The sequence below is a fragment of the Tursiops truncatus genome, chromosome 13 (assembly GCF_011762595.2).
Source record: "Tursiops truncatus isolate mTurTru1 chromosome 13, mTurTru1.mat.Y, whole genome shotgun sequence".
Lineage (NCBI taxonomy): Eukaryota > Metazoa > Chordata > Mammalia > Artiodactyla > Delphinidae > Tursiops > Tursiops truncatus.
In genome coordinates, this window is record NC_047046.1 from 46058452 (window position 1) to 46177776 (window position 119325).

Here is a 119325-nt window from a genome sequence, read left to right on the forward strand (position 1 = left end):
AAAAGAGGAGATGTAAGAAGACCCAGGTTTTTATCCAGATTCATTCATTGCTAATTTTGAAAATTCTTAAATCACTTAAATGTACTGGGTCTCAGTGTTTTAATACATACAGAGTAGGGTTGATAAAGGTATTCACCGAAGTTGTTTTTTATTCACTCAGCAATGTTTATTTGGTGCAAAGTAAAACAATGTTTCTCCTCTCGTGCAATGTATATGATGGGTGAATAGGTGGGAATAAACATGTAAAAAAATAGAGGACTCCTAGCAGTAATAACTGCTATGTAGACAGGACCACAGGGGAAAGGAATAAAGAGTTAAATCCCCTAAGATGTCCTTGTTTGTTGGTTTTGTTTTTAATTTCTCCTTTTTCTCCAAATAGAAATCAACAGACTTTCTTGAAAGGGGCAATGACTACCTGAATCAACTCTGGAGTGTTTTACAGATGCAGGTTTTTGGCAAACACGAAGGATATAGAACCACAGCCCTAAAACTCTAGGGTCTTCATAAAGTCTCTGTAGACATGCTGGTGTCTGCTGGGGGCAGTGGACAATAATGTACATATATATCATTTATATTTCAGTTGTCTCTAAGTGTGAGGCTCTGTAAGTAATGCATTTTGAAAAGCACTCAAAGTTTTCCTCACTGTGATTTTCTCACTGTCCTTAGCCAGTACGACTATGGACTGAGTTGACTTCTAAAATAACTGACTTGAATTCATTTGATAAACCCAAAGTATTAAAACTCATTGACTCAGATAACTCACTTCCAGTAGGATCTAGCAAATTGGAAACTAGATTTGGTCTGTGATCTCAGAGGGGTATGAACACTACACGCTGGTCATTGTGGCTACCTAGGTAAGACTTCCTTATTAAAACTTGGCACACAAAGCATGGACATGAACAGCAGATGGGATCATTTGTTGTCTTTAACACTGTACACCTGCCCAAGTACGGCAAGACAGGGGAAATCCCACAAAACAGAGCCAGTGCTGCAATTACCCAACCACGGGGTAGGTATAGTTGAGATCACACTTTCCCTGAGTGGAGAGCTACAGCAGCCTTCCTGGCTTGTTCCTTGAGCTCTCTCCCCAAGACATTGGCCACGCAAAGTGGGTGTTTTCAGGGTATGAAAAACTCCTCCAAGAATGCTTCTAAAAGGTATGGTGAATGTATTTTCAACTTAAATGTGTTTTCATACTATTGGCACTCTAAATTTGCCACTTATCAGAAAAGCCCTTTTCCTCTCTTTCCTACATTTTTCTTGGCCTCTGAGGAATGTGGTAAGTAAAGATACGCTGGAAAATAAAGAAACAGAACAAAAAAAGAACTCCACTTGCACTGGAATGGAATCTGGAGATAAAGGTTTGAGATGGCCATTTGCCAGCCCTGAATCTGGCTAAGTCCCAGTAACGTAGGGTTGTTATCCAACCCATAGAAGTTTTGTGAGGGTTAAACAAGAAATAATTTGGTTATGAAAATGTTCTGTAAGGTTCAAAGAACCACACGCTTAGAAGGCTTGAACAGCTACTGGCCTTTTCTTGCGTATGGCACGTGGGACACTTATCAGAGGCTGAACGCAAGCCTGGGCTAATAATAGTTTATTTGAAGTCGGCGTCCAGGTTTTTGAGATATGAGCTTTAGAAAAGAACTGGAAATGAAGGTAGTCTAACCTCCCTGAGACTGCCATTCTAGTAAAGAAATGCAGTGATATCCCAAGCCTCATGGTCTTGGCTAGCTTTTGGCTGGTCTCGTGGCTGAAGCAATATGGCATGGCTGAGAGCAACAGGAAGTGGAAAAACAGACCCTGGAACCACATTGCTGAAGGCCAGCACTATAGGCAATTTGCCAAGGAACAGTATAATCTATAAAGGGCTGGGAGGCAATAATACATGAAGAAAAATGATAACAGGAAAGTGAAGCATTTAGAGTAATGGTCTATCTCACAGTAGAGTCTTTGACAAGTGACAAAAATGGAGTCTCTCCATCAGGGTTTCTAATGTACATTTAATTTCTTATATAAATCTCTCATCTCTTTTGCACTCATGATTTGACTTGTCTTTTAGGACGCGGTTTCTTAATCTGGAAAGGAAACTGCTGAATCTCAAATTGCACTTTGTCAAACAATGACAGTCTTCGTTGCCAACATCTAGGACACTCCCTTCTTTAATTTATTCTACCTGATCAAGCACAGCATTTTCTACAGCCCTGCGTCTTTAAAAGAATGTTGAAACTGCAAACACAAAAAAAGAAATGTTTAGAATGAAATGAACTATAAGCTAATGGGTAAGGGATTGAATGAAGGCCAAAATAGGAACTCATCTAAAGCAAACTTTCAAAAAGAAATCTGTTAAGAGAGTAAAAAACAAGCAAACAAAACAAACAAAAACTGCCTTCAGTCTTTTATGTTTATTGATCAAATCTCCTAAAAAGTTGCCAGAAAGCACTTAAAAAAATAAGCATTATTTTATTTTACACTGAAAGCCTGAAGATCCCTTAGAAACTGGCCTAGTTAGGAAAGAGAAAACAGGAAGTAGGAATTAAGAGGGCAACCCCAGAGAAAAGATGGCTCAGATTGGGTATATTTGGCTGACAGCTGTGCCCCAGGGAAACACCAGATGAGTCAATCAAGTGCTACAATCTGACTAGAGAGCAGCAAGTAAAGAGATCTTGATCACAGTTGTCAGAGGCGAAGGCAGCAAACATTACAAGAGAGGTGCTTGTTAGCCCAGGAGGTTGGCTAAGATTTTTCTCTAATACTCAACAAAAACATTCAGGAAAGCTGGAAGGGTGCTCACCGGAATGAGTCTTGCCTGACAGCCCCGGGAAGAAATAAAGGATTACGTGAAAGAAATAAGTTTTGTAGACTATATTCTACAGAAATTATGAATCTTGCAATCATAATTACATATAAAATTGGCAGTTCATTCAGATTTTAATATGCCTTTGTGGACTTCTGCTTGCCCTGTATGCCTTAAGGAGAGGTGAGGATGAGAATTCAGCCACTTGGAGATATTCCATGAAATTAACTTCCTCTGAAAATGCATAGAATATGGAATAGAACGAGGTACCATCACAGCACTGACAATACATGTCATCACTGCTGTCTTGGGAGAGAGATAGCTCTATTCTAAATTAATCATTAATTTAGCCACCTTTAAGATGAATCAGCTGCAGAACACTTCTTAGTTTTTCTCTCTTGCTCACGATAGAAAAAAGGTCTAAGAAATTAGTCTGTGTACCAAAAACGAGTTAAGTTTTGAGGGGCCCAGGCTTTTTCCCAAGCTAGGGCCAAGAGTCAGAGCTGCCAACCACCACTTAAGTATTAAAACCACCTCCCTCCCTCTGTGAAGCGTTAATGGACTCCATCCAGCTCCTGGCAGACATCTGTCTACATCACACATAAAATTAAACTAAATTGGCAGTGTCAGCAGAGAAAAGGAGATTTCATGGGTGTGGAGACAAACCAACCCTTCAGGTGAGAAGTGACTTCAGTCCTAGTTAGAGATAGTCTCCTCATGGTGAGTTCTGAGAAGCCAAACATTTTAAATGCCTTTCTCACTGTTTTCTGCCCCATAAAGAGCAGGTACCACAAATGATGCCCTCAGACCTCCTGTGATAAGAAACACATTAGATTCTACGAGTATCTGTAGCTACTGTGTAATAGCGGGGATTACACACTTATAGGTTTACTTCTACTTCTGTTTTACTCAGTTAAAACTCACTTATTCTTATAAAGGCATGAGGTAAGTGGGAGTGTGTAGGTGTCAACTACTGTTATTATTTTTCCACTTTTTAAATAGAGATATCTGATACTCATCCTTGCTAAAGAAAACATGCAAAATCAAACCGGTAATCTGGTTAGCACTTTGATATATTCTAAACATTCTCTTGCAATATGACCAAGGCATTACAAATGAGCAGCGGCTCCTTAAAAATGTCGACTGAAACCTCCAATGGCATGTAAGATCCTACAGATGGTCTAAAAGGCTTTATTTCTCTTTCAAATCATGTCATCTAAGATAGAAGCACTATAGCTAATACTGATAGTAATAATAATAATAAATACCAGTGTGTCTTTTGTACATTATCCCATTTCAGCTTTCTCTGAGACATTATCACAGTGGTATAGGCTATGCAAATTACCTTTATGAATGATGACTAATACTTTTCTTAAACAAAACTAATGGATAATATGGTTTTTCATTTTTCACTCTAAGTATAAAATTAATGCAACTATTTGGGGTGGGTGTATGCATTTGTGTGTATGCTATGGTGTTAGAAATTTATTCTTGTTTACTCAAAGTGTATAACAGAAACTAAACCACTATACTATCGATATCATTAGGGTGATACCACTTCATCAGTGATGAGCCCAGGAATATTTTAAGATGTGTATCAATAACATTTTAGAAACCATCATTCATCACACTGAAAAACCTATTGGAGTAAAAGTTATTTCAACTTCCATTCGTTATACTATAGATGGTGTTTGATAAGATAAACCTGCTATTTAGTATAAGAAAGGATTTAGATGATGCCAGGAATTTTCGGTCACACGTGCTCTTTGAGTGACACGTACCATCATGGTGTTGAGTTTTGGAGTTGAAATGTGTGGGGTTGGGGCAGGGAAGCGGTTCCAGGAAGAGAGCAAGCAGAAAGATACGAGACAGGTTGCTTTATCTTGAGAACAGAGCAGAAGCCCCATTTTCCTACTCTAGCATAAGATAAACAGCAAAAATTACTTTAAAGCAATTTCTTCAATCTCCTTCAACTGAGGTCAGATATAGTTCTCGTGATTGAAACAGCAATATTTATAGATAAGATTCTGGATATAAATTCAGGAAATTCAAAAATGATGGAACCAAGGCAGTGCCTAAAAAATGTTTTCAAAATCTTAGGAATCAGCTGATTAAAATTAAAATTCTGTATCAATACATATTCTACAATCTACAAATCTCAACTGAAAATGATTCCCTCGCTATCATCAACTGGAAGAAAATCTAAGAAGCTTGTCTTTGAATTCCTTCAAAAATAGAGAAAACCATAGTTATCTCTATTCCTAGCTATCTTCTCCACAAGTCACAGAGTTTTTTGAAGCCCAGGATAGCTGCTGTCTGCCCTGATCAGTTCAGTAAGTGGCATAAGGAAATTTGAGGAACTGTAGTTTTAGGAATGAAGGGACCGTATCAGTAAAGTAAAACTAAGGTCACCAAAGTCACCGAATATCATTTTACCTTATCTTTCTTAAAGAGATTAAAATACCATTAAAAAGTGAACCATCAAAGAATCACCTTAGGAAAAAAAAAAATCTTTTTTTTTTACATCTTTATTGGAGTATAATTGCTTTACAATGGTGTGTTAGTTTCTGCTTTATAACAAAGTGAATCAGTTATACATATACATAAGTTCCCATATCTCTCCCCTCTTGCGTCTTTTTTTAAATCAATCAAGTTATCAATTCCATTCCTTAGACATTAATTAAAATCTCACATACATTATCAAAGAAATTACTTTTTTCACTAGAATTTTGAGATGGCATTTTTACCAACTTTCCCCAAATCTGTACTTTAGTATCTTTATTATTAACTTTTCACTAACTTGTTATCTTTTCTAAACTGACTTATGCCTATCCATCCCATATGCCACTGGGCTCACTAAATACAGACACTAGCTGCATCTCATTAATTTCTACAAGGAATTTGTCTCTAAAGGTGTTGTTACGCTTATTATTGGTAATATAAAAAAAATAGCAAGAGACAAGGAAAAAAATCTTTGTTATAGTTTTGTTTTTCTGTCTATTGTGATGATATGAGGTGTTTTACCATTTATTGGAAAAAAAATCATTTCTGGAATAAAAGTCAAAGAAACTATACCACATTTCAGGGAACTTGTAATAATGTGGCTCTAAACCCTGGTTTTAAAAGCCTGGGAGGTTGGAGAGGAAGCGAGGAGGAAGGCTGTCCCAGTTTTCCACATGCAGAATGATGCAGCAGGGCTTCCCTGGTGGTGCAGTGGTTGAGAATCTGCCTGCTAATGCAGGGGACACGGGTTCGAGCCCTGGTCTGGGAGGATCCCACATGCCGCGGAGCGACTGGGCCCGTGAGCCACAGCTACTGAGCCTGCGCGTCTGGAGCCTGTGCTCCGCAACAAGAGAGGCCGCGATAGTGAGAGGCCCGCGCACCGCGATGAAGAGTGGCCCCCGCTTGCCACAACTAGAGAAAGCCCTCGCACAGAAACGAAGACCCAACACAGCAAAAATAAATAAATTAATTAATAAACTCCTACCCCCAACATCTTAAAAAAAGAAAAAGAATGATGCAGCAAAACAGTGCTGTGAATAAGCCAACATGACTCCTGAACATATTCAAAAATGTCAATTAAAAGAAAAAAAGCCTTAAGGTAAATCTCTGCTATAATACGTCGGTTAGTTTCTTTAACATCCAGTTTGATTCACTGGACTTTAAAATGAATTGAAGAAATTATCAAACAGTTAAAGTTTAGGAAAATGATACCTAATGTAGAATTATAAAATGCGTCTTCATTATTTAACCTAGAAAAGGTTAACAAATGTCAGGACCTGCTTGAAGTATATGAAGGAGTGTAAATGTCATAAATATATCATTAGAGGAAATTTTAGACTTTTTCCAAATCCATATCCTGGCTAGCCATCACTCCCACTTTGACAGTGAGAGGTGCTGAGTCCAGTGAGCTGAAGCTGCTTGTTCAAAACCAGAGATATTTCATGAGAGATGCAGAGATTAAAAACTCAAGCATCCTGTCCCCTTCTTATACTTTTTTTTTTTTTTTTTTTTTTGCTGTACGCGGGCCTCCCACTGCTGTGGCCTCCCCCGCCGCGGAGCACAGGCTCCGGACGCTCAGGCTCAACGGCCATGGCTCACGGGCCCAGCCGCTCCACGGCATGTGGGATCCTCCCGGACCGGGGCACGAACCCGCGTCCCCTGCATCGGCAGGCGGACCCTCAACCACTGCGCCACCAGGGAAGCCCCCTGTCCCCTTCTTCAGGCATGAAAATGAAGTAATTTTATGGATTTTTCAACAAATATACCAGGATCTACTATTTAATGAATGTTTGCGTCAAAGTAATTGCTTCAGAAAGCTGGAATGATGGCATCAAACTTTTTTTATTTTTTTGGCCGCACTGCGCAGCATGGGATCCTAGTTCACCGACCAGGGATGGAATCCACGCCCCCCTGCAGAGGAAGCATGGAGTCCTAACCACTGGACAGCCAGGGAAGTACTGGCATAGAACATTTTTTAAAGTACTTCTTTTAAAACTATTTGTAGACTCAATTTACATGTCACAAAAGAGACTTACTGTATAATTTTTATTCTAAAACATTTGCTTAGACCTAAAAATGCATCACTCAGCTTAAATTATAGAACTAATCCAGAAACTTGTTTCTGAATGATTTTTGGTCATGGTTAAAATTAAAATCCACCTTAAAGGACAGAAATTTGTCACCAGAAACTTTAGTGCAAGCTTTGAAATTAATTGCAGAGGAGTCTTAAAATACTGAGCGATGCGGCCAACAATGTATAACAATTGGGTAGTTTTCCAATATGAATACACTGAAGGAACATCACTAATTTTCTATGTATATTAATCAAATTAGCCATATCAAGGAGAGGAAGAATATTGAGTAGTGAATATTTCTTCTTTTGAATATTTCCCTTAATTATGTTACACTATTAACAATTTTTAAATAAATCTTTTTTTAAAGACCATTCCACTTATTCATTTAAATGCTAAAATCCTTTGACAATCTGTAAGCTACACCAGTAGAAATGTGATAATCTTTTCACACTCTTTAACTTTGCAGCAGTATTATAGTCATAGAGAGTTAGACAATAATTAAGATGGCAATATAAGTATATGCTTTGAACACTGCCATCCATCACTGCCATGTTCCTAACACATATAAAGTATACTTTTTAAAAAGGAAAGTAAAAATACATGAATGTGCTAAAAAATTAGATAAATGTAATTGTGGACATAGAAATAAGGACATTGTCTAATGGATAGCTGAGGTGCAGTAGAGGTCTTCCCTTATTTTGGAAAAGACTAGAAGTACAAAATAATTCTAGACTTTCTTAGAAAAAAGATTTGTGTGTGTGTGTGTGTGTGTGTGTGTGTGTGTGTTAAAATTTGAAGATAAATACTAAAACTGTAGATATGTAACTCTTGCTTCTAGAAGCCCCATATGAGGTAGAATATTGGAGTCTGGTTAACTGCCTAAGTTTGGATGCTGTAGTAGAAACACCCACCACCTTTAAAATGAGGCTTAAAAATTTCAAATTACTGCCTAGAATGAAGGCTTATATAAAGTCACTAGGGAAGTTGGGAGAACAGACACACTTTTGCAGTCAGTAATGGGCTGAGACATCTCCTAGCTTAGTAACTAGATCAGCATGTTGCTAGGAACAGCACAAAAGCCATAAACCATGAATATATGCCCTGATTTGGCCTGAAGCTCTCCAGGTCATCTCAAAACTGCAAAAAAAAAAAAAAAAAAAACAAACCCATAAAGGGTCAATAGAGGGAAAGGGAGAGAATAAATAAGCATTTTAGTGAGTTCACAGATCAAAATTCCAAAACAAACACATGTTTAAGCAAACGTGGCAGTAAGAAAGACAATGAACAAAATCAACAATCAGAAATGTAACTATTCTAGATAAAATAAAAATGTAAGAGCAATCTGTAAATAACTTTAAAATAAATATGATTAGGATATTCAAAAAGATGAAAGAAGAAACTCCTGATTGAGTAAGAAATCATGAAGCCAAATATGGCAGAAATGAGATAAGAACAGAAGTATATGCAAGTGTAGATTTGAGAGTCCAAATATAAATAGGTATGACAATAAAATAAATAGAGCTTGTCTTGAAAAATCCTTATCAATTTGACTGTAGTAGTCCCATTGAATCATAGAAAGTAAGTTTATTTTCCTTGTCTTCTTTTACCAAACCTTAACTCATCCCTAAAAAAAGAAAAATTAGAGTCAACTATGTCAATTGATTATATGATGTTCTAATTGTAAAATATATTTACATCATATACGGAGGAGTAATACTTAGAATTTGTAGAATTATAGCCTGAATTATTCCTTTTCAAGTATTTAAATTTTTATTCAACAAAATCCAATTCATGTTGTACATGGAATAACATGCATTACATTGTGAATATAAATGGTAGTTCTAAATAAAAAGTTTAATTATTGTTGAAAAATTAAGCATTAATATTTGTAAATGAATATAATACTTGCTAAATAATATAGTGTTGATTCCTGATTCCTGTTGACTCCTGATTATATAAAATAATATCTCAGATATTATTTTATACAATAAATGTTATATAATTATACCATGGTCTTATTCTGGATAGTTGCATAAATCATATTAATTTTTCCTGCCCTTGAAGGAGTTGATTTCTTTTCATAACAATCTTGTACATTAATTGTTAAGAGCACAAGCTTTGGAGACTATTTGAATTTTAGGTTTAAATTATGTATTTGAAATGTGAATCCATCAGGATAAAGCCAGGAAACAGAAGCCACTTTAAGTCTCTCAAATAAAGGAAATTAAATAAGGAAGTTGGACAGAGCTGAGAAGTCAATCTACAAGGCTATTTAGAGATTAGCAGCAATAGCAAGCAGCTCCCTCCCTGATGGCTGGAGAGACTGTGGGGAGGGCATGGTGCTTCCAAGGATTTAGAAGCCTAGTGGGAACTAGAACCACGGAAGCGATGCCAGGCAGAACTGAGACCTTGGAGAGAAGCCCATGTGGTGGTAGATAGAACCAAGGAGGAGAAGCAGCTGTTTCTGGAGATGCCCCAGGAAGCAGAAAGAGAAGAGGAGAAATATACTAACTTCTCCCCTTCTCCCACCCTCCCACATTCCACAAGTACCTCCCATTGGCCACCTCTTGCAGAAGTCAGAGGACAGGAAGCCTGGGAAATGTAGTTCTCTGTCGTGCAGAGCAAGGAAAGGGCAGGAAATATAGATTTGAAGAAAAACAGTATACTTCACATCTTGAATATTTTCATCTTTTTCACTTGTGAAATGAGCATTGTAATCCAGTGTTGTTGTAAACGTATGCATTTAAAGCACTGAGCAAAGTGCCTGCCATATTGCAAGCTCTCAATAAATGTGAAGTATTTTAATGATAGACTAGAGTCCCTGTGATAGACTTAAGTCCCTGTGTTGTTTAAAATCTTAATCTAATCTTTATTGTGCTTTGGTTTCTGTTTATGCTCTTCTAAATTATAGCCTCATACTCCAGAAGTAGTCCTCCATCCTTCCTCTTTAGAGCAGCTATGACCTCCTTCTCTTCAACTCCAAAATTCTTATCAAAGTAGTGTTGATGGTTTCATGGGTCAAATGATATTTAGAATTTCTATTTGGGTTTGAGAAATAATTTTAAAATTATTTGAGAATAATTTTCTTGAGTGTCTATGATATGTCATATTTGAGACTTTAAATACTGTATCTTATTTAATCCTTATCATATCTACTTCATACATGATGTAGGTATTATTATCACCATTTAAGAGATGAGAAAGCAAAAGATCAGAGGTAAAATTATTTGCTTGGAATCATAATATAACCAGAGCTGCTGTTGAAATCCAGGTTTGCTCAACTTCAAGGCCCATACTTTGACCACTACGACACCTAGTGCCTTCCTACTACATTGGCCCATTTTTTCAATTTTCATATACCAAATTATCATGGGAATGCACCTGTCACTTAAAATGTTTCATAATCCAATTCTTTTCATTCATTCCTTCAACAAATATTTCTTGAACACTATGTGACAGGCAATCTTCTGAATGCTGGAGTTTGCAGTCTAGCTGGGGAGAGACAAGAAACTGGTGTCTTCATTTTCCCTTGCTGTGTAACAAATTACCACTAACTTAGTGACTCAAGACAACACACATTTATTATCTCATAATTTCTGTGGATCAGAAGTCCCAACGTGGCTTAACTGAGTTCTCTGATTAAGGTCTCACACAGCTGCAAACAAAGTATAGACCGTGCCTGGCTCAGGGCTTTTCCACGCTCATGTGGTTGTTGGTGGCATTTACTTCCTGCAGGTATGGAACTTCAGGGGTTATTGATCTGCTAGAAGCTGCCTGAAGTTCCTTGCTACATGGTTCTCTCCAGGGGGGTCTCTCAAAACACAACAGCTTGCTTCTTCAAAGCCAGAAAAAATAAAGTCTCTCAAGCAAGTCTGCTAAAGAAATGGAATCTTTTATAATGTACCCTAAACCCAAGGACGACATTCCATCCCCTTTGCAATAAAAGGTGACCTCCCATCACTTTTGCCATATTCTATTGGTTGGAAGCAAGTCAGAGGCTCTGCCCATACCCAAGGGGAGGAGATTATACAAAGGCATAAATACCGGGAGACGGGGATGACGGGGGCTTCCTTGAAGTCTGTCTGCCACACCTGTAAATAAATATACGAGGATAACATCAGATGGAAATGAGTACTCTGCAGAGAATCAAAATACGGTGTTACGATTGCAACTTGGTGTCTCGTGATTGAATGGGCAGATAAGGCCTCCTTGAGGAAGTGGCAACTGAACTGAGATCTGAATGCCTAGAGGAAGCCAGCTAGTCTGGCTGTGTTAACAGTGAGACCGGCTGGAGAGCAGTGGATGACAGGGAAAGTGGTATGAAATGAAGTCAGACAGGTAAGCAGTGGTTAGGCCATGTATGGATTTACAAATGAACATATTTCTTCGCTATGCTATTATTAGAAGGTTTGAAGTAGTGTGAAGGTGTGATCTAGTTCTATATATTTTTTGAAAGGTCACTTCAATTGCTGTAATGAAAATAGATCCTAGGGATTTACGAGTAGAAGTAAGAAGAGCAGCAGAAAGCCATCATGTAGTCTGGGGGTTAAGCAATGAGAGGTTGGACCGGGGTGATAGTGGTGGAGATGGGGAGAGGTAGATGGGTCTGAGAAATGGACCTGCTGATACACGAGGTGTGGGATATGAGCAACAGAGAAATCCAAGGAAAACTCCTTGTTCTTTGTTCTTACTACCTTGATAAAGATAATCTTGTGCAATCCAGCTTTACTTCAAGAATAAATTTCAGTTTATGTCCAGATGATCACCTCCTTGTGTTAACTGTTGTTGCATATAGTTCTTTCATCCATTTATTGGGAAATTGTTTTATCAAGGAGCAACCTCAGATCTCACTGGTCCACATCCAGTCTGACTGCTTTAGGCAACTCTCAGATAAGTACAGATGTTACCCTCAGTCACATCTAGTGAAACTTTCTGATATGCTTTGCTTATGAAGTTAGAAAATGTGTGAAATACAAATTTCAAATGACACTATCCAGTGTGGGAGAGTGAATAAATTTTCTTAAGGATGATTTCTTGTTAAACTAATTATTTTGGGTCATTGCCTTAAGATGAGTCAAGAACCACATACAGAAAATGAAGTAACAGAGTTTTTTTGTTTGGGTTATGGTTTAATAAAAATACAACTTTAATTTTTGGTCTCCCAGCATCCTTTTAAAATATAATCATTGGCTATAATCTTACCCTAACTCTAGATGAAATTGGGGCAGTTCCCATGAGCCTTTTGTTTATTCTTGGATGAACAGATCCTTAAGTCACAACATCATCACAAAATACAGTCCCGGGCTTCTCTGGTGGCACAGTGGTTGAGAGTCCGCCTGCCGATGCAGGGGACACAGGTTCGTGCCCCGGTCCGGGAGGATCCCACATGCCACGGAGCGGCTGGGCCCTTGAGCCATGGCCGCTGAGCCTGCGCATCCGGAGCATGTGTTCTGCAATGGGAGAGGCCACAACAGTGAGAGGCCCGCGTACCGCAAAAAAAAAAAAAACACTCCCAATTTAGAAATCAAAACGTCACAGAAAAAAGTATATATAAAACAAATAGGAGAATCAATTCTTCAATATTCACTCAAAGGTAAGTCCTCTCCCCTTTCCCAGCTGAGGCCTCTATAGTTGGCCACCTCTGTACACAGGGGGTGCTTTGGCTTCTGCTCTGATATCCTTCATCCATCCCTCATTCTCTAGGGGGTGTGTGAACCTCCATCAGGGATGAAGCAGAGGAAGGGAGGAGAGATGAGAATTCGGACTTGGCTCGGTGGACTCACTCTCTTGGCCTGGCAGTGCTTCTCTTATAAGTGCTTTCAAGAACGATACGGGGGTTCCCTGCAGGTACCTGGGTGTTGGCTCAGGACACAGGCAAAGGCCCAACTTCACTGGTGGCCCCTCCAACCCAGGCACACATTGCTGGCGTCCTTCCCTCTCCCAGGAGCTCCAGCCAAGCTCCCTCTCCACATGGGCCACACATTGTCCACAGGAAACACATGGGTACCTGCTGGCATGACATAACCTGAGCTATTCCAGCTCAGCCAGCCTGGCTATCCCACTGAGCAGTCAGCCTTCCCTGCCCTCCCTGTGTCCTGGGCTAAAGTCAGAGCCCAGGCGTGGCCTCGAGTAGCGAAACAAAGATATCACTCAAGAAGTCTAAATCACTCTTGTTATTAATGTGTACCAAAACTTTGTCAATACTATTAGTAATCCAGAATGGTAAATATTTTGATGTAAATAGGATCTATGTATCTAAATTAGATTAGTTTAGAATATTCAAATTATCTTTCTCTCTCTCTCTTCATATATACATATGTGTATGTGTGTGTGTGTGTGTGTGTGTGTGTGTGTGTGTGTGTGTGTGTGTGTGTAAAACTCTTAAATAAATCCAGATTGGAAATTTTTTTTATTTCTGAGCTCATTCTCTCTCATCCACAGCTTATTTGAATGAGAGAGTTGGATTATATCGTTAAGGTTCCCAGAGACAACAGGTAGGATCTTGCCTTCAGCCTACGGGGCAACTACATTCCTTGTTTTGCCAGCGCTGCTGATTGAAAGCAGGGCCCTGGATTAAAGGCAGAACACACCCTCGGCTCTTAAAACATCAAAATGAGCAATGGAGGACTCTTTCAGTCAGTGTTTTCTTACATCTCAATGAATTTGGATTCTCTTTATGATTTCTGAAAAAAATATTAGATAAACATTTTTATCAAGAAGGTCAATGAAAAAATGTTTAGCCAATAGAAATAGAAAACTAACTTAATATGAGACATTTATAGACAGAGAAGTAAGAATGCCACCACCCCTGGCCTCACGTTCACTATTTCACAACTGTTTGTAGTCCCACAGCTTGTCTGTACTTGCTTGTTACACTTTCAGGAGATGGTCCACTTCTTAAAGTATTTACTCTTGTTCATATTGCCTTAAGAAAAATCAGTAGAATTCTAGTTATAGTATTTATAGATAATGTACAATATTATTTCCTCCCTTTGCCAACTTTGTATAAACCATGAATATCTACAAATACAGAGAAGAGAGAGAAGAGGCAGAGTACTGGCCATGGACAGAACTCCAAAGGGACTGCAAACTGACATTGACCCTGGCGTGTACTTATCACTTTTTAACCATGTTAGTAATCATGCTAATTTGGATTTGCTCACTATCTCAGGAGTGAGTGAACATACCACACACACACTGTCAGAGCTTGCTGCTCAGATTCTGAGATCCCCCATGGGAGGATCTCAGGAGGAAAGAAGGTATTTAATCAGTCATTCTGAGTTCTACTGAGCAGATGACTCTTCTTTAATTGCGTGACGCCTCCAAAGGTTACAAAACAATATTTTAATTAAAAATTTTAAGAGAACACTCACCTTTGCTTTCATTCATTCACGCATTCATTCATTCAACACAGGTTCCTGGAATGCCTAGATCTATAAACACTTGGTGAGGAGTGGAAGATATGATGATGAACAAGACATTCTCTGCTACCATGGAGCTGACTATCCACTGGTTCACTCATACCACAGCCTTTATTGAGCACCTATCACATGCCAGACAATGTTCTAAGTGCTGGGACACAACAGAGAACAGACAGAAAATAAACAATTTTTTTAAATGTTGTAATTTTAGGAATTGATATGTCCTATGAAGAAAATGAAGTAGAGGAGGTGATGGCAGGTGCTATTTTTAGATTGATGACAGAAGTGATGTTGAGAAAAGACCTCCATGATTAAAACAGTGAGTCAACCAATTTTCCTGTGGAAGAGCATCCTGGGCAGAGAGAATACAAAACATAAGATCTAAGTAAAGGGACAATGGACCATTTCTTCTGAAGCTTGACTACGTTTTGAAGGTCATATGAACAATTTCCAACTTCACTATGTTCAAATTTAAACCAAGTCGCCATTAAGTCCACCACACACAGTCAACACTAACACATGTTTTGTACACTGACCTTAAAGTTTGTGCAGCTTGATACCTCATGCTTTTCTCTGCTTGTTCGTTTGTTTGTTTGCTGAGATTTGTATGTACCTATCATGCCTGAAATCTCTAGGACAAATGCAAATCATTCAAGTGTATCACTAGTCTATAATTTTTTCTTGGAGACAAGTCCACTAGAGTACTCTGTCCTCCTCTGACCTGAATGGTTTGTCCTCCAGGCTGGACACTCACTTATCATACTGGGTCTTCCTTTCACAAGCATCCTGAGCATTTTCTTCTCTCCTGTGTTGGATCTCCTGATTTCTGGTCCCACGTCATCCTCTTTCTTAGATTAGTTCTCATTGTAATGAATAATATCCTCTACTAGCTTACTATGAAAGGACACATGAGAGCAAAAAAATGAGATGTTGGATATCTGAAGAATTCTCTATTCTACCCTTATACTAAACTAACAGTCTAGCCAGGAATAGGATTCCAAGTTAGTAGTCAATTCCCCTAAGAATTTCAAGGGCACATCTCCAGTGTTTTCTAGCTCTCAAGGTTGCTGAGAAGTTTGATGCCATTCATTCATATTTAAGAACAAGGCAATGAAAAGCTGAATAGAAGTTCAGTGTGTGTGGATAGAATTTAACAAATTATAGACATTGTTAGAGAGTATCCATCTAGGAAATTAAATTCAAGTACTCCCGAATCTCAATGACTCTAAATCTTTGGTGGGGAGATAGAGCCGGTAAATTTTTTCCAGGGAAGAATCTTCTCCCATTTTCCTACCTTGGAGAAATATTGCTGGCAGTCAACATCTCTGAGCTAATGAAGGAAAAGGGTTAGGATGTAACCATTCAGAATGTAGGTGTTTACTTAACCCCCATTTTCAGCATGGAGGTGACTGCAAGTCCAAAGTCTCTCTAGTTGAACCTCTCCAGAGAGTCAAGGCTAATCTTCTTCTTGGGTAAAGGAGGGTTATCCATCACTTCTGAAGGATTTCGAAGATGCAGTATTAACTACTCGAAATATTGACCCTTACCCTTGTTTTCTCTCCATTTGCATCTTTCTCCAATCCTTGAGGCCTTGGGGTTTTGAGGAATGAATTCATCTACTTCTGGTTTCAACTCTCAAAGATCTGCTGATTCAAATACCCCTTGTTCATCTGATGTTTTCATTCTAAAACATAGTTGAAATTGTTTGCTTACTCTCTATTTTATCCTTGTACACTGACAGTTGTTTTAATCCCATTAGGTTGTTTAAATCATTTGAGTTTGATTTGGGGTGTATTTAACCTGCAGTATCTAACTAGAAACTCCCTCGAAATGTTTTCCCCACAATTCAATTCCTTTCCACAAAGAATTTCTTATAAATAGAATTTTATTAATCTCATTTCATCTCAACTCATTTCATCATTGTGCAAAATTAAGTGGAAGTTATAAAAAGAAAAGGCTAATGTGAGAGATAAGAAGCCTACATTTCATAAACTTCATATGTTTGAGACAGAGATGGAGATTGCTAGGTCTACCAGAAGCTATATCTCTTTACTTTCAATCTGATGCTTATTGGATTTAAGCCAGTTGAATATACGAACAGTTATAAGGTACAAGAATAAACTTAAAGGATATGGTTTAAATGCTGAAAATGCTAAAAATGCTAAAAATGGTGTTTCACAAAGTGTAATTAAGGATTTTACAATGGAACTCTTTCTGTAATATATGTCTATTATTAGTCTTTAAAGAATTTGAGTTGTAGAAAGTTCCAGTAACATAGGAACAAAACTATAGAACTGCCCAAACAATTTTTAGGCCTCCATCTTAAATTTAAGAGCCATAAAGAAATAAATAGCTACTCAATTAGAAAGGTTATAAAGTATTCAGTAACACCAAAGTTCTTCTGATATTTTCTGAAACTCTCTTGATCTACTTACTTTCTTTTTCAACTGTATTATAACTCTTCTCTATCAAAGCTTGTTTTCATTTTTTAAAAATTATTATTCATGTTACACGTTACTGAAAGTACAAATCAATGTTTTACCTCTTGCCCTTAAAAAAAAAAAATCAGGCATGCTTAAACAGTTAGAAAATATTTGAGAGAACAATGTGGTGTAATAAAGAGGATTAAATATTGCTGACTGAAAACAAATATGTATTCTCTTTGCCAAAATCCCACTAAATAAAATTTTGAACAGCAATCCTGGAAGCCAGAAGATAATGGAGCAATATATTTGAAATTCTAAGGAAAATTAAGTTCTAACTTAGAATTCTATATCTAGTCATACAATCAATTAAGTGTGAGAGTAAAATAAAGACATTTTCATAATGTCAAGTCTCAAAATGATTATTTCCAATGCGCCTTTTCTCAGAAGCTGCTCTCTTCAAGGAATAAATCAAGAAGTAGAAATCATGAGACCTGGGGAACAAGAGATCCAACAAAGGAGAAGAAGCAGAAAATGCTAAGAGTAAGAAGGAAGTGGAGTCCTAAAACTAATCTGATAAGAACAGCCAGATCAAACTGGAGCTGAGAGAGAATACCCCAGGAGGGAAACTAAAAAGACAAAGTCAAACAAATGAACAAATAAACAAAGAAAAAAACCTGAGTGAATGATTATCGAAGTTTTCAGAGTTCTGTGAAAATACTGGGAATTAACCTAACGAAAAGTACATAGAAATCGAAGCAGTGAGACAATTGCTAACGAACTCCAAGGGAAATGGAAAATTCCACACGAAAAAGGAAATGTGACCATAGTATGCTATGTGGTTTAGCTGTGAACAATACAAACATAGTCAGAATAATGGAAGCACTGAAATTTCTTCTTACCCCAAATTATGGGATAGCTGCATTGGGAGGTTGCGTTGAGAGAAGAATGTATTGAAACAGGGTTGTTTTGGGTTTTTTTTTTTTTTTCCATTTGTTGGTTTTAAAGAGAGCTAAATGATCATGTCATCTTCCATAAAAGGAATTTAATGGATTAGGTCTCAATTTTTTTTTTTTTTTTTTTTTTTAGGTCTCAATTTTTTAACTGAAGAGTACATTTAAAATTGGAAAGAAATCCTAGAAGCAGCAGAACTGCAAATGGGTTGCTTTTGGTAGGCAGGTCAGGAATGGGTAGGGATTGGGCATGAGATTGCTAATATTTCTCATGAACACTTTGTCATTTTATTTGACATGTTAAAGAATATTGGTGATTTTTTTTTTAATGAGTAGGGACCACCTAGATTTAAATCTTTGCCCTGGTCTGGTTATTCAGTAGCCTAAACAAGTTTACTGAGTCCTCTGAACTTCACCCCCATAATTAGAGGGTAGTTTTTAAAACAAAATAAGGAGTCTCCAAATACTTCTTTCCTTGGCACTCAGGCATGTTTTAAGCATATTTTCTAAACCCAGAAGCTCCAAATTCTTGACAAGTCACAGCATGACCATATCTTCTTCCCATGCCAAGGGTTCTAAAGATTCGTGCTCAATTAGACTTCCACCTCCCCCGCCACCGCCCCCAGCCCCCTGTTCAATGGATTCTGCAGAGCCTGAGGAATAGGAAAGCCCCAAGTGAACCCATAACTCTTAAGAGATTTCCCAGACAAGAAGGGGAATTTCCAGGCATCTTGGATTTCCTAGGATTTTAGAGATTCTCAAGTCTCAAGTTTCAATATGAGTCCTTGCAACAATTCTGAAGGAGCAGTAGAAGGGACGGCTGTACATGCCCAGGGCTGGGAGGATGGCAGATTAGCTCACTTATGGCACCGTGTGTCTACTGGGGAAAGAAGAGTGTGATTTCTTCTTAACTCAAATTTATATCTATGTATCTGACAGATGTTTTTACAAGAATGTTTAAACCTTTTATTTCACATTTTAAAAGATTGAATATATTTTCCGATTTAATAATTCTTAAACTAGTACTTTTGGAAATTTGTATATGAATAAAGTAGAAATAGAAGATTGTTTGAAGCGAATGGTGTTTTAGCACTCAGCTGTTTTTCTGTCTCATTTGCTATTTACAAAGCAAACTGCACCTCCTTAACAGTTCCCACTCTGAAAACAGATCCACATTCTTCTCTTATCAGGGGCTGGTCCCTTACACTCAACTTAATGTTCAACTAAAGTAACTCACACTTGTTTTACTTATTTCACATGCTTTACTTTCTCTGGGAAAGAGAATGAACATTGAGCTGTGCTGAGTATTCATTTTATTCGACTGTGTTTAGATGTTTTATACTTATAAACACACACAATTATAGACTGTTTCCAACCTATTTAAGTTAACACTTATGAATGGATGTAGCAACTGTCTGCTTACCACCTTATGGTTTTAAAGTAAGTAATCTCCCATTAAAACAAATTAACCAAAAGAAGTAATTATACATATATCAATTTATATTTGTGTATAATGAGTCCTAAATTTTAAAAGTATTAATTGACTCTTTTATTCTCATTAGCACCTTGATTTTGGGCAAAATTTCAAATTAAGAGGGTTCAACCCCTATTACTCTAGTAGAGACGATCATTTCTCCTTCTACCGCTGGTTAGTGGGTTTTTAATTGTCTAAAATTTTAATGTAAATCTTGAACTATAGCAGCCTCCAGGGAGTGTCACGGTTTAGATTTGGGGTTGCTATTTCCAGTCAGTCAAGAACAGAGTCCTGAGCCAAAATGAACCGTGTGGAGAGCTCTGACTTTATCTTTACTATTGCATTATATTCCCTCACCAAAATCAAACAAACAAAAATGTGGTTTTGTTTTTACTGTGATTTACATAGAGGAGAATGCATAAATCTTAATTGCATAGTTCAAATTTTGACATATGTATGTACCCAAGTAACCAACATCCAGATCAAGATATAGAGAAACATGTTTATCGTTCTAGAAAATTTCTCCACGCCACTTTCCAACCAATAGCCCTCCCTTTCTCCAGCAGTAACTGCTTTTCTGATTTCTATCACCAAAAATTAGTTTTGCATATTCTTTGCATGAATTTGATACGAATAAAATTATAAAGTCTATACTCTATGGTGTCTGGCTTCTTTCGATCAATACTTTTTGAGATAAATACAAGGCCTGAAGTTTGAAAAAAGAGAAGTAAAAATGGCTTTTCTTCACAGATGGCATAATTATGTGTGTAAAAATCTTAAGGCATCAGGAAAAAAAGCCTATAAATACTAAGAAAGTTAGTCAAGAGCTACAAAGTCACCATATAAAAATCACTGTATCTCACTACGCCTTCTGAATATTTTTATGGTTGATTAAGAAATTATTTGCCGGAATAGAAGTATTCTTTAACAAATAGACACCCAGGGACACACACAAACATAACTCCAAAACAAACATGATTAACAAGGTGAAAAAAGATCTAAAATATCCCTAAAGCCTAGTAAGGAATCAAGGTTTTTAAAAAGAAAGTGCCAGGCAATGCATAGAAGAAAGCATTTAACTCTTGTATCCATTCGTTTGTCCTTCTTGAGGAACCTTTCACTTATATATACCTATCCTTATTTCTCTGTGAATACAATTTTTAAAAATCAAGTTGCAAAGTATTTGACAGAGAAAGATCAACTGGAAATGGGACCTTGTGCTTCTTTCCTTTGTTTATAAACCCGAAGATTCTCTCATGAGTAAAGAATTAAATGAAAACATTTAAATTGTCTTAAAAACGGAACTACTTCTGCACACTTGGTGTGTGTGTGCACATACGCACACGTTCTGTCTTTAGAAGGTATTAACCCTCACAAAGGATAACTGGTCAAATGAAACAAGTGCAATACTTAAAGAGATGTAATCCAGTTAAGTAAAGTTTAAAGGTTAGTCGTAGACTATGTACAAAACAAGGCTACCAGATAATTTGCTTTTCTACAGCTAACTGAATACAATGTAGAGGATGACTATAGACATATTTATTTTGAAATTTCCAGTGCTAGACACTCTGCTAAGGACTTCACATTCCTTACCTCATTTAATCTTCACCAAAACGGAAGCAGGTAATAGTTTCCCCATTTTATAGATGAGAAATCAAGGTTTAGGGAATTTAGGTAACTTCCCCAAGGTTTCACAATAATTAAGTAAAGAAACTAAAATTCAAGTCAAGAGCTTCCTTCCACGCCCTGACCCCCTTTGCTGTCTTCCTCTATGTAAGTCGATATTCTCCATTTCCATTTTGAACATCTCATAAATGAAGGTAAATTTGTTATGTACAAGTAAATTTCCTAAGAGCAATGTGATATAGAGACTAAATTCTAATAAAGGAGATCGTAATAACTGGAATAAAAATCTGGTATAGTCTAATTAAATAGTTTTGTTTTTCCATGTTGAGCAAATAGTGATTCCCTACCTGTGATTTTCATGTAAATATCACAGCAACTGCATGGGAAAGATATTCCTACAGTTTTACAAAGCAGCACACTTGGGCTCAGAGGTGAAATGATTGTCACTCAAAATCACAACAGCTGACTATAACCCGGACGGTTACAGAGCTCATTCAATTGAGGATATGAACAGAGTTCACAGAAAGAAAAATGCAAATGGCCAATAAAACTTTAAACCTCAACTTCATCAAAATCAGAGAGATTAACATTTAAGCTACAGATAATATAAACCTTTCAACCATCAAACTGACAAACATAAATAATTCAAACCTTCTAATGATGAAAAGGATGTGCAGGTAATGGAATTCTCCCTCATTCCTGGTAAGTGTGTGAATTGCTACAACTTTTTAGAAAGTCATCTAATTAATATCTAGTAAATTTTTAAATTTCTTACATTTTGATTAGGAAATTTCACTTTAGAACCAATCCATCACAAATACAAACTTTGGATATATGTACCAGGGTTTTTATTACAGCCTCCCTTGCAATAATATATGAGTACATATATACTTAAATATGCAAATTAAAACTAGATCCACAACAGTGCAAAAGTCATTCATTGGAAAAAAGGTTAGTCTTTTCAACAAATAGTGCTGGAACAATGGGACGGCTATAGGTAAGAAAATGAACTTCAACCTACATGTTATACATTATGCCAAAATTAACTGACAAAGGATCATAGACTTAAATCATAAAACATTTAGAAAAAAATTTTTTAAATCTTTGTGACCTGGGGTTAGGTAAAGTGTTCCTAGAAGTGACACAAAAAACACAATCCAGGGCTTCCCTGGTGGCTCAGTGGTTAAGAATCCGCCTGCCAATGCAGGGGACACGGGTTCGAGCCCTGGTCCGGGAAGATCCCACATGCCGCGGAGCAGCTAAGCCCATGCGTCACAACTGCTGAGCCTGCGCTCTGGAGCCCGTGAGTCACAACTACTGAGCCCGCGTGCCTGGAGCCTGTGCTCTGCAACAGGAGAAGCCACTACAACGAAGACCCAACACAGCCAAAAATAAATAAATTAAAACAAACAAACAAAAAAACACAATCCATTCAAGAAAAAATTGATGAACTGAATTTCATCCAAATTAAAAATGTTTGCTTTGTTCAAGACACTGCTAAGAAATCAAAAGGCAAGCTACAAACTGGAGAAAATGTTTGCAAATCACATATGCAATAAATGACCTGTATCAAGACTGTATGACTAACCCTCAAAAATCAACAGTAAGAAAACATAAAAACCTATATAAAGGTGTGCAAAAGACTTGAACAGACACTTCACCAAAGAGGATCTAGAGATAGCAAACAAGCACTTGACAAGATATCCAATATCACTAGCCATTAGGTAAATGCAAATTAAAACCAAGGTAAAATACAAAACCATTAGAACAACTAAAATGAAAAGTACTGACAACATCAAGTGCTGGTGAGGATGTGGAGCAACTGGAACACTCATACATTGCTCCTGGGAATACAGAATGGTACAGCCACTCTGGAAAAGTTGGGCAATTTCTTCAAAATTAATAATTTACTGGAGAGAAATAAAAATTATCTTCACACTGAAAGACCTGTACCTGAATGTTTATAGTATCTTTATTCATAATAATCAAAAATTCCATCAACCCCAAGCTCCATCAATTTCTAATGGATAAATAAACTTTGGTAAATTCATATCAAAGGAACAAACTATTGATAAACCCTACAGCTTGGATGAATCTCAAAGACATTGTGCTGAGTGAAAGAAATCATCACACTTTAGCTTTTGTAGTCCCAAAAGCTACATATTATATGGCTCTATGTATATAACATTTTCCAAAAAACTAAGCTATCAGTTTGAGAACAGTTCAGTGGTTTCAAAGAGTTACAGATGCAGGAAGCATGTGACTATAAGAGGATAGCATGAGAGTTTTTGAAGGTGATGAAATTGTTCTATAACCTGATATAACCTGTAAATTTTAGATTTACACAAATCTAAAATTCAAAAACTGTACACCCCCAATATCAATTTTACTGTATGATAATTTAAAAATTAAAAAACAGGTTGGAATTATTGAATAAAGAATGATTCTTCGATGTGTATGAAATATTGTACAGTTGTTAATATGAATGAATTAACCTATCAATACCTAATAATCTGAGTGGGTATCTCCGATATGTTGTTAAGTGATAAAATCAATTCCAAATGACCCCATTTTTGCAAAATTAAAACGAAAATAAAACTTATAAAACTTATATGTGTATGTATATATGTGTGTGTGCATGAATGTATGTGTATGTGTGTGTATCTGTGTGTATATACTATGTTTCTATAATTCATTGTATCATTGTACAGAAAGATGGTATCGGAAAGATGGTATCAAGGATACCATGGGATCGTGGTATCATTCATGGTATCATTGTACAGAAAGATAATTAAAAAGTAGAGGTAGAGTGGGGTTTAGAGGTGGAGTGGAAAAAACAGTTAATTTTGTAATTACTGTATAATTTCAGTGATGAAATTTTTGTTGAAAAAGAATAAGATAATACCTCTTATATAGGCATGAGTGTTTTGAAAGAATGTTACTTCTACAAAAACACAAATATGTGTCCCTATACCTAGAAAGATGTTTAAAGAAATGCCTTTTAATTATTATTCATCAGTGATTTTAGTCTTCAGGACATGGTGAGAATTGAGGAAATTTGAAGAGTTTATTGGAAATTGCAAAATTCTATAAATCCTTAGATTTAGGTAAATTTACATTTTCAGTGAGCTGTGACCACAAACAAATTTCAAAATAATTAGTAATATTTCAATCCAATATCAAATGAAAGATGATTTTTTAAATAACAGCACAATTTTCTTCAGCACATCTTATGGAATTAATGAAGCATAACTATATTAATAGCTACATGATTGAAGGCATAAGAAATTACAAGTAAATTGTTTTATAATTTAATCCCTTTAAAGCAGGAATATTATTTAGTTATTTATAAATTGTACTGTACTGATGTATGTATTTTGCTAAGTCAGGGATAATATTTTAAACTATATAAAATTCACATCATATCTTTATTCATAAAAAGGATATCCTTTTTCTTAACGGAATAACACAGGCCATTTCAGATGCTTTCCAAAATAGAATTTTTTGATAGCAACAGTACTATTCAACACTCTGTTATCGGGTAAAGGAAAATCATAATTTGAAAACAGAGAATTTTTCACGCTTCTTAAACAGGAATATGTTCCCCAATATCACAGATACAGATTATCATAAGGTAAAATTTCCTGAAGGTGGCAACATCCTAAGCAAAATCTGTCCTCAACCTTTGCAGCAAGCTCTTCTTATTTATGAAGTATTATTACAGTTGCTGGTTAAAATGGCTGGTAATATTACAAACCATTAGTAATTATGAAAACAACGTCACTGTAATCGTCATACTGATGGGATTTCTAAAGGACCCCTAGTTATAGTCTATACTTACAAATATATTCTTACATATTTATAAGCATATGCTATATATATAATATATAAATATATATAAGACTAAACATATGTGTTACTCAAATTAAAATATATTTGTCAAGGATTTTATATCTATAAAAATTTCTGTTCCCTGATTCATTACATTAATTTTCATACTAATGTTAGTAAAGTGACAAGGTGGCAAACATACATTTCAATATTCCAATTTCCAACTTTGAATCATTTTCTTATCAGAAGAAAATAATTTTAATGCCAATACTTTCTTTACATTTCTTGAAATATGAGAAAAATAATCATGATGAATATTATGACAATGATTCTTAAAACCAGGAATGGCCCCATAAATCAGGAGATAAATTCTAATTTAAACATTGGGTTTTAAAGTAGTTATTCAATTCAATTCACAGTTTTAAATGAAAACCCACAAAGTTTCATGCCTGCCAATAAAACATTATTTGATGATATACTTTTTTTTAATGTGGACAATTTTTAAAGTCTTTATTGAATTTGTTACAATATTGCTTCTGTTTTATGTTTTGGTTTTTTGGCCTCAAGGCATGTGGAATCTTAGCTCCCCCACCAGGGATCAAACCTGCACCCCCTGCATTGGAAGGCGAAGTCTTAATCACTGCACTGCCAGAGAAGTCCCGATGATATAATTTTGAAGTTATAATTCTCTATATAGATGGTTGTGGCTGTTATCATTAATATCAAAAGGCAAGTTTCCTGACCATACTTTGCCATTAGGGACTCTTATAGGAAGAAAGAGTTCATTAGTATGGCCAAGATAATCACTGCCATCCCTGATTAAATACTCTGTCAGAGGGCTTCCCTGGTGGCGCAGTGGTTGAGAGTCCGCCTGCCGATGCAGGGGACACGGACTCGTGCCCCGGGCCGGGAGGATCCCGCATGCCGCGGAGAGGCTGGGCCCGTGAGCCATGGCCGCTGAGCCTGCGCGTCCGGAGCCTGTGCTCCGCAGCGGGAGAGGCCACAACAGTGAGAGGCCCGCGTACCGAAAAACATAACAAAACAAAACAAAACAAAACTCTGTCAGAGATCACAGTCACCTCAAGGGAAATGTTAGCCTGTAGGAACAATTGAAACCTAGGATTCATTAGTAAGAATCTTATTATCCCCAAATCTTTCCATTCATCCCCAACTGGGTTGTACCTAACTTCTCCCACACTCCACACTCATACAACTCCTGAAAAGAGAACCGGCATTTTCTCAGTAATAGCAGCCATTAATCCTTTGCCATGTCATTCATCAATGGAGTTCCTCTGGTCTAGGTATTTTTTTCACAGAAAATGAGATGTGTTTCTCCATTCATAATAATTGGTTGGTTGATTTCCAGTCATTTGTTACTCCATGTCTAAATTCTACTGTGTTTGTCAGCAATCTCCTATCTAAATTTTAAGACCTATTCATCATGTATAAATTAGACTGTCATATAATCAAATGTTTCTTAGAAAAATAATGAAGTCTTTTGTGCCACGGGTACAAAGACATGATGCATCTTTGCAGATGGTAACAGGCAAGCTAGCTAACCCATATATGACCATGTGGTTTAGCAAAGAAAAAGCAGTACTGGAAGGCAGTAAATGCAATCTCAGCAATTTTTTTTTTCCTTTAGATTTTCTCCACCCAGAGCTTTCCTCTCTATTCCTATTGCATTTTCATTTCTCCTTCTTTCCACTTCTTCCTCTACTCTTCTTCATATCATTATTCTTCCTTCCATTTGTTTCATTTTTTTCCCCTTTTTTCCCCTCTGTCCCTTTTCTCTGCAGTTTCTGACTCTGTGAGTATAGTGGACTTAGGGATTTTCCAAAGGTTTGGGAAAAGCACTAGGCCTGGGACTTGAGGTCACAGAGGCAATAACAGCACCGACTCTGGGTGGTGATGGACAATGGTTAGAGTGATGACTTATCCAGATATCACTGAGTAGAGGAAAAATGGAAAATGGGGAAAAGGAAAGTTCTATGCAGTTTACTTATAAACTGAAAACCAAAAATTTCCAACATAACTCGTCCAATAAATCCGATTTTTTACATAGTTGGGACTAGCAAGTTAAAAATTCTTACAATATTTGGCCTAAACTCCTCAGCTAATACTATAGAGTATACCCGGCAAGCATATTATAGATACAAATGAAGAAGTGGGCTCCTTTTTCTATACTTTGCTAAACAGAGCTTAATGAAGAAAAGATTTAAGAAAAGAAATGAGAAGGTTATTTTAAACCAAATGAGATCACTTAAGCATGAGTGATATAATAGAAGACATGGCATGATTTTCATGGCATGGAAATAGGCATGATTCTAGTATGGGGAACTTTAAAGAGATAAGAGAGAAATGAAAGTTGAACTACAAGAAGCAAAGCATTCATATATGTAATTAACAATTGCCTTGGAGGAAATTAGAGGACACAGGCAAGAAAAAAAAAAGACAATCAATATTATAATGCTTGGGAATGACAGAGAGAGAGAGAGAAAGAAAAAGAGAAATGATCTAGAAGCCAGATAAAAAATTCTTGTTGATTGCAGTAATAAGGAGGAAATAAATTAGGAAGATAACATGGAGAAGAAGCAGTAAGATTTTGCCATGAGTGGAAGGAAGGGCTGGTTAGATCATCTGCCAAGTGGAGAAGATGTAAACATCTGAGCCACACAGAAGAAATATGTGACTGCTGTACAAGAAGTCAGTTTTGCCCTAAACCAAGTAGAGTGAAAACACTGGTTCTGCCAACAAGCTGATTTTTCCATCAAGCATGGGACAGCAACAAATACATAATTTAATTACCATTGAAAGCAGAGATGACACTAATTGTATCTTAAGCTCTTCATAATCTCATGGAATGTGATAGTCAGTGAATTGTGGACAGCATCAAGCTCATTTCTGGTGCTCAACTAAAGGCACACAATAAAAAACTAAGTTAGCAAGAAGGAATTTGTGTTATTATTCTGTATTAGCTACCTGGAAAATCTTAGGTACTTTGCATTTGAGACACGTTTTCTTGTTGCCTGATCCTTCTTGCAAAATGAAGGTATACAGGCAGTTCTTTGCCAAAGTGAACACAGAAAGGAGAGGCAGGGCAGAGTCACCCTAAGCATATACCTCCCTCCTCCTCTGCCCACCAGTAGAACAAGCCAGTCACATCAGAGGTGAGGCATCCGTAGCCTCCACCCATTTTCAGATTTCCCACTGGAATACTGACTCTCCTCTATGGACCTCCAGTAAGGAAATGAGAACGCAAGAATAGAACATAAACTCTTAGTTTCCGCAACTGGGAGATAACAGTAGGTATTAGTTATTCCTTATGCAGCCCAGGACGCTTGACCTCTTTGGATACGCCTGTGGTGTCAAAGGAATTCCATTTACAAAAAGGTCCCAAGTCTTTAGATGGGTGGGTAAACACTGGAGCTTATTGTCAGATTTTCCTGTGACTGAGTTAGAACACTAAAGGTTAGGGAAAAGGCTATTTTTTTCCTTCAAACTCTAGGAAGGTAGCCTTAGAGTTGCACTTCCAGTCAAAGAAGCATAAATGTAGATGGCTCTGGACCATGAAAGCAAGAAGTCCTGGGCTTAGGAAAGGGACTACACAATGTATTTTGCTGCCTGCTTTAAAGGGATTCAAATAGTTCTTAACAAAAACAAGTTTATAAAAAGCTCTATCCAGATTCATAGGGACGATTTAATTACTTTTTAAATTAACATACAATATAAATATGGTATACTTATGGTGCCTCTGAAAACTGCACCTATCACGAGCGTATGGCTCAGTGAATTTTTATCAGATAAGTATTACATCTCATGTAACTAGCTCTCTGATCATGATCTAGAGCATTAACAGAAGGCCTTCCATCACCAACTTCTAATGTAACTACCAGCCTGAATTCTAACAGCATAGTTTTGCCTGTTTTTTGTTTTTAAGCTTCTGTTTATTTACCTTGAATAAATGAAATAATGCTGTATGTTCTCTTCTTGTATCTGGCTTCCAACCAACATTATGTCTGTATGATTCATTCATATATTTGGGGGTAGTTATGGATTGGATTGGTTATTCTCATTGCTGTACAGTATTTCATTATATGAACATACTGTAATATATTATCCATTCTACTATTGATGAACATTTGAGCAGTTTTAGTTTGGGGATGTTATGAATAGTACTGTGATAAACATTCTCATATATGTGTCTTTCAGTGCATATATTCATTCATTTGTGATAGGTATATATCAAGGAAGTGGACTTGCTAAGCCATAGGGTAGGCACTTGTTCATTTGTTTTAATAGATAGTACCAAACAATTTTCCAAAGTGTTTCTACCAATTTACATTGCAACTATAATGTGTGAGAGTTCCAACTGCTCTACATTTTTGACAATATTTTCCATCTTTTTATTTTAACCTTTCTGATGGGTGATCAGAGGGATTTAGATATGTACCCTTAACGGTGGTTGAGGAGTCTTGCACCCAGATCTTGATAATTCCAGCTGTAAATGATGTATTTGGGTCTCAGATTCCACTTTGATATGTAACACCTTTTTGGTAAATGAAAATAAATTGATTTTTCAGAAATCTACCCAGCAAGCCAAATTTACCCATCAACAAAGACTTTGAAAAACAGTTGAGGGATCTGTTCTTCAATTCAGTCACATCGAATGAAGCTGCAGTTTCAAGGACATATAGTTTTTTAAGTATTGGGTTGGCCCAAAAGTTCGTTCGGGTTTATCATACCATCTTATGGAAAAACCTAAATGAACTTTTTGGCCAACCCAGTAATTTCATTTTTCTTCCTAATACTTTTACTTTTAATCAGTCTGATTATCTGTTCCTTTACAGATATATATCCAGAATGCTTTGGTGCTTTCCAAAGCAGATTAAGGACCTCTTAGAAAACTTGTTCTAGATTAAAATGTTATTTACCTAGTTATTACTGCCTGATTTTTACTGTGATAATTATCAGAGATTCAAAGAGCAATAAAACAGAACCCCCTTTTCTAGCAACTCACAAACTAAGGAGAAAGATAACAGCTAACATTCTTTGAGTCTTTCGTGTATGCACTTCACACACATTATCTCACTTAATCCTCATTAACAACACAGGAGTATGTTCTATTATTGTCCCCTACTGCAGATGAGGAGACCAAGGCACAGAGACATGAAGAAACTTGCCCAAGGTAACAGTGATGTAGAAATGGCATTCAAAGCCAGGAAGTCTAATCGCAGACTACGCTTTTAACCATTATACCATCTTATGACTATAACAAAAACCAGAATACAACACGTGCTTTAAAATAGAGCTGGAAACAAAGTTATCTGAGAGATACAACAGGAAGAGATGAATTCTGACGGAGAAAGTTGGGAAATTTATGGAAATGGCATAGGATGATCTGGGTCTTTAAAATTAGGTAGTACGTTGAAGGAAAAAATGAGAAGGAATGGAACCTCATGTAGAGAAAACAATACAGATTCAAAATTCCTTGGGGGAAGGAAGTGTAACCTGAGAGACTAGAAAAAGGTCTGTAAGTTAACAAATGTTGAATGGACACAGAAATTTAGGGCATGTCAAGTACTTTATGCATCATGTAGCCCTGTACTGCAGTTCAAGTGGCTGACGGATGAGAGAGTGAATAAATGGGTTAAAGCGCACATTCAGGAAAGCAGTACTTTGGGGTGAGCATAACTGAAGTAGAACCTCGGCCTAAGGTTTAAAATTTCTCATTCTGTAAAATTTATTTTGTACTATAATGTTGGGATCTTCAATGAAGTAACTCATTTCAAAATTGTGGGAGTGGCTTTGCTAAAGATCACTAAATTTAATTGTATAGAAACTAGGCCAAATTTCAAGTCACTTTCAATAGTGTTATCTTCACATAATCACTTTAAAATTTTACTTTAAGGGGCTTCCCTGGTGGCGCAGTGGTTGAGAGTCCGCCTGCCGATGCAGGGAACACGGGCTCGTGCCCCAGTCCGGGAAGATCCCACATGCCGCGGAGCGGCTGGACCCGTGAGCCATGGCCGCTGAGCCTGCGCGTCTGGAGCCTGTGCTCCACAAAGGAGAGACCACAGCTGTGAGAGGCCCGCGTACCGCAAAAAAAAAAAAAAAATTTTTTTACTTTAAAATGATTAAAGAAATCACTGAACCAAAATATTATTTTAGCATTAAAGAGAAGAAATAGATATAAAATATGCTTCAAATAACAAATGTTGAGGCAATGTTAAATAAGATGAATAAATAAACAAATAATGGCTAAGTAAAGGTATTTTAAAATTAGTACCCCCAAAGTACTTGGAAAATATTTATCCTTGCTTATAATCAAAGAGACATAAATTGTAACAACCTGGAGATGATATACTACACCTATAAGAATGCCAAAGATATGTTCAATGATACTGATGGCTATGTTGTGGTGAAATTGACCCAAGAAAACACTGTTAGTAGCTTTATAAATTATACAATGCTTTTGGGAACAATGTATTCAAGAATCATGAAGAAAATCCATATCATAATTATTCCATTTCTGGAAGTTCATTTATTTATTCAATAGATGTTTATCAAGCACCTATGGTAGGGGCCTAGAATATAAATATCATCAACATGTATTCCCTTCCTTCAAGAAACTAATATACTAATTGAGGGCGGACTTGAAAAATAAAATAAAATACTACCTCTCAGTTTAACAGCTTTATAAGGTATGGTATGCATGAGGGGAAGAGAAAACTAAGAATAAGTTATCTTAAGGAAACCATTTGAGACAGCAAAAAGAAATTCATGAGGATGTTAATGTGGTATCTGCAACAGTAAAAACAAAATCAAGGAGAAAAAAAGTCAAAATCCCAAAATATATTGACTTAATGAAACAGTTTAAAGCATTCTGATAAGACAAGATAGAGTATGGTAATACCTTTAAAAAAGAAAAACCATATTCAATAAAAATATTACCATGTAAAATTGTTTACACAATATAATTATGGCATGTAGAAATATGCAGACATGAGGTAATGAATAAAAATTGATCAGCTCGACTAAAAGATCATTTTAATCAAAAATGGCATTTAAGGTTATTTTTTCTTTCCAATAAAAGGTAAACTTTACTCATTTAATAATTCCTGGAAAATTAAAGGGAAAACATTCAGGTTGTAAAATTATAGAGATTATACCTAAATATTAAGGTAAAAACTGCTGTATTAAGTCGCAGAATGTTGACAACCTAATGTTTTTATATTTGCACCGTATATTTCCAGTTCAAAATCTTTCTCAACTATTATCATTATGAACACAATATTCCTGTTAAAGAAGTGGGTGTTGATTGGTGGCTATCTCCATATTTTTCAAGTGACAAAAAGAGAGCTGAGATTATTTCAGTGACGTGTCATTTGCTTGGTTACAAGAGCAGAAGCCTCTATCTCAAGTCAACAATGATTTCCAATGGGCTCAGTAGCCTGTAATCAGAACATTTTAAAGTAACTTTTTCTTTATCTGCCAAACTTTGAATACAGAAACCTGTGATTTTTCCAACAGAGATTATTTTATAGCACTATAAAGTCATTCTGGAAGTCTAACTATGACTATGTTTTAATAAAGCAGAGAGATACAAAATTCTGAAAATACATTTGAGCCGGTAGAATTTTTCTCAAGAAGAAAAAATCCTGTGAGATTTTGTTTTCAATATATGCGCACACAGCATATTTTCATGATCGAAGCAAGTAATCGTTATTACAAGAAAAGAAGCACTCAGAATTATACTATAATCAGATCAGCTTTTCAGCATTAACCTCTGTTATTATTAGTTGGAATAATACACTAAGACTTTAAAGAATTATGGGTGAAACCTTTGTAACTATAAAGAATTATGGGTGAAACCCTTGTAACTAATTGCACTTGTGAATTAACTAACAATGCTTGGGTTGTGCCTTTTTTCCCTCCAAAGCTATTTGTAGTTGTACCAACAAGCCTGATGGGTAGAATTTGACCTCTTACTCATAACATTGAAAACAAGTGTCCCATGCACATTTTAGGCAACTATCTATAACAATTTATGTTGATCCCAACTTTCAAGCAAATATTGTATAAAATAGTTATTACATACTCTAATATTCCCATTAAAATTCTTTAACTGTAAAAGTTGAAAAAGAAAGTTATATTCTCTAATAAGTTATTTTTAATCTCTTGAAGAAAACTACCTCATATGCTTATTAACTTGACTTTGCACTGTATAAATAGAAAAGTGAAATAAGTTTCTTTCCTTAGGAAAAAAAGAATTATCTATTCTAAGTATTGAGAATATCTAACTTTCTAGAATTTTATCTATCTATACTTTAACAAAGCCAAATTTGTGAGACAGAAACTATAATGCTAATATTTTTCTCATTCTTTTAAAATAATGATTAATAAGAAAAGTAATAAAGGCTCTAACTAATTATATTTCTTATGAATGTTCATTTTGATCTATCTATCCTAATGATCTCAAAACACTTAAACATTTAGCTGTCCCTGATTTAGTCTTTTTTCTTGTTCACTTGCTTACCCACTCCCAAGTCTATATTTTAAGTAATTTGGATCAGGGCAGATTTAAAAATCCCAGCTTGTTCATGGGAACCGACTGATTCAGGATGAATCTTTCCTAATTATTTTGTGTTCACATGGGCTCCTCCCTAAGCTTCCACCCAAGAGGGAAAATTACCTTTCCACACCCAACTAAAAACAAAGTCAAAGGATAATTCCTTTGGTGAGCAGCGTCACTGAATAAGCAGGTTTCACTTGGTGTGTGTGTAGTTTTTAATGAAGATCTACTTCTGTAGATTAAGTCAACAAAGTAGTTTTCACATAGAAGAATATGCAATTCTGTTGTTGCTTTTTCTTTAGAAATTAAATTCTGAAATTTACAACCTTTATTGCCAAGTTTTTAAAATCCCAAATGACACATGCTGTATCCTGTACGAAACAGTTTTCTCAAAGAGCAAATTATAATTCTTTTCTTAGTCTTTTTTTAAGTCTTTCATCTCTACCCTTCCAAAATAACATCTTCTTTCGATATTATCAAATTTTACGCTGTTCTAAATGAGCATGTCTTTGAGTTAGCTCCTTTTTAGAAGGTAAATATATTCGTGCCATGGTTTTAAAAACAAAACAAAAAAACCCTGACAGTATTAGGGCACAGAACAGTTTCTTACCCTCTGAATATAAAAGTCCAGGATTAATTACTGTCTGGTTTGACCTGGGAAAAGTATCCAAGCCCTCCAGAGAGGCCTGGCCCAAGCTTCCTCTATCGGGGATTGCTTTGCTTTAGGAGAACAGCATAGATTGTGTGCTCAGAAAAAAGAAAGGAGAAAAATCCCCACGAGCTGAATTGATATTCCAGAGAAAGATGGAGGGGTTTTCACAGAACAATGAGGGCATACTGGTGAGGTTTTAGAGCCTCCAGTTCGTCTCTAAACCCACCTTCATTAGGACCCCTGCCCCCCACCCGCCCCGGCGCCCCCGCGGCCCACCCCTCCCCCCCTCCGTTTCCAAGGTGATGAGTCAGACAATCCACTCACCTCGGGAGTGGTTTCTGCCCTGGTAACTGGCAAAGTGCTCCACTTGAGGGTTGATAAACACTTTTTGAAAATGGTGGTGATGACAGATTTGGGTGGGCTTTTGCCATGTAGAGGATGAGAGTAGAATTTTAGAGGCAGGATTTGGGATGAAGGCCACTGCAAGTGAAAAGAGCTACAGAGAATCAGTAATGTGTGTGGATGTAGGAATAAAAGCAGAAGTTTGAAAACATTTCTATCTTCCACATGGTCATAGCCTTTACTTTTTTTTTTTTAAGTTTTTTTTGTGTGTGTGGTACGCGGGCCTCTCACTGTTGTGGCCTCCCCGTTGCGGAGCACAGGCTCCGGACGCGCAGGCTCAGCGGCCATGGCTCATGGACCCAGCCGCTCCGTGGCATGTGGGATCTTCCCGGACCGGGGCACAAACCTGTGTGCCCTGCATTGACAGGCGGACTCTCAACCACTGCGCCACCAGGGAAGCCCTAAGACATTCCTTTAACTATATTTAATTCTCATAACCGACATATAAGGTACATACTATTATTACTCCATTTTACAAATGTGCAAACTTCAGCAAAGAGAGTTTAAGTGACCCGTCCAAGTCCACACAGCTAATAAGTGGTAGAGCCAGGATTCAACCCAACCAGCTCCAGGGTCCATACTCTTAGCCACTGTCCTATAATAACTTGCTGAAAACTAAAGACAGGAGTTTACTCATCCCGTCTCCCCAGGATCTCTAGTGCTGGGAATACTTCATGACCATCTATTATGTTACTATTTATGTTAATATTTTTAAATGTAAGAGGATAAATTTTAATAACTTCCTGTGATACTATGTTCTGATCATGAAGTTCTTCCTAATATTCACCTTAAATATCCTTTAATATAGTGAAATGCATGCTCTTTGGTTCAGTCCTCAATGGATACAAAAAAGCCCTCTGGCCTTTCATTTTTCTTTTCTACCAGATCATTCCAATCACAATACAAATGTATCTCCACTTCTCCCATCAAAAAAAAATTTTAAACAAACATACAAAAACATCTCTTGATCCCACTTCTCCTTGAGCTACCTCATTTCCCTTTTCATCGTTTATAACGCAACTCTTGGCAAGAGGTCCATACTCAACTTTGCCATTTCATCTACTCCTATTCTCTTTTTTTTTTTTTTTTTTTTTTTTTGCGGTACACGGGCCCCTCACTGCTGTGGCCTCTCCTGCTGTGGAGCACAGGCTCCGGATGCGCAGGCCCAGCGGCCATGGTTCACGGGCCCAGCCGCTCCGCGGCATGCGGGATCCTCCCGGACCGGGGCACGAACCCGTGTCCCCTGCATCGGCAGGCGGACTCCCAACCACTGCGCCACCAGGGAAGCCCCTACTATTCTTTCTTAAACCCATTTTAATCAGGCTGCCACTCCCACTATTTCTCAGAAATTGGATCCAACTGATGGTCAGTTTCTCATCGTTCATATACTGTGACCTATCAGCCTCATTCAATACAGTTGATTATCTTTTCTTTGGTACATCTTCCTCACTTGAGTTCCAGTATACCACACTCTCTTTTCTTCTCCTCTTACTATTCACCACTTCACAGATTACTTTTATTGGCTCTGCTTCTTCTCCTTCAGCTCTCATTGTTGGAATTCCACAAGACTCAGTCCTTGGTTCTCTTCTCTTTTCTTGCTACACTCCATTGATTACATCTTCTTGTCTCATGGCCTTAAAAACCATGCAGATGCCAATGACTACCGAATTTATATCTACAGCCCAAACCTCTTTCCTGAACTCCAAATGTATTTCTCCAAATGCTTATTCAACAGCTCTTCTTAATATCCAGCAGACATCTCAAACTTAACGTCTTCAAACTGATTCCCTCTTTGGCCCCTTCACTCTGCCCCAGACCTACTATAGCCATAGTTTATCCCCATCTCAGTAAATTGCAACTCCACACTTCAAGTCATTTGGACCAAAAATTTTGATATCTTTTACTCCTCTCTTTCTTTCATACCCCATATCCAACCTGTCTACAAATCCCTACTCTACTTTAAAAATTTATCCAGGACAACTTCCTTCCACCTCCACTGCTACAATACTAATACTGGCAACCAAGATCTTTTACCTGGGTTACTGTAATAGCCTTCTAGCTGGTATGACGGTTTCTCCTCTCCCTCTCTAAAGTCTATTTTCCACATTACAATGAGAGGAGTCCTTTGAAAATGGAAGTCAGATCACATCAGTGCTCTCTTTAAAACCTTGCAGTATACAATATAATTAACTACAGTCACCAAGCTGTACATTACATCCCCAGGACTTTAATAACTGGAAGTTTGTACTTTTTGACCCGCTTCTCTCATTTCAGAGCTACTATTTTTTACTTTGTATACGTTTTATTGTTTGAATTTTTGTAATAAAAACTAAAAAAGATATTTACAAAAAAACCCAACCAACCCTGCAGTACTTTTTCATATAACAGAGTAAAAGTTAAATTCCTTATGATGCTTTTAAGATGGCCCTACATCATCGGTCCCACTCATTATCTCCTCCCCTTCAACTCTGTGTAAGGTATTTCTGCTTTAAGATATTTGCCTTGCATATTTCCTCCACCTGAGTTGTTCATCCTCCAGAAATCTGCATGGATAACTCCCTTTCCACCACTCACCTGTGTAACAGTGGCAAATCCCTACTCTTAAATTTCTCTTCCCCGGTCTAATTTTTCTACAGCACTTAACACTTTCTTACGTGCCACATAATTTACTTATTATTTTGTTATACTTATCTTCTCCACCCACAAGACTGGAAGCTCCGATAACTCAGGGATTTTTTGGGACTATTTATTTATTTACTCCTGTATCCCAAATGCCTAAAATAGTGCCTAGCAGATGGTAGAAAATGACAACTCTTTGCTGAATGAACAGACATGAAAATAACTACCCTTCCTCAAGCTCTAGCTTTCTAGACTGAATAAATACGGTTCATTACATTAAGCCTACTTTCCAACATGAATAATTTTTTATGATTCTCCTCCAGATTTTCTCCATATTCTTAAAAGCTTACATGTTATGTATCCAAATGAAACTCAGCACTACAATAAAGTCTGTACCGCCTGAGAGTAGAAGAATAATCGCAATGAAATTCTCCAAGTACTCTTCCATATTTATTGTGGAATTGCTACTTGATTTCTGATATTATTCTAAGAACTAGAAACAAATATTTTCTAGAAGAAGAAACGATAAACCTGAGCTCTTTATTCAATGACAACGATACCTGGCCTCTGATAACCATATGATTTTAATGGTAGATTATTTGTTCACTAGTATAATCTCTCCCTGACCCTCCTATAGATTATTTCTACTGTACTTTGAAACCCTATGGCTCTATATACAATAAAACCTAGAGTAGTTATCTACAGCTTCATATACCATTCCACAGTAGTACCATTTGTGCTTCAGAAGGACACGTGACCCTTTCCTGTGGGCTTTTCTTGTCATCAACAAGAAACAGCTAGATTATTCTGGAAGATATACAAAGATCTTATTTGCTACTTGAGTGTAACTATGATCCAGCTGTGTCAAAGAACTGAATATGTCCAAGTTTCAGAGCTAATAAGAGCTAAGAAAATGCAGCCTTGAATCTAGCATGATTTTTACCTTGATGACACATTAATATCATTATCTATCAAAGTGGCAGGGTGGTAGAGTTTTTTGTTTTGATATTTTTGGTCTATTCATGTATTGTAGAGTATGATGCCTTGGCAGCAGGATTTGATGATAAATTTCTGTTTACTTGGCTAAAGGTACATACTAGTTTTCCCTGTTAAGATTTTACAAGAGGTCTTCCCAGAGACAGCAGCTGGAGCCCAAATTCTCTTGCCCCATAGTCAGTTAACTCTCTTCACGCTAGAGCCTGGGAGTCAATAGGGCATCCTGGAATGAACAAGGGCTTCATAGCCACTTGGAATTTGGCTTGAATACCAGATGCGTCACTTCAGCAAACATTTACTGGGTCTCCATTTTATGCCAATTCTGGTTTGGATGTTGCGTATAAAATAGTCCAAAAAGAACACAAGTTTCCTGTTCTCATGGAGCTTAAATCCTGCAATTTAAATCTCTTTGGTTAAACCTACTGGTGTTACTCAGAGTTCAGCTGAGATAACTTACCAAAATAACTTATGTCAAGTGCTTGGATGGTATATGTCACCTTCTGGGGAGAATGGTATCCTCATACCTTACATAGTGATGTCTAATGACTGTTCAAAGCATTGCCAGTCTAGTGTTCACTCTTTGGGAATGTTATGAAAGGCCATGTTGATAGAATAAAGTATTGACCTTTATGACATCAGCTTCAAAGATTAGGGGCTTGCAGACAGAGGTGGTTTGCCTGAAAAAGGAAAAACCTCATTATTAAATTGTTATTAATGAATTCGTTTAAACAATTTTTTAACAAGTTAAGTGTCTAGCCACACATCATCTCCTGGGGTTAACGTTCTTCTGAATCGTTCTTTTGTATAATGTATAGAGCACTTGAAAGAGAGGAAGCCTGGTATTCTCTCAAATTTTAGGGAGAAAATGAGTCAGTTATTTCACTTCTCTGGGTCTGCTTCTTCTAGAAGATGAGAGAGTAGGACTTGATCTAATGACGTCAAACGTCCTTACGGTTGCAAGATTTCCTGGCTCTAGTTTAATTGTCCAAAATTTATGCTTTTTATTTTATTTTTTAACATATTTATTGGAGTATATTGCTTTACAATGGTGCGTTAGCTTCTGCTGTATAACAAAGTGAATCAGCTATACATATACATATATCCCCATATCCCCTCCCTCTCACGTCTGCCTCCTACCCTCCCTATCCCACCCTTCTAGGTGGTCACAGAGCACTGAGCTGATCTCCCTGTGCTTTGCAGCTGCTTCCCACTAGCTATCTATTTTATATTTGGTAGTGTATATATGTCAATGCTACTCTCTCACTTCATCCCAGGTTACACTTCCCCCTCCCAGTGTCCTCAAGTCCATTCTCTGCGTCTGCATCTTTATTCCTGTCCTGCCCCTAGGTTCTTCAGAACCATTTCTTTTTTTTTTTTTTTTTAGATTCCATATATATGTGTTAGTATACGATATTTGTTTCTCTCTTTCTGACTTACTTCACTCTGTATGACAGTCTCTAGGTCCATCCACCTCACTACAAATAACTCAATTTCGTTTCGTTTTATGGCTGAGTAATATTCCATTGTATATATGTGCCACATCTTCTTTATCCATTCATCTGTTGATGGACACTTAGGTTGCTTCCGTGTCCTGACTATTGTAAATAGAGCTGCAGTGAACATTGTGGTACATGTCTCTCTTTGAATTATGGCAAAACTTATGCTTTTTAAGCTGCAAAAGATAGTCTATATTTGAAATGCTATGTTCTTCATAAGCAATGTTCATCCACATATTTTATAATCTTCCAGATTGAGATTATGTTTTTAAACTTTACCACTTCTAAATAAGTAAACAAAATTTTAAAGGGTTCCTAGTTTCCTCTTGTCTTAATTTCTTCCATCCCGTGTATCTATGTACATACAAGTGAGTGTGTATATATGTGTGTGGCAGCAAATGTAGGGTCAGTTGGAGCATTTTAAGGGAAATTTGTATGGCAAAAGCACAAGTCCTGAAAGCAAACTTTCTTCCTGTTCAAGCTGTGATCCCAAGGAAAATTTCTGTCTCCTCATTACTGGCTGCCAATCTACAGTCTATCAGATTCCTGACTGTAATCTCCACCTTGAATTCCTAAACCTAATAGGTAGGAAACCTTTGGTTATGATACTCAAATTAGCTTAATGCAAATTTCTTGGCTCATATACTACTAAAAAATCTAGGGGTTGATTTTACTTGGATCCAGGGACTCCAGTGACACTCCAGTGACACCATCAATACTCGGTCAACCCCTTCTCTTCAGACCCTGCTCTTATGAGTTAACAGTCTAGTATGGAAGCAGACAGATTAACAGGAAATTACATACTGGAATGTGATAGGTACAGGCATGCCTCATTTTATTGCACTTCACTATTATACTTCGCAGATACTGCATTTTCTACACAGTTGTGGTTTCTGGCAACCCCGAGTCAAACAAGCATATGGGCGCTATTTTTCCAACAGCATTTTCTCACTCCGTGTCTCTGTGTCACATTTGGTGATTTTCACAATATTTCAAGCTTTTTCATTACTATTATTTTATTTGTTACTGTGATCTGTGTTGAGTGATCTTTGATGTTACTATTGTAATTGTTTTAGGGCACCATGAACCACGCCCATATAAGATGATGAACTTAATTGATAAAAGTTGTGTGTGGTTTGACTGCTCTACCAACTGCCGTTTTCTGTTTCTGTCCCTCTCCTTAGGCCTCCCTATTCCCCGAGACACAACAATATTGAAATTAGACCAGTTAATAACCCTACAATGGCCTCTAACTCTTCAAGTTAAAGGAAGAGTCTCATGTCTCTCACTTTAAGTCAAAAGCTAGAAATAAGCTTAGTGAGGAAGGCGTGTCAAATCAAAAGCTGAGATAGGCCAAAAGCTAAGGCTTCTTGCCCCAAACAGTTAGCCAAGCTGTGAATGCAAAGGAAAAGTTCTTGAAGGAAATTAAAAGTGCCAGTCCAGTGAACACACAAATGATACGAAAGTGAAACAGGCTTGTTGCTAATACAAAGAAAATTTAAGTGGCCCGGCTAGAAGATCAAACCAGTCATAATATTCCCTTAAGTCAAAGCCTGATCCAGAGCAAAGCCCTAACTCTCCTCAGTTCTATGAAGGCTGAGAAAGGCAAGGAAGCTGCAGAAGAAAAATATGAAGCTAACAGAAGTTGGTTCTTGAAGTTTAAGGAAAGTTTACTTGAAGTTTAAGGAAAGAAACCTTTTCCATAACATCAAAGTACAAGGTGAAGAAGCAAGTGCTGATGTAGAACCTGCAGCAAGTTATCCAGAAGATCCAGCTAAGATAATGAATGAAGGTGGCTACACTAAACAACAGATTTTTAATGTAGATGAAACAGCCTTATATTGGAAGAAGATGCCATTTAGGACTTTCAGAGCTAGAGAGGAGATGTCAATGCCTGGCTTCCAAGCTTCAAAGGGCAGAGTGACTGTCTTGTTAGGAGCTAAAGCAGTTGGTGACTTGAAGTTGAAGCCAATGCTCATTTACCATTCTGAAAATCTTAGGGCCTTTAAAAATTATGCTAAATTCTCTCTGCCTGTGCTCTATAATGCAACAACAAAGCCTGAATGACAGCACATCTGTTTACAACACTTTACTGAATATGATAAGCCCACTGTTGAGAACTACTGCTCAGAAAAAAGGATTCCTCTCAACATATTACTGCTCACTGACGATGCACCTGATCACTTAAGAGCTCAGATGGAGATGTGACATGAGATTAATGTTGTTCTCATGCCTACTAAAACAACATTCATTCTGCAGCCCATGGATAAAGGAGTAATTTCGACTTTCAAGTCCTATTATGGAAGAAATACATTTCATAAGGCTGCCATAGATAGTGGTTCCTCTAATGGATCTGGACAAAGTCAATGGAAAGCATTCTGAAAAGGATTCATTATTCTAGATGTCATTAAGAACATTCATGATTCATGGGAAGAGGTCAAAACATCAGCATTAACAGGAGATTGGGAGAAGTTGATTCCAACTCTCATGAATGACTTTGAGAGGTTCAAGACTTCATTGCAGGAAGTAATTGCAGATGTTGTGAGAATTAGAAGTGGAGCCTGGGCTTCCCTGGTGGCGCAGTGGTTGAGAGTCCGCCTGCCGATGCAGGGGACACGGGTTCGTGCCCCGGTCCGGGAAGATCCCACATGCCGCAGAGCGGCTGGGCCCGTGAGCCATGGCCGCTGAGCCTGCGCGTCCGGAGCCTGTGCTCCGCAACGGGAGAGGCCACGGCAGTGAGAGGCCCGCGTACCGCAAAAAAAAAAAAAAAAGAAAAAGAAAAAAGAAATGGAGCCTGAAGGTGTGGCTGAATTGCTGTAATCTCATGATAAAACTTTAATGGATGAAAAGTTGCTTTTTATGGATTAGCAAAGAAATTGGTACCCTGAATCTACTCTTTGTGAAGATTGCTGAAATGCCAACAAAGGATTTAGAATATTCCATACACTTAGTTGTTAAAGCAGTGGCAGGGTTTGAAAAGACTGACTGCAATTTTGAAAGAAGTTCTACTGTAGGTAAAATGCCTTCAAATAGCATTGCATGCTACAGAGAAATCGTTCGTGAAAGGAAGAGTCAGTCGATGAGGCAAACTTCATTTGTTGTCTTACTTTAAGAAATTGCCACGGCCACCCCAACCTTCAGCAACTACCGCCCTGAGCAATCACCCTGAGCATCAACACTGAGGCAAGACCCTCCACCAGAAAAAAGATTATGACTCAATGAAGGCTCAGATGACAGTTAGTAAATTTTAGTATTTTTTTATTAAGGTAGGTACATTGCTTTTTTAGACATAATGCTATTGCACACTTTAATAGACTACAGTATCACTATAGTGATAACTCTTTTATGCACCAAGAAACAAAAAAATTCCTTGAATTGCTTTATTGCCGTAGTCTGTAACCGAACCCCGAGATACACCTGTATTATAATAGAAGTGATATTAGAACACACTAGTTCTTCCTAGGGAGTCAAGGAAGGTTGCAAAGAGGAGAAGCCATTTGAGATGCATTTAAAAAAATAAGAAATAATTTGCCAGACTGAGAAATGAGGCGAGGGCTGGGGGAAAGACATCCCAACAGGATGAAACTACATGAGCACTGTCATAGAGGAATGAAAGGGCTTAGCATTTGGAGAAAGTATATGTAGTTCAGTGGGGAACATGCTGGAAGCTGGAAGTGATGAGGGAAGAGACGAAGATTTGGGTCAGATATGAAGACTTGAGATACCAAGTAAAGAATAATACTCTTCTAGCCAGTGGCCTGCCCTGCTCACTGGTTTATAGAAATGCAACCTCGTGGAAGCACAGGTACAGGGGCTGTCTAGGCAGCTCATTGGGTATTATACTAATGGTTAAGATTCCCAGTTGTCACTCCACTCTCAACTCATTTTCCTCAGGATGGGACTGCAGACAACCCAGAAGAATTTTGGTGCAGTTTCCAGCACTAGCTCTGTTACATCGGGACCCTATGACTGTTTGCATAAAGAGCTGTCTTTCTCAGACACCCTATGTATTCTTCCTTATAGGAGATGCATGTGTTGGTATTTATTGACCTACAGAAGCTATTTGAACCCCATTCAACTAACTTACCCTTTTAAATGACTGATCTAACAGGCTAAAGGACCTGAATACCCGTACAGAATGTACCTTTGCTGCACCTGTTTTGTTGGTTCTTGTTTCCAGCTGTTATGAGAGGACCTCCTTTCCCTACAAAATCTATCCTGCACCCCAGCTATGTCTAGAACACCCAGAATTCCCAAGATGTCTCATACATGTTCATGAACATGTCCACCCGAACATTCCATATGACATCTACCATTTTCTTCCTTTCCTCGCTGGCCTCTTCCAATGACGTTTGCTCCAGGGGGCTACAGCTCTCAGAGATAAGCCACTTTTACATTATTATCATCACCTTCTGTGATATATCATTGTCTCCTCCTGGAATCCTCAAAATGTAGAAGCTACAATGGGTTCTGCAAAGAAGAGTTATTAGACTTTCCTTTCCTATTGGGAGCCATGTTTTAGTGTTGCCAGTAATTAGTGTTTATAGGTTTTACTGACGATATCATTTCAGTTTTACATTCAAACCCTCCTTTTCCAATGGAAACAGGTATGCACTGAGGTCAAGAGGCAGACTGATACATGAACAACATGGTGTATTCATGATTGTTTCTACTTCTCAGACAACCAATGCTTTGTTTCCTAGACCAAACTTGTCTTCCTGACTGTCTTCACAGGTGAGCGTCTCTCCCAGGTAGCTCATCAGTCCCTCATGCATGCCTAAATTTCTGATGAGCCTGTCCACACATAATGAACCCAGAGGCACACAACTGGGTGGCAGGAAGGGAGCTTTCCTTGTACTTCAGTCCATGTCTCCCCCATGTCAGCAGCCCTTGCCTTTGAGGAAGAGCCACAAAAGGGGAGAACACAGTTAATGTAGTTATATATTTATTCACTGAAATTACCAAATTCTAAAAGAGCTTTCTATGAAAAAATGCTTTAAAAGCTCTAACATGAAAAAATATGTATCATTTTATTTATCTCCCTTTAGCATCCTTTGAAACATTTAAAAAATAATCAAGTGGAGTCATTTACAAAAGATACAGTGATAATCAACATGAGGTCAGGAGGAGAGACAGAGACTTCATGTACTGGAAGCAGACAAGCATAGCGTGGCCCAGGAGCAAAGCCTTGTCCTGGGAGAGTGAAGCACACTTGAGAACAGGACAGTGTGTGTCACTCAGAGTTCTTCCTGCCCTGCCCATGCCTGAGATTTAAGGAGACAGTGGTACAGAAACTTTCACCTTTGAAAGATGCTACAACGCATCATTAATTTGATGTCCTTCCATAATAAAAGAGGGTGACATTCTCTTTTCCTCTCCCCAGACCACTGCATCATGGGATCCAATTCTTTTTAGCGGGAGAGGAGGCACTGTCTGGGCAAGGGCAGTGGTGCACTTGGCATCACCAGATGTGCTCATGAACGCTTTGATGAAATCCTCCAAGAAATCTCGGAAATGCTTGGGGGTTCGGAGGGGAGTCTATTTGCGATCGAGGGGCAAGTATTAGTAGATAGGGACGCTGTCTGACAAAAGATCAATTACAATGAAAAGAACCAGAACTACTTATCCACCCCTTTTTCCCACAGTCTGTTCTTTATTGCCTCTCTATCATTCGTTTATCAGTTTTAGTATAACTATAACCTTTGGCATATTTCCTGGGTGGTTCACTGTCTCCTCAGAAAAGTCCCTGAACAGATTGTACCGAAAAGCACATCATTGCCCTTTGTGCTTCTTCAATTCACTACGAACATGACAACCGGACAAAGTTCCTCGTCAGCTACAGAAACCCAGTTTTGGACTTTATGAACGCAGCAGCAGCGTTTTGTTCTTATATACTGCCTCCGGTACAATTTAGTCCCATTAGCTCTTAATTGGCTTACAAGCAGTGCCTAAAACACATCACCTTGAATCATAAGGATTCTAGCGACAGGATTCTTAACTCAACTGACTCCAACCTTTCCTTATCTCTTCCCTCAACTCCTTTCACCACTTCACCCCTCTCACAACTACCCCTCTATCATCTCCCAGAAAGTGTGCAAGAGAACCACATTTCACGCCATGCAAGCGTTAGCTGACTTAAAAGTTTCTTTTCTCCCTTCTCTCAACCTGCCTCCTTTCAAGAGCCGAACATGTTTAATCTCAGCAGAGCCTCTCCACCCTTTCTACAGCCCAACCCAGATTCTGAGCACAAGTTGCTGCACGCTCTGGGCTTCCCCTCCTCCACCCAGTTGTACCTCTCCACCCACCGCCTCTGTCCCCCGCCCAGTCTACACCTGGATGCGATCCCTGCTCTCCCAAGCTACTTACACCATTATCTTCACCACTCCCCATCCCAAGAGCCAATCTTACTGCTCGTTGTTCACTAGATGGGAAAAAAACCTTAGACAGCACCCAAGTAACTTTTAGCAGTTGAGGAGGAATTCAGATGCTCTAGACAGCCACTTTCAATCCTTCAAGCATAACCCATCACAAAAAATATTTTATATACTGATCCAGTACATACACACATATACTGAAGAATACATAAATTAATACAATACACCAGAGGAAATAACACGGTATACCAAGTCTATCATCACGCACAGAATTAACTTACATCAATTCAATCACACCTCTTAAAAAACTGGAAACTTACATGGCAGGTGTGTACTCTTTATTATATTCTGTACATTTCTGTGTTATAATGATGATAACTGACACTTATTCAGTACTTACTCTGTGCTTGGCATGTATATTAAATCATGAAATTCTTCTAACGCTATGAGGTAGACCCTGGTATTAGCCCTACTTTACCAATAAGGAAACTGAGACACAGAGAAGTGAACTAACTTTCCCAGGGTCACAGGGATTGGAAATGACCAGACTAGGATTTGAAACCAGTCTGCCATACTCTGGGACAAGTGCCCTGCCCTCCTACCTTAGACATGTGTAACTTTAAGTCACTACGTAGGGTTATGCTCACAAAACAAAGTATATTGTTGTTGATGGATAATTTAAAGGTTTTTATAGGTTAACATCAATGTGATTCTGGTTCCATCCACTTACTTTACAATAATCTTACTCCCTGCAGGGTGAAATTCATAATGCAATAAATTGATGTTAATAATTAATATAATGTTTCTAGTTAAATATAAAGCACTTTTAATAAATTCCATTTCTAGATCTTGGGACTGATTGATATTATGAATAGAATGTAAAAGACTTGAAACAGTAATTTACTAGTGCATCTTTCTATTCTTTTAAACAAAAAGGGGAAAACACTTACGTTAATGCCACCATTGTCAATTGAAAAACAACTAAAAAACCCCACCTCTACAAAGCCGTAACTATGTACTAGTGTCCAGGCAATCTTAAAATTATAAGCCTTGGAAAACTTAACAAAGACCAACTTCTTTCACTCAACAGAAAAAAACCAATAACAAAGTTTTATTGTTATTCTATCAATAACAATTTTATCAATTATTACCTAAAATTTTCATTCTTTTTATAATTGTGAGGATAATATAACTCTTTTGGTTCCTTTAATTCTAGGAATGCCTGAGTAGTATCTTTATCCATCATCCTGATTGTCAGGATAGGTTGTAATAGTTTCAATCTTATATCTCAGTGGGTTTTTTTTCTGTCTTAATAAAAATGGTTAAATTTATGAAATCTTACATTGAGAGTCTACGCCAGTGTAGAAAGAAAAGCACTAAAGGCGTCAAAGACATGAGCTGACCTTGGACAAGTCTGTTTTGCCATCTCAGGCCCTCGCGTGTCTTTTGTGAGCTGAAGTGGTAGACCAGGCAATAATTATGGTTGTTTGCAAAAATTTGATTATTCCAAAAATATATTGAGTTCAAAAATATATATATATATTGAGTTCATATTGTATGCTAAGCACTCGGGTATAAAAAAGTAATCATTTATAATCACATAAGATAGAAAAGTTTACCACACAAAAAATCATCAGAATTATGTATTATGATGAGAATTAACCTTGCAGCTTCACCTAATGCAATTCTGAAGTTCCCTTTCTCTTAAATTTACAAGAAAATGTAATTATAAAAATACTTATTTCCTAGAATCACAAACTGTTAGAACTAGAAGGAGCCTCATTTTGTTTAATGTAACATAACATTTCCACTTCGTGGAAAAGAACTCTGCCACCCAGAAATATGTCACCCTTGCTCAAGGTATGACTTACTTAAAAATGAGTGGTAGGAGGGCTTAAAAAATAACCACAATTTTCCTCAAATATTGCCAAGGGAAACTCATGTTTAATATCACAAAATTTTAAATAGGACTTTTAAAATTCAGTTTGTCTTCTGTATGTTTCCATGCCTTTGAAGTATTTGAAATACTTTGTCTTCAAAACTAAGTTCTATGTGAGTAATTTAAGTTGGTACCGAGAATAACGAGTATGTCTGTGAAGTTATACTAGTTGGTCACACCCACCAGAAAAAAAAGTTTAACATGTTCTTGCTGAGAACATAAATTTATTAGACTTATTAATTTAGCAAAGTATTAATACAAAGCACCTGTGGCGGGTGGTAAGCTAAAAGACAGCAATGGACATGGGATAATGGTCAAATCCACAAGTGTGATTCAAGTTCAACATGTGCATCTAACACGGGCTGAGTGTGAGATCACATTTACGGTTATGGTCAGAGCTGGGAGGTATCTCTGAAGGGCCAAAATGGAGTTAGACAGTAAAAGAAAGTCCATTCAGGTTCTAGTAGTGTCTCTAATTTCAAAATCATTTTGAAATCAAAGTACTATTTAAATCAAATATTCACCGCAACTTAGAGAATTCTATGACCATACATCACCACTTTGTCCCAATACTACTTTCAGGTGGGGGTCTGGGAAACTCTAGTAGTGTATCAACCTTACAATTTATCAACTGTCAAAGTACAGGAAGGTCATTACCTGGCTGGATCCTGCAAATACTGTCTTGATGTATTAATAGCCCCTAGTAAGCAACAGGCTCTTAATTCAGTATCTACACAGTTAGGTTGAAAAGATGGATAAACTGTCACAATCTACTCATTTGTTCATTGCTGTCAAGTATTGGCTGGTTGTAGACATAATCCAGACTACTGAAGCATCCACTTATCTTTCAGCAAGTTTTGATAATCTTTAATTTTAAGTGCCACAACATCCTGAAATTCAAAGACAATTAAATAAACTAAAAAAAAACTCCCAAACAAAAAAAAACTTTATACAACTATTCATAGAAGCATTATTCATAACAGTCAAAAAAGTTGAAGCAACCCACTGTTCATCAACTGATGAATAGATAAATACAATGTGGTATACCATATAATGGAATATTATTCAGCAATAAAAATGAATGAGGGATGTTAACTAAACTTACTGTGGTGATCACTTCTTGATATATACAAATATTGAATCATGTTGTACACCTGAAACTAACATAATATTATATGTCAATTATACCTCAATAAAAATAGATAAATAAAGGAATGAAGTATAAATAAATAATAAAATAAAGCACAAAGACAGTTAAATAAACTATATATAAGATCCCTAAAAAGAAAGATGTCTTAAAAGATGGTGAATGATTCATTTCATAATGCGTGCAAAAGTAGTGAATGTTTCATTTAAAATACACTTTAAATTTAGGAGTTAAGGAGGTTTTCAAGTACTTTCATTAACTTTGAAAGTCTTTTGGTCTGCTACCTCTATTGCAGTAAAATACATATGGCAGATAATCACACTACCAGAATTTGTTTTATATTCAGTTTTTATTTTCAGTGCTTATATTCTATTACTAATTGTAAATATAAAACAATATATATTTTTTCTCTTGGCTGCATTGGGTCTTCGTTGCTATGCACAGGCTTTCTCTGGTTGTGGTGAGTGGGGCTACTCTTCCTTGCAGTGCGCGGCCTTCTCATTGCTGTGGCTTCTCTTGCTGCAGAGCATGGGCTCTAGGCACACGGGCTCAGTAGTTGTGGCTCGCAGGCTCAGTAGTTGTGGTGCGTGGGCTTAGTTGCTCCTCAGCATGTGGGATCTTCCTGGACCAGGGCTTGAACCCGTGTCCCCTGCATTGGCAGGAGGATTCTTAACCACTGCACCACCAGAGAAGTCTTAAAACAATATTACTAGTGATTATTTCAATAAATTTATTAATTTTTGAACTTTGGAAAATTTAAAACTATTTAACATTTTTGCATCAAACATGTGGTTTAAGAGGGTAATTCAAGTATCAGGTCAAAGAGCAACTTCGAGGAAATCTAAGCATCTTTCCAGTTTTGCAATAAAGAAAAAATTTTTGCTGCATCCATTTTTTCCTGCATTCATACTTGAAGACCATATTATTTATCAGGGTCAATAACATTTTATTTGAAACATTAACAACTTTATGTAAATTAATGAGAAAAGTAAACTCATTGCAAAAAAGTAATTTATCAGTATATCTTCCTAAATGGTTAATCGCCCCAATATTTGTCAGGGTTTTATGCAAAATTCTGTGCTAGATACAATATTGAGTACCTGGTTGTAGGCACTCAATAAATACTAGTGGAATAAATGAAAGAATAATATTAAATTCTCAAAGACTCTTGGAAAATTCCTTGCAGGTGAAAAAAAGAATATTAAGGAATTACTCATTATTTGTTTTAAAATAAACATGGCTTAGGCTCATGTTAACAGTTTAGTGGCCAGTGGTTCTTAGCAGTTTCTGTTTTTAAGGTATACAGCTCTCCTTTTAAATATTTGTATAGTTTGCATTTATATAAAAGCTTTTTACTGGATAGTAATACCATTAATTAAATCTGTCAAGAAAATACTCAATTACTATAGTTATAGTTAATTAATTTTATTTGTATTTTATTAATTTTACAAATAGGATAATTTTCATAAATATATGAACTATTTGATAAATATTTGAAAATTCAAACTAATTTTTGGAATTATCACTGTTTAAATAATAAATGGATAATATATAAATTTGGATCTATCTATTTAGTCTACAGACAATGATGGGAAACTGTAAGATATCAGAGGCTCCTTGCAATAATTTCAGCCTGCCAAGTTCCTGGCTTACAGATTGGGCTACACTGACCTAAGGAAAATAGATAATATAAATATATTAATAAAGCAATACTGTCATTTTCTCCACAAGGGCATAATGCTCTTTGAACTGTGACCTTCTTATGGATATGTTGGATCTCCAACACCTAGCATAGCATCTGATACATAATCAAAACACAATCCCAGTTTATTGCATGAATAAATTATTGAATTTCATTAATTGGTGTCTATAAATTCATTATCCATCACTTTCCCAAAATATTCCACTGACAGAAATTTTTTTTTGTTTTAATAGTTGATGGGTGTTTTGTTTTGTTTTGTTTTTTGCGGTACGCGGGCCTCTCACTGTTGTGGCCTCTCCCGTTGCGGAGCACAGGCTCCGGATGCGCAGGCCCAGCGGCCACGGCTCACGGGCCCAGCCGCTCCGCGGCACGTGGGATCCTCCCGGACTAGGGCACGAACCCGTGTCCCCTGCCTCGGCAGGCGGACTCTCAACCACTGCGCCACCAGGGAAGCCCGATGGGTGTTCATATACCAAGTATGAGTTAGGACCTGAGCATAGGTGGAAGAGGGGCATTTTGAGGAGCAGGTGGAATGCCTGCTGGCTCATGGACCACACCACGCTGGGGATGTGGTCCTATTTGTACCCCCTGCCTCACAAAAAAGAAGGCCTCTGAGAAATGCTCTCTTTAAAGAAGAACTAACTGCTGAAGTCAAACTGCTTTTTATGAAACATCCTGTCATGGAGGAACCCCGGCCCTAGCAGGCTTTAAAAGTAAGGTCATATTCAGTGCCCAAAAGCCCCTGTTTCTAGAATTAGGAAGAAAAGCCTGTGGAGATTTCACAATGTAATATCTAGCCCTAATAATATCTAGCTCTAATATGAGACTTTTTCTAACTCTAAAAGTCTTGACAATAAACAAAAGACAATGAGAGGAGAATCTTTAGTATAGTGTGAGGAGTTTACAGCAAAGACATACACACCAACACACATGTACACACACACAGAGGCTGAGATCATCCATCCTCCAGAAGGAAGATACAAAACAGATAAACAACAGTAATAAATTGTTAAACAAATATTTGAAGAGGAATATCCAGTATTTAAGAGAGTTGTTTTAGATTCTGGTTGTATAAATAAAATGGGCATGAAACTTTCCCATCCAGAGTCTCATCCTCAACTTGTGGTGAGGAGAAGCAACTTATCACAGGGCATCTTAAGATGCTTCACAGATTAGTAACTTAAACCAACTGTTGAACAAACACCAGAAGAGTAGTGCTTGGCCTTCAGAAAAATAATTCTCATGTGGGCTGATGCGAACAAGTGAGTGATGGCTGCAAAGACACCTGCCATGGTGTGTCCCGATGAGGCAATGGTTGAGGGAAGGCCACGCCTGTGGGGACCTTTGCAACCCACTCTATAGCAGAAAAAGGAAGTTCACCCTTGTTTCCACTTCGAGTAAAACCAAGCACAGCCAGTTAGAGTAGAGCTAACCCAAAGACCAAAGACCAATTACTTGCCAAATTCTGTCTCTTTCAACTCTCCAGGCTTTGGCTCACTGACTTTAGCACAATCTACTCCCTGTAGGATGCTGCACTTCCCCCAACCCCACATCCCATCCCTCTCCATCTACAGACATCCTCCACATCCCATCAGGATTCATCTCAAATGCTGACTCCTTTATTAAGACCCTTCTCACTCTTTAAAGCAGATTAGTGTTTGCTCTTTACTCTTCTCCTAGAGAATCTTGTACAAACCTCTATTACAGAAGTTGTCATGTGACATTGTAATTCATTTTTACCTGCATATATTCTCCCATTAGACTGTGTTAGTTAACAGCACACAGACCTCACTTATCTTCGTATCCTCAGATCCTTGCCCAGTGTGTGCTCAGTGAATACTGGTTGATGCTTCGGTGCCAGTGAGTATGACTCTCCCTGCTCCCTGGCAGCCTCCACTGAGACTGCTCAGGTTATCACCAGCAACCCCTCCTGCTGGCGGCAAGGTTAGCACTACCTCCTTTCCCTCCGGTGTTCTCAAGGATTCTTGAAGCCGTGTCCTTATCACCTTCCTCAGAATTTTTAGATAGTTGAGGTTTGGGTGAAATGGGGCCGAGATTATTCAAGGAGAGGGAAGAACTACCTGGGTATCATTAACAAAATAAAGACCAGGAAGCAACGTTCTGGAATTTGGAAAACTATCCATCGTCAGGCTCAGATGACTTCTTACAAGACCATTCAGCACCTGGCTTCTGCTTATATTTCTGGTTTTATCCCTCACCAAGTCCCTTCACAGACTTTGTTTCACCTCTATGGAACTGCCTAATTCACCATGATTTCTCATGCCCTCATTTAATTCCCATAAACTCTTGCCTATTATACAGACATCATTATCTCCATTTTTCAAATGAGAAAACTGAGACTCTTGGAAAGTGATTGATTTGGCCAAAGTCACGCAGTGGAAGATCCAGGATTTGATCTCAACTTGTCTGACTCCAAAGTTTGTCTTCTTTGCCTCTATGTCAAGCAATTTCCCCTTATTAACAGAAACACTCAGATTGTTCTCCATTGCTGAAAATGTCAGAAACTGGCAATAACAACTTAAATCATAGAATACCCCCAGGATCATTGTGTCTGTACTCATTTGTGTAACAGTTGTGATATATGCACCAAGACAGTTTAGGAATAAAATCTTGTTAGCTAAGCTTCTATGTCAGAGGTTCTTGAACTTTAAGGTACATCCAGTCCACTTTGGACACTAACTAAAAATATAATTGTCTGGCTCCCACTCTCTAGAAATATGGATTTAGTAAATATAAAATAAGGCCTGAGAATCAACATTTTAAGAACATTTTGAGACACAGTTTTCTATATACTCTTTATTTAATTTGCAAGGAATCAAACTTAACACCTCTGAATGGAAGTAAATATGTTTGATGGTAAAAACTTTCATAAGATCTTGCAGTTACTCCTTGATGTGATTAGTCCAAGAAAAGAGTTGGTGATATAATATTGACACATGATTTCTGATAGAACTGGGCATTTCTCTTATTCTTAGTTCACAATCAATGCAGATTTTTCTGGGTGTTCTTCTCACTGACTCTAAGTCCACAGTTCTGTGACTCATACTAGTTTGACTGCTTGGATGTGCAGTTCAGGGGTTGGTCATCAGCATTTCATACTAACTAGTGGATTATATAATGGAATTTTGATGATGTTTGCAGTTGCTTGAGTTGAAAAACCCTCCCAAGAACCAGACACATGTTTTAAAAACCGGTTCCCATGTTTCTTGTTGTTAATTTTGTTATAGTTGCCAAAAAATATGCACTGCTCACTGACTGCAACAGCAAATTTATTTTGGAACTCCCCAATGGCATGAAAATGAAAAAAAAAAATCACTGCTTGAGATCAAGTGATGAGAAAATGGTTACAACAGATACTAATTTCTTTTCAAGATGTTGTGATGGAAGTAACTGTGGGATGAGTTTAGAAAAATGCTGTAAGAACTTAGGGTGGCAGAATTTCTTTAAAATAGGGCTTTAATTCAATTTAACTTAAAATGTTTATTGAGTATTTATGGGACCCCAGGCAACACTAAGGAAGCAGAGGGAAGAAGATATGCTCCCCAACTTTAAGGAGATTTTAATTTTTTAAGAAACATGTACATAGTATCTAGAATACAATTCATATCATCATAAACACCAGTTCTTACGCATGCCACACGCTAAGCCTTGTGAAATTGTTCCACTTCTAACATTTAAATTCTAGGAAAGTTTTAGGACCACAACTTATTATTCTTCCATGAATCTCATTCATTTGCTTCTAATACATATGTCTTTGATCTCATGAGACCTCCATACCCTTATACCCTGCATTTCTCCAAAATTAATCACTCATGTGATCTGTTCCTCATTCCCTTCTTCCCTTTCCAGAACATACTCCATAGTCTTTTTGGATTCTCTTGTCAATACCTGCCTTCACCTCTGGAATTCACCAATAATCATCTATTTTCAAATTTGCCGGCTGCTTCTTAGAATTTACCATTATCCTCATAGATCTTTCAACAAAGTTTGAAACACACATTGTTTCTTCTTGGAAGTACCTTTTGCTTTCATTCATGTATTTATTAATTCAAAAATATTTGAGGGGCTTCCCTGGTGGCGCAGTGGTTGAGAGTCCTCCTGCCGATAAAGGGGACACGGGTTCGTGCCCCGGTCCGGGAGGATCCCACGTGCCGCGGAGCGGCTGGGCCCGTGAGCCATGGCCGCTGAGCCTGCGCGTTCAGAGCCTGTGCTCTGCAACGGGAGAGGCCACAACAGTGAGAGGCCCGCGTAGCGCAAAAAAAAAAAAAATTTGAGTACTTTTATGCGCTAGGTTCCAGGAATACAATTTTGACCAAAAAAAAAAGGTTCCTAGTGGTGAGGACAGAGAGTAACAATCACACAAATACATGTAAACTTGCAACTATGAGACCTGTAAGGGAGAAGCTGAATAAGAGCCCTGCAAACTCCTTATGAATAGAATGTGGCAAAAGGTGAAACTGAAAAGTGGACAAGTGTCAGATAATCCAGGACCTTCTAGCCTAAACTAAAAATTTGTGTTCCCTTTTATGCTAAAAGCCATTGAATGGTTTAAAAACATATTTATAGGCTTGGATTTTTGCTCTTGAAAATGTCTTTTCCAGCACTCATGTATCAGTAGTAAACAGACTGGAGGCTGGCCGGAATGGATGCAGATCTGTTAGGAAGTTGCAACAATAATAATCCAGGTGAGGGACCATAATAACTTGCCTAAGAAAGACAGTGATGGTCAAGATGGAGAGAAGGGAATGAATTTGAGAGATGTAAAATCAAAAGAATTTGGTGACAGATTGGAAATGGAAGGTTAAAAAGAAAAAGGTGTCGGGCTTCCCTGGTGGTGCAGTGGTTGAGAGTCCGCCTGCCGATGCAGGGGACACGGGTTCGTGCCCCGGTCCGGGAAGATCCCACATGCCGCGGAGCGGCTGGGCCCGTGGGCCATGGCCGCTGAGCCTGCGCGTCCGGAGCCTGTGCTCCACAGTGGGAGAGGACAAAACAGTGAGAGGTCCGCGTACCGCAAAAAAAAAAAAAAAAAAAAAAAAAAAAAAAAAGAAAAAGGTGTCAATAACATCTCTTGGGCTTCAGTCTTGAACAACTAGATAGAGATAGATGGTGGTCTTATTGCCTGGGAAGTGGACACTGGTCAATGTGAGAAAGAGAACACGAGTTTTCAACATGATGTGTTTGAGCTGCATCTGAAATTTCCAAGAGGAGACGTTAAGCAGGCTTTTGGATGTATAGGTCTGGAGTTCAGAGTAGAACAGGCCTGGACTCTGTAGATCTACCTGTAGGTTTTTATTGCATGAGACCAATCTAGAGACTCCAGATAGGGAAAAGGAACGTAGGACCAAGACTCACAAAATAATGCATTGAATGGGCTGAATTCAGAGAATAGAAATTGTTGCATCAAGGTGAATGTATATTTAAATTTTTGTTAGCTATGGTCAAATCACCTTCCCAAAACATTTTACCAACTGGAACTTCCACTTTCAGTCAAGGAGATGATTTCCCATTTTCCTACTTCCTCCCCAGCAACAGGTATTATCTAATGTTTTTGTTATCAAATGTTTAATCTGATTGGTGACATATTTTTACTTGTTTTTGTTGTTGTTGCTATTATTTATATATCTAATAATGACTAAGATTGAGCAACTTCTGCCTATGAATCATTTTATGTCCTTTTAAGTGAAAGATCTACTTATGTCCTTTGCTGGTTTTTCTTTTGGGTTGTCAACTTTTTCTTACAGATTTGCAAGAGCTCACTACTTATTATGGGAGCTGAACTTTGTTACACATGTAAACAAATTTTTTCCAGCTTATCCCTCTTTTTTCTTTGCTTATTTGCTATATTCATGTTTTAATTTTTATGTTGCTAAAATTCATCAATCCTTAACTCTATGGGATTTAGATCAATATCCCCTACTTCAAGGTATTTAAATTTTTACTCAGTTCTTTTTTTCTATGACTGGCTTCCTTTACATTTAAATCTTTTCTCCATCTGGAATTTTTTCTGGTATAAGGAGCAGGTTAATTTTGTTCTAAGTGGCTGGCCACCTGCCTCAATACCATCTTTTGAATTATGTACATTTTCTTAGTGGTCTGAGACGCCATCTGTATTTCAGACCAGAGATCTTTCTTTAATTATACATTAAATCTATACCTGAAATTCTTAATCTATTTCATTGATCTTTTTATTCATTTTCCAGTTCCAAAATGTGTTAATTACTGTAGCATCATATTTAATACTTTGTAAGGCTTGACTTCTCTCATTACTATACTTTTCATATACTAGAATTTAAATTTCTATTCTTAATTATTTGTTACTTGATATGAATTGAAATTATTTTGTCAAATTCCACAAAAAAGAAGTTTGGGGGGGTCTTTCTGTCATATTGCTTTTCTGCACAAAAACAAGTATGTCTTTCTATTGGTTCATGTCCTCTCTATGTCCCTCAGGAAAACTTTAACGTTTTAATCATACAGATTCTACACATTTCTTCTCTGCTTCATTATGAGGTAGTGCATTTATAGTTGCTACTATAAACTAGTGTATTTCTAAATAATTGTTTAGATTATTGAATTTTGTTATTAATTAGGTAATCAGCCACCTTAATAAATTTTCATATTGTTTGCATTAACTTTTAATCGATTCTCTTGGAATTCCCATGTAGAAAAATGTATGTTTTATGAATAACCATAATTTTAACTCCCTTCCAATATTTATATTTGGCTATTACTTCCAGAAAATATTATATAATAGTGGGATCATTTTCCTGATTAAAAAAAATGTGTTTACCATTTAACACTAAGCATAATGGCAGATTTTTGTATGATACATCATTTTTATAAGGCTAATGATCATTCCATTTCTTTATATTTCATTCTTTCAGTTAAAAACAGCTGATGAATTACATCAAGCTTTTTAAAGCACCTATGGAAGTTATTTTTTTGAGTTGTTACGATGGTTAAATATTGTAATAGATGCTTCTAACTTACAATCACCTTACTGTACTAGATAGAATTTCAATTGGTTGTGACTTATTCTTTTAATGTGCTCCCCAAATTCATATGTCAATATATTATTTCAAACTTCAGCAACTTTATCAGTGAATAATATTGTTCCATTTGGTTTTGTTGTTGGGTTGCTTTTTGTTTTTGCTGTCTTTGTCTAACTTATTTTCAGAATATTTTTATAATCTGTCAGTGACTAAAGATATAAATTAAAATCTCTTAGTTCTATCTCTTTCCTTTGTATTTTTTCCTTTGAGCATGTTATGCTATTTTATTTGATGTAAAAATATTCATGATAAAGACATCTTCACCATATTTAAGTATTGTCTCCTTTAAAAATGTCTTCATTTAAATTTTATCAATAATATATAATGCTACTCCTGCTTTCTGTCTTGTGTATATTGGTGCTAAAAATATTTAGAAAACTGGACAGTAAAAACATGATATTTTCTAGACTTTAAATGCCACAATTCAAATTTTTTTCATTGGTCTCATAAATGCCCTTTATTGCTATTCTTCATTGCCATTGGATATTCTATGATCCAATTAAGAATCGAATACTGTGTGCAGTTTTGATGTCCCTTTAGTCTCCTTTAATCTAGCACAATCTCCCACTATATTTTGTGTATCATAACATTGACATTTTTGAAAAATTCAGGTCATTTTATTATAGAACATTCCAAAATTGAGATTTTTTTCTGATTGTTTTCTCATTTGAAGATTCAGGTTAAACACTTTGGGCAAGAATATTACATTGGTGACATTATATAATTTTGATTTCATCATGCAAGGAGGTGCATGTTTTCAGCTTGTCCCATTTGGGGCAATGCTTAGTTTTACCCATTGGTGAGATGATGTGATATATGGAGACCATGTAAATACCTGGTTTCCCAACAAAGCTTCACTCAATAATATTAATACCCATTGATGATCTTTACCTGAATCACTTATTACATTGCTGGGTGCAACATTAAAATTTTCTAATCTACTATTTTTTCTATATTTATTAGCTGACAGCCTTCTCTAAAGAAGAGCTTGCTTTTCATCACCACCATCCCTTCTGAGGAACACTGTGAACTCATGTATTCTTTTTTATTCAATGTGTCATAGCTCATTAATATCATTATTCTTTTTGATGCTTTTTGCATCAAGGACACTGAAACTGATTATACAGCAGAAGTCTTTGTTATTAGGAGATATATACTGTAGAAATGAAGTGTCATGATATATGCAACTTTAAAATTATTGAAAATATTCAAATACACAAATTATACAAAATATACCAAAAAAGTGTATTTGTACATATAGAGAGAGTTAATGTGGCAAAATATTAACAAATTTTAAGTCTGGATAAAAGTTTGAATCTTTTTAAGCAGAAAAGGAAAAAAAACAGAACACAAACAAAATGTTAAAAACTGATCAGTTCTTACACTAAACCTCAGGTAGATTCCGGTTTCTTCCATTGCACCCAATTTCAAAAGGAGGGAAGTGTTCCCCTCCAGTCCCCAATACCTTATTCGTCCACCTCCATTAAGTCTATCATTCGGTACTGTCCATTTTACCTCCATCATATATCTCTTTTTCCCTTCCCACTGAAACCACACTATTTCAGGTTCATTACCTAAACCATTATGGTGGCCTCCAAGTTTATCGTTGTCTCTAGTGTCTCTTCTCTATCCATTAACCACAAAGCTTCCAAGACAGATTCCTTAAGCACAGCTTTGACTAGGTAAATATCTGTTCAAAAGCTTACAGTGGGGGGACGAGGGGAAGATGGCAGAAGAGTAAGACGCGGAGATCACCTTCCTCCTCACAGATACACCAGAAATACATCTACACGTGGAACAGCTCCTACAGAACACCTACTGAACTCTGGCAGAAGATTTCAGACCTCCCAAAAAGCAAGAAAGTCCCCACGTACCTGGGTAGGGCAAAAGAAACAACAGAGACAAAAGGATAGGGACGGGACCTGCACCAGTAGGAGGGAGCTGTGAAGTAGGTAAGGTTTCCACACACTAGGAAGCCCCTTCGCTGGCGGAGACTGCGGGTGGCAGAGGGGAAAGCTTCGGAGCCGCGGAGGAGAGCATAGCAACAGGGGTGCGGAGGGCAAAGCGGAGAGATTCCCGTACAGAGGATCAGGGCCGACCCGGCACTCACCAGTCCGAGAGGCTTGTCTGCTCACCCGCCGGGGCGGGCGGGGCTGGGAGCTGAGGCTTGGGCTTCGGTCGGAGCACAGGGAGAGGACTGGGGTTGGCGTGGTGAACACAGCCTGCAGGGGGTTAGTGCACCACGGCTAGCCGGGAGGGAGTCCGGGGAAAAGTCTGGACCTGCCGAAGAGGCAAGAGACTTTTTCTTCCCTCTTTGTTTCCTGGTGCGCGAGGAGAGGGGATTAAGAGTGCTGCTTAAAGGAACTCCAGAGACGGGCGCGAGCCGCGGCTAAAAGCACGGACCCCAGAGACGGGCAGGAGACGCTAAGGCTGCTGCTGCCGCCACCAAGAAGCCTGTGTGCGAGCACAGGTCACTATCCACACCACCCTTCCGGGGAGCCTGTGCAGCCCGCCACTGCCAGGGTCCCGGGATCCAGGGACAATTTCCCCGGGAGAACGCACGGCGCGCCTCAGGCTGGTGCAGCGTCACGCCGGCCTCCGCCGCTGCAGGCTCACCCCGCATCCGTATGCCTCCCTCCCCACGGCCTGAGTGAGCCAGAGCCCCCGAATCAGCGGGTCCTTTAACCCCGTCCTGTCTGAGCGAAGAACAGACGCCCTCCGGCGACCTACACGCAGAGGCGGGGCCAAATCCAAAGCTGAGCCCCTGGGAGCTGTGAGAACAAAGAAGAGAAAGGGAAATCTCTCCCAGCAGCCTCAGAAGCAGCGGATTAAAGCTCCACAATCAACTTGATGGACCCTGCATCTGTGGGCTACATGAATAGACAACGAATCATCCCAAATTGAGGAGGTGGACTTTGAGAGCAAGATTTATGATTTTTTCCCCTTTTCTTCTTTTTGTGAGTGTGTATGTGTATGCTTCTCTGTGAGATTTTGTCTGTATAGCTTTGCTTCCACCATCTGTCCTAGGGTTCTATCCGTCCGTTTTTTAAAATTTTTTTCGTAATAATTATTTTTATTTTAATAACTTTATTATATTTTATCTTACTTTATTTTACTTTATCTTCTTTCTTTCTTTCTTTTTTCCTTCCTTCCCTCCTTCCTTCCTTCATTCCTCCCTCCCTCCCTCCCTCCTTTCTTTCTTTCTTTCTTTTTTCTACTTCTACTAATTCTTTCTTTTTACTTTTTCTCCCTTTTATTCTGAGCTGTGTGGATGAAAGGCTCTTGGTGCTGCAGCCAGGAGTCAGTGCTGTGCCTCTGAGGTGGGAGAGCCAACTTCAAAACACTGGACCACAAGAGACCTCCCAGCTCCACATAATATCAAACAGCAAAAATCTCCCAGAGATCTCCGTCTCAACACCAGCACCCAGCTTCAGTCAACGACCAGGAAGCTACAGTGCTGGACACCCTATGCCAAACAACTAGCAAGACAGGAACACAACCCCACCCATTAGCAGAGAGGCTGCCTAAAATCATAATAAGTCCACAGACACCCCAAAACACACCACCAGACATGGACCTGCCCACCAGAAAGACAAGATCCAGCCTCATCCACCAGAACACAGGCACTAGTCCCCTCCACCAGGAAACCTACGCAACCCACTGAAGCAACATCAGTCACTGGGGACAGACACCAAAAACAATGGGAACTACAAACCTGCAGCCTGCAAAAAGGAGACCCCAAACACAGCAAGATAAGCAAAATGAGAAAACAGAAAAACACACAGCAGATGAAGGAGCAAGATAAAAACCCACCAGACCTAACAAATGAAGACGAAATAGGCAGTCTACCTGAAAAAGAATTCAGAATAATGATAGTAAAGATGATCCAAAATCTTGGAAATAGAATAGAGAAAATGCAAGAAACATTTAACACGGAACTAGAAGAACTAAACATGAAACAAACAACGATGAACAACACAATAAATGAAATTAAAAATATACTAGAAGGGATCAATAGCAGAATAGCTGAGGCAGAAGAACGGATAAGTGACCTGGAAGATAAAATAATGGAAATAACTACTGCAGAGCAGAATAAAGAAAAAAGAATGAAAAGAACTGAGTACAGCCTCAGAGACCTCTGGGACAACATTAAATGCACCAACATTCGAATTATAGGAGTCCCAGAAGAAGAAGAGAAAAAGAAAGGGACTGAGAAAATATTTGAAGAGAGTATAGTTGAAAACTTCCCTAATATGGGAAAGGAAATAGTTAATCAAGTCCAGGAAGCACAGAGAGTCCCATACAGGATAAATCCAAAGAGAAACACGCCAAGACACATATTAATCAAACTGTCAAAAATTAAATACAAAGAAAACATATTAAAAGCAGCAAGGGAAAAACAATAAATAACACACAAGGGAATCCCCATAAGGTTAACAGCTGATGTTTCAGCAGAAACTCTGCAAACCAGAAGGGACTGGCAGGACATATTTAAAGTGATGAAGGAGAACAACCTGCAACCAAGATTACTCTATCCAGCAAGGATCTCATTCAGATTTGTTGGAGAAATTAAAACCTTTACAGACAAGCAAAAGCTGAGAGAGTTCAGAACCACCAAGCCAGCTTTACAACAAATGCTAAAGGATCTTCTCTAGGCAAGAAACGCAAGAGAAGGAAAAGACCTACAATAACAGACCCAAACACATAAGAAAATGGGAATAGGAACATACATATCGATAATTACCTTAAATGTAAATGGACTAAATGCTCCCACCAAAAGACACAGATTGGCTGAATGGATACAAAAACAAGAACCATATATATACTGTCTACAAGAGACCCACTTCAGACCTAGAGACACATACAGACTGAAAGTAAGGGGATGGAAAAAGATATTCCATGCACATGGAAACCAAAAGAAAGCTGGAGTAGCAATTCTCATTTCAGAAAAAAATAGACTTTAAAATAAAGACTATTAGAAGAGACAAAGAAGGACACTACATAATGATCAAGGGATCGATCCAAGAAGAAGATATAACAATTGTAAATATTTATGCACCCAACATAGGAGCACCTCAATACATAAGGCAAATACTAACAGCCATAAAAGGGGAAATCTACCATAACACATTCATAGTAGGGGACTTTAACACCCCACTTTCACCAATGGACAGATCATCCAAAATGAAAATAAATAAGGAAACACAACCTTTAAATGATACATTAAACAAGATGGACTTAATTGATATTTATAGGACATTCCATCCAAAAACAACAGAATACACATTTTTCTCAAGTGCTCATGGAACATTCTCCAGGATAGATCATATCTTGGGTCACAAATCAAGCCTTGGTAAATTTAAGAAAATTGAAATCATATCAAGTATCTTTTCCGATCACAACGCTATGAGACTAGATATCAATTACAGGAAAAGGTCTCTAAAAAATACAAACACATGGAGGCTAAACAATACACTACTTAATAATGAAGTGATCACTGAAGAAATCAAAGAGGAAATCAAAAAATACCTAGAAACAAATGACAGTGGAGACACGATGACCCATAATCTATGGGATGCAGCAAAAGCAGTTCTAAGAGGGAAGTTTATGGCAATACAATCCTACCTTAAGAAACAAGAAACATCTTGAATAAACAACCTAACCTTGCACCTAAAGCAATTAGAGAAAGAAGAACAAAAAACCCCCAAACTTACCAGAAGGAAAGAAATCATAAAAATCAGATCAGAAATAAATGAAAAAGAAATGAAGGAAACGGTAGCAAAGAACAATAAAACTAAAAGCTGGTTCTTTGAGAAGATAAACAAAATTGATAAACCATCAGCCAGACTCATCAAGAAAAAAAGGGAGAAGACTCAAATCAATAGAATTAGAAATGAAAAAGGAGAAGTAACAACTGACACTGCAGAAATAAAAGAGATCATGAGAGATTACTACAAGCAACTCTATGCCAATAAAATGGACAACCTGGAAGAAATGGACAAATTCTTAGAAATGCACAACCTGCCAAGACTGAATCAGGAAAAAATAGATAATATGAACAGTCCAATCACAAGCACTGAAATTGAAACTGTGATTAAAAATCTTCCAACAAACAAAAGCCCAGGACCAGATGGCTTCACAGGCGAATTCTATCAAACATTTAGAGAAGAGCTAACACCTATCCTTCTCAAACTCTTCCAAAGTATAGCAGAGGGAGGAACACTCCCAAACTCATTCTACGAGGCCACCATCACCTTGATACCAAAACCAGACAAGGATGTGACAAAGAAAGAAAACTACAGGCCAATAACACTGATGAACATAGATGCAAAAATCCTCAACAAAACACTAGCTAACAGAATCCAACAGCACATTAAAAGGATCATACACCATGATCAAGTGGGGTTTATTCCAGGAATGCATGGATTCTTCAATATATGCAAATCAATCAATGTGATAAACCATATTAACAAATTGAAGGAGAAAAACCACATGATCATCTCAATAGATGCAGAGAAAGCTTTTGACAAAATTCAACACCCATTTATGATAAAATCCCTGCAGAAAGTAGGCATAGAGGAAACTTTCCTCAACATAATAAAGGCCCTATAAGACAAACCCACAGCCAACATCGTTCTCAATGGTGAAAAACTGAAACCATTTCCACTAAGATCAGGAACAAGACAAGGTTGTCCACTCTCACCACTATTATTCAACATAGTTTTGGAAGTTTTAGCCACAGCAATCAGAGAAGAAAAGGAAATAAAAGGAATCCAAATCGGAAAAGAAGAAGTAAAGCTGTCACTGTTTGCAGATGACATGATACTATACATAGAGAATCCTAAAGATGCTACCAGAAAACTACTAGAGCTAATCAATAAATTTGGTAAAGTAGCAGGAAAAAAAATTAATGCACAGAAATCTCTTGCATTCCTATACACTAATGATGAAAAATCTGAAAGTGAAATCAAGAAAACACTCCCATTTACCATTGCAACATAAAGAATAAAATATCTAGGAATAAACCTACCTAAAGAGAAAAAAGACCTGTATGCAGAAAATTATAAGACACTGATGAAAGAAATTAAAGATGATACAAATAGATGGAGAGATATACCATGTTCTTGGATTGGAAGAATCAACATGGTGAAAATGACTCTACTACCCAAAGCAATCTATAGATTCAATGCAATCCCTATCAAACTACCACTGGCATTTTTCACAGAACTAGGACAAAAAAATTTCGCAATTTGAATGGAAACAAAAAAGACCCCAAATAGCCAAAGCAGTCTTGAGAATGAAAAACGGAGCTGGAGGAATCAGGCTCCCTGACATCAGACTATACCACAAAGCTACAGTAATCAAGACAGTATGGTACTGGCACAAAAACAGAGAAATAGATCAATGGAACAAGATAGAAAGCCCACAGATAAACCCACGCACATATGGTCACCTTATCTTTGATAAAGGAGGCAGGAATGTACAGTGGAGAAAGACAGCCTCTTCAATAAGTGGTGCTGGGAAAACTGGACAGGTACATGTAAAAATATGAGATTAGATCACTCCCTAACACCATACACAAAAATAAACTCAAAATGGATTAAAGACCTAAATGTAAGGCCAGAAACTATCAAATTCTTAGAGGAAAACATAGGCAGAACACTCTATGACATAAATCACAGCAAAATCCTTTTTGACCCACCTCCTGGAGAAACAGAAATAAAAACAGAAATAAACAATGGGACCTAATGAAACCTCAAAGCTTTTGCACAGCAAAGGAAACCGCAAACAAGACCAAAAGACAACCCTCAGAATGGGAGAAAATATTTGCAAATGAAGCAACTGACAAAGGATTAATCTCCAAAATTTATAAGCAGCTCATGCAGCTCAATAACAAAAAAACAAACAACTCAATCCAAAAATGGGCAGAAGACCTAAATAGACATTTCTCCAAAGAAGATATACAGACTGCCAACAAACACATGAAAGAATGCTCAACATCATTAGTCATGAGAGAAACGCAAATCAAAACTATAATGAGATATCATCTCACACCATTCAGAATGGCCATCATCAAAAAATCTAGAAATAAATGCTGGAGAGGGTGTGGAGAAAAGGGAACACTCTTGCACTGCTGTTGGGAATGTGAATTGGTACAGCCACTATGGAGAACAGTATGGAGGTTCCTTAAAAACTACAAATAGAACTACCATATGACCCAGCAATCCCACTACTGGGCATATACCCTGAGAAAACCATAATTCAAAAAGAGTCATGTACCACAATGTTCATTGCAGCTCTATTTACAATAGCCTGGAGATGGAAACAACCTAAGTGTCCATCATTGGATGAATGGATAAAGAAGATGTGGCACATATATACAATGGAATATTACTCAGCCATAAAAAAGAAACAAAATTGAGCTATTTGTAATGAGGTGGATAGACGTAGTATCTGTCATACAGAGTGAAGTAAGTCAGAAAGAGAAAGACAAATATCGTATGCTAACACATATATATGTAATTTAAGAAAAAAAATGTCGTGAAGAACCTAGGGGGAAGACAGAAATAAAGACACAGACCTACTAGAGAATGGACTTGAGGATATGGGGAGGGGGAATGGTATGCTGTGACAAAGTGAGAGAGAGGCATGGACATATATACACTACCAAACATAAGGTAGATAGCTAGTGGGAAGCAGCCGCATAGCACAGGGAGATGAGCTGGGTGCTTTGTGACCGCCTGGAGGGGTGGGATAGGGAGTGTGGGAGGGAGGGAGACGCAAGAGGGAAGAGATATGGGAACATATGTATATGTATAACTGATTCACTTTGTTATAAAGCAGAAACTAACACACCGTTATAAAGCAATTATACTCTAATAAAGATGTAAAAAAAAAAAAAAAGCCCACAGTTCTTTGTCTGTCATATAATACCATGCATATTCCTCAGCAGGGCATTCAAAGTCCTCCACATTCTGCCAACTCATCAGCCCTGCTACCTTCAACAACATAAAAAATATACTTAGGTCCAACTGACTCCTTTTTGCCCTGAAAAATACATATCCCTTTCTGCCTTCATTCCCATCTATATCTCCATTTGTTGAGAATGTAGTTATCCTAAAAATTTCAAAAGCTACCTCTTCCATGAAGTGTTCTCCAATTCCCTTAATGTGGAAATTATTTCCCTTTTGTAGGACTCAGAACACTCACTGTATGCATTTCCTATCACACATACATCAATGTGTCTTGTAATAGAGACAAAACTCATCACCCCTTTGAGAGCCAGTCAAGATTATAGCCTTCTTAAAGACAGGACCCTCCTTTTTTCTTTTTCAGTATTTCAGCTTTGCTTTATTTATTTTTTATAATTGGGGTATAGTTGTTTTACAATGTTGTGTTAGTTTCTACTGTATAGTGAAGTGGAGTTCCCTGTGCTATATAGCAGGTTCTCATTAGTTGTCTATTTTATACATATTAGTGTATATATGTCAATCCCAATCTCCCAATGTATCCCAGTCCCCTTCCCTCGCTTGGTGTCCATACGTTTGTTCTCTATATCTGTGTCTCTATTTCTGCCTTGCAAACCAGTTCAAGACAGAAACTTCTATTACCCTTTTTTTTTTTTTTACATTTTTATTGGGGTATAATTGCTTTACAATGGTGTGTTAGTTTCTGCTTTATAACAAAATGAATCAGTTATACATATACATATGTTCCCATATCTCTTCTCTCTTGCGTCTCCCTCCCTCCCACACTCCCTATCCCACCCCTCCAGGCGGTCACAAAGCACACAGCTGATCTCCCTGTGCTATGCGGCTGCTTCCCACTAGCTATCTACCTTATGTTTGGTAGTGTATATATGTCCATGCCTCTCTCTCGCTTTGTCACAGCTCATCCTTCCCCCTCCCCATATCCTCAAGTCCGTTCTCTAGTAGGTCTGTGTCTTTATTCCTGTCTTATCCCTAAGTTCTTCATATTACCCATTTTTACCTCTCCTAAAAACTAGTACAGTCCCTAGTAGGGCTCAAGAATGTTGGTGGAGGGGTTTCCCTGGTGGCGCAGAGGTTGAGAGTCCGCCTGAGGATGCAGGGGTCGCGGGTTCGTTCCCCAGTCCAGGAGGATCCCACATGCCACGGAGCGGCTGGGCCCGTGAGCCATGGCCGCTGAGCCTGCGTGTCCAGAGCCTGTGCTCCCAAAAAAAGAATGTTGGTGGAACTGAATTTTTTAAACTGTAGTCAAATAACACTTTCTGAAAATGATGAAGTAAATTTTTATCATCTCATAGGCTATATGGTCACCCCTAAATGGAAAATATTCTAGACAGCTATCAATGAATATATTACCCTGAAACATGACAGTATCATCATCATCAAAAGCAGAGTCTTCAAAAATGAAAGGCAATGGTGGAAAATCTTGAAATGTTAGAGGGTGATTGCATTTTGTTTGCACCAGATACAGTAAATAAGTTGTAGACATAAATTTGCCTCTGAGAGGTTGCAATATTAAGACGTTTTGATTTGGGAGGAAATATGATTACTGTAGTTACCCAAGAAGAGGCATGACATAAGGAAAGCAATGTTTCAGAAACAATATTCTGGAAGAGGAATACAAAACTAAAGAGAAGAACGCAGAGACGCAATTAGAGGTGTGGCCCGGCAATGTCAGGTGAAGAGGGCCAGGAGGGGATCTATGACAGCAAAAATGAAGACAGAAAGGCACAGATACAAATTTAAAGTATATCAGGAGTTGAGTTAGGTAAGCTACAAAGAAAAGAAGAAATCAAGCATTTTAGGGATCAATTCTATTGTATCATAAATGTGTAGGATTCCCAAAGCACCTTGTACATGTTTCTATTTAGCAAGTTGGGAAAAAGTGTGTTCTCTTTCTCATCCCAGCTAGCTTGGAGCCACTTAAGGGCAAGGACCATGTTGCATCCGTCTTTGCAACTCCCGTGCCTAGTATAGGCACAGAGAAGGCCACAGAAAAAAATATTGTAGAACTGAATTGATGACAATTTATTATAGGTAAAAGGGAGGACTGAACTTGCACATGAAATTCAAAGAGTACCCTGGGGTGGTAGCTGATACACATATGTGTGTGAATCGGACAGTCTTCCAGAAAGGAGTAGTAATACTTTTGTTTCAGGATGTTTGCAACTATGGGGTAACCTTTTTAAGAATAGGGTTCAAAATTATTTTGAACATTACATAGCACCAAGCATAGTACTGAGCATGCAGTGGATGTTCAATTAGAAATATTTTTAAATATATTTTTTTAAAAACCGACAATAAAAATCATCTTCATTTAATCATAAAATATTTAAGTAAAGTCCAGTGTTTTCAAAATCACATGAGATTTTCCCCGCTAATGAATATTCTTTCTATATAGAGAAAAACACATAAGATGTGATGATGTTGGACTCTCATTTAGAACTGACTAGAGAAAAATGAAAAAGTTTTCCTTATATCCGATTTAAAGGAAAGGAAGAAGAGTTAGACTATAGATTATTCTAGTCAATTAAATAAAGTCTTTCTGAAAGTATAAAACTAAAAATATAATTTGATTATCAAGATGTATCTTTTCTTCAATAATTAATTGCTTCCTGATTTCTGTGCACACTCTCTAGATCAATTTTCTGAATTCTCCTAAAATCAACTAATGTACTAATGAATCATATTTTGTATTACAAACTATTCATTTGATGCAGGAGTTAGCAAACTTTTTCTGTAAAGGGCAAGATAAGTAATTATTTTAGGCTTGGCAGGCTACTTGGTCTCTGTCATAACTACTCAGCTCTGCTGTTGTAAAGGGAAAGTAGCCATAGACAATACATAAGCCAGTGAGTATGGTTGTGTTCCAATAAAATAACAAAGAAGGCAATGAGCCAGATTTGGCCCATGGCTATAATTTGCCAACACCTACTTTAGTCCATTATTTTTAAATTTATTATGAAAATTCTCAAATATACAGAAAACAAAGAGAAAACCATATGCTATCATTTAGCTTTAACAGTTAACGTTTTGCCATATTTACTTCAGCTATTTTATTGCTCAATTACCATTAAAAATATTTCTGTCATCATGAGATTTTGTTCCTACATAATTTAGCATGTATCTTTAAAAATAAAGACATATCAATAAATATATTAATAAATAGAAATAGAATTATAATTAGCCAATCATAACCAATTGTATAATTTTATAATTATAATAAATAAATATCATCATAAATATAAATTAATTGATACAATAAATGATATTAATAAATCATTAATAAATAAATAGGACACAGTACTAATAAAATTTATAATAATTCCCCAACAGTCTATATTTAAATGTTCTCAAATACCCCCAAAGTTATTTCTATAGGTGTTTTGTTCAAGTCAGGTTAGTACTAATAAAAGTTATAATAATTCCCCAACAGTCTATATTTAAAATTTCCCAAAGAGCCCCAAAGTTATTTCTTTCTCTTTTTTTTAACATCTTTATTGGAGTATAATTGCTTTACAATGGTGTGTTAGTTTCTGCTTTATAACAAAGTGAATCAGCTATACATATACATATATCCCCATATCTCTTCCCTCTTTTGTCTCCCTCCCTCCCACCCTCCCTATCCCACCCCTCTAGGTGGTCACAAAACACCGAGCTGATCTCCCTGTGCTATGTGGCTTCTTCCCACCAGCTATCTATTTTACATTTGGTAGTGTATATATGTACATGCCACTCTCTCACTTCGCCCCAGCTTACCCTTGCCCCTCCCCACATCCTCAAGTCCATTCTCTGCATTTGCGTCTTTATTCCTATCCTGCCCCTAGGTTCTTCAGAACTTTTTTTTTTTTTTTTTAGATTCCATATGTGTGTGTTAGCATACAGTATTTGATTTTCTCTTTCTGACTTACTTCACTCTGTGTGACAGACTCTAGGTCCATCCACCTCACTATAAATAATTCAATTTCATTTCTTTTTATGGCTGAGTAATATTCCATTGTATATATGTGCCACATCTTCTTTATCCATTCATCTGTTGATGGACACTTAGGTTGCTTCCATGTCCTGGCAATTGTAAATAGTGCTGCAATGAACATTGTGGTACATGTCTCTTTTTGAGTTATGGTTTTCTCAGGGTATATGCCCAGTAGTGGGATTGCTGGGTCATATGGTAGTTCTATTTTTAGTTCCCAAAGTTATTTCTGTAGCTGTTTTGTTCAAACCAGGAATCCCATTAAGTATCAGCCATTGCATTTGATTGTTATACACAAAGTCTCAGTTAATCTAAAGCAGCCTCCATCCCCCAGACTTTTTTGTGACTCATTGAGGAATAGTCTGACTTTAAACAATGTAAGCAAGACCTAGAATCAAGGGACTTCCCTGGTGGCACAGTGGTTAAGAATCTACCTGCCAGTGCAGGGGACGTGGGTTCGAGCCCTGGTCCAGGAAGATCCCACATACTGCGGAGCAACTAAGCCCGTGCGCCACAATTACTGAGCCTGTGCTCTAGAGCCCACGAGCCACAACTACTGAGTCCACATGCCACAACTACTGAAGCCCGCGCGCCTACAGCCCGCGCTCAGCAAAAAGAGAAGCCACCGCAATGAGAAGCCCACACACCGCAAAGAAGAGTAGCCCCTGCTCACCACAAGAGAAAGCCCACGTGCAGCAACAAAGACCAAACACAGCCAAAATAAAAATAAACAAAATAAATAAATTTATTTTTAAAAAAAGACCTGGAATCAATACATCTCATAGGAACATTAATATAGAGGGAAATACAAACGTTTCTGTTCCTATTATCCTTAACATTTATCTCAATTCTCCACTTTTAACATTTTAAAAAAATCTTTCACCTATTTTTTAAACAATTTCTAGAGCTGATTAAGGTAATTTAGATACATATACGACACCAGAGGCTCACATATAACATAAAAACATATTCCAAAGTTTTTCTCTGGAATATATGAGTCCATGCTATGGGTGCTGTGTAAATGAAGGGAGATAGAATAGTCACTTTAATAAGGCTTAAGAAATTCTAGATCAGTAGAATCCATCACCTCCTGTGAAAGATGCTGATTATTTTGTCTTTCAAGAGGGTATTACAGTATCCCAAGCTGTGAAAAAACTATAGAAATGTAGACACTTGGGTTGACATTCTAGGGTGTGCTGTGCCTTATGAGAGAGCAAAATTATCTCCCAGAAGAATTTTGATCCTTGTGAGAAAATCTGTCAGCTTACCAGAAAACACCAGAAAAAAAAAAGAAAACAGAAAAATCACCCCAAATTTCATAAAATTCCCATAAAGTGAGAACTGTTGGTATGTAAGTGGAGGTGCACATAATGAACATTGTTCATAGTAGAAATAGGGTACAGTGAGACCAGAGAGAAGAAGCAACCTTATACGGCACTTATGCCACAGTGGGGTGTGAGGTTACAGATAAGGGGCCTGGAAGAAATACCTGAGAAAACATGACCATAGAAATGAGAGAGGTGTGTGCTGTTGCCTACCTATGTTTTAAAGTTTGGCATTAAGCAATAGGATCAGCAAGGAATCAAAAATAAGGGACTTGGCAACTGAGATAACAGAAATGCATAAAGGAAAAGGAATCAAATGTGCTGACTGGAAAAGTAGAAGGCTAGAGTTCCCACAACTGAGCAAAAGAATAGGGTAGATTTAATTAGAAGGAGCTGACTTTATAAAGAACAGGAATTAAGGCTTAGAATAAGATGGAAGATAATAAAAGCAGTGATGCTCTAACCTCTCTGCACTGGGCAATATGGTAACCACTGGCCACATGTGGCTATTTAAATTTAACTTAAAAATTCAGTTCCTTAGTCCTATTAGTTACATTTCCAATGTTCAATAGCCACATATGGTTAGTGGCTACCATAGTGGATGCACAGATAGAGAATGTTTCCACATTTCAGGAAGTTGTCTATTGAACGATACTGTTCTAAGGACATTAAGATGAGTAGGAAAGAAAAAGGCAGAGAAAGAGATGAAGGAGGAGGGATGGTGGTTCATAAACTCCCTTCCCCATTTCTTGCTTAATGTCACTAGTTCTCATGTGACAATTAACATAGCCACTGTTCTGCAGCATCGGAGTTCTGCCACACCTCCTCTCCAGAAAGCTGCTGGAGACTTTGCTGCCTTAGGATGCTCTAGTTGGTTGGTACTGTGGAACAAGGCCTTGAGTTAGGGGTGGAGTCAGAACTGGGTGTGGGGAAGAGTCATTCCATGGATGAAGAGGCCCTGTGTACATCTTAGCACCACGCCCAGAATTCAAGGTGGATAAAACATTCACTGGCCGGTGGAAAGCTTGCAGGAGCAAGTCCTTTCGCCTCCAGTGCCCAGTGAGTCTTCAGTCATTCATGGTCAGACGGTCCTACTACTAATACATTACTCAGACTAAGTCATAGGTCGATACTTACGTTCTATCTTACTTGATGAATAAGAAATTTGGCCTGATCATCTCCTTTTATTTTATTAATTCACATCAATCAATCCCTATCATAAGCATTCTTATGCACTTCAAGTAAATACAGGGAGCCTACCTCCTTCCCTCTAAACTCCATGATGAATAGCATGAAATTTCAAGTCAGTGTGGAGGAACCTTCTTTGCCACATACCTGCAGTGAAATGACAGCATTCTAGAGAACCTCTGACCCTCAGAGATATCCTTCCTTTCTGGGACAATTTTTAACACCTTTTGACCATAATCAACATCTTATCAGATAGATCTCTTTTTCCAGACTGCCATTTCAATCTCCATAGACTTCCTGCCACTCACAATATTTATATGAGACATTGCCAGGTGAACAGGAGGTTACCCCCAGAACACTTCCAAAGGCTTCCCTGTGAGAGTCATTATTTATTTTCACAGACTTCAGGGCTGCATTCAGTTTCCTGTTTGCATGTGTGGGCAGCCTTTTCTCCAGTGTATTCCCTGTGCTCTAATTGGTTCACTATATAGATTCTTGGCTCTGGGCTCGGGAATCGTCATTGACTTTTAACCCACCTCACCTGAAGAACAGCTTTCTGTGTTTCCATTTTTAAAATTATCAACAGGACTTTAATTGGTGGATTTGATTGTTTACTTTTAAGCTGGTTTAGTGATATTTTAAATTTTGTTTTACTGCATTTGAAGAGGACAGAAACTTAAAGAGAGAAAAATAATTGGGGAAGGAAGATATTCATTTAGAGAGAACACAGAGACTTCCCTGGACTTAGGCTGGTCACTTAAAAGGGATTGTGATTTATGCAAGGAACATTATAAGTATCACAGTTTTGCTTGTATGAACTAATGCTTTAAAAAATAATCGTCACTTTTACATTAGCAAATTTTCTGTCTCTTAAAAAATAGCTTAGAAAATGACTGTTTCCTAAAGACCACTGAAATGAAAAGTTTATAATGTTCTACTGTGATCTGAAGATCTGGCAAGGAGCATGGGCCAGATAATCCTCTTTGAATAATATAAACTTCCAGACTCCACTTGCCTTTTTAGCATGGGAAGAAGCTAAACAACCTGTAAATAAAGCACAGGGTGAAAAGCTCCTATCAGTTGTACAACTCTCCACACTTCTGATCATTTTAAATGCCTACCACTGGAAACCTTCAATAAAGGAATGAATCTTCCATGCCTCACAAAGAGCTGCCTTTCAGCTAGAAGAGGGTGTGTCCCCAAGCTTTTACCCGAGAGCAATGATGATCTTGTTAAGCGCTGCAATGAGACCAGCCCAAGTTTTTAGGGTGGGGATCTAGACAGGTTATACGCACATTCAGACCTGCTCCCAGAGAAGAAAGAAACACCTCAAAGCCTGCACATAAGAACATCTACTGAGAAATTATTTTAAGCAGACACCAGCTGAGTGGGGGGAGGAAAAAGAACAGAGAAGAACAAACAAAACTCCCTTGGTCTTGGATGTAAGAGAACCCAGCAGCAATGAACTGGCCCTTCTTCAGAACAGCTGCAGTGCTGTTCATTTTCCTGGTAAGTGGATCCTGTTAAAAACTTTCCATCATCATTTCACTGTAAACAAGTGAGGACTTTAAATGTTTTTTTATGTTACTTCCAACCTAAACCCGTTAAAGGTTTATGTTAATGATAAGGTGATTTTATGAATTAGATTTTTAAATAGTGTTTCTCTCCTTAATTGAAGACTCAAGATCATATTAACGCATCAGTGTTAACTCATCATATCACATCTCTGACATCGAAGTCATTGCTAAGTCATGCCAGGAAAACACTGAATTTGGGAAAGTCATATCACTACTTAATAGCATTTTGTTGTTCAAATTCTCTTTTGCAGGTAGGCTTTGAAAACCAATCTCACAGGTGTATTTTGATTTTTAACCTAGACATTTTCCCATACTTTTGGTATCTTTGCTAGTAGATTCACTCTAAATTTTAAAACATAAAATTAGGATCCATACAAATTAAAATCATAGCTGTTTGTGACTGGCTTCACCATCCAAACAATCTCAACGGTTCCATATGTGGTTGGGGGTCCATATCACTAATATCAGAAGCCCCACAGTGATAAACTATAACTTCATTTAAAACAACATTTTTTAATTTCAAAAAGAATGGCAGTACAGGAGATTTATAAATGACATAGTAGGTGAAGGAATGGCTATAATAAAGGAGTAAGTATAATTATTATGATACTGGTTCTTACTACTGGAAGGTCAGTAATGACTGTGACATAAAAGTTGTACATTTTATGATCAGAGAAATGTAACAGAATGCTTTATCATTGCCCCCTACATGTTACTAGTCTTCTCTTTAGAGATAATTCTAAGGGAAACACCAGTGTGTTGCCTCAATTTCACTTATGTTGAAAAACTGAAAATCGTAGTCTTTATCACAATAAGGTTAATATAATCCAAAGAGATGAGTGTCAGGTAAATTGTCCTACATTTTGGCAAGATGTAGTGCTGTGGTGCATATGTGTCTCTACTTGCTTAATTTTTGAACTGGATTGTTGGGTTTCTATAATAACAAGTTAGATCTTTGATTCAACATATGCTGGTTAACTTGAATTCACTTTTCATTGAGAGGCCATAGCCAGTGAATTTAGTTATAAATGAGCATCGGTAAGCTGTAGCTGTAGTTCCAAACTGCCCTTCAAACATTAGCCTTATTCCATGGATGTGATCCTGAGGATGAGATGATATCATAATTTGGGACACAGCAGGGATTAATGAGCACCACAGAGTACATCATTTGAACATAGGAGTGCTTGTTAATTATGCAATAATAAAATACTTTTATTTTTAATTTCATATAAACTTGATCCAATTAAGGCCTATTACAGCGTCAGTTGATTAAAGTTTATTCAGATGCTTATATACTTTCATTGAATCTATAAGATGCCTTCTTTTACTATTTTTATGATTATTTCTAACTAATTACATCCTATAAAATTCCTTTAAACAGCCAATTGTAACTAGTCGTTCTTCAGTACAATATATCATTTTATCAGAATCATGTATCCTCATTGAACTTTCTTTGTAGAGAGATTTCTGGGCATTTGTACTTTATTTTCTTTCTTTTTAAAAAAATTATTTATTTATTTTTGGCTGCATTGGGTCTTTGTTGCTGCACGTGGGCTTTCTTTAGTTGCGGCGAGCAGGGGCTACTCTTCCTTGCCGCTTGTGGGCTTCTCATTGCGGTGGCTTCTCCTGCTGTGGAGCACGGACTCTAGGCATATGGGCTTCAGTAGCTGTGGCTCGCGGGCTCTTAGAGCGCAGGCTCAGTAGTTGTAGTGCACAGGGCTTAGTTGCTCCGCAGCATGTGGGATCTTCCCGGGCCAGGGCTCGAACCCGTGTCCCCTGCATTGGCAGGCGGATTCTTAACCACTGCACCACCAGGGAAGCCCTGTACTTTAGTTTCTGAGTCTGGATAGTTTTTGTTTGTTTATATGTAGGTTTGTTTGTTGCTGTATTTTGCTTTGGAATCAATCATAAGTTTCTCATACACCTTACGAAAATTATTTCTCAAAGAATTTATAAAGAATTGAGATGTTTCATTTCATGTTATCGTAACATTTTTTGTAAAACATTTCACTTTCTGAGGTTTAGAAAATCACAATTAATTTTTACTACTGATTTTACTACTGATTTTACTACCAGATGATTTGGATAAATGTCCTTTGGAGCTATCCAATATATTTTGCTTTAAAATACTTTTTTTCTGAAAATTAACCATCACTATAGCAAACTCTTCCTCTTACTTTTCTGCTTGCCTTATTCTGAATGTTTGCTTTTACCAATTAAAAAAAAAGAAATCTATGTAAAGTCTTTATATTCTTCTCTGCTCAAAGTTGGTAAGTGAAAATCTACATTAGGGAGCATATTTGGACAATTTTGAAGACCTTTAAGACATTTAAGCTGGTAGTATCTTTAATGCAAACCCACTGAGAGCTGGGCAACCATGTATTTACAAGTATGTTGTGTAGTCTGCTCAATGTACCTTTAAGTTTTAGATCTTGTTCAAATTAATGGGTTAGATCAGGCAGAATAAAGCTGAAGAACCTGCTCTTATAGAGACCAAGATTGTCACAGGACTATTCCATTATTTAGACAAGTTGGCTGGACAGACAATAGTTTGCAGCTGTTATAACACTGCAAGCCAAATAAATGATGTTGATGCTACATTTATTTTTCTTTCTTTTTCGTTTCCATGAGATTAGTGTGTGTGGCTGGCAGGGGGCTGATGGGTGGGTTGAATGAATTCTAGACCAGAAAACAATGTTACCTTTGCATCAAATATAAGAAATCTCTGTGAATGGCTGTAACAGTGGTATAAGATATGGCATGGTGACTGTGGGAAAGCAAAGTAGAACCAGTAGAATTTTTATAGTTCTATTGATTTCTAAAACTTACTTGTGACTTTACGTGGTCCCATCAGTCACCTCAGATCAATACAAATCTCAAGGTGTCTTTTTCTATAAAAGCCAACTTCTGCAGCTTACACTCAAAGAACAAATAAACCTATCTTTATCTATTACCAGGATTGATCAGTTTTTCAGTTCATCATACCAGCCTAGCTTCTCTTCTTTCCATGGTTAATAATTCCTTTAAAAAAAAACCCTTCTGACCACCTGATAAGCTAACTCCACAATTTGAACTTAGCTGAAATTATTAAGGATAAAGCAGGTGTTTTTAGAGTATTTCTCAGGACCAGGGCTAAAATACACAGAATGTAATATATACTTTATTACATAATTCATCAACTTAATGTGAACTAGTCATCTTAAATTTCCATAATTGTGTTCATTGATGCCTAAAGCAAGAGAAGGACTAACAAATTAGTACAGACTAAACAGAAGAGAAGCAAAAGAGAGGATTCTTTATGCTTTCTTGTGCACATATTACAGTGATACATAAATTTTATTCATTTATTTATTTATTTTTGGCTGTGTTGGGTCTTCGTTTCTGTGCGAGGGCTTTCTCTAGTTGTGGCGAGTGGGGGCCACTCTTCATCGTGATGCGCGGGCCTCTCACTATCGCGGCCTCTCCCGTTGCGGAGCACAGGCTCCAGACGCGCAGGCTCAGTAGTTGTGGCTCACGGGCCCATTTGCTCCGCGGCATGTAGGATCTTCCCAGACCAGGGCTCGAACCCGTGTCCCCTGCATTGGCAGGCAGATTCTCAACCACTGCACCACCAGGGAAGCCCCAAGTAAAATATTTTATAGAAAATGGAAGCAGCATTTCAGTTCACCTGTTAAGTTTATAAATTGTATTTAAGCAAAATGATGATGCTCTTAAAAGCTTTGGAATTTCACAGCAGATTTAGGATCACCATGTTCTTTCACTTTTATGAAAATAGGGAGTACAAATTTGTCATCATTTAATTGGTTTGAGTTGCCACAGAGTAAAACATTTTGCTGTGTCTGATTTAGGTAATAAAAAACCTAAAGAACTAGGAAATGCTAACTGGATAAATCTGAAGGCATGGCCCCTAAAGGACAAGATTTACCTACTTAACAAGGCTCATGAATCTAGAAAAATAACACTCTGTCTATACCCAGAGCACTTAATTTCTGATAACTCTTTTCTCCACTACACATTCTTCAAGGACACTGTTGCTGAGGTTCCCTGTGTCCTAACAGGCATTGCCTATCACAGAAGCAGGATGCATGCTCACTACTGCAGTTAGACTCACTAGGCTTCCCTCAGTGAGGGAACACCCTTACAGAACACTGGGTCATGTCACCCTTGCTGGCTATGCTTGGCATGCAAGGTCCTTTAATGGACTTAGGCAAGTCAAAGTGGTTTAAATGCCACTGGCTGCTCATCCCTACTCTCAGTTGGTCTATGAGCACAGGGCACAACCTTGTCTAATGAAAAACCACATCTTCAGAAATTAATGGCTGCCTGCTGCTCATAAAACGACTTGACTGTAAGTTATTGGAGGGCAGGTTCTGTTCTGATTCACATTGGTATCCTTCACAGTGCCTTGCACCAGTGCAAGGTTGCTCAGTAGATGTCTAATTCACAAAGTAGAGGCATCAAAAGGGAATTTGGGGCTAGTTTATCTTTTTCTCCCCCCACACACTCCAAAAAATCATCAGGGCATTAAACATGAAAATAATCACGCTGAATTTCCCTAACATGTATTTTTACGATGCACTATTACATTTACATTTAATCTAAGGCTTACCATAATAGTTTCAGGGCTTAAGCCCTTTGCAAGTCTTAATCCAGTCTTGGGTCCACACCCAAGTATGGATATACATTTGATACGTATTTGTCAAATAAATAAATAAACCAATAAACAAATATGAGGAATGAGCTATCAAGGTGCTGTCAACTCCAGACTGATAGCTATTGTCCAAGTAATACAAAGGAAAGACAAAACAGGAGGTTTTTTTTAAAAGAAGCAAAGTATTATATTTTAACTTTATCTCAGGTTCATCCTTGTGATGTATATAACAGTTAAACACATCAGAATTTGATGCTTAAAAAACTGTCAAGAGACTGTGGAAGACTACCTTACAATTATTAAATGCAAGAGGTTTTCCTTATAAAAATCACTTACTACTTTCAAGACCATTTTTATTATATGCAAAGAAATGTAAACCTCAATATCAAAAGAAATAACTAAAAATGAGTATAATTAGAGAGTCATTGAAATTAGCATGCAATTTTGTGTCTTGTGGCTTTTTAAAAAAGTACGTGGATTGGCTCCTAAAATAATGATTCAGGGAGGACTCATTGAGGATGCGCTGTAAGTGAATTATGCACTGCTTTCTTAGAATGTCTTAATTGGAAAGGGCTTTAGTCTCATATTCAGTTGAGGAAACTGAGGCACCGAATGGCTAAGCGACTCACCGCAACACCCATAGGCAGAGGTCAAGAGAGTTGAGATGTACTCAGCTTGACAACGCTGTCTTCATCTCTAAGTGATTCTCTGTCACAGTCTCCACAGAACATATTCCCAACTCATTTCAGAATTGAAACTAGTCCCCTAATTGCCCCCAAATAACCTATCTTTGTTCTAGGGACAAGGTCTAGATCATTCAGGATAGTGTCCTTCAATTTCTCTCTCCAATCAAGTGATTTTCATCTCCATCCTCCTCTCTTCCCTACTCTCTGTCTTCAAAGTCCTTTCTTTCTGCCTATTCCCTCCCGTTCTCCCCATCATGACATCTCCAAGGACTTTCATTCTGAACCTCTCCGCTTTCAAATGAAAATTTCTTTCTCTCCTCTTTCTCGTCCTTCAAAAACCCATCTCCCTCTCCCAAAATATTTCCTTGGACACTACGTCTAATTCTACCATCACATATTTTTGTTGGGTTTTTTTTAATCACCAAACTTCTTAGAAAAGTGACTATCTTTATGCCCTCGGGAATTCCCTGACTGTCCAGTGGCTAGGACTCCATGATTCCACTGCAGGGGGCACGGGTTCGATCCCTAGTCAGGGAACTAAGATCTCACATGCCTCGCAGCACAGGCAAAAGAAAATAAAATGGTTTATGTCCTTTTCCCCTCCATCTTATTCCCCAGTTTCTTTCAGTCAGAAAGGGCCTGTTCCATCCAACTGAAAGCATCTAGTTCAAGGTCACAGAAAATCTCAGATTTCCTCAGGATTCACTCTGCTCAACTATTTCATATCTGATACAGTTCACACCCATCTGTCTTTCACTTTTCCCTTCCTTTGACATCCTTGATATCCAATGATATTTTCTTCCTATTTTTTTTCAGCCACTTCTTCTTTTTTCTCTTTTTGTTTCTCATTTCTTGTCATTGTTCCCAGTTATATAAATGTAGGGAATCCCCTAGTTTCATTCTCACCCACAGGCTGTTTCTTTGCTGTATTCTTGAGGGATTTCAAATTCTCACATGATTTCAACTAACCTACCTGCGAAGATATTCCTCCATATATCAGTCTTGGACCACCATTGTTCATGGTGCCAAGTCATATTTCAAACTGCTAAGCATCTTTGCCCAGGCCTTTCTCTAGCATCTCAAACTTGATGTGTTCTAACCAGCTAAATTCTGCTATGGCCTTGCTCCTGATCTGCCCATTTAAAACTGCCACCACCTGAGTTTCTTCCCTCTCTTGACTCCCACATCCCATTGGTTCTCAAGCCCTGTCAATTTCAACCATGCAGTATCTCCCCCTTGATCTTGCCCTGTCTGTTCCCATGGCCACTGCTCCTGTTCAGCTTCTCATCTCTGGCCTGATTTCATGCAAAACACTCAGCTGCTGGTGGCCTGTAATCACTGACTCTTCCCACCACTCCCACCAATTGTTGGCAGAGTAATCTTTTAAACCCACAATTTTATCATGCCTTTACTGTGATCAAAAAACTTCCATATTTTCCTACTGCACACAGGGATTTGATGTCAGAATTGAAAAGGTAACTGTATATAATTTAGTCTACCCCCACCATTTCACAAATGAGAAAACTAAAGCTCAGAGAATCGAGGAAGTGCACTGTTTTCTGACTCTACCAAGTCCTCCTTTTATCTCATGGTTTTGCCTTTGAAAGTCCAAGAGTGACATTGTTTCAGAGTTTTTTCTGGACTCGGAGCAAATCACAATAAAGTTATGTCAACAAAACACATTTTTAAGCAGTCTCGGCAGTTTTTTAATTACTAATCCAGTTGAGAGCCTGACACTGTGGTGAAACCTGTTTGGTCTTCTGCCTAAGTTGCTACTCATGGGAAAAAGAATGACCCAGCTCCATAAAGTTGCAAGGTTTCTTAGTCATCTGGCATAGTTCTCCAAAACAAACAGCAGGCACTGACACTTCAGTGTGGTAACGGAAGTACAAGACAGGTAACAGATGCATACACAACTCTGTAGCTATGAAGAAATGGCTTCCAAACAGACAAATTAGATACACCCACACCCCAGTCGTCCCACTCCTACAAACAAGAGCAAAAAGTGTTCAAGAGTTCAGAGGTAGCAACAAATACACATTTGCATTAACATCACTTCAATTCTGTGCCCAAGAAGGACTCTACAATAACATTTCAGTTACTTGTCCAAAGTAACTTGGATGATTTGGGCCATTTATTTTTCTACCCCCTCCCCTACCCCATAGTATTACTATTATTGTTGTTGTTATTATTTTATATAAGCCTTCCTAATTCACAAGGATATTATGAGATTAGATTAAAATCAGAATTATTTTGAATTCTCAAAGTTGTAATAATGTCAATTCTTTGTAGTATATTTTACTTAGTAATTTACTTGGAATAGGCTCTTATACTTTATTGTAAAACCCACACCTCAAGAATAAATTTAGGCTGAATTGTTCTGGATTGTATTTAGCCCTAAATTAATATCCAAACCTCACTTTCTTCATCTGTAAAATGGAGACAATTATAGTATTGACCACATGTACTAATGAAGATTGAATGCACGGATTTCTCTAAACACATTGCCTAGTACTTAGTTATCATTCAGTGAACTGTAATGGTGATTAATGGTAATGATTAACATTAAATAGATACCAGGAGTGTATAATTCCTATAATAAAAACATTATCTCTTTACACACTCATATTAACCATAAACACATATTTTCCTGAATTATCAATTATGGCAATTTTTAAAAATATGTACTTGGAGACTAAAATTTTATTTTTCTTTAATGGTGAAATTGAAACTAACTGTAAAAAGTAATTTACTATATTTTGAAATTACTATTATTCGTATTTTTTAAAATGCAAACTATAATTTCTTTTATCAGCAGTCCAGATAAAATCTAACTGTGATAACAGTTTTCATAATTAGCAATTCTGAAAAAAAAAACAGATAAAGTTCAAAACTTCTTATTTAGGGAAAAATAAAAGCTAAGAATTTACACTATCTTTAATGATTCTAAATTAAATTTAATAAATATAGACAAACCCTTCAAATCCACACCTAATTTTTAGATAGATATTTTACAATGTCCTAAGCATATTGATATATTAGACTTAATATATAAGTGTGTGTGTTTTTAGAAATGCCTTTGTTTCTAGAGAAAAATAATTTAAATTATATGTATGATTTTCACTAGAAATCATATGTAAAGATCAAGGCCAGAGTTGAAACTAGGCAGAGCTCTGTTTGACTAGCTCACTTGTTTGACCGGGAAATTGTTTAATGCAGGAGAAAAGACTAATGAAAGTTGCTTATACAGCAATTTGTCCCTACAGTCTTGTAATTTATTTTCATTGCTATGGAAGGATGCATTTATATCATCTGTTTTGTTTAGTGCCAACAACAAAATATCAAATATGAACTCATTTTTACATAAAGAAAATTGTTTTTATTTTAGAACTTTTTATTCTCATATTTCAAAGCAAATTAAAGATTTATCACCTTAAGATTTTCAAGAATACTAGAAAATCTTCCATCTAGAATTGGACAGTGAAAAAGCAAATATTCCAAAGCTTTCCTGATATTTTCTCCTTTATATCCTTTCTTTACTCCAAATTTTGTTTTCTGTTTCCATCCTTGGCTAGTCAGATCCCAAAACTATCATCAAATATTTTAGTATCATAACATGCTGTTGAATCACTAAATAGCATCCGAGTATCTCCAGCTCTTCAGGCACAAGATTTACTAAGAGGTCCTGAGTTCCCAACTCTCATTCTCCCTGGGTTCTAGCTTCAAATGTCCTAGCTCATATGATTACAAGTATCTGCATAGGCTAAGAATGAAAAAGAGGTTAACAATAAAAGTAATGAAAAGAAGAGTAAAATTGAAAGGTAAAAACCAAACATAAAGGAATCCTTAGCATAGTCATCAGAACTTGAGAGATAAAACTAGATTCACCTGCTAATGACTCACAAGACTATTGCTTAATTTTTTTTAAGCAGTGAGATAGCATGAATTACAAAGCATTCAGTTAAAAATTAATTATGGTTATCTTATTTTTTATAGGTGGTGCTGGAAGTTAACAGTGAATTTCAAATCCAGGTAACATATAGCAAATTAATTTTTTCCAAATTAAAAATAAGAAAAATGGTTTGGGAGAAGCAACATATTTTCCAAAGACAATTCATCCTTATAAGTAAAGTTAATGTGATGCTAAAATTAATAGATTATCAAAATTACCAATTTTCCCAATGAAACATCCTCTCTTTCTGACATTATAATTACCCCATCCTCCAAAAGCTCCAGTGGAATGTGAATTATGAATAAAAGTTAATAGATACTATTACTTTATCCTGCCCACCCAAGGTCAGAGATTATAACAGTAAAAATGGCACCATCAAGTGGCGTTCCATCAGGAGGCAAAAACGTGAGTGGATCAAGTTCGCTGCAGCCTGCCGTGAAGGTGAGGACAACTCAAAGAGGAACCCAATCGCCAAAGTAAGTATCAACCCCAAAGCATAAAATCGAAAATCAGAATGGATGGAGTTAAATTTTCAAAAGAACCTATCTTTTAAATATTTTATGAACACATCTCACTGAGAAATTATGATACAGAACAAAACTATAGCCATTCAGATTATGAAAATTGAAGCCATTAAAAGTATAAATTAAGAAATTTAGGCACTCGGGTAAACAGTTAAACATTGACTCACCACACTGGTGAAATTAATATACATGATCATATGTCACCCCAAACTCTAGATGAAAAAAATATAGTGATTTATACAATGAATTTAATGCTCAGCACATTCACAGGAACTATTTCAATGTGTGCTACTTCTGCCTCCTAATTTCTTAGAATTGAATTCCTACTTTTGGCTTTGTTATGGACATTCACAATGTACCCTGTTTCATATGCTCTTTTCCTTTTATTTTCCCTTTTCTTCCTTTTGCACACACGTGCTCACACTCATGTGCGCACACACGTGCTCACACGCATGTGCGCACACACACACACGGAAACATATCCCCACACACAGATTCACACATACAAACATATATACACAAATTTACACAGAGATTTCCCCATAAGATTGCTTACAGTCATACAATTTTTTATTTCCAAGAGAGCCCTGGTTTCACATCCTCGTCATTTTCAAAATTAAAATCTTCTACACAGTCAGATAACTCTTGTCGCCTACATAAATCTACTTTAAACTTTCTTCTAAAACTTTGCATTAAAAATTTTTTTAATCAAAAAATCAAAGTTATGTAATAATATTGGTAAACTCCTTAAGACTGCAAGGAGCTCTCTACTGTAGCCTCAACGTTAGCACAGAGACTAAAAATAATAACGATCCATTGTAAATGTTGAATGAATGAATGCATGAAAGATGACTGCATAGATTTAGATTTATTAGGGTGATATTTTACTTTTTTCTAATTTGATAGAAACAGAAATTGAATTTCTTTTATTACATTGTCATTTACCATTGAAAATATAAAGCTGTTATTATTCCTCTTATCTAGGAAAATAATTCTCTATTTCCAGCATTTCTCAAAAGATAACAGATACTCACATTCAACAATTCTCAAGATAGTTGAGAATTGCACTCTTGACATAGCACTCTTGATTTGCTCCCTGTAATGTATGTTTTCACCTGTGCTCTTTCTGCAGATTCACTCAGATTGTGCTGCAAACCAGCAAGTTACATACCGCATCTCTGGAGTAGGAATTGATCAACCACCTTACGGAATCTTTGTTATTAATCAAAAAACTGGTGAAATTAATATAACATCCATAGTTGATCGAGAGGTCACCCCTTTTTTCATCGTAAGTGGGTGAATATGTATGTTCAGGCCTACATTATTTTTGGACTATCTTAAGCTCAGATCATACTTGATTTGATTTCACGAGTCTCAATATTAGGCATTTTTGGTTGTCCCTTATTTCATGAGCATCTTATGACCCAAAAGAAACAAAAGATTAAGAGAGAAAGGAGTGTTTGCTTAACTGCCTTAGCAAAAATGCTAACCTCTGGTCAGTCCCCGGTGTCAAGCTAAAGTGTTTGTTTGGAATGGCAAGCACCTAACTTCTTTTACTTTAATTCAGTTGAGAATATCGGTTCCTCCTAACTCCAGTGCCAAATGATGATTCTGAAGCTCCTGATGGAGTCTTTCCTGAGTGAACATACTTTATGATAAAATCACATTGCTCAATGTGAACTTGAACTCAGGATGTGCCTTGGAGATACTTTAATTCACCCTTAACGAATCTCACTCTATTCTTTACAGTTGCTGTGACAAAACTTCAAACCCTCCGCCTCATTTCCACTTTATGAAGCTGACATGTGACCAACTTCATTAAAAAGTCTGAGGCCCTTCATCACAAACTCCCACAATTAATTCTCTCTCCTCCAGTTCAGAAATGTTCTGAATTAAATCCAAAAATGGGATCGATTTTCTTCTTTCTCTCAGCTGCTTATCCCAAAAGCTATCTATTTTCCCATAATTACCTGTCCAAGAACCTTAATCAATCAACTTTGTTTTTTCATCTTTCTTCTGCTTGCTCCATTGGCTGCTAATCCATTTCCATCTATCATTAGGGTCAACACTTGTTAATACTTGAAAAATAAAACTAAAGACATTTTTAAAACTTTCTTTGATCTTGTAACCTCTTCTATTCAAACCCCATAATTTTCCAAAATGCCTCCAAATAGTAATCTATGCTTGCAGGCTTTCACTCATACTGCTTTTCCGTATGCCTCAAACTACTTTAATTCCTTAGTCTTCTGTTCCAAGTCTGTATTCCTGCCTTGTCTCCCACAATGTTTCCCTGAAAACTCTAAATCAACATGCCAGCCTATTAGCTTTTCCTGATGCACAATGCATTTTATATGAAGTATATCACATAGGCAAAATAGTATACATTACACCTACATACACCAAATAATAATATAAACACCCACATAGCCACACCTATCCCATGAATGCTATATTTCTCTGAAGCCCCCGTGTGACTCTCCTTTGTCACATTCTCAAGTCCCATAAGCCCTATTCCTAATTCCAACAACGAGTTTTCACCATTCCGTTTCCTTCCTCACGTAAATCCCTTTGCTTGAAACACCCTGCCAATTCCCTGCTCCACCTGTTGAAATTTTCTTGGAAGATCTCTCAATCATTACATCCTCCTATGAAGTCACAGTAATTTTGTTCTTCCTTCGTGTAACTTATCATGTTACCTTTTCTCAAATGGGATTTTGAGTTAGTGTTTGCCTCCCCTTATTGATTATAAGTACTACTTGTATCTACCTTCAAGTAGGAAATAATATGTCTTACTGTTCTTTTAGTTTCCCACAATGCCTAGCATAATGCTCAGAGAAAGCAAGAACTTAATAAATACGTGTTGCACCATGTAATTATTCCTCTTTTCTCTCCTAGATCTATTGTCGGGCTGTGGATTCACTGGGTCAAGATTTAGAGAGAGTTCTCGAGCTCAGAGTCAGGGTTTTGGATATAAATGACAACCCTCCGGTATTTTCTATGTCTACGTTTCTAGGACAAATAGAAGAAAATTCTAATGCCAGTAAGTAGTCTACTTTATTAAGTAAACAAGACTATTTTAGCTTCCAGATCATTCTTAACAGCCAGACAACTAGAGGCTAAACTCTGTCAAGGTACTACATCATGAATGTAAAAGATAAGGTTGGAAAAGCATGTAGAACAGGAAGGCATGAGGAAATCTCCATAATGGCTTTACCCTCAACTGTGGAAGCAGCTCCAACTGTCATACACAAGGAGCAACTCTAAAGTAATAGGAAGCATTTTCTCACACACCAGCTCTGTAGTAGATTCCTAAGGAAAAAATCCAAAAGTACTTTGCACAATGGTGACAGAGGCACTGGGAGAATTTAGCCTCCCAACCTGACTACTTTGAAGGGGAATCTCATCCATTTCTATTTATACTGCCTTTTTTTTTTTTTTTTTAATTTTAACGACTCTAAAGTCACTCATAGAAATCACTTCCAGACTAGCTATTTGGTAGCCATAATCTTAAAGAGCTTTTCTTTGACAACAAATAAATGCAAAACAAGCATTGTTGCCCCTTCTTATATATGATTTAATAAATATGGGTTTTGTTTGTTTTTACTCAAGTCACTGATAGTATGTATTGGAAATGTATTACAAACCTAATCCTCTTTGGTCCTCCATGTACAATATATTTAAAGCTGACCATCTCAAGGAATGATAGTACAGGGGCACCAGAAAATCTAGAAACTAGAACCAGTATTTACACAAGGGCTTTAAAATTCTAAACGTGCAATTGCTTCCTTATGGATTACTGTAAAAGGAAATATTTTAACTGCCAAATATTCAGTCACTTGGGTGGGATAGTATATTAACTGCTTAGTGTACCATTGAAGATTGTCCTAGATATATTTAAAAAAACAGCAGAGATAATGTCTCATTTGAATTCAAAACTTCAACATACCATAGTTACTTTTAACTGTTAAGTGGTATAACTTCTTGTAAGTTCAAATAATTCTTACATTTTAATTCTATTCGTTAAAATACTATACCTACAGTTTAAACTTTAAAAAATGCTGCTACAAGAATGATAAACCATTAGCCAGACTCCTCAAGAAAAAAAGGGAGAAGACTCAAATCATCAGAATTAGAAATGAAAAGGGAGAAGTAACAACTGACACTGCAGAAATACAAAGGATCATGAGAGATTACTACAAGCAACTATAGGCCAATAAAACGGACAACCTGGAAGAAATGGACAAATCTTTAGAAAAGCACAACCTTCCGAGACTGAACCAGGAAGAAATAGAAAATATGAACAGTCCAATAACAAGCACTGAAATTGAAACTGTGATTAAAAATCTTCCAGGGCTTCCCTGGTGGCGCAGTGGTTGAGAGTCCGCCTGCCGATGCAGGGGACAAGGGTTTGTGCCCCAGTCCGGGAAGATCCCACATGCCGTGGAGTGGCTGGGCCCGTGAGCCATGGCCGCTGAGCCTGTGCATCCGGAGCCTGTGCATCCGGAGCCTGTTCTCCGCAACGGGAGAGGCCACAACAGTGAGAGGCCCGCGTACCGCAAAAAAAAAAAAAAAAAAAAAAAAAAAATCTTCCAACAAACAAAAACCCAGGACCAGATGGCTTCAGAGGCGAATTCTATCAAACATTTAGAGAAGAGCTAACACCTATCCTTCTCAAACTCTTCCAAAATATAGCAGAGAGAGGAACACTCCCAAACTCATTCTATGAGGCCACCATCACCGTGATACCAAAACCAGACAAAGATGTCACAAAGAAAGAAAACTACAGGCCAATATCACTGATGAACACAGATGCAAAAATCCTCAGCAAAATAACGAGCAAACAGAATCCAACAATACATTAAAAGGATCATACACCGTGATCAAGTGGGATTTGCCCAGTGATGCAAGGATTTTTCAATATCCGCAAATCAATCAGTGTGATACACCATATTAACAAATTGAAAGAGAAAAACAATATGATCATCTCAATAGATGCAGAGAAAGCTTTTGACAAAATTCAACACCCATTTATGATAAAAGCTCTCTAGAAAGTAGGCATAGAGGGAACCTACCTCAACATAATTAAGGCCATATATGACAAACCCATAGTCAGCATCGTTCTCAATGGTGAAAAACTGAAACCATTTCCCCTAAGATCAGGAACAAGACAAGGTTGCCCAATCTCACCACGGTTATTCAACATAGTTTTGGAAGTTTTAGCCACAGCAATCAGAGAAGAAAAAGAAATAAAAGGAATCCAAATCGGAAAAGAAGTAAAACTGTTACTGTTTGCAGATGACATGATACTATACATAGAGAATCCTAAAGATGCTACCAGAAAACTACTAGAGCTAATCAATGAATTTGGTAAAGTAGCAGGATACAAAATTAATGCACAGAAATCTCTTGCATTCCTATACACTAACAATGGAAGATCAGAAAGAGAAATTAAGGAAACAATCCCATTTACCATTTCAACAAAAAGAATAAAATACCTAGGAATAAACTTACCTAAGGAGGCAAAAGACCTGTATTCAGAAAACTATAAAACAGTGATGAAAGAAATCAAAGATAAAATAAACAGATGGAGCGATATACCATGCTTCTGGATTGGAAGAATCACTATTGTGAAAATGACTATACTACCCAAAGCAACCTACAGATTCAATGCAATCCATATCAAACTACCAATGGCATTTTTCACAGAACTAGAACAAAAAATTGCACAGTTTGTATGCAAACACAAAAGACCCCGAATAGCCAAAACAATCTTGAAAGAGAAAACTGGAGCTGGAGGAATCAGGCTCCCAGACTTCAGACTATACTACGAAGCTATAGTAATCAAGACAGTACGGTACTGGCACAAAAACAGAAATATAGATCAATGGAACAGGATAGAAAGCCCAGAGATAATCCCACACACATATGATCACCTTATCTTTGATAAAGGAGGCAAGGATATGCAATGGAGAAAAGACAGCCTCTTCAATAAATGGTGCTGGGAAAACTGGACAGCTACATGGAAAAGAATGAAATTAGAACACTCCCTAACACCATACACAATAATAAACTCGAAATGGATTAAAGACCTAAATGTAAATCCAGACACTATAATACTCTTAGAGGAAAACACAGGCAGAATACTCTATGACATAAATCACCGCAAGATCCTTTTTGACCCACCTCCTAGAGAAATGGAAATAAAAACAAAAATAAACAAATGGGACCTAATGAAACTTCAAAGCTTTTGCACAGCAAAGGAAACCATAAACAAGACGAAAAGACAACCCTCAGAATGGGAGAAAATATTTGCAAATGAAGCAACTGACAAAGGGTTAATCTCCAAAATATACAAGCAGCTCATGCAGCTCAATATCAAAAAAACAAACAACCTAACCCAAAAATGGGCAGAAGACCTAAGTAGACATTTCTCCAAAGAAGGTATACAGATTGCCAACAAACACATGAAAAGATATTCAACCTCACTAATCACAGAGAATTGCAAATCAAAACTACCATGAGGTATCACCTCACACCAGTCAGAATGGCCATTATAAAAAATCTACAAATAATAAATGCTGAGAGTGTGTGGAGAAAAGGGAACCCTCTTGCATTGTTGGTGGGAATGTAAACTGATATAGCCACTATGGAGAACACTATGGAGGTTCCTTAAAAAACTAAAAATAGAAGTACCATATGACCCAGCAATCCCACTACTGGGAATATACCCTGAGAAAACCATAATTCAAAAAGTGTCATGTACCACAATGTTCATTGCAGCACTATTTACAACAGCCAGGACATGGAAGCAACCTAAGTGTTCATCAACAGATGAATGGATAAAGAAGATGTGGCACATGTATACAATGGAATATTACTCAACCATAAAAAGAAACAAAACTGAGTTATTTGTAGTGAGGTGGATGGACCTAGAGTCTGTCATACAGAGTGAAGTAAGAAAGAGAAAATCAAATACTGTATGCTAACACATATATATAGAATCTTAAAAAAAAAAAAAAGGTTCTGATTAACCTAGGGGAAGAACAGGAATGAAGACACAGACATAGAGAATGAGGACACGGGCGGGGGAAGGGTAAGCTGGGACGAAGTGAGAGAGTAGCATTGATAATATATACACTACCAAATGTAAAATAGATAGCTAGTGGGAAGCAGCTGCATGGCACAGGGAGATCATCTCAGTGCTTTGCAACCACCTACAGGGATGGGATAAGGGAAATGGGAGAGAGACACAAGAGGGAGGGGATATGGGGATATACATATGCCTATAGCTGATTCACTTTGTTATACAGCAGAAACTAACACAACACTGTAAAGCAATTATACTCCGATAAAGATGTTTAAAAAAAAAAAGAATGTTTGTTGTAAAAATTCACAAAATATGAGTAAAAACACAATAGAAATGCGTTCTTTGCTCTCCCTAGCACCGTTTTTCAGGGGCAAGTACCATCACTAGTTACTTAGGTACATACTTTCTATAATCATGTAAATATATATAAACGTGTTTCCAAAGAAGAAACAAATGTGACCATATTTTACATACTTATCCACAATGTGAGTTTTTATCGAAATATATTTTGAACATATTTCCATATTAGGAAATACATGTTTCTTCATTCCTTTTAACAATTTCATTAGATTTCATTGTATGAACGCACCAGAATTAATGAATTAAATGCCTCTGAAAACATTTAAAAAATGATGCTGAAATGAATACACACACAGAGATTGAGGGAGAGAGAAATGGGAGCTGGTAGTTGGTGTCTACAGACAGGCCAATTGTGCTTGGAACAGAGTTGATTGTAGAGAAGTCTAGTTTATGAATGCTGGAAGCTTTTCACATTCTCCACTGTTCTTCATCAAAACTGCTAATAAGATTACTGGAAAAAGTGAGGGATAGGACAAAGTAGGTAATTAAACAAGCATTTTTTTAAACCTACTAGTTACTTAGCATTTTACTAGAGACCACGCAAAATACAACAATAATATATATTTATTGAATGTGCACTATTCAATAGGAACTTCACATGATTTTCTTCATATAGATGTTTAATTCTTTCATTAACTCAATGAGGATGGTACTATTATCATCCCTGTTTATAGATGTGGAAACTGAGGCCAAGATCACATAGCTAGAAAGTGCTATAGTTGGGAATGAGTTGGTCTGGCCTTATATCATTTTGTTTCACCATAGCAGCCTTTTTAAAAAAGAATTATACTAGAATAAGAAATGAAAAGGCAGAAGAAAATATTTCTTTGTTTTCTAGCTATCAGCAATGTCTAAGGTCCCTGGTAAAATGTGATCTTTTCATCAAGACAAAGGTATAGAAAGGAGCTAAGATATTGGTATGTCGAAGCAGTAGAAAGGGAAAATGACAGAGTGCCCATTATATGGACCAACTAACCCTAACACCTTGTGGGAAAAACAATATATATTATACTACAACAAAAATTCAAACTGTCCATTTGCAATCAATTTCTCCTAATTTCTAGATACACTGGTGATGATGCTCAATGCTACTGATGCAGATGAACCAAATAATTTGAACTCAAAAATAGCCTTCAAGATCGTAAGACAAGAACCTTCTGATTCACCAATGTTTATTATCAACAGATACACTGCAGAAATTCGAACAATGAATACTTTTCTGGACAGAGAGGTAATTCTTTTTTCTTTGAGTGAGCTGTAGTCTCAAAGGAACTGATTCTAAAAGAAAGAGTTGTAAGAAAAAAAAAAAGAAAACAGTACTTTAAAATTTTAATTACATAACCTTTTCACATAATGGTAATGACATAAATATCTGTGAGGTGAAAAAAATAGGAATCCCTCAAATAGATTTTATACTCATTTTTCATTTAATCTTACTTAGCATTTGTCTCAATGTAAGAAAACTACATTCTGAGAGTACATAAAAATACACACAAGGTAGAGGCAAAAGCTCCTTTTTTTTTTCTTTTAAAGTATGTCCTATAATGAAATAAATTTAAGAAACAATTGCTATTATGTCTCCCATCTTGGTGAGTCGCAATGAGTGTGAACACGGTAGAAGCTCCAAGAATTTTTACAGGCTAAGAAACTTGTTTATCTTTCCTTTTTGTTTTGTTTATTTGTTTGTTTATCTTTCTTTGAGCCAGCATATCCTAGGCGCATTTAAGAGAACCCTTTTTTTTTTCTCTTCCTATATCTCACCTACTGACAGCCCACTGAGTACTTTGGGAAATGAATCACAGAATCAGAATGATGGATAGGAATTAAGTAACATCCAGGCCAGTCTTTTCATTTACAAATAAAAACATAATTACTGATTGTTACCAAATTAGAACCAGCATTGCATGGTTTCCATAATGTCATGTGGTCCCTTGTTTTAATTTTAAAATATCAACTTTTTCCATTACGTTTTTTAATGTGGATAGAATATAACTGATGTGCATATATTTTAGAGTTATAAATGAGGAAGTTTTATTTTCTATTTGATATTTAATTAAATTTCATTTTAAGTATTATACTTATTTTAAAATGACATCTCCCTGCTAATGATTCCTAGATTTAGGATAAATCAGATTATTTTAACACTCTTTATTGATCCAAATGCCATCAGTTTCTAGGTTACCATTATGTCCTTTTTTACTTGTTTGAAAATTACCATAAGAAGAAATTGACTATTTAGGTATTTCTCTCTCAAACTTTCTTAAAGGGCCCAGTGGGTTTCCTTTAACATGAAAAGAGTTGTAATGGTGAAGAGCTCTAAAAAGTAAAGGAACTCTGCAATCACTGGCAAGCCACCAGAGCAGATATTTTATTCTTTCTAATTTTTTTTTTTTGGATTATAGTTGATTAACAATGTTATGTTAGTTTCAGGTGTGCAACAAAGTGATTCAGTTATACGTATAAATGTATCTATTCTTTTTCAAATTCTTTTCCCATTTAGGTTATTACAGAATATTGAGCAGTGTTTCCTGTGCTATACAGTATGTTCTTGTTGGTTAACTATTTTATTTTTTAAACTTTTTATTGGAGTATAGTTATTAATAGTGTTGTGATAGCTTCAGGTATATAGCAAGGTGATTCAGTTATACATATACATGTATCTATTCTTTTTCAAATTACTTTCCCATTTAGGTTGTTACATAATATTGAGCAGAGTTCCCTGTGCTATACAGTAGGTCCTTGTTGGTTATCTATTTTCAACATAGCAGTGTGTACATGTCAGTCCCAAGCTCACAATCTATCCGTCCCCCCACCCTTCCCCCACTGGTAACCGTAAGTTCATTCTCTAAGTTTGTGAGTCTGTTTCCACTTTGTAAGTAAGTCCATTTGTATCTTTTTTTTTTTTAGATTCTGTATATAAGTGATATCATATGATATTGTCTTTCTCTGTCTGACTTACTTCACTTAGTATGATAATCTTCAGGTACATCCATGTTCTTGCAACTGGCAGTATTTCACTCTTTTTAATGGCTAATATCCATTGTATGTATGTAACACATCTTCTTTATCCATTCATCTGTCAATGGACATTTAGGTTGCTTTCATCTATTGTAAACAGTACTGCAATGAACGTTGGGGTGCATGTATGCTTTCGAACCATGTTTTTCTCCAGATATATGCCCAGAAGTAGGATTGCTGATCATATGGTAGCTCTATTTTTAGTTTCTAAAGGAACCTCCATACTTTTCTCCAGAGTGGCTGTACCAATTTACATTCCCACCAACAGTGTAAGAGGGTTCCCTTTACTCCACACCCTCTCCAGCATTTACTGTTTGTAGATTTTTGATGATGGCCATTCTGGCTGGTGTGAGGTGATATCTCACTGTAGTTTTGATTTGCCTTTCTCTAATAATTAGCGATGTTGAGCATCTTTTCATGTGCCTTTCGGAAATCTGTATATCTTCTTTGGAGAAATGTCTATTTAGGTCTTCTGCCCATTTTTGGATTGGATTGTTTGTTTTTTTGATATTGAGCTGCATGAGTTGCTTGTATGTTTTGGAGATTAATCCTTTGTCAGTTGCTTCATTTGCAAATATTTTCTCCCATTCTGAAGGTTGTCTTTTCGTCTTATTTATGGTTTCCTTTGCTGTGCAAAAGCTTTGAGGTTTCATTAGGTCTCATTTGTTTATTTTTGTTTTTATTTCCATTTCTCTAGGATGTGGGTCAAAAGGATTTTGCTGTGATATATGTCATAGAGTGTTCTGCCTATGTTCTCTAAGAGTTTGATGGTGTCGGGCCTTACATTTAGGTCTTTAATCCATTTTGAGTTTATTTTTGTGTATGGTATTAGGGAGTATTCTAATTTCATTCTTTTACATGTGGCTGTCCAGTTTTCCCAGCACCGCTTATTAAAGAGGCTGTTTTTTCTCCATTGTATATTCTTGCCTCCTTTATCAAAGATAAGGTAACCATATGCATGTGGGTTTATCTCTGAGCTTTCTATCCTGTTCCATTGATCTATATTTCTGTTTTTGTGCCAGTACCATACTGTCTTGATTACTGTAGCTTTGTAGTATAGTCTGAAGTCAGGGAGTCTGATTCCTCCAGCTCTGTTTTTCTTTCTCAAGATTGCTTTGGCTATTCGGGGTCTTTTGTGTTTCCATACACATTGTGAAATTTTTTGTTCTAGTTCTGTGAAAAATGCCAGTGGTAGTTTGATAGGGATTGCATTGAATCTGTAGATTGCTTTGGGTAGTATAGTCATTTTCACAATGCTGATTCTTCCAATCCAAGAACATGGTATATCTCTCCATCTATTTTAATTTCTTTCATCAGTGTCTTTTAATTTTCTGCATACAGGTCTTTTGTCTCCTTAGGTAGGTTTATTCCTATATATTTTATTCCTAGATATTTGCAATGGTAAATGGGAGTGTTTTCTTAATTTCACTTTCAGATTTTTCATCATTAGTGTATAGGAATGCAAGAGATTTCTGTGCATTAATTTTGTATCCTGCTCCTCTACCAAATTTATTGATTAGCTCTAGTAGTTTTCTGGTAGCATCTTTAGGATTCTCTATGTATAGTATCATGTCATCTGCAAACAGTGACAGCTTTATTTCTTCTTTTCCAATTTGGATTCCTTTTATATCTTTTTCTTCTCTGATTGCTGTGGCTAAAACTTCCAAAACTATGTTGAATAACCGTGGTGAGATTGGGCAACCTTGTCTTGTTCCTGATCTTAGGGGAAATGGTTTCAGTTTTTCACCATTGAGAACGATGTTGGCTGTGAGTTTGTTATATATGGCCTTTATTATGTTGAGGTTGGTTCCATCTATGCTCACTTTCTGGGGAGTTTTTATCATAAATGGATGTTGAATTTTGTCAAAAGCTTTTTCTGCATCTATTAAGATGATCATATGGTTTTTATTCTTCAGTTTGTTGATGTGGTGTATCACAATGATTGATTTGCGGATATTGAAAAATCCTTGCATCACTGGGACAAATCCCACTTGATCACGGTGTATGATCCTTTTAATGTATTGTTGGATTCTGTTTGCTGGTATTTTGTTGAGGATTTTTGCGTCTATTTTCATCAGTGATATCGGCCTGTAGTTTTCTTTTTTTGTGGAAATTGTGTCTGATTTTGGTATCAGGGTGATGGTGGCCTCATAGAGTGAGTTTGGGAGTATTCCTTCCTCTGCAATTTTTTGGAATAGTTTCAGAAGAAGAAATCCATGTTAACTCTTCTCTAAATGTTTGATAGAACTTGCCTGCAAAGGCATCTGGTCCTAGACTTTTGTTCGTTGGGAGTTTTTTAATCACAGTTTCAATTTTAGTACTTGTGATTGGTCTGTTCATATTTTCTATTTCTTCCTGGTTCAGTCTTGGGAGATTGTACCTTTCTAAGAATTTGTCCATTTCTTCCAGGTTGTCCATTTTATTGGCATACTGTTGCTTGTAGTTTTCTCTAATGATCCTTTGTATTTCTGTGGTGTCCTTTATAGCTTCTCCTTTTTCATTTCCAATCTTATTGATTTGAGCCCTCTCCCTTTTTCTCAGAGCAGATAGTCTTAACCTGGCATTTGTGGAGAACCCTCAAGACGTCTCTAACTATGAATCCTCTAAAATTATATCCACAACTTTGAGTGAGGATGCATATATGCATGTGTCTGGGAAAGGCTTCATGGCTTTTACCAGCTTCTAAAAATTTAAGTACCTTTGTGTAGAATCAAGAAAACAGATCATCAATAACTGTACTGCCACCCCCCAAAAAATGCAAACCATTTGCTATCTCTTTATTCTTCAGGGGTTGATAATTTGGGGTACAGAATTTTAATTCCATAAATTCTTAGTAAATCTTAATCTCTCCCCTCCTGATCATTTTGTTCTTCTTCACCCTTTATGAACTTTTTCAACATATAATAAGGAATGATGTCTTTTAAAATTTTTGCTTCTTTTAAATGATGCTGAATAAGAATTTTTGGGAATAGAAGTGGCAACTTCATATTGATTCATGTGAGATTTTCGAATTTTCAATATTCTGTGTTACCTCTATCTTCATCATAGATTTATGTAAATGTTGATCCAACATTTTAAAAGATCCTTGTATGAGACAAAATAAAAACTGTCTACATCAACTGTGGTATTGTTTGTTGTGTGTATTTTTAGCAATATGGCCAGTACTCTCTAGTTGTAAGAGGCTCAGACCGTGATGGTGGGGCAGATGGTATGGCAGCAGAGTGTGAATGCAGCATTAAAATCCTCGATGTCAATGATAACTTCCCATACATGGAACAGTCATCAGTAAGTATTAGTCCTTGAATTTAACAACAACTTTAGGTTCATTACCTTCTAAAATTTGTTCAAACAATTCTATTTATATACGTACATGTTATCTTTAGTCACACACAACCCAAATGTACACAAATATTTCATCTCATGTTTGTCTACGTAATACATATGAAAAAACCCCTATGTGAACAATGAAAAGTGAGACCACAAACATAGATCTCTTTCCTATATCATGAATAACTATAAACATTCTATATAAAACTAATATAGTTCTATTTCTCACATAGTTTGTGCTAAAATTTTTTACTTCTTGTTTCAGTATTCCATAAGTATTGAAGAAAATGTTCTAAATTCAAATTTGCTCCAGATTAGAATAATTGATTTGGATGAGGAGTTCTCAGCTAACTGGATGGCAGTCATTTTCTTTATCTCTGGAAATGAGGGAAATTGGTTTGAAATAGAAATGAATGAAAGAACAAATGTGGGAACGTTAAAGGTTATTAAGGTATGGAATAATTATCCTAAATATTTTGTTTTCTTGGTTTTTTTCAAAGTGTTAATCTTAAAATGATGTTAACATTTCACAAACTTGAGTGGGTGAAAGAATAAAAATTACTGTGTTTTAGAATTATACATGATATAGAGCTTTTTTATAGAGAGTTTTTCTGCTTATATAATTTCATAAAGACAGGCATTGAACTTTTACTTGAAACTCTTTTCTAGCAATACAATATTCCCTCACAGATCATACATTTTTAAACACAAATCTTATTTTATGCTTACAACAAAGTACGATTAATCCTTAAGGTTTTGTTTTACACATTTGAAGAATATTTTTTGAAGCAGATTAAACATTGCCTAAAAAAAAGTGTCCCTGTCAACACTGTACATCAATTATTATTCATAATAACATTCATCACATAAATTAAAAGTTGTTAGTTCATCCAGTGTGTTTTCACAGAATTAAAATTAAATTACTGTAATTGTAGGATTATCACATTCTCATCTCACTTCTGCAGCTGACCCAGGCTTATTACAGACATAAGTATACTAGAGACTTGGTCCAAGTCATAGAGATTTGGCCCAAGTCAACACAGTTCTCCTGTGTCCCCTCTACATTACCGATCCACCACATTTACCTGCAGTAGAATTTTCTCTGAGATTCGAGGGGGAAAAATGTCTGACTCCTAGGGAGCTGATAGTGAAGATTTCACCCTGTGCTACAAGACTTGTCAGTCTATTTTTTAAAATCTGCAATAGCTGTGCATGGATTGTACATGATGCATGCAATATGTATTCCTCATGGTAAAATGTAATCTCTTTTTAACTGTTTTCTTCCTTCAGAATTGCTCTGGGAAATAAACTCCTAAGGAATTCTGTCCCCATAGGAATGTGTGATCATTTGTCTCATATGTCTTCATAAAGTGTCACCATGCCTACAGCTTCCATTCACTGAGGCAGTGTGCGGATGATTTAGTTTATTCTCTACAGCATCCCTGTAATATAGGTTATATGCCCACGTTATAAATAAATACACTGAGGTTCAGAGAGAGTTTGTAACCTGCTCTGTTCTCATCACTAGTAAGTAGGACAGCTGACATTCAAACCTAGGCTTCTCTAGCTATTAAGTTCACATTCTTTCCACTACACTATCTAGGTTTCCCTGCTGGGGAAACTGAGTCCTAATCTATTTCACCCCAAACAATGATATTACTTTAGAAAATTAATTGATCTATCTGGCCTCAATATCTCTGTCTGTAAAATGGGAATAATGTTCATTTTTCTCCCAGACATGACATCATATATTAATTCTTTTGTTAGGATTATATATATATATGTAATATGTGTGTGTGATGTATATGTATACATAATTTTATAGCCATTCTTGGAGTTGCAAATAAAGCTAATATTAGAGCAAACACTGAACATTTTAGCTAAGTAGAGAGCTCAGTGTGTGAATCGATGGTCATCTAAACTACTGTTATATGAAAATTTAAAAAAATATAGTTGGTATTTATAGGCATAATGCATAGTTGTGGATTTTATGAGTAGTGGATTTTGACACCGTCTTTCATAATGAAAATGACTACTTGATAATTTTATAATATAAAGTGAATTTTTCCAGGATATGTTGAATAAAATATGGATTTCTTTTTATTATTTATATACATTCTATTATTTGATTTATTGAAAGAAGTCACATATACATTGTAAAATTTCTTGTACATAGTTCTTTATGGATAAAATCAGTCAAATGATTGAACCTATGATATACTTGGCCCATTCTTCCTAATAAATAGAGCTATTTTCTGAGAAACCTGAAATGATAGCATCTAACATAAACTCTCTTTGTTTGCATTACAAAATGCATGGATTTGACCACCTGTATTATTTTAAGTTTTTTAGTTTGGTGGACAATTAGAACTCATACATTTTCAACTTTTTCAACAAAAGATCCAAGACAATTGGACTTTTTCTTACTGTATTTTCATGTGTTTGTATTGAATTGAATATAAAGTAAGAATAGAGTGTGTATTTATATGTATTTATATTTAATTAAAGAAAAAGATGTAAGAATTTTTTTGCCTATTATCAAAGAATATCTCTTTCCTCTAGAATGTTTTTTCCCCTTATAGTAAAACTATTTCAATATGTATTTTCTAGGCCCTAGATTATGAAGCTACGAAGAATCTTCAACTTAGTCTTGGTGTTAGAAATAAAGTTGAATTTCATCAATCAATTAAGTCTCAATATAAACTCACAGCAACTGCAGTCTCTGTGACTGTGTTAAACGTAGTTGAAGGCTCAGTGTTCCGTCCAGGTTCAAAGACATTCGTAGTAACTCGTGAGATGGGACAAAACTATCAATTGGGAGACTTTATAGCTACTGATCTGGACACAGGTCTACCTTCAACCACTGTTAGGTAAGACTGACATTTTCCAACTAATTTTCACCACATATTGAACTTAAGTAAATATGTTCTTTTTAGAAAGTATCTGAATTAAAATATTTGTCACTATTTTTGAAATTCAATCATAAAACGTACTAATTGGGGGAATTGTTACCTAATTTAGACTGTTTAACTTAAGAAAATATAAAAATTTGCACAAAATGTAAGATGGAAAAATGTGAAGGTTTAAAATGTGAAAATATTTTATCTGGAAAGTTTGATGCTCCTGTGTTTATATATTTTATTGACCAGTTAGCTGATTACTACATATCATGGTTATTCCCCTTGGAAAATTTGATGGATTGATTTTACCATTGCAAATTTGCCCAGATTGAAATCAATTAGATTTAGTTAACGCATTTCAGATACTTTCTCTCTTTAATCAGCACGTAATATTGGTCAACGATAACCTTGATATGAAAAATTGGTTACATTGAGGAAAAATTAAGCTGTGTAGTTTTTTTTTTTAACTCTACGTATCCGAGTGTTTCTACTTGATCAATAAAAATCTGTGTGTATATGTGCACACGTATTTTGCAAATGTGCTTGTGATCAGGAATAATGGTGGAGTGGAAAGACCTCACAAATGAGTTTTAAAAGTTCTTTCTGTGTGTTCCTCTCACTCCATGTGAGTATTTCAGTTATAGCTCTTATCACACTGCACCGCCATTACTGATAAGCTCTCTTGTACTCCACAGATGTGAGTTCACTGAGGGAAGACCACACCCCTATCTGACTGCTTTCCAAGTTCTATTTCCTGAGTTTAGCACAATGCCTGACACAGAGAGCTATCTAACCAATGTTTGTCTAACGAACATATAAATGAGAAGGAAAACTTCAAAGTCAAAGATGAGAAGAGAAAGAGAATAGAGAATAGGATAGAGGCATGAGACAAGGACAGAGTTTGGAATCCACAAGAAGTCCTGTATATTCACTGTGTATGTGGAGAGGGGAGTGGAAATAGGGAAGGGATGAAAGCCAAGCTGCTGAAGAAGTAACTTCTTTGGTAAGAGAATAGTTTAGAATTAGCAGCAGCCCAGGAAGTTGCAGCATCTGGGCTGTCCAGGACAGTTCTGATGCTACCAAAATCAAATGAAAATGAGACTGCAGGCGTCAGAGGGTTATTCGTACATCTAAGTGGGCTAGATGTAATAGACATTCCATCACAAGTGGCTGCTCAGTAATTCTTTTTTCTTAAATTTAAATCTTCATCCATTTCTGAATGGATGGGGGCTGAAACTGCCCCCCCCCAAAATAAAGTCTCCAATAATTGAAAATTATATCCAGGAGTTACAATTACTGGCTGGAAACATGGTTTAAAATCAAAATCTCTCTTTCTCTACCCCCTGACTTTAGATAGCTAACATTAATTTGTACCATTGTCTTTCAAATACAGATATGAAATGGGAAGTAATCCAGCGGACCTAATCGCTATTGGCTCAAAAACGGGCATCATTATTTTGAGAAATAAAGTTACTGTTCAACAATATGAAATACTTGGGGGGAAATACGAAGGAACAATTCTATCTATAGATGGTAAGAAATCAATTTAATTTTTTCCCGTCTACTGGAAGTTATATATACATTCAGAAACTAAAATTTTAATTACTGTCTTTTGAAGTAACCCTTTTTCCAACAAAAGTTATCATATTGGGTATTATACAATCAAATCCTGAATGATACAAGAGGCATTATAATTTAGGGTTAAGACCGTGAGCTCTGGAGTTAGACTGGATTGGTATCTCGTACCATCACTTACTAGCTCTAAGATTTTAGAGAAGTTATTTAACCCATCTATCCCTCAGTTTTCTCTTCCATAAAATGGGCCAATAACATTATGGATTTAGAAGTACTTAAGGAGTTACTACATATAAAGCACTAGACGAGTGCTGACATTCAATAAACGTTAGTTGGGCTTCCCTGGTGGCGCAGTGGTTGAGAGTCCTCCTGCCGATGTAGGGGACACGAGTTCGTGCCCCGGTCCGGGAAGATCCCACATGCCGCGGAGCGGCTAGACCCATGAGCCATGGCCGCTGAGCCTGCGCATCCGGAGCCTGTGCTCCGCAACGGGAGAGGCCACAACAGTGAGAGGCCCACGTACCGCAAAAAAAAAAAAAAAATATATATATATATATATATATATATATAATAAATGTTAGTTCGTATTAATGTCAGTAATAGAAAATTTTTAATTTTACTGTAAAATTATTTTCAAACAGACCCAAAGCCAAGTTAACTTAACTTTACATGATCCTTGGAAAGTTGATGTACAATTTTGTGTAAACAATTTGGAATTAGCATGCTTATATTACTTTTCAAAACCAACAAAATTAAATTAGGCTAATCACTAGGAGGGAAGTTCCTCGAGGCTAATTCTAAGCAATATTTGCTACTTCAGTTTCTCTTCCTCCCTTCTTCCTCCTTCTCTCCCTTTCTTCCTCTTTTTCTTTCAATTGTCCTAAGAAGGGATTGACAATTTCCACTTGCTTCACAAGTTTAAAAGAAATAAAACAGCATTTCTTTAAAGTCATTCAACAATTCAGAATTTTTACCAAATTATGCTGGTCTTCTCCACAATCAGTCAAAATAAATGTAGTTTTTAAAATGTTTATTACAAATCGAAATGTTTATTCCATCTACATATAAAGTTTATTTCAGTGCTGAAATTGTCTTAAGCAATTGCTAGTTTCCTCCTTTTCTTACATCCAACATCAAGCTTAATTGGACACATGAAAGAGAAATTGGAACTTTAATTTACTAAACTGTAGGCTGATGGCAAATAGGGAGCATTCCCTTTGTCATTAAAAAATACCACCTTCTGGGGATAAACATTAGATCTGATGATAATAATAAAAATAACAAAAACAGTAACAGTACAATAGAATTGTTGTATTCCAACAAAACAGTAACAATAGAATCAGCATAGCTGGGCTGAAAGGGCTTGGGCTTTGATATCAGATAGACTGTATGTAAAGCTATCTCTGTTATGTACTTCCAGGGATATCTTTATTCATTTATCCAGAAACTAAGTATCGAATTCTAACCAAACGTCAGCCATTGTGCCGGATTCTAGAGTGACATCAATGGACAAAGTCTAACAACAGCGCTTACATCTATATAGTAGAAATAATAACAACAATAATAGTAACTTGCTGAAGCCAACAGCAATTGTGGAACCATTAAGTTGAAACAAATCACAGATGTCTCTCCTCCTGTGTTTCGTCAACAAACACAATAATTTACTGAAACTTTGAAGGATAAGAAAAAAGCAAATTTGGAGTATCTGCTTGTGAAACAAAAGTGCTTCATTTTATTGATATGAAGATTCCCCTCCCCCAACAGTGCCAAATTCCCTCTCCTATGAGTTGTTTGAACTGTTGGTTGTGAGTTTGAGGATATGCTACTTTATCAGTAGGAGATTTTTATACAAATGACTGACCAATCTGCCCTAAGTCTGTTGGTTTTGTCAGCCCATCAAAGGAAAAAAGACAAGAACTGAAGATGAAAGACAGTAAAACAGCAAGCAAAATCTAGTCTAATACATGGGAGGTGTGCAACACATGGTCTAGAAATGTCTCCACAGTGGCTTATGACACACTGCTGACCAATACATAATGTGGTGCTTACTGTGTATGTTTCTCAACACATAGGACAGTTTTTCTCAAGCACTAATATTTATTCGTAATGGTTTGATTTAAAAACTGAGTCACAGACAAGAGACAATATGCGGAGTTACTGGATTGGTGGGAATAAACACATTGAAATAAGTACTGATGCAAAGAGAAAATAGTTTTGTATTGTCCAACAATTATTACGCTAAATGTATAAAATATTTCTTTCATTTTAAACCTTGTTACAGATGCTCTTCAAAAAACTTCTACTGGTACAATTATTATTAAACTTGAAAGTGATTCCGGGAAAGATGGTGCACCGTCTAATGATAATAATACCAGTACTAGCAGAAATGGCCTTACTTCCTCAGATGTTACCATTGATACCAACAAAAACGTTGGCACTGTTAGCACAAATACTTTTGGTGTAGGTGGCACCACTGCTTTTCGTTCAATAAAAGAGGATAATGTATATTTTGGTCCTGCTGGCATTGGACTACTCATCATGGGATTCTTGATCCTAGGATGTAAGTACTTTAACAGTCCTGTTTTTATGTGCCCCCTAAAAAATTGTGGAGAGGAAACAAGTTTTCTGATCCTTTGATGACATATATTTTACAAATCCTTATTTTGTGCAATTATCAAGAAATTTCTATGTTTGGTGTTGGGTTTATGACATGAAAAAAAACATCAAACAACTTGACCCCTTAGAGTGCAGTGGAGGATAAAAACTTTTTTGCTTTGAATCTCAATGTAATAGGAAAGTACCATAACAGACAGGTTCAAATTGCTATTTGAGTGAAGAAGACAGTCAGAAATAACTGACTGAAACAATCAGAAAAGGCTACATAGAGAAAGTAAACTCTGAGTTGGGTTTTAACAGATGAATAGGAGGTAGCCTAGTGGACAAGAAAAGGGGAACAGAATATAAGAAGAAAAAAAATCCATGTGCAAAATCCCAAAAGAATGAGAGTGCAAGTAACTGAAATAAAGGACTCCAGCATAGAAGAAATAAAGGATGTACTTGAGAGCATGGTGAGAGTCGAGTCTAGAAAGATAGGCAGGGGCTAGACCTTGAAGGGATTTCATGCTGTGCCAAAGCTGCACAGCCTAAGGAAAGGAGAGCAAAATAGATGAAAAATTAAACTCCAGCTTCTAAATTCAATTGTCTGAGTCCCTCAAAGTTTACCCAAGTTTTCTGAGCCTTGCTTTGGCCAACTGTGAAATAATAAAACTTACTTCACAACAATACTTAGATAATGAAAAGGAAGTACCATGCATGGAAGCATTTAGAGATAGACCACATTGTATGGTCACTAGAGTGGACCTAGTCAAGGATCTAGACATGAGGGTATAACATCCAATGGATTCTGTAGGTGGTCTTTAACATTGCCTTGGATGATGATAGAAATTAGAGTGGCGATGAGCCAGATGCTACAGTCTCTGAGGAATATTTTTCCTTTAATATTTTCCTAAGTAATGACAGGGAAAAGACTCATCTGCTTTAATAGTATAATATGATCTGTAATCTGAATACTATATAACAAGTAAAAATTGATTGCGGTCTGAGGCTCACATTGATTTTGGTATCTCACCATTATTCAGCTTGTTTTCTGAAACTTTCATAATAATGTTAGAATCAAATGGAGTTATATTAGGGGTTCAAATTTAATCATAAAAGCAGGTTGTTTTGTTTTAATATGGTCCCACTGCTAATTGCAATATTCCTATCTTTTCACCATCAGTGGTCCCACTTTTGTTGATGTTTTGTGACTGTGGAGGTGTCCCTGGTTATAGGGCCAGCTTTAAGCCTGTTACCGAATGTACGGATGGAGCAATGCATTCATGGGCGGTGGAAGGACCGCAGCCCAAACTTGTGGTAAGTGCTCACTAACAGTCTAGGTTGTTATTTGTTCTGGGATAGCCGATGGGGAAAACGAAGAGAAAGGTACATCAAAATTAGATGACAGTAACCGGGGAAGCCTTTCTAAATGAGGTTCAGATTACTTTCAGTATCCTTTTAGAAAATGTGAGGTAATTTGAGAACAAACCCAGTGTATAATTATTGAAAGAAAAGAATCATTACAAATGGGAAAATGTTTCCTGTCCTTTAGGATTTGACCAATATCGGTGCACCACAAATACCACCCAATAATGCAGATACTATTGAGTGCATTGACAACTCAGGTAAGAAAAATTTTTTTTAAGTTTTCATAGTTCAAATGACTAGCGAGGAACTCTATTCTCTGTCTTTGCATACCTTACCATTTCTCAATTGTCTTATCTTTACAATTGTTCCCATCATTCTTTTTTAAATGACTAATTTGCAAATTAAATGATAAAGAAAAACCTACAATACTTATTATTCTTTTAGGTTGCATTTTTTTAAATCTTCTTCAATCATCAGAGAGTACACAAGAGATGACCTGATTAGGATTTCTATAAATAGGAGAGAAGTACTGAATTGTAACCAGAAGTCAATTTTGGCTGAGATTTTTTGGTCTAATAGAGCAATTTGAATTAAAGTACAGCCCTATTAAATAGACGTATGCTCATTTATTGAGGCTAGCATCTGCCTCCACAATTCACAAAATCGGTCTAAGAAAAAGAGGAATAAATTTTAAAAACTCATATCTTTGAAAATAATTGTACTGTCTTGCCTTATTTCAAGGTAAATAAATATTATTGATTCTCTTATTTTTCATTCAGTCTTTTTCAAACTTGTGATCATGACTTTTCCACTTTGAACTCTTCAAAATGTAAAAGACATAGGAATGTTTATGACTTATAGAACTGGACCACATTCAGAAGAGTGGAGATGCTAGTCTGTAAACTTATTTCTCCCCCTGAGGTGTCCATTATTGTTAATGACCCCAACACCCTCCACCTAAAAAGCAGAAACTCATTTTTGACTCCCTTATCTCCCTATTCATTGACACTCAGTCAGTTCTCAAGACTTGTCAAATCCTCAAATCCACCAGGATTTATTTATGCATTTATTCTCTCATTAAGTCTACAAACCTTGAACAAAGCACAGTGAGAGGCACCAGAGCAAGAAGTATGAAACACTATACCTAAACTCAAGATCTTCAAAATATGAAAGCCATAGGACACCTACCCCATTGTCAACACTTTCTCTGTCCATGGCACTTCCATAGTCTGGGCCATCCTTTTATCTCACCTGCCTGGAATTTTGTAACAGGCTTCTACTCACCCCTCACAATCAAGTGCAAATCCCAGAGTCTTCATGCAAACCCATCCCCTCACCATAGCCATGGCCTCTTCTCTGAATGCCCTGGAGGCCCTGTGCTTCTAATAATACATTGAGTATTCTTATACTGTTTTTTTTCTTAAGTTTTAGAATTTGGGTATTTTCCCCCAATTTGAAATCAAACTCTCTAAGGCATAGATAGGGTTTTATAACCTCTGTGGAGCCCCCGATCCCAGCACAACATATAGTAGTATCTCAAATAATTACTGAATTAACAAATTGATTAATAATATTATTTTGAACTCAATATCATATTTGCATCTCCTTTCTTTATGTATTACCTTCATTTTTATTTATTTATTTATTTATTTTTGGCTGCATTGGGTCTTCGTTGCTGTGCGCGGGCTTTAGTTGTGGCGAGCAGGGGCTACTCTTTGTTGCGGTGCCCGGGCTTCTCATTTTGGTGGCTTCTCTTGTTGCAGAGCACAGGCTCTAGGCATGTGGGCTTCAGTAGTTGTGGAATGCGGGCTCAGTAGTTGTGGCGCACTGGCTTAGTTGCTCCTTCCTGGACCAGGGATCGAATCTGTGTCCCCTGCATTGGCAGGCAGATTCCTAACCACTGTGCCACCAGGGAAGTCCTGTATTACCTTCATTTTATTTCTTTGCTCACTCACAACTGTGTACTTAAATGGAGAAACTATACATTACAGTAAGTTACTAATTTTTAGTTTACAATACGCTAGAGAAAAAACAGTTTACAGGAGAAAGTAAAATTTAATTTGATCAACACTTTTAGGGGTTTACACAAATGAGTATCATGGCAGAAAAATGCAAGATCTTGGAGGAGGAGAAAGAACGACAGCATTGGAACTGGTGGATGGAGTTAAAACATCAGGACAACCTAAGATATGTCAAGAATATTCTGGAACATTAAGAAGTTCTGTGAGGGACTGTAGAGAAGGAGGGCTAAATATGAACTTCATGGAAAGTTACTTCTGCCAGGTAAGCTTTCTATCCCCATGCCTTCCTTTCCATCCTGCACCCATATCTCTACCCCAGGCCCCCACTATTTCCCAACAGGGCTTTGGTGCGTGTTTCCTAACTAGGTTCCCAGCCTCTGGTCTTTACACCTGACAATCTATATTCCTGCTGAATAGTATTTCTCAAACTCTGACTTGAGCACTTTACTCCCCCACTTTAAAACAACCAGTGGCTCCCAGCTCTGTTTTGTCTGTGGCGTGAAGTCCATCCCCTTCACACAGCAATTAACCAATTGACCTCTTCCCTCGCACCCTGACATCTCCAATTATTCCTTACCAGCCACCCTGCTTGCCAAGCCCCTTTGCCTTGTTCACACTGGTCTACTGCCCTCCATGTCTTTGCTTATGCTGTGCTCATCCTGCAACGCTTTTACCTGATCTTCTCTCTCACAAACCCACACTCATCTTTCTATCCGGTTCAAACACCCCTGCTTTTCTGAAGTTTTTACTGTGAATCCTCTCATCCAAAATAGCGTTGATGTTTCTTTACGTGTATCTCTGTAGTACTTTGTTTGTACATTTTATAGAACATACCATTGCTAAAATCTGTTGGTTACATGTCCACCACTGTTTTTAGTGCCTCGTCTGCATGGGCTCTACATTATGTTGCCAATACCTGGCTCAGTTCCAAGCACAGAGTAAACATGCAATAAGGGTGGGTCCAAGAGCCGTAGTACATTTCCAGGACATTCTAAGAACCAGAGAGAATTAATTTTGCCATCTTCAGGTAGAGACAGAATTTCCCGTGGTTCTACCCCATGTGATACTTAAACCTTCAGATATTTCCTACCTCTGATACTGTCTCTGATACATTTATGTCCTTCTACACACGGGCCTAAAATACAGTCATTAACTCTCCTAATGAGAGGGTGGCTGATATTTTGAACTGAACTAGTAGTAAAAGCCTTCCAAATAGCAGCAAATAATAAGGGGACAGTTGCTGAAATCCATAGGTATACTTCCTATCCATGTCCCTACAAATGAATATCATTTTCATGAAACGTTCCATTTCTGCCTCACAACTTTTGCACTTGTATCTCCTTCTGCCCAGAACACTCTCTCTGCTTTACTGTCCCCGTGACTTTAGTCTCTGAACAACCATCACTTTATGAGATGCTGTCCCTGAACTCTCTGTCTGAAAGAGCAACCCTATCCCTCTCTACTCCTTTACTCTGCACCTCCTAACAAATACGTTTATGTGTTGTCTGGCTCATCCTACTGAACTGTAAGCCCTGTGAGAGAGGGACTTTATCCGGTTTTGTTCATTACTTTATTGCCAACTTCCTAAGAGAGTGTCTGCCGAACAGTAAGGACTCAAAAACTATTTTTGAATTGAAATGGCACAATGAGTTGGTTTGCTAATAAAGGTATTTCTGCTTAACCTGTAAGTTTGCAATCCAACATTACAAACAAAAGAGATGCAATAAAAGTACACACGTCTGTGAGCTTTCACTTTGAATTGGAGGAGATTCTATTTTTAAGAACTGTCTTTGGTCACCTTCAATTCTGAATCCAAAAGTGGCATAGACCCAGAGTCAAATTTTCCTGTTATTTTGCTTAAAAAGCCACACTGAAATAAATCTTCATGGAACCACCATATTCACTTCATCTGAAGGAAGAAAAGCACAATTCTGAATGAACCCAAATCAACTATGAACTACCTAATTTAAACAAATCCAAAAAAATACACAATTTTGGTATACTTTAAGTTCAATGTTTTTAAGTATACCTCCTTCTAACTTGGTTGCAGAATCATTCACGTGATTCCTTTTGTGCTTTTGTGTCCCAAGTGCACTAAGATGAAGAAGTCCATCTAAATAAATATCAAAATGTATTATCCAAATTACAGTTAAAATAATTCCTAACCAAATTCTTTCAAGTAATTACATAATAACTTCTAAAGAGTCTCTAGAAGATGTTAGAATTTTGTTTTATATATTTTTTTTGGTAAAGCTCTGGAAAAAAATAATGATAAAGACCTCTATTACTGTTAAAAATGTATTCATCATTTCATTTTCTCTTTCTTCTACAAATTCAGAAAGCGTATGCTTATGCAGATGAAGACGAAGCACGCCCATCCAATGACTGTTTGCTCATATATGATATTGAAGGTGTAGGTTCCCCTGCGGGCTCTGTGGGTTGTTGTAGCTTCATTGGAGAAGACTTGGATGACAGCTTTTTGGATACACTGGGGCCTAAATTTAAGAAGCTGGCAGATATCAGCCTGGGAAAAGGAGTGGAACCATATCTAGACCCTGATCCCTCTTGGCCACCTGACAGCACTGAACCGATCTGCCCTCTGCAGGGAACAGAGCCCATTGGTAGTGGACACCCACACACCTCCCCACATTTCGGCACCACCACCACCATTTCTGACAGTAACTACCCCTCGGGACCTGGGGTACAGCATCCTATTCCTGATCCTCTGGGCTATGGTAATGTCACTTTAACTGAGTCTTACACCACCTTGGGGACTCTGAAGCCCTCTGTCCACGTTCACGATAACCGACATGCATCAAACGTGGTGGTGACAGAGAAGGTGGTCGGCCCAATCTCTGGTGCCAATCTGCATGGGATGTTAGAGATGCCTGACTTCAGAGATGGGTCAAATGTTATAGTGACAGAAAGGGTAATAACACCTGGTTCAAGCCTGCCCTCCACTTTGACCATCCCTGATCCTAGAGAGTCTTCAAATGTAGTAGTGACAGAAAGAGTAATCCAGCCAACTTCCGGCCTAGTGGGCAATCTGAGTGTGCACCCCAATTTATCAAACACCCACAATGTGGTTGTGACAGAGAAGGTAGTTTCAGGCTCCGGCATGACTGGCATTAGTGGCCCAGCTGGGCTAGGTGGAGGCAGTGGCATAGGCAGCAGTGGCCTGGTGGGCAGTGGTGCTGGCATTGGGCTGAGCAGCCTGGGAGGGGGCGGGGGCCTGAGTAGCAGCATCGGGGGCACATCCACCATTGGCCACTTGAGGGGCTCCTCTGAGCATCACTTTAGCAATACCCTAGGATCTGCCCCCCCTATCACAGCCCGAAGTCGAATCACAACGTACAGTACAGGACAATATACCAAGTAGCCAGGACCCCAGCACGCTTTTGCTCAGTGATTGTGATTTAGGTTTAATTCCCACCACCCAAAAACTAACAGTGTGATTTATGACGCACAAGCAGGTGCTAAGAAAATTGTGGAACAAGGTGAGACACCTCAGTGAGAAAAATAGATGGAAATAGTGCTGTTGGGCAAGAGCTCTCCCGAGCATTTGTAGACTTTTTTCTTATAGTTATACTAACAGAATCATGACCGTGAACTAAAACTTGAGGCAGGGTCTTCTTTGTGCCTGGATGGCCTGTAGGGTCTTCTTGGCTTTTGTGTGGCCTGTAGTGTATCTCCAGCACATGGAATAAATAAAACTTGGTCATGTAAAAGCACTGGCCTTAAGATGGCAATTGGCATCGTTCTCCTTGCTCTGGTTTGAATTGCCATGTAGCTCAGGCGATATTTAAATAAAACTAAACATGCAATATGCGCTCAAGTATGTGGGAAGAATTTGAAATATGCCCCAAATGCCTTGTCAATTTTGCAGATAATATAAATAAAAATCCAATCACATATTTAGACCAGGGTTAACCATTAAAGAAAAAAAATGGCTACTCTGCCAAGTCCACAAGCCACCAAGCACTCCCACCTTAATAACTGCACCAGATGAAACAAACTTCAAATTAGGAAATGTTTCCTGGGAGGGAAATTCCATAAGAGGGTGGCAACATAGTGAGATTGATTGGGAGTGAACTGGCATCGTCTGAGTCTAGATCTTGAGATGGGGCTTCAGCTATAATTCCTATGGAGTCAAGGACTTCTCTGATTCTAGTTTGTGTCTAGTGGTAGATGCAATATTGACGCATATTGCATACTGGTGAAGTTGCAGGATATCACACGCATTTTTCCCTTTACCACTGTGACTCTGACTTAATAAAGGAAAACCTGCCAAGTATACTTCTCAGGCTGAAGCAAGTCACACCTGACATGGTAAATTACCTTCCAAAGAAGTAGACGGGAATCGCATTGTATTTTCAGATTGTGTTTTTAGTAAGTGTTATTCATTTATATACAGCTCTTTATTACACCTCTCCTAAGATAAAATAATTGACTTACACTGAGCTGTGAAAAAAAGCCTGCAGTATAGTTACGCTTTGGGGAAATTTTTTAAGGGGATCTAAAAAAGAGTTTTTAGCACATGTAAAATATTTAATGGGGGAAGTTAGAATTGTTCACTAAATAATACCGTACTATTAGTTTTAATTGAGTTTAGTACTTTTTAAAATAACCCTCTGCTGCTATTTTGAAGAGATCAGCTAGGAACTTTTAACAGAGTTTATGACATTGTGTTAATGGGAATGAAATTGTACTAGACAATCCAATTTCCTTACTCTATCCCACCTCCTAACCGAATTTTCTCACTAACCTAAATTTTACTTTCCTGATTTGATTTGTCAATAAGCTCTTGGATTATATATGCTCCAATTTATAGTTTCTAAATTATATAGTATACTTTTCTAACTTCAGAATTTAATAATGTCCTATTTATGATGAGTCATTTCTATGAATTTGCTACATAGTGTTACCTGATTAAAATCTCTAAATAGAATCAAAGCATTCTTAGAGGTAAATTTACTATTGTATGGTAGAGGAATTTTTTTCTCTTTTCTAAATTCAATGCTAATATTTGCTCACTAATGTGAAACTGGATATGGCAAAAATATTTTAAGGATTAGTCCCCCCAGTTACTCAAATTTCCCAGAGTGTTACAAGATCAAAGAATAGTTATTGGACTTCCAACACTTGTCAAAGGGGGATGGCGAGTGAATTATTTTACCCAGAGCTATTTCCCTCTATGTTATAGCAGATGATGTCAATATTTTCAAAGCCACAATACACATCTTATTTTAACTCTGTACACTATGTAAAATTTTGATAGTCTGTAGCATGCCAAAATGCAGAGGTGTAAATAGAATCATTCACAGGGAGTCTTTTTTTAATTTCTTTCTCCCATTTGGAGGTTCCATTAATAATGGGTAATCTTTACAGAAATAAAGTCAAAAGCTACTTATTGAAATATACTTGAGTATGCCTGGGTCCAGGAGTTTGAAGAAATAAAAATAATAATAATAATAATTTTTTTTTTTTTTTTTGCGATACGCGGCCCTCTCACTGTTGTGGCCTCTCCCGTTGCGGAGCACAGGCTCCGGACGCGCAGGCTCAGCGGCCAGGGCTCACGGGCCCAGCCGCTCCGCGGCATGTGGGATCCTCCCGGCTCGGGGCGTGTACCCGTGTCCCCTGCATCGGAAGGCGGACTCTCAACCACTGCGCCACCAGGGAAGCCCAGAAATAATTATTAATTCATTGTTAGTATTTGTCACTTTGATATGACATATCATCAGAAGTGTTTTCTTAAGACTCCTGATATCTTCCAGAAATGTTTTTTAGATTGTCTGACAAATGCCAGAGCAACCATCCTTAATAACTATCGTTATTAAGATCCATTAGTTACATAAAACCATGGGAGATACAAGGGAAAAAAAAAATGGCAGTATTAGTCATCAGTCTTTCTAGGAAGATACTTTCAAATCAGACTCTTTTTTTCATGTTTACACATTGATGTTCTAACTCTTTATCCCTAAATTTTAAAATTACCTTTTTAAGACAGCAACCATTCTAACAGTCATTTAAAGGCATGTAATTGTTTTTAATGAACAACCTTTAGGAAGAATTTAATTCTTCTCTTTAGACGCTTTACTCTAACTCACATACTTTACGTCATTCCATAGACGTAAAGGTATGAAAATTATTTTATAAGTGAATAGTTATAATTCAAACCCATAATGAAAGCTGAGTCTCAGATCAACTTGCTCCTAACAAAAGAGAAGGAAAAAAGAGGGATTTAATCGTTATGTGTATATAGTTTGAAAACAAAGCGTTTAATATTTATAAAACATCTCCCTTTCCAAAGAGGTAGTCCTTAGAGGCAAAAATTAGTGTATTATAAATACTTTATTATTTAATATCAACCAAAATACCATCTTGAGCTAATTTTGACATTGAATTCCAAATACATCTACTACATATTATTAGCCTCTCTGTATGTTGACTGATGTAAATGTATTTGCTCTGAAAAATTTACGGAAAAAGTATCTATTTCAGGTTATTTCTAGGGCTTCATTTGGACATCTGTTCTACATTTGTATATAAAGTTTTTAGCCTCATAATGTTCATTCAATGTATAATGTTCTGACAGAATTTTAATTATATCGCTTCAAAAATTACATATTCACTCTGACTGGATGTTTCTAGTTATAGACACAATTCATTTCTGAATTTATACCAACATTTGAATGTCAGCCAGTGTATAACACATATGACAGTCTTCAACTTTAGCAAGAGTTTAAAGGTGTTATAATCTCGGCTAAAATGGCCCCGGCTTTTTCAGAAAGACATTTGAAGCCCAAAACAAACTTTTGAAAGTATTGCCACATTTCCCCATGCCTATTTAATCAATTCCAACCTTTGAGGGGACTTCTGGTGTTTGTAAGACCTATTTCACACTGCACTAGAATACACCGGTCCATATAGATTATTAGTATCCATGAAACAGAATCTGTCTTCCAGTTCCAGATTATTCAATTCATGTTAGGACAAAAGCATAAATGGATCAACCTGTTCTCCATCAAATAATTTTAAAACAATGAATAATCTATTGTTTAGGTGTCTATATTCCTCCACCTAGTTATATTTGAATTACTAAACACTGTCATCAAGCTGTACTTAGTCTAACCTATTTTTCTTTCGCTATTTTATGAGTATTAGACTTTAATATTCATCTTGGGTGATGTTTACAACAAGGTGCTTTCCTTCAAGTTTCAGTATAAAAACTCTTGGATTATTTGGGTGTTAGTTCCTTGCTTGGTCATCTGTTGGCTACTTTAAGTTGGTCTGTAATTTCTAAAGAGTTATGTTTACAGCAATAAAATGCTTAATATGCCTTCATTACCTTTTCTGAATTGCAAGGTGGGGATGGGTCTTAGAATATAAGGAATAATTAGAGATTATCAAATCTAGTTATTATTTTCAGTCCATAGAGATCATTATTTTATTTTCACACTGTTAAGGTTTTTCATTTTCTGTTTCCTAAATCGTTTTTTCTCATGTTTACTGGCGAGCCTGCTCTCCAGAGTACTGCTTAGTAAATGTCAGAACACAGCGTTAAGCAGCCTCATGCAATAAGTAAATGATCAATAACGTGCATTTTAAGCTTTTATTTGATACTTTTAGCATCTTTATGCTTTCATATTTTTCTCTTTCATATTCTAATTTTTGTTTACACCAGCACTTTATTTCTTTTAAATGGCTTTTCTTCTTATTTGCTTTTAAAATCAAACACTTTCCTCTTTATTGGGGTGCATCTCCTTTGTGCTCTCCAATGCCACCTTCAGAACATTATCATCTTCGTCGTGCACAAAACCTTCCCCTTTTCAGACACATGCGATCTGCTTATATCCCCCCCCACTCTTCTCCTTGTGCCATTTCCTGACCTCTTAATAATGTCCCCACTTTTACTAAAGACTCTTGTATTCTGGCTCACAGTCTTCTGTGGCCTCTCCACCTCCATGGACGAGGCACTCAGCATCCCATATTCTCAGCTCTTACGCCTCCATTCCCCCAGCCACCCCAGTCACTTGCTTCTTTGTCATAACCCAGCATGGCAGGACCTTGGATGCCTCAGTTTCACTTCCTCCTATCCTTCCATCTCACTTGCTTATGAATTCCGATTGTTGCAATTCCTCCACTTCAGCAAAGCTTCCATTCTTTGGACTCCCACCGCTTTTTCAGTATCTGTCAGCTTCACCTCCCTCCTTGTCTAATCAAACTTCATGAGTCCAACTGTCACCTCTTGAAGCATACCTTCTACCTCCTTGCCCTGCTCCCCCTTTCATATCCCAAATCCTTTACCCCCGCATTTCGGTCTGCACACAAACAGCTAAACAAATTATTCAAGTGAGTTGACTTTTTTCATTTTAAATACTCGATTTCGGATCTCAGGTTAACATCACATGCTTCCCTAATCCTAGATGATTCTGTGAGAGACTTCTCATCTCATTACACCAGATTACTATTCCATACTGTCTCTGTCCTCAACCTTCCCACACCTCCTCTTCCCTCCTTATTCTCAGTTGATGACCTAATCCTATTGTTCACTGAGAAAATAAAAGTCATCTTCTTCTGCCAAACCTGCACAGACACCCGTTACACCCATATTATTCCCCCACCGTATTGCAATGGAGTTAGTGTCCTACTCATATAAAAAGACAATTCCCCATTTAAGCTCAAGGACTTTGCTCCTTCCTTAACACTCTCTTTCCTATTCTCGCTCTCTCTCTCTCTCTCTCTCTCTCTCTCCCTCTCCCTCTGCCTCTGCCTATCTCTCTGTATCTCCCTCTCTCGCTCTCTCCCCACCCCAGAACATTTCCATCAGCACCCTTCCCTGTGGCTACTGTCTCATTTTTTCTTTGTTTATTTCACCAGATTTCCTAAGACTCATGTACACGTGCTTTCCTATCTTTACCATGTCCCATGAGACTACAACATTCACCCATCAGCCCATTAGAATGGTCCTTGTCAAATTTGTCTAAGACCTATACAACACCAAATACAAGGCCTACTTTTCTGTTCTGTCCTTTCTTATTTGTTGTAAAGAATCTGAAAACAGTGACTGTTCTCTCTTCCTTGAAACATTCTTCTTTCGTGGCTTTTATAACACCATCCTCTAGGGATATTGATTATATTTCATTGGCCACTCTCTCTCTTATTATTTTTTGTTTATTCCCCAACTACCCAATCTTTAAATGGTAGTGTTCCCCTAAAGTTCGTCCCAAGACCTCTCCTGTTAACACTCTACATTATCTCTATGATAACTCATCCAAGCCCCTTTTTAACTGTTTGGGATTAAAGCTTATAATTTATCCTCTAATATCCCTCATCCCAGTAAATATGACTACATTGACCCAGTGCTCAACCCAGAATCTAAGTAGTCCTTTGACTTTTATCCTTTCCCTCACCCCTCACATTTAATCCATTAGTAAGCCCTGTTGATTTTATAACCAGAATATATCTCAACCCATTAAATAGTTTCCATCCCCATTTGCCACCCTACCAGAACTGCCTCTTAAGTAGCCTCTCTACTTCCATACTGGACTCATTTAAACAATTTTCTACAGATGAGCCTATGTGGCCTTCTAAAATATAAGTTAGATTAAGTCAATCCCCGATTTTAAGAATTTCAATGGATTTTCATTGCATGTCTTAGAACAGCCTACAGGGACCTGCCTGATCTGGCATAAAGGATGGTGGTGGGAAGACAATGGTGGCTTGGACTATAATAGTTATAATAGAGAACGTGAGGGGAAATGGATTGAGGAAATACTTTGGCCTTTGCAACTGGTATTCACTCTGCATGGAACATTTCCCTCCTCATTTTCATATGGTTGCATCCTTTCATCATTTAGGTATCATTAAGTATTATTTCCTCATAAATTCTTTCCTTGTCCAAATTGTTAATTCATTGATTCATTCATTGATTCATTCCACAGATGGTTATTAAATGCCTAATAGTTTTGCCAAGCAGTGATGATATGGTAGTGAACAAAGCTCCTCATGGAGTTTACGTTCAAGATGGGGCGGGGGTTCTGACAATGAACAAGTAAGTGTATAATATGTTAGATGGCAATAAATGGTCAAGAGAAAAAGCAGGGCAACTTAGGCTAGGGAGTGCAGGGTGGG

The 119325-nt window shown here is 37.2% G+C and overlaps 1 protein-coding gene and 2 long non-coding RNA genes across 4 annotated transcripts; all 3 read left to right on the top strand.

The window, feature by feature from the left end:
- The first annotated feature begins 1005 nt into the window (after positions 1-1005).
- On the top strand, positions 1006-8550 carry LOC141276195 (uncharacterized). The gene is made up of 2 exons (XR_012325365.1): positions 1006-1157; positions 2063-8550. It is a non-coding gene; the product is annotated as an uncharacterized lncRNA (long non-coding RNA).
- A 2702-nt stretch (positions 8551-11252) lies between these two features.
- Positions 11253-20296, top strand: LOC109549197 (uncharacterized). Of its 2 annotated transcripts, none has more exons than XR_012325364.1 (3): positions 11253-12967; positions 13816-13868; positions 14789-20296. It is a non-coding gene; the product is annotated as an uncharacterized lncRNA (long non-coding RNA). The 2 variants fall into 2 exon arrangements; XR_002175415.3 differs by having other exon boundaries at positions 11259-11712.
- Positions 20297-74852: 54556 nt separating this feature from the next.
- Positions 74853-116535, top strand: DSG1 (desmoglein 1). The gene is made up of 15 exons (XM_019930454.3): positions 74853-75059; positions 84461-84496; positions 84761-84892; positions 86073-86228; positions 87836-87980; positions 93452-93618; positions 98556-98690; positions 98998-99183; positions 101343-101602; positions 103026-103165; positions 105489-105767; positions 106986-107119; positions 107355-107427; positions 109248-109453; positions 111530-116535. Exons 1-15 carry the CDS (start codon positions 75012-75014, stop codon positions 112568-112570), a joined length of 3138 nt encoding a protein of 1045 aa, XP_019786013.1. The 5' UTR covers positions 74853-75011; the 3' UTR covers positions 112571-116535.
- The last annotated feature ends 2790 nt before the right edge of the window (positions 116536-119325 follow it).

What these genes read in the sequence shown, in the direction of transcription:
- DSG1 (XM_019930454.3), top strand. Translation starts at nt 75,012, where the DNA reads ATGAACTGGCCCTTCTTCAGAACAGCTGCAGTGCTGTTCATTTTCCTG. An exon ending in ACAGTGAATTTCAAATCCAG is followed by an intron (nt 84,497 to 84,760) that starts GTAACATATAGC and finishes TGCCCACCCAAG; the next exon opens with GTCAGAGATTATAACAGTAA. An exon ending in AGGTCACCCCTTTTTTCATC is followed by an intron (nt 86,229 to 87,835) that starts GTAAGTGGGTGA and finishes TTTCTCTCCTAG; the next exon opens with ATCTATTGTCGGGCTGTGGA.